This window comes from Esox lucius, chromosome 10 (assembly GCF_011004845.1).
Source record: "Esox lucius isolate fEsoLuc1 chromosome 10, fEsoLuc1.pri, whole genome shotgun sequence".
Taxonomy (NCBI): domain Eukaryota; kingdom Metazoa; phylum Chordata; class Actinopteri; order Esociformes; family Esocidae; genus Esox; species Esox lucius.
The window spans coordinates 19,668,563-19,811,786 of NC_047578.1; the positions used below are offsets into that span (position 1 = coordinate 19,668,563).

The 143,224-nt window shown below is 43.3% G+C and overlaps 5 protein-coding genes and 2 non-coding genes across 21 annotated transcripts; 1 reads left to right on the forward strand and 6 right to left on the reverse strand.

Moving 5' to 3' along the window:
- The first annotated feature begins 5,174 nt into the window (after nucleotides 1-5,174).
- Nucleotides 5,175-48,187, forward strand: col11a2 (collagen, type XI, alpha 2). Of its 5 annotated transcripts, XM_034294700.1 has the most exons (65): nucleotides 5,175-5,708; nucleotides 15,192-15,353; nucleotides 17,067-17,277; nucleotides 17,871-18,033; nucleotides 19,735-19,894; nucleotides 23,930-24,807; nucleotides 26,535-26,654; nucleotides 28,149-28,352; nucleotides 29,176-29,229; nucleotides 29,943-29,984; nucleotides 30,454-30,516; nucleotides 30,634-30,708; nucleotides 30,971-31,057; nucleotides 31,186-31,242; nucleotides 31,373-31,426; nucleotides 31,574-31,627; nucleotides 31,880-31,933; nucleotides 32,146-32,199; nucleotides 32,453-32,506; nucleotides 32,693-32,737; nucleotides 32,865-32,918; nucleotides 33,831-33,875; nucleotides 33,991-34,044; nucleotides 34,247-34,291; nucleotides 34,458-34,511; nucleotides 34,717-34,761; nucleotides 34,903-34,956; nucleotides 35,041-35,085; nucleotides 35,722-35,775; nucleotides 35,940-36,047; nucleotides 36,220-36,273; nucleotides 36,371-36,424; nucleotides 36,577-36,621; nucleotides 36,824-36,877; nucleotides 37,064-37,108; nucleotides 37,265-37,318; nucleotides 37,431-37,484; nucleotides 37,734-37,787; nucleotides 37,915-38,112; nucleotides 38,215-38,268; nucleotides 38,388-38,495; nucleotides 38,600-38,707; nucleotides 38,822-38,875; nucleotides 39,019-39,072; nucleotides 39,187-39,294; nucleotides 39,412-39,465; nucleotides 39,628-39,681; nucleotides 40,136-40,189; nucleotides 40,305-40,358; nucleotides 40,476-40,583; nucleotides 40,675-40,728; nucleotides 40,946-40,999; nucleotides 41,501-41,554; nucleotides 41,730-41,783; nucleotides 41,953-42,060; nucleotides 42,230-42,283; nucleotides 42,599-42,760; nucleotides 43,295-43,348; nucleotides 43,453-43,488; nucleotides 43,605-43,658; nucleotides 43,880-44,147; nucleotides 44,713-44,825; nucleotides 44,909-44,977; nucleotides 45,517-45,753; nucleotides 46,160-48,187. In XM_034294700.1, exons 1-65 carry the CDS (start codon nucleotides 5,591-5,593, stop codon nucleotides 46,304-46,306), a joined length of 6,207 nt encoding a protein of 2,068 aa, XP_034150591.1. In that variant the 5' UTR covers nucleotides 5,175-5,590; the 3' UTR covers nucleotides 46,307-48,187. The 5 variants fall into 5 exon arrangements, with proteins under 5 accessions (XP_034150591.1, XP_028978565.2, XP_028978566.2 ...); XM_029122732.2 differs by lacking the exon at nucleotides 23,930-24,807 and having other exon boundaries at nucleotides 19,735-19,857; XM_029122733.2 differs by lacking the exons at nucleotides 23,930-24,807; nucleotides 26,535-26,654 and having other exon boundaries at nucleotides 19,735-19,857.
- On the reverse strand, nucleotides 45,993-51,984 carry hsd17b8 (hydroxysteroid (17-beta) dehydrogenase 8). Of its 3 annotated transcripts, none has more exons than XM_029122737.2 (10): nucleotides 51,812-51,984; nucleotides 51,133-51,335; nucleotides 50,934-51,050; nucleotides 50,633-50,728; nucleotides 50,445-50,530; nucleotides 50,109-50,193; nucleotides 49,965-50,007; nucleotides 49,790-49,864; nucleotides 49,627-49,687; nucleotides 45,993-46,312 (listed from the first exon to the last, which is right to left on the reverse strand). In XM_029122737.2, the coding sequence occupies exons 1-9, from the start codon at nucleotides 51,822-51,824 to the stop codon at nucleotides 49,668-49,670; spliced, it is 738 nt and encodes a 245-aa protein (XP_028978570.1). In that variant the 5' UTR covers nucleotides 51,825-51,984; the 3' UTR covers nucleotides 45,993-46,312; nucleotides 49,627-49,667. The 3 variants fall into 3 exon arrangements, with proteins under 3 accessions (XP_028978570.1, XP_028978569.1, XP_019905702.1); XM_029122736.2 differs by having other exon boundaries at nucleotides 51,870-51,980; XM_020050143.3 differs by lacking the exon at nucleotides 45,993-46,312 and adding an exon at nucleotides 47,601-48,343 and having other exon boundaries at nucleotides 51,870-51,981.
- A 620-nt stretch (nucleotides 51,985-52,604) lies between these two features.
- LOC105005657 (bromodomain-containing protein 2-like) lies at nucleotides 52,605-59,069 on the reverse strand. Its single transcript, XM_029122738.2, has 6 exons — nucleotides 56,843-59,069; nucleotides 55,063-55,341; nucleotides 54,728-54,856; nucleotides 54,220-54,298; nucleotides 53,866-53,991; nucleotides 52,605-53,579 (listed from the first exon to the last, which is right to left on the reverse strand). Exons 2-6 carry the CDS (start codon nucleotides 55,081-55,083, stop codon nucleotides 53,545-53,547), a joined length of 390 nt encoding a protein of 129 aa, XP_028978571.2. The 5' UTR covers nucleotides 55,084-55,341; nucleotides 56,843-59,069; the 3' UTR covers nucleotides 52,605-53,544.
- Nucleotides 59,070-67,189: 8,120 nt separating this feature from the next.
- brd2a (bromodomain containing 2a) lies at nucleotides 67,190-84,484 on the reverse strand. Of its 5 annotated transcripts, none has more exons than XM_010863751.5 (12): nucleotides 82,502-84,484; nucleotides 78,944-79,244; nucleotides 78,527-78,664; nucleotides 78,109-78,256; nucleotides 75,867-76,060; nucleotides 74,633-75,064; nucleotides 74,298-74,426; nucleotides 73,621-73,827; nucleotides 73,058-73,350; nucleotides 72,594-72,919; nucleotides 72,033-72,158; nucleotides 67,190-68,933 (listed from the first exon to the last, which is right to left on the reverse strand). In XM_010863751.5, the coding sequence occupies exons 1-12, from the start codon at nucleotides 82,531-82,533 to the stop codon at nucleotides 68,815-68,817; spliced, it is 2,445 nt and encodes an 814-aa protein (XP_010862053.5). In that variant the 5' UTR covers nucleotides 82,534-84,484; the 3' UTR covers nucleotides 67,190-68,814. The 5 variants fall into 5 exon arrangements, with proteins under 5 accessions (XP_010862053.5, XP_012988137.4, XP_010862054.5 ...); XM_013132683.4 differs by having other exon boundaries at nucleotides 73,609-73,827; XM_010863752.5 differs by having other exon boundaries at nucleotides 67,190-68,936; nucleotides 73,609-73,827; nucleotides 84,156-84,483.
- A 1,393-nt stretch (nucleotides 84,485-85,877) lies between these two features.
- Nucleotides 85,878-95,013, reverse strand: LOC105005660 (bromodomain-containing protein 2). Of its 5 annotated transcripts, XR_003782309.2 has the most exons (8): nucleotides 94,490-95,013; nucleotides 90,730-90,923; nucleotides 90,093-90,530; nucleotides 89,758-89,886; nucleotides 88,556-88,765; nucleotides 88,068-88,357; nucleotides 86,916-86,977; nucleotides 85,878-86,316 (listed from the first exon to the last, which is right to left on the reverse strand). XR_003782309.2 is itself a non-coding variant. In XM_029122735.2 (7 exons), the coding sequence occupies exons 1-6, from the start codon at nucleotides 94,923-94,925 to the stop codon at nucleotides 88,103-88,105; spliced, it is 1,662 nt and encodes a 553-aa protein (XP_028978568.2). In that variant the 5' UTR covers nucleotides 94,926-95,013; the 3' UTR covers nucleotides 85,878-86,316; nucleotides 88,068-88,102. The 5 variants fall into 5 exon arrangements, 4 of the variants coding, with proteins under 4 accessions (XP_028978568.2, XP_034150593.1, XP_034150592.1 ...); XM_029122735.2 differs by lacking the exon at nucleotides 86,916-86,977; XM_034294702.1 differs by lacking the exons at nucleotides 86,916-86,977; nucleotides 94,490-95,013 and adding an exon at nucleotides 94,059-94,129.
- A 7,322-nt stretch (nucleotides 95,014-102,335) lies between these two features.
- LOC114840073 lies at nucleotides 102,336-102,392 on the reverse strand. The gene has a single exon (XR_003782402.1). It is a non-coding gene; the product is annotated as a U7 small nuclear RNA (small nuclear RNA).
- Nucleotides 102,393-122,037: 19,645 nt separating this feature from the next.
- Nucleotides 122,038-122,092, reverse strand: LOC114840074. Its single transcript, XR_003782403.1, has one exon. It is a non-coding gene; the product is annotated as a U7 small nuclear RNA (small nuclear RNA).
- Between the last annotated feature and the right edge of the window lie 21,132 nt (nucleotides 122,093-143,224).

Sequence of the window (143,224 nt, forward strand, 5' to 3'; positions counted from 1 at the left end):
AAAACTAATTAAAGGTAACATCAACAGGTCGCTATAGGCTGGATACAAATTCACAATGAATCCAGTAAAAGCTCTGTATTCATTTTCGGTGGTTGAAGAACTCCGCATCCTTCATGATATAGGCTCTGTGGGTGTTGCCAAAATTATTTTGTATTGTTGCCATTTTAGGTCATCTTACCGAATGTTCTCTAATAGTGATTGCGCTAAATGATCCAAATCAGTGGTTGCCTTTAAATTGAACACTGGCGACTGTGGAACATGCTGCTGTTATATACAGAGAGCTACATGAGAATTCTTTATTAACCAAAAGACAGGCCAGCTACAGCACACACAATATGTGCTGATTAATATGCAGAAGCCTAGCAGTACACCTCTGCTCCCCCCTCATTAGTGCATACAAACTGACATAATTCACAGAGGGCACGCAAAATTCAGACATCATAAACACCAACATATAGAGCAGAAAGCACACCTACCTGTGCATATTCTCTCTGTGTAGGACTATGTATAGCTTTTTCTGTGCAAACCTGGTGTAAAAACCTCTCAGTTTAGGACTCTGTATAAGGTCCTCTCAGTGTAGGTCCTCTCTGTGTAGGACTCTGTGTAAGGTTCTTTCTGTGTAGGACTCTTTCTCTTTGTGAGACTCCTATGTAAGACTCGCCCTCTTTGTAAGTCTCATGTGTAAGACTCCTCTGTATTAGACTATTTCTCTGTATTAGACTATTTCTCTGTATTAGACTATTCCTCTGTATTAGACTATTTCTTTGTATTAGACTATTTCTCTGTATTAGACTATTTCTCTGTATTAGACTATTTCTCCGTATTAGACTATTCCTCTGTATTAGACTATTCCTCTGTATTATACTATTTCTCTGTATTAGACTATTCCTCTGTATTAGACTATTTCTCTGTATTAGACTATTCCTCTGTATTAGACTATTTCTCTGTATTAGACTATTCCTCTGTATTAGACTATTTCTCTGTATTAGACTTTATGGGTTAGGCTTTCTCTGTCTAGGACTGTCTCTATACTCTCTCTACATTTCTCTCACTCCTCTCTCCTTCTCTGAATGCCTATTTCTAGACATGTGGTTAGTTGGGTGTGTTCACGGGCCAGTTTCGACATCAGTGACCCATTCTCTCATTCAATTCCTTCTTTTTACCTACATTACCTTAATCAGTTAGCCCTGACCACGTGTGTCACATACACACACATTCACTCCATGCTAACATAGGGCATTAACCCCCCTCCCCAAACCCCTCCCTTGCCCAATTTCCTCCCCCCTCTCTGATCTATTTCAGTGTTAGGTGGCGAGCAGGGTGTGTGCGTGCGGTCTGCAGCCCTGCCCAGTAAAATACAGACTTTTCAAGGAAGTCAGCAATATAAAATGGCCGCTTTATTGTAATTACAAGGTTCCACTTTTGGATATAGTCAGGCTACCCACAAGCACTTGCTGTCTCACTCTCTACTGCACTTATTGCAATTCCTCAGCCCCCCCCCAACTCCCCCGGCCACCTTTTGGTTTGATGTATTCTCTGAGGCTGTAGCCCATCAGTAGATAACACACGGCCGTTGACACTATCTCGGCCAATCAAATGTGAATCGTTCTTAAAGAGTGGTGAATGACTGGTACGTGGGGTGGCTAACCAAGACCACAATAAACCACAGAGCCTTGCGGTATTCGTCCAAACCCTGAAATTACTGCAGACAAATTAGTAGGCTTTATTAATTTAAAGAGGCTGACATTTAAGGTAAATTCAGTAACTGTTGAGACTGATCCCAAAAACATGCTGGCCAAATTTGGTCTGGTAAGAATATCTGGCTGTATTGTCAGTAGGTTTTAGCACTGTATTGTTGTTTTGGCTTCTAATCTCATGGTAAAATTTCTGCTTCACATCCAAAAAGGTATTCTGATTTTGTGAAGTCATTCACTTCACCTGTTTTTCGTTCATTCCAAGAGATGTCGATATTCACCTGGTTGTGCCTGTGTTACATTTTTCAATCCTTTAGATATGTGAATGCCGCGGTCCTGGGTCTTCCCTCCTTTAATACATGTTACATTCTCACTGAATTGCATTTATAAATGCAGTTGACGAGCACGACTCATTGAGACTACTAGGAGTGACTCTAAAAGAACCAGCATTTCATACAATTAATATTATCGGTACATTTTTGCTTGGCTTTCACCACAGGTTCCAAAAAAAACAGTAATGGTCGCGATTTAATATGGAAACAAGCAAAGGCCACTGTGTCCCAGCTGAGCACGGCTCTACACGATACCATGACTGTCTAGGGGTCACTCTTTATTCAGCCTGCGGCTTCTGAGCCCCAGACCGTTAAGGGCCAAAAACATCTTGGCCCATAGAGCGTCCAGTCTGCCCTACAGTCCAAAATGTCCCAAAATAATACCAGAAAATTGTCACTTAGCGATTTTGGATTATGTTTACCCCATTACATAAAAATCAGTCAAGTTCTGATTGTCCCTTTCGATCTTGCTGGTAGCTATAATTATTGTCCAGCTGCTGTTGCTATATAATCCCAGATTCATAATTGGTGGATGCAAAGTGGACGTTGACTCTTGTGCCATGCATTGCAATGACTGGTTGATTATGAAGTGTCTTGCATTCCCTGTAGTTTGTTATATTAAAGGAGCACAATGTTCCTACAGGGCCTTGCATGCAAATGCCTAGACAGTGCCAAAATGCAGAACACTAAAAAAGAGCCACAGTCCTTTCTAGTAGCAGACAATTTACTTCATGCTCTGAATTGCATACTACTATCTGTATTGCGCAGTCAAGGCGCAAGAGAGACTGAGTGGAGTGATGGTGAAAATACCACAGAACACAAACTTTTTGCCTTCAGAGAATCAAAGTCAGAAATAGGAGGGAAATGAGAGGGAGTAAAAAAAAGTGCAAGAGGCAAAGAACATCAAAGAGTGATTATACTTAATGATTGCCTGCTGGCTCGCCGGTCTTTATTCAAAGAAAGTGACTAAACACTGGTTGTTTAGCTGTACAGCAATTTACAAAGCATAGAACCGCACAGGTAGCTACTGTACATCTTTTTTCATGATGGCTTTGAAATAGATGATGAGATGGACAATACGTTTGTGAGGTACAAGGGAGATGTATTAGAAGCACAGAGAAAATCCTAAAGATCAATTAGAAGCAAGATGCAATATTTCTCCAACTTAGTAATACTCAAATCTATTTAGTATTACAATATATTTGACACATTTCTTTAGTGTTGGGAAAATTTGTAACAGTGGATTATGCCAAGTTTGCACTTCTTCACTTCACCACTAAAACAAATATGTATAATTTATCAATGTCTAATGTTGGTTTTATCTTTATTTTAATTAAAGACACCTCAATGCTTACTTTTAAGTTAAAATATTTGAGGAAATAAACGATACACATTTTCTTACCCTTAAAGTATAATTTTTGCAATTGGATACTGTGATTTTGTTCCTCATAACTTTTAAATACTATTGTGTTCTATGAATTCCTAGCTAGAGCTTCTTCTAATGGCAGTGCCACTGTTGTTGTCCGAACAGCAGCTTGTCCCATTCTCTAAAGGTATAGGTAGTTGCAAACATTGAGTATTTATGATGTTTTAATATCAGGCTGATGTCCATTTGTGTGTCTGTATGTTAATGTTTATTGAGATACATGTTCATAACACAACACAAACCTGCAGACTACAAAGAGACTTCCTGGAACCGGTTACGTTTTTTTGCCAGTAGTTCTGAAAGTAGTGCTCATGAGCCATCTTTCGTCTGTGTATCTTGGTAGATGTCATTCAAATTGCTAAGGAGTCGAAGCTTATTGGCTGAAACTTAAATTGCTAGTAGGTTGATCTTGCATCTTCCAGAAAACAATTATGTTCAAATTAGGGATTTTGTGGCTAGTTGAGGTGAGAAAATAATTCTGCTCCTACATAGATTTAGTTTAAATAGTTATAGTCACAGCTGTTCAGGAAAATCTATAAAACTAATGATATACAGTTTATTCCCTAGGATTGTATTCAGCACTGGTGACAAAGTTGGTCAACTTTGAAGGGTGTAGTAGTGCGTGTAGCCAATAGCAGTCTCCAACCATAGCTGTCTTTTGGTTGCAAATATATTTTGACATTTTGTTCATTTAACTACTGAAAACTGTACAGCTTTTAAAACTTGTTTTCTGTAATTGTACACGTTGCCATGGCTTATATCGTGTTTCTATTAGGGCTGGGTGTTGTTTGCCAAAGCGCTGTCAATATTTGCTAATTTCTTATGGTATTATATGTTTGATAATTAAATATAATGAAAGTTATACAATTCATGTGTAGTGCATGAATGAAGGTTGGGAACCAAAACATTCTTTGAATTTAATTGATGTTTCTTTTTTTGGATTGTTTTTTGGTGTGGTGGCTGGAAATATACAATATCAGTATTTCCCCTATATTTATATATAACTTCATTTATCTTTTTTAAATAAAAAAACATCTATAGGCCAGGAATGAAAACTGACATTTTAAAAATGTAAGTATCCTGAGGAATTTGCCTGATGTGCAAATTCTCGCTGTTACACCTGGTTAGTCGCCAATGCCACGTGGGATTGACCAATGAGACTGTACAGGACCATGTGAAAGCCAGTGTTTCAAATATGGGCGTGGATTAGATGCATGTGTGAGTTCGGACAGCGAGTTGATTGGCTGTGGCAATTTCTCTACAGATTTAGAGGATCTGTCGGACCAACATGTTAAGGGTGTTTTGTCGGCATGTACAGGGAAACAAAATATCTGTTTGACTGACAGACAGACCCACACCCATAATTTAAAAAGCTTGCTGGATAAAGTACAACACTATGCCACGGATACTAAGACAAGTTGGAAAGAGAAGGTGCTGTACATCATATTGGCCCTATATGACGACAGTGACACAGGTTTAGGCTACATACATACAATAGCCTACATTCGTCTCTTACGTTATTGTATTACTCCCATGCAAAATCGGTTTAGTAAAAGTGTGCTGGCTTATTATGAGCTTGAAATTTATAGCACGAGATCTTCCTCTCGCTGTCTCTACCTTTTTCTCATTTGCACACGTAACCGACGTGTGCCGCGCACGCAATTACGCATAATCACTCCCTCCCTCCGTCCCCACTGCCTCTCAGTCATTCACTCTCTCTCTTAGCACGCACACACACGCTCCATCACTTTTCGTGGGAGAAAGTAGGAAGGGGAGAGAGAAAGAGAGAGAAAGGAGAGAGAGTGATTTCAGGTCTCTCTCTGCTCTCTCCGCTGTGGGCACTCATATCCACTCCGCTGACTCAATGGGGCTTTAGCACTAGGGATAAAAAATACAATATTTATTGCCCGTACCCCTTTTACTATTTACATTTTGTACATATCGTTGGTAGATATAGGTAATTTATTAAAGAAGCCTTAAGGAGAGGTAAAAGACGTCTCCAGAGGCGTCTCCTTATTCTTTTCTTTTCTACCTCACAGAAGGTCCAGTCGAAACTCTCCTCGACTGACTTTCTGTGGGAGAGGATATCAAATTTGAACATATCCTATAGTCCACCGTCAAACAACTACAACCAAAATATGGATATTCGAGATTGCCCTTTTCGGAAGAAGCGGAGACCATGGTGCGTGGACCTTTCCTCTTTTGCCTTGGTAACCCTGATGCTCTCGCTGTTCCAACTACCCGTGGCTCGAGCAGGTAAAGTGGCTTTTCATTTTAGACTTATGGTCAGCGTTCTAGTGAGACTTTTCTGTTCATTTTTGTTTGTAATGCAAGATAGCATGGAATAGAGCAAATCTCAAAATGTTCAGCAACTAACCGTGGTAGCATTTGCTTTCTACAAGCCGTGTTGCTATTAGGATTTTCAACGATTGTAACAGGTATTCAGGCGAGGAGACAATGAGATACTGTGATACAGGCTAGCATACTTTACCCAAAACAGGATATTTTTTAGTTGGTTTATAATTTATATAATTGTCTATACTGAAACAATGTGTTGCATTCAAGGGTTTGTAATGCTTGCTCAAGTGTCCATGCTGAACTTCGCTGCGCTGACAGGTGTCAGTTAGTTTGCCATTGTTGCAGTTAGTCCAACGGCTCAACCATTTTGGATATTTAGACTTTTTGTGGTTATTTTTTATTATTTTGAAGAGAACATTTTGTAATTTACATTTGACAATCTAAAATGGCTTTGATTGATTAATTTAGTGACGTTTTTCTTTTTTACATGTTTGTGCGCCATTGCGCATGGATGAAACTGCTTTCATTCCAGACGGGGCCATAGGATAGGACGGTGCGTTATGCCCCAAAAGTTAAACTGCAGAAGTTTAGAGAGTTCACATTTGACTGACTGTTTTCTATATTGCTACTGGATGTGGACTTTTGTGTACGTGGATTTAACGTGACATGTCGATGTAATGGCTGGACATTTTATTGTGACTCGATTTTAATGTTTACCATTTCACCCCGTGCACCCCGCCCCTCCCCATTACAACCAACTCTGATCACCCTCCTGTTTTGTCTGGATGGTTTTTCCTTGGGAATGGACGTCCATTCTGTAACAATAGAGAAAGGCTTTATTGTGTTCCATCTAATTTTAGCCATATACTTAATCTTTAACTAAATGTGGTTTAACATTGATGAGACTTCCTTTGTCTGACGACCTCAATTGTTAACATCAATATTGATTCAATCATGATACAGTAATGATTTATGTTATACTATTTAAATAATTGTGTAAAAACAGGAGGAACCAACAGTAACCCGAATTTAATTGACAATATAATATAAATCATGTTATGTCTGCGTAGTAACATTCAGGCTTTTATAATCAATTATTATAAGAATTATTATTATTATTGAGTACCGGTAGTTATTCATTTTATGATTTAATAGCGTTAATGCTTTATAATTATTTTTTTTTCGAAACATTTGGTGTCAAAGAATGTCTGAAGTACAAGACGGTAATTCCTCGTGTGACCACTGGAGTACTACTTGTGGAATGGGATTGGTTCGGTTATTTATAACACAGAGGTACTATTCATTGCCCCAACTCCACAAATTACATTTTTAGTAAAATGTTTCATATATAGATTACACTTTTAACAATTTTGTACTGTTTATAAAGTTTAAAATAGATAATTGTAACTAGGCATTATGCCAATTTTGGCCAGACTCAACATACGCGTATCCATTAAAGTTGACAATTCATTGTAGCTTATTGAGCTTTAAGTCTTGAACAGTATAGGCTATAGTGCCTACAAGGAAACCTGTAGTACGATTTTGGCAATGTAATATATTAATGTCATGCATACATTTAAAATACATTGTATCGGTTCTCTTCAGGCAAACATTGGAAGGTTGGTTCTTTTTTGTGCAGTTTTGTTTAATTATGCCTTAAACTCCCAGGCTTAACTGGGTATTAACTGTTCGTCGATACCAAAGGGCGTTTAACATAATTTGAATGCTCTTCTATGTGTTCTTTGGCTCGAATTCCAATTTGAGATTGCAGAGCCGATTGCATTTTTCCGTCGTCAGGCTGTGTGTGTTTTGGAAGAGGAAGTCTGACATTTTTAAGTTTTTATGAATAGGTTATTATACGGGACCGTGTGCTTCTGCGAGAGTGAGTTGAGGGAGTGAGGGTTGCGGAGTGAATGCATTAGTGTCTACGTGTGTATGTGCGCTTTGTACAGTAGTGTTTGTGTATATCCATATGTGAACCCTATGGATTTTTTTCTCCCTTTCATGGTGTGCTAGTGACTCTTTCAAATGAATGTACCTCTGTGTCTCTGACACATTGGACTGTGTTCTTCTGACGGTATAAACGATATGGAGTGCTCTTGCAAGAATGCATCAGCTAATTTATATGTTCAGAACTGCATTCTCTTTATTACAATTTTTACTTAACGAATATTATAATCATTCATCGAATATTACCAATAGCTAGGCGCCCTGTGTGTGCGCGCGCTCGTTCGTAAATGCGCGTACATGCGTACATGCGTAATGGCGTCGTGGTGGTCTTAAGCGCTACTAGTAAGGCAGTATCTCAACGTTCATTCAAAACTCTGTTACTGCCCATGCCATTGCGTGACAGTTGCTTTACGATATCCACGGATACCATGTGGAAATGAGCTACACCAAGGACAGAACAGGATCCCCACCCAGGCAATGAAAGCTAGAATTAGTGATGGACTGTGGCTCCCTCAGAATGTCTGCCCCGTACTATTTATTTTCATCTCATTGGGACAAGGAGTGTGGATATCATGACATACTGTGTGTAAGGGGAATGCAAGCAACGTTTTTTTAGAGGAACAAAATAGGTGGGCATATTTTCTTAACATGGATGTTCCTTAACCTCATTTCAAAGCAATTATTCTCAAAGAACGGTCTGTCTCAAGTATATGCTAAGTAAAACCCTCCCTCACATACACCCTCTTTCCCCTCCACTCTCGCCCTCTCTCACGGGTGCAGTCACACAGGTTGTGAATGGAACCACTGTGTGGCTGTGCAGTAGGGTCCTGGCTGGTTGTCCTCAGCCTATGCCTCGGTCATGCTTGTGAGTGTACACAAGTGGGGATTATTTATCTGTGAGAACTCTGCGAGCATCGGGGATGCCTGAACCGATGGCCCGTCGACCTCTTATTCCCCCGTTTGTTGTCTGTCCCTTCTTGTCACTCAGCCTCTGGCTCTCCCTCTCTTCCTGGATTGTTGGTCTCACTTAGTCACTCTCTCAGATTCTCTCGTTCTCGGTCTCTCTCTCATTTTCCTCATTTTTCCTTTTTTGTAATGCTGGACACAAGGTTGACTCCGAAGACGGCTGTTCCCACAGCTGCTTGCTCTGTCTTCAACAGGTAGCAGCAGTGTCGGAGCGCTCATCCGACTGCCACGCTACCTTCCAGATGTACTGGATAAAGTTGGCATAAAACGGCATGCTGTGATCTGAGAGAAATCCCTCTCATCCGTTAATTTGTCACGAGAGTCGATAAGTTGTCTACAGGGACGAGTGAACCCACAAGACAGAGGAAATGCGAAAGCCCGTCAAAGCGTCCACGACGGGTCATAAATCCCCCTGATTTTCCCTGCCATTAGTTAAAACCAAACATAGGCTTGGGTTGGCCCAGGATGTGGCCTTACTGTATATGTTAAACATGCTCAACCCAAGGGCCTCACCATGGATCAACCGGCGTTGAACAAGTCATTGGCGTGAGCCATGTAGAACTGCAAATCTAAAACTGTGTCAAAAGGGCCTACCGGCACCCATCTCCGCCGACCAAAAATGTCATAATATCACGTCTGACTAACCACAGCAGTACCGCTATTCAGAGAGACAAAATACCAGACCCCAACCGGCTACTGGCCCTTCCAGTGCTTCTGAGGTTATGATTTGGGGTTTGCCAGAGAGATAGTTATACATCCCTGCTTTCAGGATTTTCTGAACATCGACTTGCCGAAGGTTGCCAAAGCATAATGACAACCTTCGAGTCAAGGCCTACTGTTCCTGGTTGTCACTGTCATTTTCCTGCTTGTAAAGGAATGTGCATAGGAGTGTCTGGGAGCACAAATCGGTTGTTCTCTGCATAGATATATTATATATATGAACTATTCCAGACTCAAATATTTCAAGCATTTTGAATGTGTTATCAGTTCATGAGTGGACTCAAATGATTAGGTGCATAATTGTGAACGAGTGGTAATGCGGTCTGCTGTTGCAAAGTCTAACTCAGGAATAGAAGTGTTCATGTACAGACCAAGTCATCCAGTCATGCTATGTATGGCCTATTTTGATCATTTATTTAGTGACCTTTGATTTCTACAATGTATGGTTGCCCAGCTCACAGTGCATGGAAGTGTGACAGCTTTGCTTCTAGGGACAGTTCAGTGGAATCCAGACAGTTGCTGTGTTTAAATGGAGGCTTGTCTAAATACCAGCCCTGACCCCCTTCATCTAACACAAGGGGCCATTTAGAGACTTAGATCGTAGGCTGTCGTTGTCTCCAACCTCCCATGCAAGAATTCAAGGTCATTTTCACCTTTAAAGATTTCAAAATGTAGGGGAATTTCCAGAGTCAGATGGACCGTTGCCAAGTCTCCCCATAAACATAGAGGAGGATAAACTTATTTTATCGTAGTTTCACAGCACTGTTTAACAAGCCTGATTTCATTCCTTAACTTTCTGTACTCAGTGAGAAATGGGCTGTGAGGGACTGGTTTGGTTTGACATCACTGTTTTCCAATTTGACTGTGGTGTAAATCTGTAAGGCAGCTGTATTGCACCAAACATTTTGGACAGGTTTATGCTGTACGTCTACCCAAGGCACTTCAGACTTAAGCCTATTTGTAAAACATCCCTGTCGAACGCGTGTAAAGGCTTCGGTATTAGCTAAGCTACGGCTGCGCTACCTTGATGCTCCAGGAGTTGGGAGGCCTGCGCATGTTTCGGTTGCCAGCGTTCTGCCACAAAGACGTGTGGCATCTCAGCCTTCCCACTCATCCTCAATTGGGTTTCTTTATTTCTCTGCCAGGGCTGTATGTTTTAGCAGAACACCAAGTCTGCCTATATGGAGTCCCAGTGGTCATATTGAGACAGTCTGGTCCACAGATCAACTCTGAAGGCTAATCCTATCCCAGGCCATGTGGCTGACTGGCCCAACTGAGTCACTCTGCAGGTTACCACAGGGAAACCACGTTGGCACTCTGAGCTGTCGATTCCGGACGGGTTTTACTTCGTAGCACGGGGGCGATGCTTAGGTTTTAATCTGCCCAGCCTAACTAAACCAACAGAGTAAACCAATAGTATGTTTTAACTAGGGTATCAGAATGAGTTGTGATTTTTCAACTTTATGCCCAGCATCTCTCTTCTTATTGTACTATTTACCTTGCCTGTGCTTGAGGGAACAATCCCTTGGGAGAACAAGGACTTCCCTATCCGTTATTATCATTTATCTATTTTTACCTTCTACTCAGAGGTTGTAGGGTTCAGACAAAAATTGAACAAAAGTTACTAGGTTTGGCCCAGGTTGTAGTCAGGTTGCAGTACATTATCTGATGACGGGACATTTCTTCATAACGTCTCCATCAAACTGTTGGGATCTATCATACCCAATTTTTGGGCGGTTATATTTGTATTTTTTTCTCTCTTTTTTCTCCTTCAAACTGTATGCCAGAGGACAAGTGTTTTCCTTGATGATATGTTATGGAAACGTTTCATCTGGGGTTTTGCGGCATGTTTGATGGTTAGAAGTCATTCAGAGTTTCTTAACTTGAGGTTGAGTTCCTGACTCTTCAGTAGTCTCTCTCACACGTTGGAACTACCACAGTGGCAGGCTGTGCATTCTTTCATTTTCAATCCTCATTTCATTTAAATATATATATCATGTGTCTCAATAGCTCCTATTTATAGTGTGGGTGGTTATAATGTATTTTCTCTCTGTGTACATGGGGCATTATAAATACATCATAACTATAGAGAATGATGTTATAAAATTATAGGCCTAACCTCCAGTTTGTGCTGAACACACAAGCCTACCTATTACTGTTGGCTGGAGACATTGAGAGAGAGATCGAGAGAGAGAGAGGAAGTCGAGGACAAACTGGTGTTTGGTTTGGATTGTTGCCTTATTTAAATGTTGTATAAATGTTTTCGTCAGTCATCTTTCATGTCCTCCATGTTTGAAATGTTTCCACTTCCTGTTGCAGTCTCATTCCATCTGCAACACAATTCTGTTGTCTCCTTACCTCTCCTTCATCGCTTTCCAACCATTCAGCTATTTGCGACCATAAAGGTGAAAGGTTAGGGGTCAAGGTGTCAGGTGGTGTATCTGTCTGGTATTTGACGCTGCTGCACGAGGATGCCCCTGAAAAAAAGGGCGAAAGGAGCGGGGGTCGAGCCGAACAACGCATTTACCCACATGGCAAAGTGAGGAACGCTCCTGAGTCCTGATTGTTACATTTTGTGTTTAACGTCGGACAGGGGTTACAAAAGCTCAGCAATGTTAATGGCCACCAGTGAACCAGACTACAGGGTCATCTGGAGGTTGAGCGGTCTGGTGGGCTGTGGTCCCACAGAGTTTTGTTTAGCGTGCGCGTGTCAGCTGGACAGTGTCTGTCCACAAGCTCTGTGTTAGGACAACACCTTGGCTTGTTTCACCCTGTTACTTTCAGGTCAGTTAACTGCTTTATGGTCAACTGTATGTTGGCCTAGATGTATGGACGTGATGAACGGTGATGTGATCGGTTCGGATCAGCGTTGCTTGGTTTTCTTGATGTATTCTGTCACGATGTAGTAATAGACTATTTCCATTATTGTTTTATTTTATGAAAGCATTGATTTTTTAATATCCTTTGTATGTGAACACACATTTTACCTTGAGGAATGAGACATGGGGAAAATAATTCCTAGTATTAACTATAGAAATGTAACATAGAGCTCATAAGATTCCCTAAGATCCCCTTATAGGCAGCCCTTTCTGCTCTGTAAGGTCTCATCTTCCTCAACAGGTCCCTGTTCTAACAGCTGTCAGGATTCTGTCTGACATGGCCCCATCTAGTGGTCAATTAGATTAATTGCTTTTTAACAGGAGTTGCGTTCACGTTGGTTTGGCCGCCTGTGTGCACTACATTTCTCTCTAATCTTAAAGGTAGAAATGCTTTGATTTGGTCTAGTGTTAGATGTGAGCCACTGTTGTTGATAATCAAGCCTACCTACGATGGTGGCCATGAATATGATCTAACATTTCCGGTTTATAAAGAATAAAGCATGAGAATGTATGTGGGCAATCTAAATGAAAATAAATGAACAGTCTAGTTCCATGTCTGTGTGTGTCGGTACTTACTGTATTTACCTCTCTACCTCTGTGAGTAAACTAACGCGCGACATAATAGAATGATTATCATTTCCAGTTCAGTGTTACCTTCACAAAGCCGCTACTCCCCTGTAATGACTCTGGGTGCAGGGTGGTCTCCAGTCTGGGGCCATATGTGGCTGCTAAGAGGAGAGGGAGATGGGAGGAAGAAAGTGGGTACAGAGAGACAGAGAAAGGCATGCCTGCCTCCGCCCGGCTCCGTATTTGCCACTCCCTGTCCCGTGTGTCTGTTTTTTTTGGGAGGGGGTGGGTATTACTGTCATTACATTTTCGCTCGTCCTCCTCTCCCAAGCCCCCTTGGCAAGGGAGGGCCCGTTGAGCAGCTGTGAGCGGGCCCAGACAGAGGTGCACATTGTGTGTGTGATCCTGAGGTGGAATCTGATACAGTATCCAGCATCACAGGGCCGTTCTGTCTGCTGCTTCTCTCCCGCCGACCGTCTCTCTCTCTCCCTGACTTCTTCCTCCGGTTACTCTCACTGTCCGTCGCGTCCTCCCTCTTTCTCTCCCTACCCTGTTATCTAACCCCACCCCCCCATACTCACTCTTTGCTATCCCCACTTTTCTCTCCATCCCTGTTTGAGAGTTAATGGGGCATAATTATACCCCCCTGCTCTCTCTGCTTGTAGAGAATTCCCCTTCTGCTCGAACCTTGACCCCCTCCTCTTCCCTTTCTGGGGTAATGGTCCTGACTTTCAGACAATATTAACGGACCATTTGAGCGGTCCCCATAAACTTGTCATCTGGGGATTTCAAACAGGTTGTTAGCCCCAAATAGTTAGTTATTTCTAATTGGTATTTAGACTACAATACAGAGTACAGACGGGTCTATGGGAAGTATAATATCATATAGTTACACAGTATGTGAGAGTGCTTTGGTTAAGGCCATTTTCAGTTGATTCCAGGCCACTTTGGAAGGCTTGTTAAAGTGGCTGAAAGTGACTCTAATAAATCTGGCATAATGTGTGACACAATATATAATGCATGACTAGCATCTTAACATAATTAGGAATAGTTTCAAAGCAAGGTGCACTATAAATTAAGCTTAAACTCCTACGTCCCGAAAAGTGAGTTCCTAGAAAAATGCACCAAGCGTCTATAACAATCTCTTTGCCTGTACCTTCATTATGTTGTACCTAACTCTCTCAGTCTGTACCTAACGCTGTACAGCTGTACCTAACACTCTAAAGTTGTACCTGACTCTATGAGACTGCACCTAGCTCCTTAACTGTACTTAACTCTCTCAGTCAACTGAGTCTAACTCTCTCTGTATTTATCTAACACTCAGGCTGTATCTAACTCTGTCAGGCTGTACCTAACTCCTCAGGCTGTAAAGTGCTGGGGACTTTACATTAACATATTGAATAGGAAAGCGTACATAGAAGTAGAATGAATAGAACAGTAGTGCCCATTAAGTTGATTTATATGTTCTATTCATTATCTTTATATCTTTAATTTCTTTCTTTCTTTATTACGATAGGTGAAATCCTTGTAGATAGGTTCTGAACACTCCCCCGGAACACCAAGTGGTGCACATTTAGTTTTAATAATATCAGAGCAGATTCAGATAATACAAACTAATTATTTAAACCACCTTTGGTTCTAATCTATGGCAAAATCCAAAATGCTTGCCTCTTGGGGTCCCAAGGACTAATGCATTCCACGTGCTCAGTATCCCAAGTTTTACTTGGGCAGAACAGAAAGGTTCAATGGGGCTTGATGGAGAATCTTTTTTTGAAAGACCCTTTAGTCCAGAAGTAGGCTTAATACGATGCTGGAAAACCAACTCTCGTGGGTTCAGCCCATTGGTTCCGCCCATTGTTTCAGGCAGTCAAAGTGTAACTGACAGACAGCCATACCGAGGAATGGAGGCAGGATGTGAGATTGCTGGTGATGTCTGCGGTCTGTGTATTCTGTTTGCACAAACCTCCCTGACTCAGCACTATCACATTTATGGTACTTGTTACATTTGCTTGACAGGCACTGGTAGAATAGTGGGGACTGTCTAGTCCGATGGGGCCTAGACCTGGCTTGGGGAATATCTATTACCATATAAGCCTAAGCAATACTTTTTCCTACAGAAATAATGTTGTTTATGATACTTGGACTTCAGGCCTAATATTGAATCTACAAATCTAACTGTAATCTTTGGCCACAAAGTCCTGTACAGAAACCTATCATAATGAGATTATTCTAATCAATTGGTTTTAATGTCAGAAGCATGTCATGATAGATTCCATGTGTGTAAATGTTATGAAGGATGATCAAGTCCATGGACAGTTGGTCAGCCTTTTAACCCCGTCTCCCCCCTGTCTCTCCTCAGACCCAGTGGATGTGTTGCGGGTTCTCCAGCTGCCCTCTCTCCCTGAGGGGGTTCGGAAGGTTCCAGGCTTCTGCACCTCCCGCCGCTCTGGCACTGCTGACCATGCCTACCGCATCACCAAGAAGGCCCAGATCTCTGCCCCCACAAGTCAACTCTTCTCAGGTAGTTACATATTCAGGTCTAACCAGGGCTGCGTTCAGCGATCACCAGCGGAAGAAAACCTATTGCAACAGCGAACAATCACCTGGTCCTAAATAGTAATTAGGTCATGTACAGGCTTCCTTTCAAATGTTCTTCCTCTTCTCCTGTGTCACAAAGGCTGCTACGATGAAACTAAACAGAAGAAGAAGCCATAGCTTGTTGCCATCAAGTTCACTTGACTTGGACAACCTGAACTGATGACTAATTTATTCTGTCTTCCTTTGTTTGCTGTGACATACTTGATTTAAGCCTCATCAAACCTCATTTTGATTGGTATATATGAGGTCAACAGTAAATGTAGATTGTGCGGATTGCAGAAACCGAGGACCGTACATGGGCATGCTAATTATGCTATGTGCAATCTGTGGATTTTATTTTTAAGGTGCCATGATTGCTATTTCTCTGTATTTGGTGGTGGTTGGGTTTATTGTTGTTAGGTTTATGGTTTATTTTCGTCTTACCATTACCGTAAGTAGGTTAGCTGGAACGTAACGCTGCATCGTTAGTGCTAGAGAGCTCCTGTTTTAGGCATATAATTATTTCATGCAAGAGCATGTGAAGTTGAAAATCCTTTGGAAGAGCTTAGACAATTAACAACCCACCTTACTACCGTCTGAGACCCTGAAGCATGGTGGGATTGCAAGTAGCACTTATGTGGTTGAAAGGTGTCCTGAAAAAAGAAAATCTAAAGCTTTTGCTTTATCTGGGTTTTAGATTATCTTATACCTAGCTGTTATTATGTCTGTTAACATTTCAAACCCTCAACCTTTAAATTCCAGTAAACCTAGAACTGTCTACTCTAAAGATGTAGCTACACTGACAGTTGACTGACAGTGACTCAAATACAAATTTGTTCTATAGACAATCCTATTCTACTCCGACTGTCTGAACAGGCAAAAACCACATGGAATCAGACATTTCAAACCACAATGATGGTTTAAAATCGGATGAAAATGTCTGAACAGTGAAGTAATATTTATTAGGTTTTAGGACAATATTTTGCATATTTTGTCTGCTGACAGTTTGGTAGCTATTGTTGTTTACAAGCAAATTAGTGACTGAGCTAGCAGAGCTAGTTAGCCTGTTGACTATTGTGAGCTAGCAGAACTTGTTAGCCTGTTGACTATTGTGAGCTAGCAGAGCTTGTTAGCCTGTTGACTATTGTGGCTTGTGACTTGTTTTTGAAGGTTGGATCATCGTATTTTTGGTTTCAAACATTCAGAGCAACTTGGGAAACGTTATAACAGGCATCGCTGTTGTTGTTGTTGTCTCCCTAACATGCTACTTTATTTCTGAGTAAGAGGAAGTACCACCAACAATTACACCAGCAATTACCTGCACCACTGCACAAACTCAGAGGTTGTTATAGCAAAACTAAAATTAAAGCATAGGGAAACCAAGGAAAACTTGAATAAAACAATCAAGTGAAAAGTTGACATATTTTTAGATTGTGTTTTTAGTTGATCCACTTTGCCCCCCAGAAAAAAATTAAAATAAATGTTACGTTAGTGTTTTATGACAGAGAAAGTCATAAAAAGTCATATCACTTACCAAAATGGGTGAACTTCCCTTTAAAAAAGTTATTGTATTTTACTACATAAAAAAACAGAATAGATTTATCAAAGTTTCAGTTACCTAGTACCTACTCAACTCCCCTTCCTTCCATTCCTCCAGGTCCTTTCCCAGAGAACTTCTCCATCATGGCTCTGGTCAAGGCCCAGTCGGGCCTCCAGGCCTTCCTGCTGTCTATCTACAGTGAGCAGGGAGTGCAGCAGCTGGGCATGGAGCTGGGACGCTCCCCCGTCTTCCTGTACGAGGACCAGAACGGCAAACCCGCCCCTGAGGACTACCCCATCTTCGCGGGCGTGAACCTGGCTGACGGCAAGTCAGTAACCACGCCTTCCCTGGCTCTCTCTAAATGGGTTGTGTGTGTGTGTGTGTGTGTGTGTGTGGTAGAGGGGAGGGGGGGTGTACATGTCAGTGTTTGCCTATGTACTGTTTAGGATCTACCGGGTTTCCCCTTCAAACCGTGTTTGTTTCTGTTTCAGATGTAGGCATTAAATCGTACGCAACATCTTGTTGATCGCTCAGACTTTGTTGTGTCGTTATGAGAGGTTACACGCTGTTACACAGTCGTTCTCAGAGCTCTCCTCTGGCACCCCCAGGTGATTCATAGGGTTGTTGTATCCCGAAACTGGCTCATTGATTCACCTGTTCAAGGGCTTGATGACTAGCTGACTCAGGTGATAGCACAGGAATACTTCAAATACATGGTCACAGACTGGCGGTTTGAGATCATCTGGCACCCTGTTTTCAATCATGTGGAGTCCCATAAAAATAAAATTTAATTTTATATATCCCCTAAAGCACACGTACACGCACCTACACAGACGCACATACAGTATACATTGGGATTTAATTTTATATATCCCCTAAAGCACAGTACACAGCAGTGCTTTACCTCCTCCCTGCCTGTAGGTGGCATCGCATCGCTATCTCCGTGTCGAAGCAGAGCGTCACCCTGATCCTGGACTGTAAGAAGCGCGTGACCCGCCCCCTGCCGCGCAGCCCCAGCCCCGTGATGGACACCAAGGGAATCACTGTGTTTGGAGCACGCCTGTTGGATGAGGAGGTCTTCCAGGTCAGAGGTCTTCATCTCTCCGGGAGAACTGACACGGGGCAGGGGCAATAACTAGACCAGATTGCTCCCTGTGTCTTTTAGAGTAAAAATAATCTCAGCTTCCTATTTTGTCTCAGATTTTCATCTCCCGATATGATTAGATTGTTACCTTTTTCTCATGTCCTATACTTCCTGAAGTTTGATAGAGCTAGAAAGACAGAATATTGTCTCTTTGTCACCTGTGTCCTATACACTCACCTAAAGGATTATTAGGAACACCTGTTCAATTTCTCATTAATGCAATTATCTAATCAACCAATCACATGGCAGTTGCTTCAATGCATTTAGGGGTGTGGTCCTGGTCAAGACAATCTCCTGAACTCCAAACTGAATGTCAGAATGGGAAAGAAAGGTGATTTAAGCAATTTTGAGAGTGGCATGGTTGTTGGTGCCAAACGGGCCGGTCTGAGTATTTCACAATCTGCTCAGTTACTGGGATTTTCACGCACAACCATTTCTAGGGTTTACAAAGAATGGTGTGAAAAGGGAAAAACATCCAGTATGCGGCAGTCCTGTGGGCGAAAATGCCTTGTTGATGCTAGAGGTCAGAGGAGAATGGGCCGACTGATTCAAGCTGATAGAAGAGCAACTTTGACTGAAATAACCACTCGTTACAACTGCGGTATGCAGCAAACCATTTGTGAAGCCACAACACGCACAACCTTGAGGCGGAAAGGCTACAACAGCAGAAGACCCCACCGGGTACCACTCATCTCCACTACAAATAGGAAAAAGAGGCTACAATTAGCACGAGCTCACCAAAATTGGACAGTTGAAGACTGGAAGAATGTTGCCTGGTCTGATGAGTCTCGATTTCTGTTGAGACATTCAGATGGTAGAGTCAGAATTTGGCGTAAACAGAATGAGAACATGGATCCATCATGCCTTGTTACCACTGTGCAGGCTGGTGGTGGTGGTGTAATGGTGTGGGGGATGTTTTCTTGGCACACTTTAGGCCCCTTAGTGCCAATTGGGCATTGTTTAAATGCCACGGCCTACCTGAGCATTGTTTCTGACCATGTCCATCCCTTTATGACCACCATTTACCCATCCTCTGATGGCTACTTCCAGCAGGATAATGCACCATGTCACAAAGCTCGAATCATTTCAAATTGGTTTCTTGAACATGACAATGAGTTCACTGTACTGAAATGGCCCCCACAGTCACCAGATCTTAACCCAATAGAGCATCTTTGGGATGTGGTGGAACGGGAGCTTCGTGCCCTGGATGTGCATCCAACAAATCTCCATCAACTGCAAGATGCTATCCTATCAATATGGGCCAACATTTCTAAAGAAAGCTTTCAGCACCTTGTTGAATCAATGCCACGTAGAATTAAGGCAGTTCTGAAGGCGAAAGGGGATCAAACACAGTATTAGTATGGTGTTCCTAATAATCCTTTAGGTGAGTGTATGTTTCTGGTCTTAAAGGACAGCTTTACATTAAGGCTGTTACTCTTATTGCCTGTTGTAGGAGGAGTTCTTATCTTTTTTAATCTACTTCAGTAAATAAGCTATTTAGTTTTTCATGTTTTATTCATCAGTTCACCATCTTTATGTTGGTCAGGTTTTTTACCCGACAAACCCTTTTAAAAGCAGCAAGATCTCCTTTTGCAACAGGGACCGACTCAAATCTGCTTTTCTGTTTCCTGATACCCGCAGGGAGAAATCCAACAGCTGCTGATTGCATCCAACTCTCAAGCTGCTTTTGACTTCTGTGAACACTACAGCCCTGACTGTGACTCACCCCTGCCCAAGATCCAGGCCCAGGACCCCAACACATACGTGAGTAGCACAGCACACGGAACTGTGACCTGGAAAGGCTTTCGGATTCACCACACAGACCCAACCACAACAGGCTTGACAGTACACTTACCCGCTACAGTGTATCTATATATACGGTCCAGCTAATTTAAACATGGCGACCACAGCTTCAAACCAGTGAGGACGACACATCCCGGTGAAACAGACAGGAGGATAGCAACCTGCTGTAGAACATCGCCACTAGTAGCCCAGTGTCCGCTGACACTTAAACCCTTCTGCTCACTAAAAGGCTTCCTCAGACATCTACAGCTCCAGGTCATCAAAGTGCTGCTCTGTCCACATTATCTGCTTGTATCTGTCTACTTTCCTACTCTCCTGGGTGGGTTCTAACCCAGTGACGTCTAAGGAGAGACCTTTGTGTTGTGCTTCAAACAATAAAACAGAATGAAAAGTAGTGGAGTTCCTCAGCTATGCAGGAAAGCTGCGTAGAAACCGTTCAGAAATAAATGTATGTAGTTTGTTCCCTTCTTTATATAATGGAGTTGTTTTGTACGTAAGGATATTTTTTATCGAACATAAAGATGAACAGGCGTTGAATCACAATTGGCTAAAATGGTTGAAACAAGCAGTCTGCTTCTCTCCTTCTTTTGGTTTAATAACTGTTTAGGGAGGAGTATCACATCGGAGCCACCAGTCACAGACACATATATTAAAATTCAAAGGTTTATTTTTAGTCTGCAGAGCTGCTTCTATTCTTGGGGGTCAAATATAGAATTAAGGCAATAAGATGAAATGTATATTGCCCTTAACTGCTTGTTGAAGGCATACATTCAAACACTAGACATACTTGCTGAGTTGGACCTTATAGATCCTCAAGCTTGGTTAGCTTTCCCTTTCTGTTTGACCTCTGGTCTGATCATCTGTGGTGACTTTGGACATCAAGAATGTTCCTTCACACCTAAGATGATACATACAGGATCCACTATTAAATAATATTAAAGTCTCGTTGATGTATTTTAGATTTGGGAACTTAATTCCAAACTTCCACGCTGCTGAAATTAGTGCATTTGAATGAATATATATCTGCGCGGTTTTATTTATTTGTGTAAATTTTTTCTCATTCATCAAGATCCTTATATCCAAATATCTCCATTAATAGCACATTGACGTGCGTTAATGGACACCTGGCGTTCTGATGGATAGAAAAACATTGCTTTTATCTGCCATTGCTTTTCATCCTGCCTACATTTTCTTCCTCACCCTCTCCTTTCACGCCTTCCTCTCCACCCCCTCTATGTCTCCTTGCCCCTCCCTCTCCACCCCTTCTACGTCTCCTTTCCCCTTTCTCTCCACCCCCTCTACATCTCCTTGCCCCTCCCTCTCCACCCCTTCTACATCTCCTTGCCCCTCCCTCTCCACCTTCTCTATGTCTCCTTGCCCCTCCCTCTCCACCCCTTCTATGTCTCCTTGCCACTCCCTCTCCACCCCCTCTAAGCCTCCTTGCCACTCCCTCTCCACCCCCTCTACGTCTCCTTGCCCCTCCCTCTCCACCTCCTCTATGTCTCCTTGCCCCTCCCTCTCCACCCCTTCTACGTCTCCTTGCCACTCCCTCTCCACCCCCTCTAAGCCTCCTTGCCACTCCCTCTCCACCCCCTCTACGTCTCCTTGCCCCTCCCTCTCCACCCCCTCTACGCCTCCTTGCCCCTCCCTCTCCACCCCCTCTACGCCTCCTTGCCCCTCCCTCTCCACCCGCTCTACGTCTCCTTTCCCCTCTCTCTCCACCCCCTCTACGCCTCCTTGCCCCTCCCTCTCCACCCCCTCTACGCCTCCTTGCCCCTTCCAACTTGCATTCCACTGCCTCCATACCTCCCCCAGTATGTCCCTGTTGCCCAACCCCATGTCTCTCAGTACTTTGATGAGGAGCAAGATGACCATGAATACTCCTATTATTACGAGGAAACATCCATCCAATCCCCCCTCTCCCCAACCAGGGGGCCCCAGTCCGTAGGTAAAGAGGGGATAAAATAGAGGGGAAGTCAGGAGAGATGGAGAAACAGAGGTGGAGAGAGGAAGGAAGGCCAGTCGATAATGTTCAGACTCGACACATGAAAACAGAAAGTCCGAAATCTTGTATGATTTTGCACGTTTCAATTTCTGAAATGTAATTACACGAAAGCGTAGGTCACCTCACCTCTCTCCCTGTCACTGCTTTCCTCCATATCCTCCTCTATGCTGCTGCCCATGAACACAGAGGGCTCATCCTGTCACACCATCACGTCATGTTGAATTGCCGCTATGTTATAAATGATGTATTGATGTCTTTAACATGTTGTCATTGTCATGTATATCAGTATGTGTGGGTACATTTACAATGTGGGGCACTGGGGGGTCAGGTACAGCACACAAAAACGCCACCCCCTCCCTTGTTATCCTGGCCACACTGGGCCGGACCAACGGGGAGGAAAATAAAGGACATCCTAAAAACGGACTCGATGTATTTTGCTCTCCTTTTTTGCAAGCGCTCATACGATTATTAACCTCGACTTGCAAATGACAACATGTATTAAAGAAAGGACTCTTTAATTGTGTCGTGTCGCCGAGTTGTTGAAGTTGTTAAAAATGAAACAACCGGTATGAGTGTTTGTTTTAAATGACTAGCCGAGGATGAGGAAGGATTATTCAGCTCAGACAGCGTTAGGTCTGCCTCGGGTCGGGTGTCCATGTTAACGCAGGGTTTGCATGTTGGATTCACTACTGGATTAACCACTGCCTTTCTGCTGTGTAAGTATGATACTACTGCATGCTTGCACACGTCTGACTGTGTTATTGCTCTCCCTGTCTGTTGGTTAATATTAGATGTCAATGTGCCAGTTACTGTTTTTCTTCACCATGGTTATGCATTTTCCTTGGGTCTGGCATGAAGAGGTTATACCTTTGTCCATGTGACATTTGATTGTCAATCTGTGTGATTTTGTTTGACTGCCTGTTTAAAAAAAAAAAAACGATGATTGTCTCTTTTCTCTGTTGTTAACGTGTATATCCATTCTGCATGTTTCTCATAGCATGTCCAGTTAGCCATTCAACGCATATATGCACACGCGCTGTATGTTATTTGGGATTTGCCTGAACTTGAATATATCTGTTCCCATCCGTGTTGTTCTTCACTAGTTAAGATATCAGTTCACGATCCGGTAGCTTTAAGTTTTAAGGCGCCTGACATCAATGCTTCTCTGTGGCTATGAGCTTCCAGCTCGGTGGTCGTTGGACGGCTCAGTGCATCAGAGGCTTCTCAGTGTGTTCCTGGCTACAGCTTAACCTGACCGTTACATCCCCAGTGCCTCCGCAAGCCCCAGGCTCCGGTTTTCAATACCACAAAGATGCTGCTTTTTAATATGGAGAATGGCATTACTGGAGAGATCAGTATCCTATGCACAGTATGGGCTGAGTGTTAGGTTACACATTGTATTGACAGGCAAAAGTATGTTTACACAGACTGTTGTTTCAGTCTTGTCATTGGCATGTAGTAAGTGTCATTGTTCCGATATTTCAAATGCTCAGTTCCCGTAATTCCTGTGCTACATTGAAACAAAGCATCTTTATCGGAACTGTAAAGCACTTTTGGCCACTTTCTGCTGTATCCAGTAATGCCAGAACATTCTCAGTAAATCACCCAAGCCTAAGCCATCTTTAAATCACTGTGTCTCAAAACATCCACCCTTGTCTTTCTCTCTCCATCTGTCCATCCCTTGTGCTTTCATCCCCTCCCACCCCAATGTATCTCTCTCTCTCTCTCTCTCTCTCTCTGTCTCTCTCATTCTCTCTCTCAACACCCACCCTTACAAACTACAACACAACTCAACAAATACACATGCACAACAGAAGAACAAGAATGCCAATGGCAACGCTAATAAGCCCAAACCTGTAGTAGTTAAAGCTGAAAAACCTGTAGTAATCAAAGCGGACAAACCTGTAGTAGTTAAAGCTGAAAAACCTGTAGTAATCAAAGCGGACAAACCTGTAGTAGTTAAGGTGCCCAAACACACAGTAGTTAAAGTGGCAAAACCTGGCCCATCTAAACCTGCAAAAATTACAGCTGCTGCACCTGCCACAGCTAAATCAGCTAAAGCAGTACCTGCTACCCCCAAGCCCACCAAAGCCAAGCCCACTGCAGCCAAATCCAAACCTACTGCTTATGAAGTCCTCTTGGCCAGGATCAAACCCACCGCAGTAACACGAGTGGTTAAGCCCACATCTGCCCCCAAAAATGGCGGTGAAAAAAAGCTTAACGGCAAACCTGTAGTTGAGAAGAAAGTTAATGGTGGAGCCAAAGTTAATGGCAATGGCAAACCTGCTGTTCTGAAGAAAGTCAATGGCGATGCCAAAGTTAATGGCAAACCTGTAGTTGAGAAGAAAGTAAATGGTGGAGCCAAAGTCAATGGTAATGGAAACAGTAAGATTGCTAAGGATAAAAAAATGAATGGCAAAAACGGTGGTGACAAAAAAGCTAACGGCAATGGTGTAGAACTAGCAAAACCTGAAACCACTAAAGTCCCACCAGTAAAACCAGTCACTAAAGTTAAAGTAGATAAAACTGTGGTCAGCAAAGGGAAGCCAACAAAGCCAGTGGTAGCAAAAGCTGAGGTCAAACAAGCAAAGACAGTAATTACCAAAGTACCAGTTCCAAAAGTTGAGGTATCAAAAAACAAATTCAAAGTAGTGAAAACCGAGGTCACAAAAGCCCGTCCAACACAATCAGTTGTCAATAAAGTCCCTCCCTTCCTCAAACCTGCACAGAAGAAAGAGCTGCCAAGCCCACAACCTGCACCAGAGAAAACCAAGATGGTGCTTGATGTAAATAACTTCAAATCGATGACCAAAAAAATGCCTCCCTTCGACAAGACCGCACTCAGTGGCATTCAAGTCCCTGTGACAGAAAAACCGAAGAAGAAAACGGGCAACGGTTATCAACAGGTACAAACAAAGAGCCCGTGGTGGCAGTCCAGAGCTGTATCTTCCACCTGTCCCTTCTGGGAACCAGGTTGTTCTCCATCCAGATTTTTCTGCAAATGTTCGTTCAAAAAGCAGTCTTGTAGCGTCTGCTTAAAATGGATGATAGTTTGAGTGCCAAGCTATAGGCCTTTGAGTTTAGAGACTTAAAATGAATTTGATGTACAGAGGAGATACATTTTTGAATAACAATGGTGCATACCTACAACATGGGTATATCACGTACATAGATCACAGTAATACTGTCACCCGTATTTATTTCATATTTATATAAAAGATTAACAGTTTTATATTTGTCTAAATTATACAGATAGTTGACTGATCTTGGATTAACCATATTCGAGCAAGAACTGCACAGGTTGACTGTGTTGTATGAAATTGCAAATGAGTTTTTCTTTTGACCGAACCACTAAAAACAGTAGAGGTCTGTGTAGAACTTAGGTGGTGGACTACCTGGTCCTCAGAAAGGAAGTTGGCGCATACCAACCTGGACCCTCTCTCCCGTTGATATATCATATGATCTGTGTGATCATGAGAACCTATATGATATAGCGGCATAACAGACTGTGATACTGAAGCATGGCTATCTGTACAGTCTCCTCTCCGTTTCCTTACAAACCCCCCTTCGAAGCTCCTCAAACTCCCGAATCTGTTTTCAACGTTGTTTTTTTAAGCATTCGATGGTTGTAAGCGGTGCACTAGTAAAGTGAACAAGCTGTGTGCATGTATTTCTTACACAGAAAAATAAGAGCAAGAACATACCTTTTTTTTATGTATGCACCCACACAGTCTGTAGACAATACAACACAACTTTTCACATTTCTCTCTTTCCTCCTCCTATGTGTCCTTTGGAAGATGTGTCCCTGACCTGGTCATATTTAAGCTAAATATGAACGAAGCAGTCTCACAGAAACTAAGCAAACGGAAAATGCTTAGGGATCAGTTCAACTTTCGGGAAATATCTGTTTATGCAAGTTGTATGAGCTAATGCATAAAGTGTCAAAAACATATACATTTGAATGTATTTTATCGAATACATGTGTGCTGATAAAAACAGGGTAAGTAATTTATTGTTGTGAATAACTCTGCTCTGAGGAACTAGTTGAACTTGTTCTGTGAGGCTGCTTTTTGTGGCTGTAACTTTTCCCATGTCTTTGGTTAAAGTCTGACCCACTACACAGAGCATACCAAACAAAGTATGCACCCTCTATTAATGACATTCTTTATTAATGAAGGTGATAATTAATCTCTTTGATTATCACCAGGAGTGTTCACTTTAGGCCTTCTGTTGACAACAGCAGAACAGACTTGAATTCCTTATGAACCATCATGGCATTGTGGCTTTGTTACAGTCAAAATTGTTTAGGAATTAAAGAAAGAAATGTCAGCATGGACAGTTTATCTTGATGATTTCCTAAATTTTTGCAGTGGGCAACATTTATAATCATCAAGGTTTTCCACGTCTACAATTTCTTTCCAACTTGAAATGACATTTTTAAAACTTTGAAGAAAGTTTTGCCACAGAACTCTTTGGTAAAACTTTGATGTTTGTCTTTTCACATGACAAACATAAACCTGTATTGTGTCTCATCCTTTCTCTTAACACATCTTTAAACTCACCACCCTCTCTCATTCAAATCTGCCTACCTCCACCCTGGTTTCCCCCACCTCTTCTTGACCTGACCAATCAGGATGTAGAAACTGCAAATTCTGAGGCTGGCCCCACCCCTACAGAGACGGATTATTTTTATGAGGAGGAAGTCCCACAGCCAGAGAATGAGGTGATTGGAGAAGAAGTGACCAAAGGCCAGGTAAAACTCATGTATCAGAACAGCTGGAGGAAATGCCATTGATATCACACTAGCTCAGGACTCCCCGGCAAAAGTCAGTGCACACATTCATTCCTAGTCATTTCTATGTGGAGGTGAGCCCAGCCATCTAGTAATTTAACAAAGTAGTCTAACAAGTTGTACACACCACAACTCCTAATCATTTATATCATTGTGTTGCCACTAGTGCCATGAGACATGCAACTCTTTTTCAAAGGGGAATGCAACACATTCATTTTGACACACAAAAATACTCATATGGCTTCCATTTTCCCTAACCCAGGATACATTTTTGTTCTCATATCAAGATATTATTTGATAGCACTCTTTCACTATCTTGAAATAAGAAAAAAAAATCTTGCGAAAATGGAAGACGTATAAGTATATTTGATGTACACAACAAAAGAATGGATATCATGCATTTTTGTTTGACAGCATATCTAACTGCATTTGTGAGAGGGAATTACAGTATAGTGGCTTTCCTCAGTCCTGGCAGCCACAATGTCTGGTTCTGTTCTCACAGTCTTGTTCTATGTACACTACTCAGTGGGTTTTATTAGTATCTTTAATAGCTATTTTATTGGTATCTTTAATAGAAATGGTTAATCACTGACAAAAAGTAATTTCCATTTAAGTTTCTATGACAGATTGTCTGTTGAGAAAATACATAGGTTCTTTATTTTAATAGCCAGGATTCTATTCTGAATGTTTTATGTATATTCTACCTTTTATATATGTTTTCTTATAATATGAGCGTATTATACCTGATTGAAGTTCATTGTGCAATCAGCAGTGGTAAGTTGTATAGAACAAATAACATAGTAATAGCTTTGCAAAAAACAGCAGCTTTTGTTTTCACAAAGCACACTGCTTAAACTCATGCTTGTGTGTTTCTCTAACTTTATGACCCTTATTTTATGGCATTTTAATGTATTTCCAATCATTTCATGGTTTCCAATCATCATATTTCCGTTTTGGGAAACTCAGTCATTAAACAAAAACACACAAGCTTGTTATAAACAATGTTAGCTTTGATGGAAACATCTTACTATTAAGTCTCTGAATAAACACCAATAGGCCTACATGTGTTGGAGACGATGGTCTCAGAAAGACAAGAACTCTCTTACTGACATGTATGAGCAGATTAATGGATTAGCCTTAAGCTTTCCATACTTTGGTGAGGAAATTACCGGAAGAGCTGGCCGTTCCTTTTGATGTCCACCAGGTGTCACTATGTCCCTGTGTCAAAGTGTGTTTAGCAAAAGGTAAGACTTACCGCCCTCTGCCCTCTCCTTTTCTCCCTGTATCTCTCTGCCTCTTCATCTGCCAATCACTGTCATCTCCTTACATTGACATTACTATCTACTATCTATCATCCTTTCCTCTGTTTCTCCTCCTCTCCTTTCCTTTTTTCCTTTCCCTTTCCTGCTCCTTTCTCTGTTTTGGCTCCTCCGTTCCGCCGTGGCTCTGCCCTAGGTGGAGGAGACAGTGGTGGCGGAGGAGGTAGATTTGGCCAAAGCAGGTGGGGAGGTGGAGTCCTTCACAGAGGAGTATGTGGCTGGAGACCTGGGTGGGAAGGAATATGACTATTCCTACAAGGACTACAATGAGCCACTGGTCGACGGGGAGTCCAACAACAACATGGGCCCCGCCCTGTCTGCTGTGACAGACGAGGGACACGTAAGTCACTCTGCTTCCAATCAAATCTTTATTTCAGTGCCAGCAGGAGCTGAAATAGGATCTGTGTATACCAGCTTTATACAGAACTTGGTATGCATACACAAAAAGGTGCTAAAGTCGCAGCAAATGATCTGGCTTGGATCTCATTTGCTTTTACTGCCTGTTTGTATATGGCTCCATTTGGACTTGCTGTTCTGTCCAGGAAGAGGGAATGATGCTCTGAATGCTCTAATGAGAAGAGCTGGCACCAAATGATTTTAGGTTGAGACACGGTCCTCTTTAGTCTACTCAATCCATCAAGAACATAAAACAGGTAAACTTTATTGCTACAACCTTAGAAATAGTTATATTTTTTGGCGACAGTTTTATGATTTCAGCCTACTGCGTTTATTTGCTTTTGGGTAATACTTTAGTATCATCTGTCTGCACTGAATGTATCAGTCATTTATACTATGCTGTGTCTGTGGTGTTATCAACCCAGAACACATCATTTACAGGTACGTCTTTAGTCCATTCATTTAGGAGCTACAAAATGTCCTATGAAACGTTGCCACTGAGAAATGTTTAACCCATCCCATAATTCCCTTTACAAACATTGTTTCTTCAAGGCCGTGCCATAGAACAATCTTGAGCTTCCTTCGGGTCACGTGTGAATCGACTTTTTTGCTACTTTTATTACTGTTTCCACCTAAATCCACGCCAGCCAGTTGGCGGCACGTCACGCCGACAGGTTGGGCTGAAGCTCTTTACTCAGTGTGTGTTGTGTCCTTAAGCGTATGCATTGACTGGGCTGTATTGTGGGTTACATGTGTGTTTCCCTCAGGCCTCAGTGAGTGGAGTGAAAGGAGAGAAGGGAGAACCTGCTGTCCTTGAGCCTGTGAGTTGCCATTTAGTTCTTGTGACCCATAGATATGTATAGACAACGTTGTGTCTGTCCCGGTACGATGTCTGTGAGCACACTGGCAGCGCCATTGAGGCCATCACCATCTTAAAGTACAACGTTTTCTTCTTCTACTGCTGTGTGTTGGTCAAAAAACTGAGCGAGTCCATACTGCCACCTGGAGTGTGTTGTTAGAACACGTATAACGGCAATGTCGGGGATATGCTGCTGTCTGCAGTTATGTCATGTTTTCTCATAACTGTAATTCTTCGGGAGATCCCTCCTGATAAACTGGATGGAATTATGTGATCACTAAAGGGTGAAGGTCCTCAGTGGCACTGCCCATGCTACAACAGGCTTTAGGGCACTAGAGGCCTCTATACATCTCTATGTCAAAACCAGTCCTCTGCACCATGGCCTCCTCATCTTATACGGGGCTCCACACTATCCAGTAGTCAACGTAAGCTTCAAAATCATTCAGAAGAATCTCAGAAAAATGCAGCAATTTACTATTCCTGTGGATGGAATATTTTAATACTGAACTGGGACTGCCCTCAGAACGGGGGGGGGGGGGGGGTCTCCAGACACCACGCCCACCCACAGGGCCCAGTTAGGCCACGCCCCCAGTAAAGTGAAACTGGGCCTGGGAACAAGTAACACCACCACCACCACCATGCCTCACATTGTCCTATGTTTGCTTACTCTCCCAGGGAATGTTAATCGAAGGACCCCCAGGACCAGAGGGACCAGCAGTAAGTCCACTTCAGACCTTATTCCCTGTACTCACCCCAACCACTTCAGACCTTATTCCCTATACTCACCCCAAACACTTCAGACCTTATTCCCTGTACTCACCCCAAACACTTCAGACCTTATTCCCTATACTCACCCCAACCACTTCAGACCTTATTTCCTATACTCACCCCAAACACTTCAGACCTTATTCCCTGTACTCACCCCAACCACTTCAGACCTTATTCCCTATACTCACCCCAAACACTTCAGACCTTATTCCCTATACTCACCCCAACCACTTCAGACCTTATTCCCTATACTCACCCCAAACACTTCAGACCTTATTCCCTATACTCACCCCAACCACTTCAGACCTTATTCCCTATACTCACCCCAACCACTTCAGACCTTATTCCCTATACTCACCCCAAACACTTCAGACCTTATTCCCTATACTCACCCCAACCACTTCCTCTTCTCTCTTAGGGTCTCCCTGGACCTAACGGCCCATCTGGGCCTCCTGGCTCTGTTGGCGATCCTGGCGAGAGGGTGAGTCTGTCTGCAGCCCTGATCTAGTTGGACTTTCCATTGTGCTGTGTGGATGGTTGAGATGTAGTTGTCCTCTACTGGAGGCTGACTGGGCTCTTCCGGTGTCTCCTCCTGTAGGGTCTCCCTGGAAGGGCTGGTCTCCCTGGTGCCGATGGCGTCCCCGGTCCTCCCGGAACATCCGTCATGCTGCCCGTGAGTGACAGACCGATGCTCTCCTGTCAGTCATCACTCAGGCCCACCCCCAAATCAACTCATTGGCTGTTCTTCTGACCGTCCCTCTCCTCTCTCTGTTTGTTTGACAACTCTCCGTCCCGCCTTCTCCCGTTTGTTTACTTCCCCTTTTCTCCCCCCCCCGCCGCGTCAAACCGACCAAAGGACGTCGCTACTTAAACTGGCCTGAGGAGGGGAGAAAACAGTGCCGTTCTGTAATCCTAACGTGTCCGTCTCTCCGTAGTTCCGTTTCGGAAGCAGTGGAGGAGACAAAGGTCCCGTGGTGTCCGCCCAGGAGGCCCAGGCTCAGGCCATCCTGTCTCAGGCCAGGGTGAGTGACGGGAGCTGAGCGTTTGAACACAGCACCACGACGACGGGCTGGTTGAACGGTACCACTGTCTGTCGAGTGCTCATACGTTGTAGTGACACGTTGTCCTGTGGTTGTTTCTCGTCACCCAGCTGGCTCTGAAGGGACCCCCAGGCCCGATGGGCTACACCGGCCGACCCGGACCCCTGGTGTGTACCGTCGCCTCGTCCCCATGTCCTCACGTACAGACCGCTAAGGATCTGCTGTAGGACTGTTGTCCGTTAAGGTGGAACTTGGTCGGCGCGTTGCTGGGTAATAATGGCTGCTGTTGTGTTGCAGGGAACCCCTGGAAGTCCTGGGCTGAAGGGTGAGAGCGGCGACCCTGGACCTCAGGTAAAATCCCCTCAGGAACCACGTCTGTTGACCTGTCCCCTCACATATGACCCAGAGCTGGCTTTAAACAGGTTCCTTCCACAGAGACATGTGGAAGTATTGATACCCAATTTAGACAGGCATTCATCACAAACCTTTGTACTTCAGGGCCCCAGGGGACCACAGGGTTTGAGTGGACCTCCCGGCAAATCAGGAAGAAGGGTACGTGAGCGCCCTCTGACCTTTATTATGCGTTCCAAATGGCACCTTAATCCCTACATGTCATGCACTTCTTGACCAGGCTTCATAGCAGCATAATGTCTATATGAACATCCCAGTGCCGATACCACACTACTACTTCTATGGTTGACCAATACATTGCAGCTCACTGGTTGGTATGTTATGTCCACAGCCATGTGGGTTAGAGTACATGTGAATGATTGCTGCCGTTCCCTGTATCTGTTCTTCACACAGGGCCGTGCTGGAGCTGATGGTTCCAGAGGAATGCCAGGGGAGTCTGGGCCTAAGGTACATTCGCTCCCACTGGGTTTTCTGCTGTTTAACATCACCTGTGTCTCCCCACATTCATTCTGTCCCATGTTTCCCTGTCACTGTCTGGGATGGTGAAGACTTTGTTAGTGTTGCAACATAATGCCTCTCTCACATGTTGTGTTGTTGAGGAATTCTTTAATCACCCATTTTTCTCCTCCTGCTTATTCAACGCGCCCCGTCTCCCGCAGGGCGACCGTGGTTTCGACGGCCTGCCTGGATTGCCTGGTGACAAAGGGCACAGGGTGAGTTCAAGTCAAAGGTCAACACAGAACATTATAAACAGAGACACCAGAGGATTTATCAAAGAGAGTTTGATCATCTGCCATTATGGGACCAGGAACCAAACCACTGTCTGGAACTGTTGTGACAGAGCCTGACTCGTGATTGTGATCCAGGAAGGAAGACCCAGTCTGTACCAATCAGTGGAAACCTTGTGGGAAAGAGGTGTGGTTAATCAGGCTGTTGTTAGACTGGATCTTCCTCTCTCTGTTCCAGGGTGATACCGGAGGATTGGGACCCACTGGAAGTCCCGGAGAAGACGGAGAGAGGGTATGTCGTTCCGTGAAATGTTCCACAATGACGTATCACTAAGTCTCTGTAGAGATCTGTCCAACAATGTGGTTATCCAGGAGAACCTCACTAAAACTATATCCACATACAACACTGTGATCCCATCCACCAGACACCCTCCTTTTAACATCCTGTCTCAGTCATTTGTCTCTCTGTTGTTTCCAGGGAGATGATGGAGACATCGGACCCAGAGGGCTTCCAGGTGAACCAGTGAGTGTATTTCTAATGTTTTCAGGACGAGACTCAGTTTCATGTCATTAATAGCAACTACCTGTTTACATCTGCTTGTTATTGACCGGCCCTGTATATCTGTCTGACGTTTGTTTCTTGTCTTCAGGGACCTCGTGGTTTGCTTGGGCCTAAAGGTCCAAACGGAATCCCAGGACCTCCCGTAAGTCCACGTGTTCTCGCGTCGCACAAGAATAAAGCCAGTTTAACTCGGAGGCTCGGCCGTCATGCTACCCTCTGAAACGCCACCATGACTAAGGGAGAGCAAGCATGATTTTCCCTTCACACCACCCCTGACTGTATACTACACCCAAATGTACACCACCCCTGACCGTACATTACACCCAAACGTACACCAACCCTGACCGTACATTACACCCAAACGTACACCACCCCTGACCGTACATTACACCCAAACGTACACCACCCCTGACCGTACATTACACCCAAACGTACACCACCCCTGACCGTACACTACACCCAAACGTACACCACCCCTGACCGTAAACTACACCCAAACGTACACCACCCTTGACCGTACACTACACCCAAACGTACACCACCCTTGACTGTACACTACACCCAAACGTACACCACCCCTGACTGTACATTACACCCAAACGTACACCACCCCTGACCGTACCCTATACCCAAAATGTACATCACCCCCAGACATACACCACCCCTGAAAATACACCACCCCCAAACGTACACCATCACTAGACCTACACCACCCCTAACCGTACACCACCCACAATCGTACACCACCCATGACCGTACACTACCCCTTACTGTAAACCATCCACAATCGTACACCACCCTTGACCGTACACCACCCCCGAATGTACACCACCCCATAAGCTGGCAGCCATGTTGACCAGGAACCACACTGAACCATTTTCATTAGAACACATAACCCTCCTTCCACCAGCTTAGCAGGCACCAGTATATGTATGAGCATATACGTATCACAAGTACACGTCGAGGTAGTCCTTCAGTAGCAGGCCACTCTAGTTAATGTGTTGTGTTCCCTGCATGTATCTTTATAAATGGGTTCTCTCCTTGTTCTCTGCAGGGTGTGCGTGGAAACGATGGGCCCCATGGTCCTAAAGGAAACTTGGTCAGTAGCAGTGGATTTTGTTCTGTCCATTTGTGCTCTGTATTCGACCTGTTAATGTATTACCATTGATACTCAATGCCTCACGGGTCTTTTTTGCCTCTCTTTTATCTGTCAGGGTCCCCAAGGTGAGCCTGGCCCTCCAGGACAGCAGGGTACATCAGGAACACAGGTGAGAGACCCCAAAGAGTAGGGCTCATGTTGTCAGGACAGCTTTTGGTCAATTGAAAAACTTACAAACGTATTCTCTCCTTAAAATGATGTTTGAATGAGTGGGCAGATAATATATTTAAATATATATGCTTTTCAATAAGATCTCTAATCTGTGATATTACCGAAAGTGTCGATCTGACAATGTTGTGTGTTTGTTTCAGGGAATGCCTGGGCCCCAGGGAGCCCATGGCCCCCCAGGAGAAAAGGTGAGTTGACAAATGAATGTGTGACTGTCACGTGTGGAGTAATGTAATAAACCTACTTTGTTTCTTAGGTCCTTGTGTGTTTAGCCTGAGTGGTGGTAATGTAATTGTAAGTATGGTCATCAGAAGGCCAAAGTTCTCATGATATTCTCCTCATCGCCTCTCCCAGGGCCCCACAGGAAAACCTGGTCTCCCAGGAATGCCCGGAGCCGACGGCCCCCCTGTAAGTCCCACTCTCCCTGGACTCTAAATACTCATCCTCACTGCTTGTTATAATAAAACATAATAGTCAAAACATGACTGGCGATCCGCTGAGGTTTAAACCTGAGAAGACCTGACTGCATCACACGGGACATCACAAATACAAATTGCGAGGTGGTAAGAATATGTGATTTGAATTGACCTCTGACCCTCTCTACCTCCCACAGGGTCACCCAGGGAAGGAAGGACCTGTCGGCACTAAAGGAAACCAGGTGAGTACCTCTAACCGTTTATGTCCTGCACAGCATTCATATCATAAAGACACCTCCCCACAATGTCAAATTCAAGACGCCTGTCTGTCTGTCATGCCTTGTGTGAAGTTATTAACGTTAAGCTTTCCCATCGTCACACAGGGCCCGAACGGACCTCAGGGAACCATTGGCTATCCTGGGCCTCGTGGCATTAAGGTACGAGTATTGCATTTGTGATTGACATTGATGTGTTGATGAACCTGATGGGTGACTGACCTCCTAACCCTGCTGTAATCACAGGGAGCTCAAGGAATCCGTGGACTGAAGGGTCACAAAGGAGAGAAGGTAAGTGACCCCATCATGTGCGTGATCAGTAACTGACAAATTGATTGAGATGTTTTAAGAACACCATTTCTGCATTTCATGAGTTAGATAAAGCCCATTCCGGTAATAAAGAATCCATACCGAGGTGTAAGAAGGACAATGTGTTAGTACATGGTGGTGTTTCAGAATCTGGACCACAGATGTTAAAGTCACTCCTTGAAGAGCAGAGGTGTAAAGACTAGTGACCTTTATTGATCAATGAAATAAAAAGGAAAAGCGAAAACCCACACTGTGCACTTCATGGAACGACTCGACCTCTGTGGTCTAACTTCTGGATCAGAACCAAGTACTTTCACTTTTATTTTATTTACACAGCGGAATAAATTATATGAGGGGTGTTTTTCCTTAGATATTAATTTGAGCTAGATTGATGGACTTACAATGTAGGAATATTGTAAATCTGTGCCTCACAGTCTTAAAGCATTTATCTTGAGAATGAAAAAGCAATTTCTATCAAGTGCTACAGTTGCTGTTATTTTTAGTTTAGGGTCACTAGGGGGCGCCCTTTATTGATTTTCAGTTGTCTTTTACCAACTACAATAAAATTAACTACATCTATGGCTATTACTAAAACTTACAACATTTTCTGTTTTTTAGGGAGAAGACGGCTTCCCTGGAATCAAAGGAGACTTTGGAGTCAAGGGAGAGAGGGTCAGTACCATTGTTGTTCCAATGAGTCTCAATCCACATTTTTCTTGTGTCTGATTTTCATACACGGTCCTTAATGTTAATGGTGAGATTGGCATCAGATGCATTAGAACCTCATGAGGTTCCTGGATCCATGCTGACTCTTGCCTGTGTGGTCCTGCCAACAGGGAGAGATCGGCATGCCCGGCCCAAGAGGAGAGGATGGTCCTGAGGGGCCAAAGGGCCGTGTTGGGCCCCCTGGCGAGCTGGGACCCATCGGTCTGGTCGGAGAGAAGGTGAGAGGGGGGTTCACACTGTGTATCTTCAGTAAAAAAAATTTTTTCAATCGATTTCAATGACATGCGTACTTGTTTGGCTAGTATACACTGTAACAGCAGTGCTAAAACCTTTTTGTGAAGCTGGATCTTTGTGGTTGACGTTCGGTCACTTTTTGTTTTCTGATTGCAGGGTAAACTTGGTGTTCCTGGACTTCCTGGCTATCCTGGAAGACTTGGACCTAAGGTAAGGACACTACCTTTCTGCCAGTTGTTTACATGACATTATTTTAAGGGTCCTGACTGTATGGACACTGGGTTGACAAATTATTTTGTGATTTCAGGGCTCCCTCGGTTTCCCAGGATTCCCTGGAACCAACGGCGAGAAGGGAACAAGGGTAAGATTTCCAGGCAAAGGACCATGGGAAATAAATCTCTGTTCTACTGTGTCTCACATCGCTACACTGTGTCCTCTAAATGATGTAATTCATGTAAGTCAACCACACTGAAGTCGATGCTTAAGTGTCTCACTGAGTCTGTGTATCTGCAGGGTCTGATTGGAAAGTCTGGGCCCAGAGGACAAAGAGGACCAACGGTACAGAACAATTCTACTCTTCTCAGTTCTACTCATTCATAACACTGTTGATTATTGAAGTTTCTATTTATAGCTGAACCACTACTGCTCGTGTTGTATGAGGAGTAAACAACAGCTTGTTTTCTGAGATAAACCATCTTAAAGTGGATTAGAAACACTCAACCAATTTCATGTTAATTGATTCTCCATCTCTCTCCAACAGGGCCCCAGAGGTCAAAGAGGGCCAAGAGGTTCAACTGGTAAACCAGGAGCCAAGGTAAGACGATATCTATCACCTCCACAGAATATTGAAAACAGAGAACCATAGACCACAACGCTCAATAGCACCATCCCGTCCCCTACAGGCCACACTGGGAAGTTGCATGCCATGATGAGGTTGTGATGTGGGTTAGCTGTGTATGACGGTAACCATTCCGGGCTTCTGGTTATTTCTTTTTTCTAGGGTACATCCGGAAGTGACGGGCCTTCTGGTCCAGCCGGAGAGAGGGTAAGTTGTTTGAGTTTTCCTTCATTTGTTTACTGATATACTCTTTTGTTGTGTTACTGGAGCACACATTTTGTTGTGTTACTGGAGCATACATTTTGTTGTGTTACTGGAGCATACATTTTGTGAGTCTTACCTGTCCTCTTATTGTATATTTAGGGACTTCCTGGACCTCAAGGAGCAAACGGTTTCCCTGGGCCAAAGGGACCACCCGTAAGCCTGTCATATACTATCTATACCTCAGTATTCATTTTTGAAGAATTCATATTGTCAGTGTCGTTTGAAACGGCTTTCTTTCCATTAACTCTTTCTTTTTCCTTCCCAGGGACCACCAGGAAAGGATGGACTGCCCGGTCACCCTGGACAGAGAGGAGAAGTTGTACGTTGTTTTTTCCCATCTTCCTGTCATGGTCATGTGGCAGACTAGCTATCAGAACAATTTTACTAACACTGTCCCGGCTTCTGTTGGCTTTGTTTTAATACATTCTCACAGTTAATATACAGTTATACTCCCTGGTCGTTACTGTCAGCTCCTCACACTAAAATCTGAATTAGCTAAGCAGCTTTACATTTGGGGCTCCACAAGGCTCTGTTCAAGACACACTAAATTACATTTTCGCTTTTACAGGGATTCCAAGGAAAGACTGGCCCACCCGGACCTCCTGGTGTTGTTGGACCTCAGGTAAGAATGCAACTATTTATGCCGTCGAGTGTCGAAGTCATTGTCTTGTATCCATTACGTGGATAACCGTTCACTTTCCTTCTTCCTGACTCATTCCTCTCTCCCTTCCTGCTCTGCCGTGTCCCAGGGTCCCTCAGGAGAGACAGGCCCCCTGGGCGAGCGCGGTCACCCTGGGCCTCCGGGCCCACCAGGAGAGCAGGGACTTCCCGGACCCTCTGGCAAGGAGGGAACTAAAGGAGACCCCGGTCCCCCAGGAGGACCCGGCAAAGACGGCCCTCCAGGACTGAGAGGCTTCCCCGGAGAGAGAGGGATGCCAGGCACCCCGGTGAGCTGGCTGACCAGCACGGTCTGGATCTGAGTGGCCCCCTATGGGCCGTAACCCAGGGTGAGATGGCAGTATTATAACCTGTTCCTGTCTGCTCTTCAGGGAGGCGGCGGACTGAAAGGAAGCGAAGGCCCACCAGGACCTCCTGGACCAGCTGTACGTATGAGCAGAATGGCGTCTGAAATGACCTTGGGAAAATTGTAATGTGTTGAAAATATAATGTGTTGATGTTGATGATCTTGTCTGTAACGATTTCTGTCATCGTGCCTGTTCAGGGGTCCCCAGGTGAGAGAGGACAGGCAGGTGGCGCAGGCCCCATCGGACCACCGGGAAGACCCGGCCCCCAGGGGCCCCCAGGACCTGCAGGAGAGAAGGGAGTTCCTGTGAGTACTTTGTCAAAACTAAATCTGGACCATTCATCCATGATCATTTTCAGTGTCATTATGGACTGAGCCATTGTGTTACTGAAATATCCCCACTTTTTCAGGGCGAGAAAGGTCCGATTGGCCCGGCTGGTCGTGACGGTGTCCAGGGTCCGGTCGGTCTCCCAGGCCCTGCCGGATCCATCGGGGTCCCGGGAGAGGACGGAGACAAGGCCAGTAATGATCGGTCCCAAATGCTAACTGCTGTATGGCCACTAAAGGCAACATCATCACGCTACATTCAAACCTTCCTTAACCAAAGCTTTGTGGTGGATTCCATGTTACAGGGCGAGGTTGGAGAGCACGGCCAGAAGGGAGCGAAGGGCAGCAAGGGAGAGCATGTGAGCACCGTTCCTACACTCACATCTCCGTCCATGTGAAATCCACACATCCCATTCTGTTCACTCCATCTCCTGTCTGAACATGATACTGTACATGTGATGGTCTGTTAACGTAGACTGATCTAAACATTGTGTGCTGACAGGGTCCTCCCGGGCCACCAGGGCCAATGGGTCCAGTGGGTCAACCCGGCGCTGCTGTAAGTAGAAGCTCCGTCAACTTAAAAGCATATTATCAATCACAGGAAAAGTCATAGAATGGTGCCCCTTGGAGGGGTCCCCTTCACCAATCCCCCTCTGTCTCCATAACTCAGGGAGCTGATGGAGAACTGGGAGCCAGAGGTCAGCAGGGGCCATTTGGGGCCAAGGGAGATGAAGGATCAAGAGGATTCCCAGGGGCCCCGGGTCCCATTGGACTGCAGGTATAGACTTACAGTAATACAAGTCCCGACTATAGGATTTTAGCCTCAATACAATACCGTCCTGTGATTGGGCCTCAATGGGTCTAAAACATATCTAACTGTGAATGTGCCTTGTAGGGATTGCCAGGCCCATCAGGAGAGAAGGGAGAGACAGGAGATGTCGGACCAATGGTGAGTGTTTAATGGATTTATTGGAGCAACCCAACAGGTGATTGGATCTCATCGCTACAAGCACAACCGATAGTAATGTGATTGTAATGTGTCTCATGCTTCATAAACAGGTTTGATTAGCATGAAACATGACATTGCTAACCTGATCTTATGTGTCTTTAGGGTCCACCGGGGCCCCCAGGTCCACGTGGCCCAGCTGGTCCCAGCGGCGCTGACGTGAGTACCAAGTCTTTTAAAGCTATAGAACAATTATATACCGCATATGATTCTGTCATTGTAATTTAGTTTTATTTTAAAGCCATCCCAGTAAAATATATATTTATTTTTTATTTATTATGGGCATGATTGTAAATTACTTATATGACCCTTGTTGTCTTGATTACAGGCATGATTCTATGACCTATATGACTGTTATGGTTTTGATTACGGGCATGATTTCAAAATTACTAATATGATTCTTGTTGTCTTGATAACGGGCATGATTCTATGACCTATATGACTGTTATAATTTTGATTACGGGCATGATTCTTAATTACTTATATAAATCTTGTTGTTTCGATTACAGCCATGACTCTATATGATTAATATGACTGTTGTTGTTGTTATGGGCATGACTCTTATTTTTTGGATATTGTAGAGGCTAAGATGTTGGTTTGTATGTTTATTCAGGGTCCTCAAGGTCCTCCTGGTGGTCTGGGTAACCCTGGAAACCAGGGAGAGAAGGTATGCATGTTCTGTTCCCATTAAATGTTTATAGGTTTATGATGTACCAGTCATAAGAGTTGTTAGTGTTTACAATGTAATGTTGAGAGAAGAGCTGAACAAACGGTGTTGACAGGGAGAGCCTGGAGAAGCTGGACCACCTGGAATCGGAGGGGAGCCGGGAAAGAAGGTGAGCGATTGGTCTCTGTGTCTTTGGTTCTTATGGACCCATCAGTTTCGTCCAATGCACTTGGTCCTACATGCATGTGTTTGTACTGTGACTGACCGCATCGTTGTCCAATGGCAGGGCCCTCGTGGGGAACGTGGCGATAAGGGCGAGTCGGGACAACCCGGGGCTTCTGGCCCTGCTGGTGGAAGAGGAGGACCTGGAGACGACGGACCCAAAGGAAACCCTGTACGTAGTCCGCAGAAACAACCAGATACGCACCATCATTACCATCTGGGTATGTTTTGTGTCTGGGTTTCTCACTGTGTATCCCTCCTAGGGCCCTGTTGGTTTCCCTGGTGACCCCGGCCCCCCTGGAGAAGTCGGACCCAGAGTGAGTATCCTGAACGCTCTCCTCTGTCATGGTTTCATTTCAACTGTTTGGTTAGGAGAAAACAGATCCCTTTTCCAATGCATATGTTCATAGAATTTGACACCGACTTGGTGTCTGATGGTGGATGTGTCTGTGAATACGGGTATTTTTCCATGATCAAAATAGATCCATGTTCGTCCTAGCGATGACTATAATTCTGTCCTTTTGACTTCTTTAGGGTCAGGACGGAGCAAAGGGAGAGAGGGGAGAGGACGGTGAACAAGGACAAGCTGTAAGTGACCCCGAAACCTCTGCCAAGATCCCTACCACAAAGACCACCAATCATTTCCACGTAGACTTGATCAAGTTCTTTGAACTGGATGTTATTGGGTCATATATTGTCTATATACAATTGTTGTCCCTACAGCATTCAAAATCAGTGTTTATAATGTGAAGCACATCTTCCTAAATGCTCCAAAAGCATTCAGACTAATGCAATGTAATGAGGTCAGAGTAATAAAGCTCCCTTGTGGCCATAGTTATGCAAATCCCAACTTTCAACCATTCCTTGAAAAGCGGTGTCTTCCGTGTTGAAGCGCCTATTAAAACTCACTGAAAGATGGCACTGAGAGATTCAAGTTAGATGCCTTAGCATATCACCCAAGGGGCTATAATTCAGATTGTGGACAAACAAAAAGGCAGCTATGATATATGTAGATTCAGTTCTGTCTAGTTACTATCAGTTCATGTCAGTGCAGTGATAAAATCATGACCGTAATATTCACTTCTGCAGGGCTCTCCAGGACCCACTGGTGAGAATGGACCTCCTGGTGGACCTGGAAAGAGGGTAAGTTGATGATTTCATCAGGCCAAGCCACAACCACCATCTACAGGCAGATCTGTTGGTTGTCAAGGTGTTATGTTTATTAGTGGCACATCTACAGAATGAATACTAGGAGCTCTGGTATAACCTGTCATGAAAATGGTATTGTGTTTTTAATATCACTCATCTGTTTCCCCAGGGGCTTCCTGGAACAAGAGGACCAGAAGGACGACAGGGAGAGAAGGGAACCAAGGTAAGAGTTCAGAGGTCATTTCCATTAATTGAGTGGCAGGAGATCTATGTATAGCACCATCCACTTCTGCTATCAGTGGTTCTCCAAAGATCTCCATCTGTTAACCTCACAACACACATTTGGGATTTCGGAATTCATCAATGTCTGATTTAAATAAATCTGCCTTCAGGGAGATCCAGGTGCCAACGGACCAGCAGGAAAGACAGGCCCCGTCGGACCTCAGGGTCAACCAGGAAAACCAGGAACGGAGGGACTGAGGGGTCTCCCCGGATCAGTGGTGAGGAGAGATGAACCCACTCTTCCATGGAAGGGCTGTCTGTATGTCTCTCTGTCTCAGTCTGCAGTGGAGGCCTATTTAGGACCGCTGACAACTAGGACTGGTCTAGTAACTAGTAACTGGGTTGCTAGGTGTGTTAGGCTAACATCGTTCTGATGCTCTCTTCCAGGGCGAGCAAGGTTCTCCAGGCCCTGCCGGACAGAAGGGACCACCCGGACCACTGGTGAGATCACACAGACATCATTAATAGATCTAGTAGATTGTACCAACCACACGGGTTGATCTATTGCAGGGGCGTTTAATTCTGGTTCAGGTGTGCACAAAGACTTCGGACACCTGTTCTCTTCCTGGTTGTTTAGTGCACTCACCTGGTGTCCCAGGTCTGAATTAGTCCATGACTAGGAGAGTATGAACCCCAGAAGGGTTTCTTCCATTCAGAACTGACATTGAACAGCCCTGATCTTCAAGCCTTCAAGAAAATCTACCCACGCCTGTGAAGTTACACCGACGTATGACCCTCTCTTTCTCTGTCCTCCAGGGACCCCCAGGTTTGCCAGGACTGCGCGGGGAGAGTGGCGACAAGGGAGAGAAGGGTCACTCAGGTCTCATTGGTCTGATCGGGCCCCCCGGAGAGCAGGGGGAGAAGGGAGACAGGGGACTGCCAGGGCCTCAGGGAACCCCTGGGTCCAAGGGAGATACTGTGAGTGACACCTGGCCCTGTTCAACGGAAAACATAGAACTTTTAAATATACTCCATCTACCCCCTCACACACACACACACACACACGCTCTCACTCACACTCTCACTGACGCACACACGGAGGAAATAATCAGTTATGTCTGTGTGACACCTTAGCATATTCCATGTCCTCCTTAATTAGACAGTTACCTGTGTATTTCAGGGTTGTGTGTTCATTCTGTTGCCTGTGTGTTTCAGGTTTGAGTGTGTTAATTCTGTTGCCTGTGTGTTTCAGGTTTGAGTGTGTTAATTCTGTTGCCTGTGTGTTTCAGGTTTGAGTGTGTTAATTCTGTTGCCTGTGTGTTTCAGGTTTGAGTGTGTTAATTTTGTTACCTGTGGTTTTCAGGGTTGAGTGTGTTAATTTTGTTACCCTTGGTTTCCAGGGTTGAGTGTGTTAATTTTGTTAGCTGTGGTTTTTCAGGGTTGAGTGTGTTAATTTTGTTACCCGTGGTTTTCAGGGTTGAGTGTGTTAATTCTGTTACCTGTGGTTTTCAGGGGGTCCCTGGAGGCACTGGGCCGATCGGTCCTGCTGGCCCTGCTGGTTTGCCTGTGAGTAAAGTCACCATGTCCCCACTTCTACATCACCTCTCTCCATCTCTCCCGGCGGTAGGACCAGGATAACCAGTACTGATGCCCTTTTCTGTCTTCCACAGGGTCCTCAAGGTGTCAAGGGAGCCAAGGGAGCTAGTGTGCGTATAACTCCTTCCTCAACACTCTTTGTGCAGAAACGTCTGCTTCTGTGTTTTAATGGGTATGGATTCTCTGGTATATGGCTCCATCTGACGTCTCATCTGTCTGTTTTCAGGGAGGAGCTGGTCCCAAGGGAGAGAAGGGTGTCTCAGGACCTCCCGGACCTCCTGTGAGTAGCCCTGCTTGGTGTAGTCAGTTCAATACTCATATTTGACCCACATTTTTAGTCTACATTCTGTGTCCCCTTACCTAATTCTACAGCCCTTTATATTCTGTGTCTATTTCCACAACTACCGTTTGAGTAAAAAAAGGGAGAATCCCAAACCTGTGAATATCATTACATATGTCCACTAATAGTAATATATATATCTGTGACCTTCCTCCAATCAGGGCCCCCCAGGCGAAGTCATCCAGCCCCTGCCCATCCAGATCCCCAAGAAGTCCAAGCGCTCCATCGACGCCAGCCGGATGCTGTACGACACGGAGATGGCCGACGCCAGCGACTTCCTGAGAGACAGCGAGGGCATGCAGGAGATCTTCGGCTCGCTGGACTCTCTGCGAAAAGAGATCGATACCATGCGATCCCCTCTGGGCACCCAGGACAGCCCTGCACGCACCTGCCATGACCTCAAACTCCTCCATTCTAATTACACAGATGGTACGGTGCTGGACGATCACAGTCCCGGATACTCCTACTCAAATCCGCAGAATATCTGGTGGAAAACCAAACTTGGCCTTCATTGTAATACAGAGTGCTGTGAGAATCCCAGCGCTTCACTAAACCAGTCACCCTCCCACAACACCTGCTGCCATGGTCTAGTTACGTAAAGCGCCTGAGCCCGTTGGCTCACGGACAGAACAGCCAGTTGCTGCTTTATTTAAATTAGTTTTTGTTTATTTATCTTAAATTAATGTTACTACTGTTGCTAGTCAGCGTCTTTGCATTGTGCAGTAGTTGAGGTGTACATCTATTTTTAAGGAACATTGCATTGTGCAGTTGTTGAGGTGTACGTATTTTTGTACATTGCCAAATGGCAGATATGGCGGTACTGCTTTTGCATAGGTGATATTTAATTTCTCTTTTCAAAGACATGGAATAACTCCTACAAAGTATGAAGGTTCATGTAAACAACAATCCATTTGGACATTGTCACTTGGCTCACATTTAGATCATTTGAACGATCTGTGATTAAACTGGTCTCGTCTCTCTGCTCCCTCTGTAGGAGATTACTGGATCGACCCCAACCAGGGCTGCTCTCGTGACTCTCTCAAGGTGTTCTGTAACTTCACCGCTGGCGTCGAGACCTGCCTGTATCCCAGCAAGAGCGTGGACACGGTTAGAAGGGGGATAATACGCTTCTCACAAATGAACGTACGCACACACCATCCTGTTTAACCATCTGTACTCTTGTTCTCCAGGTAAAGATCAACTCTTGGACCTCTGAGAAACCCGGCTCCTGGTTCAGTGAGTTTGCCACTGGCAGCAAGGTTAGTAATAAGGTTTAATATTTGCCCACCCTTTACAGTACTGCTTTAAGTGTCATGTTCGTGGAGTTTCTGCACAGACACATAGGATTGCGATCTGGGCTTCAACCCAGTCATTTCATAACAAATCATTTCCTTATTTTAGCCATTTTATGTAAGGGGAAAGGTGTACTAACTTTTCCCGCATAAGGAAATTTGATTTCGGTTTAATTGCAGAAATAGTTAATAAGTTAAAAAAACATGGTGTGACTGCTTAAATTGGGTTACTTTTACCATATAATACAAACATTCCAGGTGTACTTTTTCACAAGACTGTATATGGGTATGACCTGCTCATCACCCTCTACTGTCCCAGAGTAATGTTGATGCTTTTTACCCTTGTTTTTTTATGAGTGATTGCCATTCAAGGAAGTATGACAGCATTTTCAAAGTTTCTTTAATATCAGGTTGACCTATAACCCCTCTGGATCTGTGCTTACGGTTGAGTTCACCAGTGACTGTGTCCTAGGTTTTTATATATTTGGGATGTTCTCTCTCCTCAGCTCTCGTACGTGGACTCTGATGGCAAGCCAGTCGGCGTGGTCCAGTTGGGCTTCCTAAGGCTGCTGAGCATCCAGGCCCGTCAGAACATCACCTACCACTGCCATCGTTCCGTGGCCTGGGCCGACCGCACAGACAACAACGGACACAAGAGGGCGCTGCACTTCCAGGGCGCCAACGATGAGGAGCTCAGCTTCGAGAACAGCCCCTACATCAAGGCCCTGATCGACGGCTGCTCTGTGAGTTTCATCGGTTTATTTAAACAGTATAGTCCACATTTCCTGAGTTCTGGAAAACAAACTATATTCTTTTTCCAATCCTTGGCAATTCATGTTATGGATGTTTGTTTCCATAAGTGTTAGGGGATTAAAGGAGTGTTTGGGGATACATTCCCCCAATAGCTTTTTTTTTTTTAAAGAAATGTTTGTAAGAATTCCCTGGATTTTACTATGTTTTAAGAGGATATAGGCCAATGACCTCGGTTTCTTCTCAACATTTATTAATAACAAAAGAACAGCACATTGTAAAAGTATCACTAACAAAAAAAATATTATGCCATAAAATGAGAAGTCTGATATAAAATCCAATGCAGACAACCTTCACCAGATGTAGTGATCTCACTCGTCTCTGTGCTCCTGTCTGCAGTATCGCAAGGGCTTCGACAGGACAGTGTTGGAGGTGAACACACCCCAGGTGGAGCAGCTTCCTCTGCGGGACCTCAAGATCACAGACTTTGGGGAAACCAACCAGCAATTTGGCTTTGAAGTGGGACCTGTCTGTTTCCTGGGCTAAAACACCCTGTAGAGAAATGAGAAACACGGACACATCTAGAATACACACTTACACTGATGCACAAGCAAACACAAACATTTGAATTGACATATATACAGAACATGCCCAGTAATTTGTACATTTATTTCATGATATCAAGCACACTCACATACACAAACACACACACACACACACAAATACTGTTGTGAAACCGACATGCACTCACTCAAGTACATGCCCAGGGGAAAACACCTCCCGACAAAGTTATGGATGACAGGAGAAAAGTACAACACAAACACTCTCAAAAAGAGAAGACCAAAGATCGACTGAGAGAACGAGAGCGATAGCGTTCTGACCGTTAACCGCATAAAACGGCGTTCTTTTCCAACGAACAGCTGGCCCAACGTGCCGTCTCCTCCTTCCCTACACGCCAGAGCCCCCCCCCCCGGTCGCAGATCCCCCTCCTCCTCCTCCTCTCTCCTCCCCGCTGTCTCTCTTTAAGTTGTCTGACCCACACTACCTCTCTGCTTCGCCCTCTTCACACACATTGTCCATCTACTACACTCAAGCCCTGCCCCTTCCACGCCTTACTTCCTGCCTCACCAAATGAAGAGGAAACCAATGGAAGAACCAGAGTTCCACCGCCAGCGTGGAGGACCAGAACACAGCGGAGCCAGAGGCCAACCAGAGCTGATGGAACAGAGACGACCTGGAAAGTTTACGGTTCGTCCGTGGTGTTTAGCTGAACACATTTTCTATTCATCATCACACCTAAATTAATACATTAAATATGAGAGCTATATCAGTGAAACATGACCCTAATCTGGGTCCAATGCAATACAGCTGGATGAATAGAAAATGTCCATTGCTATGTGGAGCTCGTGTGGAGAGAAAGTAAAGCTGTGAGATCTCTAGTTGTAACGAGGCTTTAGTACGGTGTGAATATGAACAGTTCATTACTCAGTGCTGTAATAATAAAGTCCTAACAGCAATGTACCGTCTCCGAACTGGATGGCTGTTTATTATTGGGCAAATGTTGCATGCGATGGGACAAAAGGGGGACCTGGCCTTCTCCGAGTATCGATGAATCGAAAGCCATTAACCTTGTAAATTGTACTGAACTTGATGTATTGTACATGTCTTTTTATTTTTTATAAGTGTTACATCTGTCAAACAGACCGGACAGTGGTACCTAGACCATCCAACACGCCACAATATCATCAAAACGGTCCATTATTTAAAGGGTTGATGCCTGGATTTGACTGTTTTACGTAGAACACAGGTTCGATTCCAGGATTTTGTGGCATTCCATCTCTTTTTTTTTTTTTCTCAAGCATGGAACGTTTCAGGGTTAAATATGTATATGAGCTTCATAGATGACAACCAACAGGTCTCTCTTACAACAGCGAATAAATGCATGCTTTTGAAAATCTGTGTGGCAAGGTGCTAATTATACCAACGTGTTAATGTATTCAGCATGAATAATTCAAGTTTGTCTCTATTACAGCCACGTGATGCTGTCACCATTTTTCCTACTGGAAATGTACATTATGTGCACACTCCATTTGTACAGACATAGTCATATTCTATTGTATTTATTGAAAACAAACATGGTGCTTTAAACCACGACAAACCAAATATGCCAGTCGAATGTGGTATTTCATTTTGTATTTATTTCCTGTAGTTCTCACTTGACGGTCATAAAACAATTAAATACATATTAAACAAACACCAGCCCGAGTTATCTGTGCACACACCCACGGTCAATGCATTTCAACGGTTTTGGTTGAAAGGAAAATACCAAAAGAATGTGGCCATATCTCAGTGTAACCCTTTAGCGTTTATCGACTGTACTGTGTTTTTACGATTGCTTCTGTTGTAATTATTAAAATGGTGACTTTTCAACGCTCTCACATTTCATTGTGGTTTGCCACGGATGGGCTGGGCTGTGTTGCAGGAGTATGGAGAGGGCAACAGACAGACACAGAGATCCTTCGGGGGAAACCACAGCAGGTAGTGGACAGCTAGAGGGGAGGGAGGGGATATTCTAGCAATAACCTGGGGGAAAAACGACCAAAATATTGTTTATTAGAAATTAGGCTATGGGGCTGTATATCATTATGGGTATTTGGGTTTGTCTGTTTTGGTTTGTTTTTCTTTTGATATAGCATAGAAGGGAAAGATTGACCTAAACTAAAACCTTGAGGTGAAAAAAATAGATGTCCTTGTGATTCTCAAGAGTTACATTGGCAATCGTTTTGTTTTTTGTTAAAGACAAATGTTTCTACAAAATATGGTGCTGAAAAGAGAAAAAATATTTTATAACGTGTAAGTAATTCTTTTTTAAATTTGTTTCTGTAATATATAATCTTTTTAAAAAGAGATGCTTGACTCTCGTTTTATTGTAGTCCCTCTACTGGTTCATCCCTGCTCTCTCAATCTACTGGCTGGTATTCTTTGGTTGATTCCCCTCACTCTACTTTCTGCGTACAGTGGCTCAGACAGCTGAATAAAACCACATAGCTCACCAACCTCCATGCAGACAGACACCATCACAGCCCAACTCTATGTCCACTATTAATCCCCAAACCACCCAAAATAGCTATGTTTTCACCCCAGTTTGAACATGCTCTGCAGTGCCAACCCTGCTGCTAGGGAGCTACTGTCCTGGTTGTTTTCACTCCAACCTCATATATATGCAGGCTCATTCTGTAATTAACTGTCTAATTATTAGAATCAGGTGTGATTCTAAATTGGGCTAAATTGGGGTTGGAGTGAAAACCACCAGGACAGTAGACCTCCAGAGGCAGGGTTGGAGACCACAATAGGCTGTTGCAGTCTTGTTTCCTTTCCTCAGTTTTCTGTTGGTTTTTGTTTTGCTTCAGTTCCGCTGTCTTGCTTGTTCTTGGCTTATTGTTTTCTTTAAAGTCTCTAATTAAACCACATGCCTATGCATTTTCTCTGCGTTCAAAATGTATCAGTGAGTCTTTGTATGTGCCTTTTCTATCTCTAAATCCAAACATGTTTGAAATGGCTAGTTTAAGTTTCACTAGTGCAATTATAGGAATTCAATCTATGTCAAGGAGCTTGGAGGCGTCAGTTGGTTTGATCGTCCTGAGAAAACCACTAAACACAGATCCTTTCTCTGCCTTCAGCTCACAGCACACAACACCTCAGAAGATACAAATATAGGTTTGAACTTATTGTACATTTATACTACATACAAACTATATTTACAAATCGACCCTGATCCCCAATCAGTTCTGTTTTTACAAGTGAAAGCAGTGTGTGAAGCTTGAATCAATAAACAATAACGTGACCTAGATGGGGACTTGACTTACTTGGACTTCATTGGTCTTCACGTGGATGACTGAAGCTTGTCTCAGCCAATGTAAAGGCCTCCTGATGAAAAGGTATACGTCTCATTAGCAGGACAGCGAGGGTCAAGTGAAAAGCCTTTCCTGTTACTCAATAATCGAAATGCTTTTCGGTCAGGCCCATTACCTGTCACTTCAATACTGGTTCCAGTGATGTAGCGGGAGTCATCTGAAGCCAGAAAGGCACACACATCAGCCACCTCTACAGACAGAGACAGGAGGGTTAGCCAGGACTTAGCAGATTGCCATGAATGGTACAGACTTCTGCACATGTAATGTGCTCAACGGAACACTCGTCTCACCAGCAGGTTCTCCCATCCGGCCTAGTGGCACCAAGGACGTTATCTGGGCAAACAAAGCATGTTTCACATCTTTCTGAGAACTGTGGGTTTATTGGGGAGGGGGTCATTTTAGTTATACCAACCTGATGAGTTACTCAGACCTACCTTAGTGATGACTTTCTCTGGCACTTTATCGGTCATGGGTGTGGTTATGAACCCTGGTAAGACACAGTTAACCCGGATCCCGTATCTGGAGAAAGAGAGCAGTCGTAAGTGAGGTTGTAGGCAATATTCCTACTTCAAAACCTATAGCCTAATTGTGTCCTCTCGGTTGGTTGAAGGAACTCAATTTGGAGGGAAATCTAACACAGGGTTGTGTTCATTTTGCATGAAACAGAAGAAATAAGACCCAGATATGTAGGTGTCCCCTTAACTTAAATACCATGAAACACTTGTTTTGTTTAAATAAAAACAAAGTCTCCAGTGCCATAATGAACTCACCGGCTCAGCTCCTTGGCTGCAGTTCGGGTCAGGCCCTCCACACCTGCTTTGGAGGCAGAGTAGTTCACCTGTCCAATATTGCCCACCTGGTAACAGCCAGAGACAAAACGTTTAAATGGCCGAAATAAAAGCAAGTCTGTCAAAGGCTAATGACCTACGAATGCCATTAGTAAAGATTTCCTACTTGCCTTGCCCACAATGCTGCCCACAGTAATGATGGAGCCTTTAGGAGCTCCGCAGGCAACCAGAGCCTTCCCAACAGCCTGGGTGAGGAGGAATGTACCCTGAGAGAAAAAGGATAGAAATACTGAGGGATTGTGGACCCCGGGGGGGGGGGGGGCAGCACTTTGGGACATATTAAACACAGACGATTTTGGTGTATCGACACAGTGACACACTTACTGAACCTAAAGAGAGAAACCCTTGAAGCTCTTGTCCAACTAATTCAAAGGCTCTGATTAGGACAATGACACTAAAGGGGAGGAATACCTTGAGGTTGACTTGGATAACCCTGTCGAAGTCCTTGTCGTCCATTTTCAGAAGGAACTCATCCTGAGTGATCCCGGCAGCGTTCACACACACTGAGGGAGACTGGTAGTATCGACACTGCAGGAGAGACCACAAGGACATGAATCACAGGACATGGTCTGAGTGAATTCATAGAATCAAAATCACATCAGTCAATCACCTGTATATTCGTTAACAGCTTCTCTACACTCTCCCTTGATGAAACATCCACTGCAGCCGCCATGTGATTCTGCCCCTTGTGGTCAATGGTCAGGCTGCTCAGTGTCTGATTGGCTGACTCCTCGCTGATGTCAGCGACCACCACTGTGGCACCCTCTGAGGCAAATCGCTGACATACAGCTCGGCCAATCCCACTGCCTCCTCCTGGCAGGAATGAGTAAGAAAAAGTATGTAGATGGCTATCCACTGAAGCTTAAAGTTGGCAAAGGGTTACCACTAAGTCCTGTAAATTAAGTCAGGTAAAAAGGACTGATTGATTTGTCATCTGGTGGTCGCTTATAAGCCCGGCAGGGCATTAATTCTAGCTTGCTTTATTTCACTGAGGATTCTTGGAAACGTTTCCTTCAACTTTGACTCACAGAGCAAAGGTGAAGACCAACATTTTTTTTTTTTCAAAAACAATGGACTACGCGAAAGAATACTCTGAACGCATGTGTATGTACATTTAAACCGCTGCAAATATGGATCGCTATATATTGCACTTCAGAGAACTACAGTATTAATTTTGGAAGCGGAAAGATAGCTTAAGTATTAGCAACACCCAAAAAAATTGATTCCAAGTACATATTTAAATGCCTAATACCGAATAGACAAATGGATCGTGAATCACATTTACCCACCTAATGTACGCATAAAGTTGCATTTAATGACCGACGAAGCATGAAAGAAGACACTAACCAGTAACAACTGTCAACCTTGATATGAGCCGTGTGGTGGCCGCCATGACTGTTGATGAAAACATTAGTTGTCGCTTGATCCAGGAGATGGCGCTGCAGCACAGGTTTTGATTTTATTTCATTGCAGCTACCTCATCTCCAGTGTATTGCGCACAGCTGGGTACACTGGGCAGAAAATGTAATGGAACTAAATTACATAGCAGCAGGTACATAAATAAATAAATATTTGATCTGATACCCTAAATGGTTTGTCTAGAAACAATTTAATAACTATGGTTGAGCTGTATAACCATTGTAATGGAGTATTTATCATGTAATGGAGTACTTGTAAGTATCACTCAAATGAATACTCAGAATATATTCGTGTTTTTCTTGGGGTTGAGAATCGCTGGAAGCACAGTTTTGCCTTTGGACAGAAGCACTTATTTAATATAACCTATGTTCTTGTTTCTATACTCAACTGAACCGCAAGCTGGTCCAGCATCCCAGGGAGCACAATTCTGGTCTTATCAGGAATTATTTTTGACCAATCAATTTGGATATTTTCATATCGTATAGACATGACCTGTTTGGTCCAGAAACATAACATTGATATGTTATAAATTGAACCACACTGACCTCCAAAATACAAACTAAATAACACCTACATTTATTTAGACAGCTGGTTGGTCTAGCGGTTACAACAACTGACCAGTAAAATATAGGTTTCTATTTTAATCCAGAGATAATAAGTTAAAAAATTGTCACTGTTCATGTTCTCAGTCATACTTGGTAAAATAAATAAAGCTCTTTCATGCTCACTTAGCAATCAGTTTTTCAGAGTGGAATATCACAAGGCTAGAGTTGACAGACAACATATACTAAAATCCTAACAAAATGGTCCTTTATTAAAATCTAGTGATCCCAATGTCCTCATAGCAAGAACTACTGAGAAATATTGTCTCTAACAGTAATCTAAGTAACCCTGTCATAGACAGTCTGTTAATCTAAACAGACACAGTCAGTATTAAAGACCCATCTCTGTTTATTATTGTACAGGTTCTCAAATGAGCAAGAGTATGAGGTATTTCTGTTACTCTGAAGACTCAGTTTATCTGAGAAAATGAACTAAAGAAACAACCACTCACAAATGAAACAGCAGTAGAAACATGCTCCAAAGTGTGCGACTGTAAACATGTACACTGTTCAGTCTTACTTTACACATTATACAAAACAATGTTTTTGTTCATGATTATTACCAATATCAAAACTTCTCCATTACCTGCAACTTAACAAAAAAGGATTCCACTCACATCCCAGGAACTAAACACACACACAGTTAAGGGATTAACTAAATCACAAAATCAGTTTAATAACTAAATCTCAATGTGCCCTCACCACCTCTGGTAAACACACTATAAGGAAAAGGTCAGTCTATGATTTTCTTCTAAAAACCAGATTACGCACAGGGTTTTTCCTGCATATAAAAATCAAAGGCGACAGCCTTCCCAAATTCATAAATTAAATGAATGACATGTATTTAGAATAAAACAGCATTGTTAGTTGTCTTGGGATTAACGTGTGATTCCTGCACCGTGGACACTCCTCTCTGGATGCAGCAGTAGTCTTCAGTCAAGTGTACATGTAATACATCCATACTGAGCCAAGGTGCTTTTCATTTCAGAACTATTTAAACTTCAACATGGTAAGAAACCAAGCGAGGCTGTGTTTACTGCACACACACACACACACACACACACCTATCGAAAAAACCAAACAAGTAAACAAAAACACATTTGGGGACTCATTTAAGTAAATAAAACAAGAACACAATACTAATAAAGATACTAATGTGATTACAGAGAGGTGTACAGCATCGTAGGATTTTCACATCCGGTATCAGGTAGTGAAAAAAAGACATTTAAACAGTAACAGTCTGACCATTAAATCTGACAATGTTCTGAACGGAGTTGTCTGTGTGTCTCTAAAGGTACTAATCCAGATATATTGAGGCTCACCTTTGGTTTTCTGAGGTTTCTTTCCAGAGTTGAGCTGACCACTGACATCCAGTAGCCTCTGCTCTAGTTCCAGCTGCTTCTCCAGAGCCAGTTCTTCCCGTGACTTCCCCCCTACACCCTTCTTGCCTACAGGAACAGAGGAAACCATGGGGTCAGAGGATGTCTGCATTTACTGTGACCCAATCAACCCACAGCGTCACATTAATGCTAGTTACTGAACAGGGTTCATGTATCTGAACTGTGACAGATCTCAGCCTTGTCAATCCAGGAGACTTAACAGGAACCAGAGGACATTTGGAAATAGGACAATTAGACGAGTGTGTTTGCGGTGGGCACAGGGCTGGGTCAGTCTACCTGAGTACACACCTGTTCCTGTAACTCGGCCATGCGGTGTGCAAGCTCCTCCTCGCTGTCTGAGCTGGGGCTGCTCTCGCTGCTCGAGAAAATAACCAAAATCCCAACAAAACAATGAGGTCAGTTGAATTCTGTTTGTCCATCGCAATGGCCCCATCATTATTCACTACTTCACTATTCTGGAACAACCTCAAAAAGCACTGGTAACACATTCTGAGCGACCCAGAAGTGTACCTGTTGATGCTCTACAGATTGTCTACTGACCATCTGTAACATTTGACTAACTATACTAACCCTTACCTACATCCTAACTTTAATCCTATCCCTTACCTTAGCCCTTAACCTAAAGGTTACTCTAAACCTAACCCTAACTTTAGCAAGAGGTTGTTTATCAACTGATAGTAATACTGTCAACAGACTTTAAACAAAGTGTAACCAAAGCACTTACTGGTCAACACTAGACACTTCAAGGGCATTAAAACTGCAGAGGAAGTGTGTTAACCGGTACCTGTAGTTTGCGTGCCATTGCCACCATGTCATGGTCAGGGGGGTTGTACTTGTAGCAGTTGGAGTACATGAGCCGGACATCAGCGGCAAACTGCAGGGCGTCCCTGTACTCTCGACCGTCCATTTTCCTCTGTTGTTAACATGTGGAGGAAGTTAGCATCAGATCCACTCCTATGGTCGACTTTTACAATATATGCTATCTACAGATGCTACTATCCATAACCACTTCCAGTCACGCGTGGCTACATAATCTACAGTTCCTGATGAGGCTGTGTTTTTAAGCCCCATCTAGGGTGCACTGATGATTACAAACAGGTAGAACAGACAGTGTTGTACCCTGATGGTGCTGAGGTCCATGGGCTGCTTGATGATGTCGTGGTAGTCGTGGAGGCCCAGCGTGGAGGCGTCCACTGGCTTGTAGAAGGGCCAGGCGTAGGCCGCGTGTTTCTTGGACAGCAGCTCTTTGAGGACCCCTTTGGAGTAACGCAGCTGCTGGCTCAGTTTGCTGCGCCGCACTGGCTGGAGCTTTCTTCGGGGGCTTGATTGGGCGCCCGCTCACTCCCCGGGCATGGCGGTCAGGGTGGTGGTGTCCGCGTTCCGCGTCACTCGTTTTTTCTGTGTGAGACAGACGCCGGGTACGTCAGACAATAGGATGCTTTCAAAAAGCGTTCAGGTGCATTCGCCCACTCGGAGGTCGGAACTTTCTCACCTCGTAGTTGTTTTGATAGACTCGTAGTTGCTCGCACCTTCCAAAACAGAGAGGTTTGATTCAGGTAATCACTAAATTACTCAGCTATCTATCCATAACTAGTTAGCTTGTTCACCTGCATGTAGTCTGTTCTTGATGTTGTTCTCAATGGCGAACTACAAACAAACGTTCAATCGAACTGCTGACAGCGATTTTTTCACAGTGGCGGGGCATAGCCATGGTGGCCCTAGGGCATACAATGATTTTTGGGGCATCATGGCCAGAGCAAAGGGCAACCACGGTCATGGCCGCCGTGATATTCCTACACTGGTGACAAGCCCAAAATAGAGCATTATGGTCAAAACCATAAGCGTTATGTTTGGAGATGGGTCAACAAGACCTAACAGAATACCATCCCCACTGTGAAGCATGGTGGTGGCTCACTGATGTTTTTTGGGGGGGGGGGGGGTGTGAACTCTAAAGATATGGGGAATCTTGTGAAAATGTATCGCAAGATGGATGCAGCATTTTATCAGAAAATACTGGCAGAAATCTAACAGTTTTATTAATTATTTGCAAATAAGAGAGACGTGTCAAACACTTACAAACATAATCGTCCGAGGAGTCTCAAACTTAATACATGAACAGTTTGTATTTATAGTTAGAAAAAGGGGTGTGATAAGTTGCTGTCCTAACTCAACAGAACACGTTCCCTTAGTTCTATTCCTACCTAGGCTTCACACAAGGGGCATGCTATCCTCCCCCAGATGGGTAACCTCTTCAACTCTAGAAGACTCACAGCATCTGGACAGATAGACTCTGATGGGTTATACAGACACATAATACGGTTATACAAGTAACCCAACAATCTGCTGATACCAGTCAATAATGACCCTAAACACCTGATCCCCCTCTCCTACATTCCTTTTCTTATCCAAACATGGGTACTCAGTACTTGAACTAGTAACCCATTCATACATGTATAGGACCAAGTATACATCAGTTCAAGAATTTCCACAACACATGCAAGACGACCAAAGACTTTGCATGACCTGGAGACATTTTGCCAAGACGAATGGGCAGCAATACCACCTGCAAGAAACTATTACAAAAGACTGCACGCTGTCATTGATGCTAAAGGGGGCAATACACAGTATTAAGAACTAAGGGTATGCAGACTTTTGAACAGGAGTCAGTAAAACACATATTTGTTGCCATGTTTTGTTTTATGATTGTGCCATTCTGTTTTGACCTACAGTTGAATGTGAATCCCATAAGAAATAAAAGACATGTTTTGTATGCTCACTCATGTTTTCTTTACAAATGGTACATATATTACCAATTTTCCAAGAGTATGCAAACTTCTGAGCACAACTGTATAGGGTGAACACTGCTCAGAGACTGTTTGACAGCATCATGGGTATCTACCTTGGCAGTGGGCTGTGTTGCGGGTAAGACTAGCATAGCAGGAGTACTGTGCGTGGTGGGTGGGGGTAGGCTCTTGGCCAGGAGCATCTGTGGGGGGTGGAGGGCACTGATTCTGGGGTGTCCGGCGTGGGGGGAGAGTATGCGGACTGGGACACTGCTGGGACCTGGTGAGCAGTCGTCACTCCTCGTGGCACTGAGACAAATGGACAAAGGTGTTACACCTGGAAGATGAATGCGTTTCCCAGTTGTTATAACAACATGGTTGACATAACAAGGACGTTGGGCGTTATATTATACATTATATACACTGGACCCGCTGAGACAAAATGAGGATGGGCTGAAAGCTGTGGTATGTAACCAATAAGGCACAAGGGTTGTGGGTTATGGCCAATGTACCACTGCAAAGAGCTGTTTTTCATGACACATCACAGAATGACTGGACACATAGCGATGGTATATTGGCAACAGAGGTGGTCACTACTAGGCAAGGTAGGCAGCCGCATTTGGCCCCATGAAAATTCAAACTGAAATCATATATGGCCAGTCATTAACTAAAAAATACATTGTTATTTATATTTATTTTTAGTCCTTTACATATTTAGCCTATTCTAGCTGTATTCCCCATTTACAGTATAGCAGTTTTCAGATTTATAAAAAAGCACTTTTTAATTTACATTTTTAATTGACTAAAAATCATATTGCGACCCCCAAAATCATCTGGCGACCCCCACTTTAAGAACCACTGGTCTATGTGACAGTCCGCGTCTCTAGCCACTACGCAATTTAAGTGGTTAGCCAGTCAGTCCCTCATTAAGAGACATTCACTCTTCTTAGACAGCTCCACTTACCAGGTCTGCCAAAAATGTGGCCCTCCCAGCTGACAGTGGCAGCATGGTGAGAAAAGAAAGTGTTATGAATGCATTTGATTAAGAAACTCCATGATTCCCAGGGATAATAATTAACTAAATGCTTTGTGTTTCACTGTAGTCATAGCTTATAAGGCAGTATGTACCCTTCATATATATATATTTTTTTAACTAACTGATTTACTCTATTGAAGGGGGCAACAAGTGTCTTTGGAAGTGCCAGTTCCATTCAATAATAAAGAAAGAAGGTATGTTCAAAATGTTGCCATGTGGCTTTGATAAGAACAATAAGGTAAAAATAAATTGATGTTGGGGCCTCAGTCTCTGCCTAGGGCCCTCAAATCACTAAATCCACCACTGATTGGAAATATATCACAAACCAGAGGTACCTTATTGCTCTTATAAACTGGTTACCCAAGCAATAAGAGAAATAAAAGTGATGTAATTCTGTTGGTATATGTCCATCAGCCAGTCAGCCTTCAGGATTCAAACCACCAGGTTTACAAGTCAGTATATCATTGATTATGAAAGAAAAACATGTTGTTACGGTTTCTGAATGTGTTGGTAACCGGGTATAATAGGTAACAACTCGCCTAAAGGTTTTGTGGGATATGGCCAATGTAACATGGCTACGGACCACACAACGAACAGTCCGTAGCCGTGATATATTGGCCATAAACCACACACCTGGTTTTCCGCGTGGGGAGAAGAGGGCAACTCCAAACAACGTTCTGTTCCTGTCAAGCTTCTCATTCAAACTATTCGCAAATTGTTTAGCAAACAAAATGTGCACTATTACCGGATAGACGTCCTAACAATCTAAATTACATTTTTTATCGGTTGTTTTACGTAGTTACATTATCCAACATTTCAACAGCCGCATTTTCGCTCATCAAATTACATTACGTAAAGGTGGGCAAAGCAAGGATCATGGTTGATCACTGAATGTCTAGCGTGGGCTTTCAGACTAAACATAATTGGTTAGAGATCTGGGGCCGTATTCACAAAACATTATAATGGTAAATGTAGCTCTATAACTTGCTGTTTTGTGCCTGTCAGTCCTAAATTTAGGACTCCAACATTTTTGTTGTAAGTGTATTTCACAAAGCACTTTGGCGTTAAAGCCAGCTCCCAAATCTAGGAAAAGTTAGGAGTTGTCAAGAGGACTCAAGTCAATTAGATCAAGTCACAAACAATCCTAAAAGGGCTGCAGCCGGCAATCCGCCTCGTAATCAAGTCGACAGTTTAGAAACATTTGATACTGAGCTTTTAACAAGATATTGCCTTAATCGCGAGGGTATTGTGATCATGGATGTAGCACAAAATTCTGGGCCCTGTATATAGGCGGTCTCTGAGGGCCCCTCCCCATTTTATTCAAGATTCAAACATTTTTGAGGGCCCCTCTACACATTAGGGCCCTATATATTTAGTACCCCTTTTCCCCCCAGTCCAACGCCCCTGATTGTGATCATAGAGCTAGTCAGGGATGCTGTCACTTCAAAAAACAGGGGGAAAAAACCAATACCATCGGACATCAATGTTGTGACAACTCTACGTTACTTGGCCACAGGGAAAATGCAGTGCAGACGAACTAAGTATATCAGTCATCTGTCAGTAGAATATTACATCAAACAATAAATGCCCTCCCCAGACCCATATCGTGCAACAAATCAGTCGGTTTCCTCATGAAGTTCGCCAACTAGTCGCCAAGTCGAATTCACGGCCATAGCTCGGCCACCAGGTGTAGTTGGTGCTGGAACACATAATTGCATGAATTATTGCACCATCAAAAGATTAACGAGCTGCCATGTAAGAGGCTAACAATTAGCTGAACATATCTTGACTAGTCAGTATATCATTCTTGGTTTCATGATTAATCAGTGACACTTACCCTCTGTTTTAATTGTAATATCTTTATTTCAATATGGCAACATGACACATTCTTCTACAGTATTACTATGATTAATCCACTGACAGAAACCCCTCCCCTATCAGCCAATCATTGTGGGCACAGTAAGCTTGTACAGTAAGTGGAACACAACATCATCCATAGCAACTGGGTCAACCCCTCCAATTTCTCTTAAGACTTCTCCCTATTCCTTAGTAAAAGTTGGTCTGATAGCAGCTTTGTGAATAGGTTTTAAGAGGAAACTCTTCGCTAGTAACTTTTAGTGCTGTTAAGGAGGAGTCCTCCCGGTGGTAAAATTAAATGTTTGGTGAATTCCTCCCATGCAGTACAATTACATTCGGCCTAATATTGCAGAAATAAAAAAATACCTGACAGACTAATAATAAACCTGCCCCTGAATGACCGCAGTTCTTTATTCTTACTGAAAGAAATGTGTCGGATTACCATTACTTTAAAAAAATTAAATAGACCCTTCAGGCACAGTTATCAGTTGAAAATATATTTGAGATCGCAAGCTTCGTTGCTCAACTTGAATACGTTCCACGATGGAACACAACTCATACAAAAACATAAACAAGGCCTTACCATCTTCAACCACTAACGGACCACCAAGAAAATCTATATTAATCACCAAAGACTTCCTATCATACCAAGTCAAAATATACGAATGCACCAGTCTACATGAAAAACAATCTGACGAACGTCGTCAAAAACTCTCTACACGCATAGGTTAAGCTAATGCAACAATACCCATCACCCATACCAAGGTAACACATTCTGAAATGCCACGACAAAATACTGACGATTTTCCAAAGGTATACATATAAAAACCTTCAATAAAAATAACCTATTGCATATGACGAGCCAAAACATCATGACCACCTGCCGAATACGCGGTAGGTCCTCCGTGTGCTGCCATAACAGCGGCAATCCGCAGAGGCATGGACTCCACAAGACCCCTGAAGGTGTCCTGTGGTATCTGGCACCAAGACATTAGCAGCAAATCCTTCAATTCCTGTAAGTTGCGAGGTGGAGCCGGTGTGGACCGTACTTGTTGGTCCAGCACATCCCACAGATGCTCAATCGGATTGAGATCTGGGGAATTTGGAGGCCAGGGCAACACCTTGAACTCTTCATCATGTTCCTCAAACCATTCCCGAACAATGTGTGCAGTGTGGCAGGGAGAATTATCCTGCTGAAAGAGGCCACTGCCATCAGGGAATACCATTGCCATGAAAGGGTGTAGCTGGTCTGCAACGATGTTTAGGTAGGCAGCATCTGTCAAATTGACGTCCACGTGAATGCCCGGACCCAGGGTTTCCCAACAGAACGTTGCCCAGAGCATTACACTCCCTCCACCGGCTTGTTCTCTTTCCTCAGTGCATTCTGGTGCCATCACTTCTCCAGGCAAACGGCGCACACGTACACGGCCGTCCACGTGGTGTAAAAGAAAATGGGACTCATCGGACCAGGCGACCTTTTTCCACTGCTCCAAGGTCCAGTTCCGACGCTCGTGTGCCCATTGTAGGCGCTTTCGACAGTGGTCAGGGGTCATCATGGGCACTCCGTCCGGGCTGCGTCTACGCAATCCCATACGCAGCAAGGTGCGATGCACTGTGTGTTGTGACACATTCCTCCCATAACCGTCATTAAAATGTTCTGAGACTTGTGCCACAGTAGACCTTCGGTCGGTTCTGACCAGACGGGATAGCATTCGCTGCCCTGGGGCATCGATGAGCCTTGGGCGCCCAACACCCTGTCGCCGGTTTGTGGTTTGTCCCTCCTCAGACCACTGTCGGTAGGTACTCACCACTGTTGACCGGGAGCACCCCACGAGTCCTGCCGTTTCAGAGATGCTCTGACCCAATCGTCGGGCCATAACAATTTGGCCCTTATCAAAGTCGCTCAGGTCTTTACTCCTGCCCATTTCTCCTACATCCAACACATTGACTACGAGAACTGATTGTTTGGCACGTCAGTGTAGTTCAAATACATTTAAGAAAGTTGTCTTAATCCTTCGTAAGTATTAAAAAAAGTTGCTTTTGATTCCCAGGGATACATAAAAAAATTATAAAATAAAATGTCCATGCGTAAATTCATTATGCAGAGTAAAATTATCCTGGTCTTCCACCACGATATTTTTCTCAGCCAACACATTTCCATCAAACATGTCCGCCTTCTTCCTTATTCTATGTGGTGAGGAAGGGGAAGTCATGTGATAACTAAAACATCATGGCGCAATGTTTGCCAAACTTCAGAACAGATCTTCAGTAAAAAAAATATGAACGCATCCAGAAATTGTCATCTAGCAGATAAATATATATATTTTGTCCATATGTGCAAATATACAGTTATTTGAGCGAATTGTCGATAACTGCTAAAACAAAGGACATACCTTCAGCTTTTCTCCGATTGGACAAAATAAAACCACGTGATGCGGCTTGGCATTAAATAAATATCCATTCAAATCTGCTCTAATCATTCGGCTGTCATCCTGGTAAGCACACAAAATCTAGTTCCATCCTCGATTGCATGTTGAAACCTCAAACCTTCTTTTGACAAAGTTAATACCGGTTGAAATATTTGGTTAGAAGCGTTTTTGCATCCGCTGCAACAACCTAGAGGTCACTCTCACTTCCACCCAGATGTGTTGCTGAATGAATATTATTATCAGAAGATTGGAATTAAAGTAACCCTAGGCTAAACCTTGTATGTGGGAAAATGAATTTGAAAATGAACTCACTGGTTAGTGGCTGCTTATGAGGAAATTATTTAACTCCAATCCTCCAAGAAATGTCCCTTATTATGTCTTTAACTTTACAATTGAACATGTACTGGGCTCTGGGGAATATTCAGACTAGTGTAAGTTGGACATTGATGTCTAGTTACAATTGCAAAACACTTAAACATGACTCTTTCATTACACCTCACCAGTTCAAAAGAAAACTTACCAAGCTCTTATTTGATCTGTGTCTTTTTTTATATGTCATGCTATGATTGTGTTTATTTCTCTTATATATCATGTTCATTTCAATATTTCAAAATGATTTATGTGATACTATGTGTTAACCTGGTCAAAGGCATTATACCACAAGACAGGACATCAATCAAAATAAAAAACACCTGCATATATTAAATTATTCACACACACTAAAGATCATTACAATAACATGCTCAATGTACACACTGCATCATCACCCTCTGGAGTTCCTCACAATGACATGCTACATGAATAAAGTGCTACAGCGTCATCTAGTGGTCATAGTGACATAGCATTTATGCAATGGTACAGTGCCATGTAGCGGTTATTTCATTTTAAGTATTAAATAAGAATGGGAGGCTAATTCTGTCCCAGGAAAGTGGTTTGATCAATCATCTAAGTTTGAGGCTTTGTGGAATTCATTATGCCATCCATTTTAACAAAATCTCCTGGATCAATAGCAGCAAAACATGCTTCTACTTGTATTCTGTCCCCTTTTGTCACCAAAAATGCAGATTGGTGAGCATGGCCAAAAAGTAGATTCAATAATGCTTGAAAAAGTTCAGGCGCTGCAATTGGTGGGTTGGGCTCAGTAAAAGTGTCTGACCCTTACAAAGAACTTGTTGACATGGAGGTGGCATCAATTGTCTCTTAATAACCCAAAAAGTCCCTTAGTGTGCCGTTTTGAAACTGCGATCCTTGGATTTGTATCACCACCTCAACACCTTCCTCACATTGCTTGGGGGAAATATGCACATGCGTCCTCTTGGCAAATTTGCAAATGTTCCAGACTTCTGAAATTTTTTGATTATTGACCTGGCAGTGTTCAGCAGTATCTTTGACAGTGTGTATTTTTCATATCCTTTACCTGATCTGTGTAGGTGAACTACCAATACAGTTCCTAGAGACTGAAACTTACTAAAAATCCTAGTTTCATAACCGATGCCACTTTGTTTACAATTATTGTAAATCTACTTAAGGGGTGCCTATCATTTTTAGACATATTTTGCTACTCAATAACTTTTGTTTTATTTGAGTAATAATTGTGTTGAAATGATAGTAAACAGCTTATGTTCAAGCCCAAAATATGAGTCATTGTTTGTGTTGTTTATTTTTGCATTCATTTTGCACAATTTCATGAATTGACAATAATTCTTGAGTTGACTGTATATTTGGCTTCAACAAACAGCATGTGTACAGTGGATGATTGCTCATGTGCAGAACAAATCGGAACCTATCATCCACATCTACTGTTTCATTCCACATTTGTAAAGTGCAGTGCAGCATGTTAAAGAACAGAAGATCACAGCCAGGTACAGTACATCACATTGTATAGAAAGTACATAAATAAATAAAGCAGAGCTCAGTAGACTGCAATAGATTGTAGTACTAAACTTTACTGTAATAAACTGTGCTGAATTAAAGTTTTTTTTTTACCAGCTACTGAACTCAAAGGCATTACATTCTGTTGTACTAATCTACAGTATTGAATCAAACCTACCTATGCTGTATTATACTGTAATCTACTATTATAAAAAAAAATCAATAAAGAGGTGGCCAATATTGTACTGTACTTTACAGTGTATTAATAAGATCCACGGTATTGTATTGAACTGTGCCGTAATATGAAACGTCCTGGACATCTATAATTTCTTCAGATTTAATGTGGTCTGGACCAACCAGGGAAAGTGCACATATAAAAAGATACCTGACATGGTTTAGAAGTGTTTATTGTTCATTTTGGTCATTCCACTGATGTTGTTCTCATGAGCCGCTTAAGGTACCCCAGACCAGTCCTTTTTTTCTCATGCTATCTGGACCACATCAAACTGATATACACTCATCGGCCACTTCATTAGGTACACCACGCTAGTACCGGGTTGGACCCCCGTATGCCTTCAGAATCTTCGTGGCACAGATTCAACAAGATGCTGGAAACATTCCTCAGAGATTCTGGTCCATATTGACATTATAGCATCACCAGTTGCTGCAGATTTATCAGCAGCAAATCCATGATGTGTATCTCCCGTTCCACCACATCCATGATGCATCCATGGATGAACATGGTCAGCAACAATACTCAGGTAGGCTCTGGCGTTTAGGTGTTGCTCAGCTGGTACTAAGGGGTCCTAAGTGTGCCAAGAAAATATCCCCCACACCACCACCACCAGACAGAACTGTTGATAAAAGGCAGGACTGATCCATGTTGTTTACGCCAAATTCTGACCCTAATTCTGAATGTTTCAGCAGAAATCAAGACTCATCAGACCAGACGTTTTTCCAATCTTCTGTTGTCCAATTACGGTGGGTCAGTGGAAATTGTTTCCTGTTCCTAGCTGACAGTAGTGGCACCCAGGGTGGTTTTCTGCTGCTGTGGCCCATCTGCTTCAAGGTTCCACGTGTTGTGTGTTCAGAGATGCTCTTCTGCATACCTTGGTTGTAACAAGTGTTTTTTTGAGTTACTGTTGCCTTTCCATCTGCTCACTGGATATTTAAAACAATTCTGACCATTCTCTGTAAACCCTAGAGATGGTTGTGCGGGAAAATCCCAGTAGATCAGCACTTTCTGAAATACTCGAACCAGCCCGCCTGGCACCAAGAACCGTGCCATGTTCAAAGTCACTTAAATCACCTTCCCCATTCTGATGCTTGGTTTGAACTTCAGCAGATCGCCTTGACCGTATTTACATGCCTAAATGCATTGAGTTGCTGCCACGTCCATCCATCTTCTCCCGCTTATCCGGGGCCGGGTCGCGGGGGCAGCAGTCTAAGCAGGGATGCCCAGACTTCCCTCTCCCCAGACACTTCCTCTAGCTCTTCCGGGGGGACACCGAGGCGTTCCCAGGCCAGCCGGGAGACATAGTCCCTCCAGCGTGTCCTAGGTCTTCCCCGGGGTCTCTTCCCGGTGGGACGGGACCGGAACACCTTCCCAGGAAGGCGTTCCGGAGGCATCCGAAAAAGATGCCCAAGCCACCTCAGCTGACCCCTCTCGATGTGGAGGAGCAGCGGCTCTACTCTGAGCTCCTCCCGGGTGACCGAGCTTCTCACCCTATCTCTAAGGGATCGCCCGGCCACCCTGCGGAGAAAGCTCATTTCGGCCGCCTGTATCCGGGATCTTGTCCTTTCGGTCATGACCCAAAGCTGCTGCCACGTGATTGGCTAATTAGATATTTGCATTAACGAGCAGTTGAAAAAGTGCACCTAATGAAGTGGCCAGTCTGTGTAAATGTCTAGGGGTGGGGGCTTAGCCATGAGTTGGCTCCAGGGATATTGGTGGTAACTGAATCTAATGGTTGTGTAGGTATATCCTCTATATATAATGTATATACTAAGGCTGTCTCAGTATCAGATTTTCACTACACGATTTTCATTGCCAAAATAATTCACGGTAACGATATTATCACGGTATCTATAGAAAATCGTAAGAAAATGATTTATGCTATCAATCAAATTAATCTTCAATAAAAAGAAAATCAAAATTTTTGACAAATTAATTACACTCAAAATAGGAGTGTATGGAGGTGGAGAGAGTGTGTAACCATAACTGTAAATTACACTTAATTGATAGTGAAAAGGCCACCAGATGACCTGATAAACAAAAGATCCACAAGGCCTAACACAGAGAGTAGTTTTTGGAAAAATAGAAAACATTTTCACCTAGTGAATAGGCTACGAAAAGGTGTTAATTCAAATGCTTGTGTATAGGTCCAGACTTGTAGTTTAAGCACATGCATCGTTTGTCCATGAATAAGCTACGGAAACACCCAAGAAGACGCACCGATACAAAAACCCCCCCAAGGTTCTAAATTGGATTCAGGTCTGGGAAACATGAGGGCCAGTCAATGGCATCGATGCTTTCGTCATCCAGGAACTGCCTACACACTCTGGCCACATGAGCCCAGGCACTGTCCTGCACCAGGAGGAATCCAGGGCCCACCGCACCAGTATAAGGTCTGACAATGGGTCTGAGGATTTCATCCCGGTACCTAACAGCAGTCAGGGTAACGTTGGCTAGCACATGGAGGTCTGTGTGACCCTCCAAGGATAAGCCTCCCCAGACCATCACTGACCCCTGACCAAACCGGTCATGCTGGATGATGTTGCAGGCAGCATAACGTTCACCACGGCGTCTCCAGACTCTTTCACGTGTGTCACACATGCTCAGTGTGAACCTGTTCTCATCTGTGAAAAGAACGGGGCTCCAATGACAGACCTGCCAATTCTGGTGTTCTTTGGTGAACGACAATCAAGCTGCATGATGCTGGGCTGTGAGAACAGACTCCACTACAGGATGTCAGGCCCTCGTGGAGTTTGTTTCAGATTGTTTGGTCAGAAACATGCACACCAGTAACCCGGTGGAGGTCATTTTGTAGGGCTCTGGCAGTGCTCCTCTTGTTCCTCCACACACTAAGGAGCAGATAACAGTCCTGCTGCTGGGTTGATGCCCTGCGAAAGCTCTCCTTGTGTTACAGCCCGTCTCCTGGTATCTCCTCCATGAGCTGTGTATATTGTCTCTAACAGTATGTTACTGTCCCATTTCGTAAGTATTTCTGTCATAGACAGTTTGTTAATCAAAACAGACACAGTCAGTATTAAAGACCCATCTCTCTTTATTCTTGTACAGGTTCTCAAATGAGCAAGAGTATGAGGCATTTGTTACTCTGAAGACTCAGTTTTTCTTAGAAAATGAACTGAAGAAACAACCACTCACAATTGTAGGTGGAAAAGGTTGACTGTAAGATGAAAACAAGCAAGATTAAAAGAAAGCTCAGCAGTAGAAACATGCTCCAAAGTTATGCGACTGGAAAAATTTACAGATTTTAGTATTTTGTAGTTTATGACTATTACCGATACCCAACCTTCTCATTTGCCTGCAAGTAAATTGAAAAAAAGATTTGGTGTCAGTGTCCACTCAAAACCCAGGAACTAAAGAACTGATTGCACACACAATTATTAAAAGTGATTAACTAAATCACAAAATCAGTTTAACAACTAAATCTCAATGTGCACTCACCACCTCTGGTAAACACAGTATGAGCAAGGAAAAGGTCAGTCTATGATTTTCTTCCAAAACCAAGCAGTACATTTTAAAACATTCAGCTGCCAAAATGTTAAAAGGCCATGTTGTTAAAATAAATAGTGCGATTTTATGCCATGAAGCATTGATATGGAAACAGTATAGGAATCAGATGTGGGGGACACAAAGACACCCCAACTGAACCATACAAAGACCACATTTATAAAAAATAAAAATAAACTAATCCTGTCAATGCAATAAAAAAGAGAAGTCTCAATCTAGTCATTCTGCATTCCCATGCAAGTTAAAATGTCTTCCAATAGACATGACCTTCTCAGTAGTCTGCAGACTTCATTTGACAAAACATGGGAATAATCTGTTTCTGTGTGGGTAAAGGTGAGTGGAGAGGATGACCTCGATTTATTTGCAGATTGGTCACAAGATAGAAATACATGTCATTTACAGAGTGAAATATAGGAAAAAGACCAGAATAAAACAGCATTGTTAGTTGTCTTGGGATTAACGTGTGATTCCTGCACCGTGGACACTCCTCTCTGGATGCAGCAGTAGTCTTCAGTCAAGTGTACATGTAATACATCCATACTGAGCCAAGGTGCTTTTCATTTCAGAACTATTTAAACTTCAACATGGTAAGAAACCAAGCGAGGCTGTGTTTACTGCACACATACACACTCGCGCACGCACACACACACACACGCACATCATAAAAAAACAAACAAGAAAACAAAAACAAGACCGTCTGTCCACCCTTTCTATCCCCACATTTGGGGACTCCTTAAAATTCTTCTTTATAAAAGAAAAATAGATATATTTATATATTTTGTACACAGTATATACAAAGTGGAGAAAAGATCAAAGGTCAAGATGTTCCCGGAGTTCTGGAACGCTATACTCCTTGCCTCATGAAGCCTGTCCACATTCTGCCGTCAGCTCTTAGAGAATGACTCATCATCGTCCTCATACATCAGTCAACCTTCCTGGATTCTACAGCAATGACACGCCCCAGTCCCCCATCATCCAGTCTATGTTTGGCGGGGATTATCTGAACACCAGGGAAGAGCCCCATCATTTTCTTAACTCCGGGTCAGTTCTGGCTATAGTGTGATCCGCCTGCGGTTCTGTAGGCAATCCTGTCCTGTCTGGGTTTTTTGCGGGCTCAACACCCAGCCCACTGGGGTTTCAGTCTGAGTCACTTGTATCAGACGAGGAAGAGGAAGAGGACGAGGAAGAATCCGAGCTGGAGCTGCTGGCGCTGAGGCGGGACGCTACGGCGTGGGGCTCCACTGCACTGGGCTTCTCTACTGAAATAAGACACACAACGTCAAATACCTGAAACACTGACCTACAAAGGTTGCAATAGTTCATCTCATTCATATCATCTTCATGTTGTAATATGTAAGCAGAGAAGACCTCTGTCAGCTATCTTTCTACATTCAATTTAGACTTGTAGGTCAACATCAAGATCCAAGTATTATTTGTCATATGATTGGTATGGACCAAAATGGACAGTTTCAATAGAATACAAGAGTTATTAAAGTTAACAAGAACACAATACTAATAAAGGTACTAATGTGATTACAGAGAGGTGTACAGCATCGTAGGATTTTCACATCCGGTATCAGGTAGTGAAAAAAAGACATTTAAACAGTAACAGTCTGACCATTAAATCTGACAATGGGCCTCATTCACTAATATCTTCCTAAGCCTTTTTTTCAATTTGTTCTTGAAAGGTCCTAATAAGTCCACGTCAGATTCAATCCAAAATATAATCTCAAATCCGAATTTTTAACAAAGAAAAGATTTGTTTTGATCTTTCCCAGGGGAATACCTAAGTGTGTAGAATTATTAGGCAACAATTAGTGTGCAGAAGTATTAGGCAACTAAATTACTAAAGTAATTTCTCCAACTCATTTGTTTACTCACAATTTTTAGAGTCAGTTCAATAAATAAGTAACACAAAATGAAAATTAAATAACATTTCTGGCCACTGAATATAAATATTCAGTGACCGATATAGCCACCCTTCTTTTCAATAACTGCCATGAGCCTTCCATCCATGCAGTCTTGTCAGTTTCTTGATCTGTTCACGATCAACATTCGCTGAAGCAGCAACCACAGCCTCCCAAATGCTTAGTTCAAACTCCTAATGTTTGAGAAGGGTCCACAAGTTCTCAATAGGATTTCTGTCAGGTAAGGAAGGGGGCTAGGTAAATATTCGGGCATCTTTGAAGCCCTTGCTTGCTAGCCAAGCAGTGGAGTACTTGAATGCATGTGATGGATAATTTTTCTGCATAAAAACATGGCCTCCTGGAATGCTGAGGACTTCTTCCTGTACCACTGCTTGAAGAAAGTATCTTCCAGAAACTGGCAGTAGGTATGGGAGTTGAGTTTCAGTCCATCTTCAACCCAAAAAGGTCCAACTACCTCATCCTTAATGATAGCAGCCCATACCAGTACCCCTCCTCCACCTTGCTGGCGCCTGACTCGAAGTGGTGCCGTGTCCATTAGTGATCCAGCCATGGGCCCATCCATCTGGTCCATCAAGAGTCACTATTTTTCATCTGTCCATAAAACGTTTGAAAAATCTGTCTTCAGGCATTTCTTAGCCCAATCTATACGCAGTGAATCTTATTTACTGGTGGTCTTCTTTTAGCCTTCTTGACCATGGCTGTGTCTCTGAGCACTTGGACACCTTGTACTTCTGGACACATCAGATAGGTTGCAGTTCTGGAATATGGTGGCACTAGAGGATCATGGGTTCCTGGTAGCTTGAGGTTGAATTATTCTCAAGTCTTTTGCAGTTAATTTGGGTCTTTTCTTCTCCATGCATATTTTGCACCCCAGTTGACTATTCGCAACAAGACTTGAGTGTCCGGTGGTCACGCCTCAATAGTTTAGCCATTTCAAGAGTGTTGCATCCGTCTGAAAGGCATTTTACAATTTATGACTTTTCAGTGTCAGTTAAATCTCTTTTTTGGTCCATTTTACCTGAGGTCATGAAGCTGCCTAATAATTATGCACACCTCGATATAAGGGCTTATTCACTGTTGCCCCACCCCCACCCCAAAACATCAGTGAGCCACCACCATGCTTCACAGTGGGGATGGTATTCTGTTCACTACTGGCCTTGTTGACCCCTCTCCAAAAATAGTGCTTATGGTTGTGACAATCAAGCTCTATTTTGGTCTCGTCACTCCATATTACAGTGTGCCAGAAGCTGTAAGGCGTGTCAAGGTGTTGTCAGGCATATTGTAACCTGGCTTTATGGTGGCATTGACGCAGTAAAGGCTTCTTTCTGGCAACTCGACCATGCAGCTCATTTTTGTTCGAGTATCATCGTATTGTGCTCCTTGAAACAACCACACCATCTTTTTCCAGAGCTGCCTGTATTTCTCCTGAGGTTACCTGTGGGTTTTTCTTTGTATCCCAAAATATTATTCTGGCTGAAATCTTTCTTAGTCTACCTGACCGTGGCTTGTTATCAAGAGATCCTAGAATTTTCCACTTAAGTGATTGAACAGTACGAACTGCCATTTGCAAGGCTTTGGATATCTTTTTATATCCTTTTCCATCTTTATAAACTTCCAATACCTTGTTATACAGGTCTTTTGACAGTTATTTTCTGCTCCCCATGGCTCAGTATCTAGCCTACTCCATGTGAGAGGTAACAAACTCACTGACTATTTATACATTAGTATGCAAGAAGATTAGTATGTACCCAACCATAGTACACTGAAAATAGTACTCCAAACATTTTCAGGATGGTCTTATATTCCTGGTGGATTTTCAAAGTACCCATTGGTTCAATGGGATAATATAGACCACAGAGGGTGCAGTAAAAGAAGGGTTTCTACGATTCTCTTGTCTTGTCTTTTCACTTGACGAAAAAGACAGTTATCACCTATATTGATAATTATTGCATCAATGAGCATGGCCTCAATTATTAGGACTATTCCAAGTAGTATTACTGGCTTGTAAGCTAAAACGGCCAGTGGCAAAAGCCAAATAGTTCAAAGATGCTATTTGTGGAGGAAGTAAACTTCATAAGAAACATTAGTCAGTTTAACCTAATGCGTGATGTTAATGCATGAAAAAACGATCGAACACTGAGAAGAAATATTATGACAACGTTATACAAAACTGAAATTTAAGAAAACTATATAATTTGGCACAAACTTCAGCACTCAAGTGTGCTCTTGAGTGTGCGTAGGTTCTGTTTCTTACCTAAGAACAAATCCCAAATAAGAAAATGGTCAATGTCAGAATCTTCATAGAAACTGCGTAAGTGGGTTTTAAGAAGGAACTTCATAAGAATGGTTGGTGAATGAGGCCCAAAGTTCTGCACGGAGTTGTCTGTGTGTCTCTAAAGGCACTAATCCAGATATATTGAGGCTCACCTTTGGTTTTCTGAGGTTTCTTTCCAGAGTTGAGCTGACCACTGACATCCAGTAGCCTCTGCTCTAGTTCCAGCTGCTTCTCCAGAGCCAGTTCTTCCCGTGACTTCCCCCCTACACCCTTCTTGCCTACAGGAACAGAGGAAACCATGGGGTCAGAGGATGTCTGCATTTACTGTGACCCAATAAACCCACAGCATCACATTAATGCTAGTTACTGAACAGGGTTCATGTATCTGAACTGTGACAGATCTCAGCCTTGTCAATCCAGGAGACTTAACAGGAACCAGAGGACATTTGGAAATAGGACAATTACATAGAACATATTTCATTTTGGTTAACTGGTCAATAGGTTCTGTTGATCTGGTGCAAATAAATTTTTCTCCCATGGTGAACAAGAGACCGATCTGCACCTGTTCAGGACTAATCCGTTGAGTGTTTTAAAGTTAATATGAGCACATTTCTCCATGGAGTAGAAAAATACATTAGAAAATGTCTACCAATGATGGAACAGATTACAATAGGAACCAGTGGATGGTCCGGTTACAATAGGAACCCACTCACCATATGGTTTACGGGGCTTCTTACGGAGGCAGGTCATGACATAGCGCTCCAGTTCCCGCAACGTGGATGGCTTCAGCGTCTCGAAGTCGATCTCGATCTCCTCTGGGTTGGTGTCGCGCAGCGAGGGCTCGCGGGCCTGGATGATGTGGACAACACGGCCCAGCTTCTCCCCCGGTAGCTTGTTGATGTCCAGGCTGAGCTGGCGTTTCTCGTCGTAGCTCATGGGCGACACCTCGTCCTCCTCCTCCGAGTCGTAGTGGGGGAGCATGGAGGCGGAGCTCATTTGGTGCATGTTCAGGGTCACCGCCTGAGACTTCTTGGAGGACCTGAAGGGGGAGTCCTGATTAAATCCTGAAGGAACTTTTTTGCCAGGAATACATTTTGAACATCACAGTACTAAGACAAGAAGTAATATCATGCAAGAGAGATGTTGGTATTCCTCCTCGCCAGTAGAGGGAACTCACTTGCTCTTGTTGCTCTTCTTGCTGGCACCCTTCTTGCCCTGCGTTGAGCCCCCTTTGTTGTTTTTGGTCTTGGGCGTCTTCAGAGGCTTGACAGGTTTGGGGATCTTGGGGGCCTTGGTGACCTTGGGTATTTTGGGTGGTCGGATGGGTACATCTTCTACCATTGGGATCCGGGTTCCACGGTGCTTGTCTGGCTTCCTCTTCTTCTTCTTATCCTTTTTGTCCTTCTTCCTCTTGGGCTTAACGATGGGGGCCTGGGAGAGGGCTGCCAGCTGCTCGTGAACTGCTTTCAGCTAATGGGACAGTGGGGAGGACTGGGTCAATGACCATGGCGGAAACCAGCTTCCAGATCTGGTATATAGAAAGACTTCATATTGCATTGAGGATGCCGTGACAAACCATGACAAAAATAAAGTCCGTTTAAGGTAAGTCACAGGATTAGGGTTTTTGGGGTTACAGTTAAGATTAGTAAATACATTGGACATCTAAAGTGAATTGTTAGACATGAGTGTGTAAGTGTTTGCGGTGGACGCAGGGCTGGGTCAGTCTACCTGAGTACACACCTGTTCCTGTAACTCGGCCAGGCGGTGTGCTCGCTCCTCCTCGCTGTCTGAGCTGGGGCTGCTCTCGCTGTCACTCTCGCTGCTTGGGTCGCTCTCTGAGGATGACGAAGAGGAGGAAGACGAAGAAGACGAGGAGTGTCCACCCATAGAAGCAGTAGGGGCCGGAGGCTCGTCAGGCATCTTGGCAAAGCAGAACTCAAAGACATCCTGGAAAGAGAGGAAGTAATCAGACCAGAGCTCTCATGTCCATTCAGTTTCATGATGCTCAGAGACTGACCCAATAATGAATTGATATTGGTTAAATTAGTTGGATTCCATTTAATTTGTCTAAGCACTTCACGCTGTTGTTGTGCCTTCAAGAGAAACATTTATAAATTCCACAGGAAAACTTTGGAACAAATTAGCTGGGCCCCTGAGCTTTGTAGTATTATTGGTAGTTGTAGTTTAATAAGGCAAATCATTTAGTTGTGGTAAAATGACCAAAATCCACTGGGGAAAAGTTAACCGTGACAACCAGACAATGAGGTCAGTTGAATTCCATCGCAGTTTTTCCATCGCAATGGCCCCATCATGAGATTTTATTGAAACTATTCTTGAAAAAACTTGAAAGCACTTACTGGTCAACACTAGACACTTCAAGGGCATTAAAACTGCAGAGGAAGTGTGTTAGCCGGTACCTGTAGTTTGCGTGCCATTGCCACCACGTCATGGTCAGGGGGGTTGTACTTGTAGCAGTTGGAGTACATGAGCCGGACATCAGCGGCAAACTGCAGGGCGTCCCTGTACTCTCGACCATCCATTTTCCTCTGTTGGTAACAAGTGGAGGAAGTTAGCATCAGATCCACTCCTATGGTCGACTTTTACAATATATGCTATCTACAGATGCTGCTATCCAAAACCACATCCGGTCACACGTGGCTACATAATCTACAGTTCCTGATGAGGCTGTGTTTTTAAGCCCCATCTAGGGTGCACTGATGATTACAAACAGGTAGAACAGACAGTGTTGTACCCTGATGGTGCTGAGGTCCATGGGCTGCTTGATGATGTCGTGGTAGTCGTGGAGGCCCAGCATGGAGGCGTCCACTGGCTTGTAGAAGGGCCAGGCATACGCCGCGTGTTTCTTGGACAGCAGCTCTTTGAGGACCCCGTTGCAGTAACGCAGCTGCTGGCTCAGTTTGCCGCGCCGGACTGGCTGGAGCTGGACGGAGTCCGGCAGGTCTTTCTTTGGAGGCTTGATTGGGCGCCCGCTTACTCCCCGTCTCCCCGCCGGTGCTTTGGCGCCCACGATGCCCCTCCCGCGGCCCAGTCCCTGGTCTACCCCCAGAGAGGTGAGGGTCAACGGGGAGTCGTGCCCTCCCACCATGCCGATCCCACCCACGCCCATGGTGACGGGCATGGCGGTCGGGGTGGTGGTGTCTGCTTTCCGCTTCACTCCTTTTTTCTGAGGGAGACAAATGCAGGGGCACGTCAGACAACAGGACAATTAATAGAATTGTGCCGCGTTTCCACTGGTGCTTTACCCCGGCACCAGGGACACACGGGTGATTTATGCTAATATTGGCTCCAGACTTTCCCATTTCCACTATAGATTTGGTACCAAGGACTTAAGGAGGGGCTCATGTGGGGATGGAGGAGTAAACAATCAACGCAATTCAGTTTTTCGGTTATGAAAAATTTAGGCAATGTTTTTCTGGTAGTAAAATAAAACTAATTTCTTCCTCAAACTCCTGCAACCGGCTCCTTTCCCACTTACACTCGTAACAGTAAGCCAGTGTATTCTTTATATAGTTTGATAAGCATTTTGTAAAAAATATGTACCTTTAATTGAAGGATTTGGGAGAATTCTGAGGTAATGTTACGTTGCAATAGGATCTGCAGGCAACGTCTCTGTCACAGTGACGACAGAGACGTTGATCGTACCACAGTCGGTCACCCCAACGCTTTGCTTCCCTGTACTGTTGCTTTCTTTATTATATCAGGGATCTGTTTGTTGGGTCAGATGAAAACCATTCCGAGAAGCCTGAAGCAAACGATACACCTCGTAGTTTGGCACCGGTGGAAACGTGGCATTGGTGCCCCTTACATCCTTCAATCCTGAGGTAGTCTAACATTTTTTGATCAGCAGCTACTTTAGTAGCACTATTATTTGCTGGGCCAACAGGTACAAGTACATTATTTTCAGTTTAGTTATAGGGTTAGTGAACCCTGCTCAGAGACGGTTTGACAGCATCATGGGTATTTACCTTGGCAGTGGGCTGTGTTGGGGGTAAGACTAGCATAGCAGGAGTACTGTGCGTGGTGGGTGGGGGTAGGCTCTTGGCCAGGAGCGTCTGTGGGGGGGTGGACAGCAGCGATTCTGGGGTGTCCGGCGTGGGGGGAGAGTATGCGGACTGGGACACTGCTGGGACCTGGTGAGCAGTTGTCACTCCTCCTGGCACTGAGACAAATGGACAAAAATTGTGTTAAAATATCTGATAACCCTAACATACCATCAGTTAATGTTAAAAACTGTCTCTGGCACAGTGTCAGGACTGACACCATCCCCGGTGCCATTGTTGCAAGTAAAACATAGATGGCAGGGACATTTGTATATGTGTACTTCCTTGAAGGTATGTGAGGTGAAGGCCAATGACAAGCTTTGTTTGGGTTCATTTTGCCTTCACTGAATGCTCCAAAAACGAAAATAAAAGGAAGCAAACCCAGAGTAAGACAAAGTATGTTAAAACGAGGGTAAATTATGCATTTGATGGCAACAGCTGAAGACTGTGTGAACAGTGATGCAGAGTTGGCTACCTTTCTACTTGACAAGTAGGTTACATCACCACATTTAGATAGTTGGCTAGATAGTCAAACAAAGTTGTATGTAAGTTACTAGATTGATGATGACAGAAACAATTATACTACATAGAAAACCATTTAACATTCTTGTTCATTTTATTTGTTAGAGTGCAGTTAAGTTTTAGGAAGGTATCTCAAAAAAACATATTACAAGAAGGAAAATGTGCCTAACTTATTCTTTGGAAATGTAGGTTATAATCAGTCAACTGTCAATGGTGACAGGATTCAGGAAGGTTAATTTTCCCCTTCATTTATAAAATATATATATTCTCTTGTAAGGAATGATCCACAAAAACAATTAATACAAACCAAAACTATTTAAATAATAGAAAAATATATATTATAATTATTTGCACACAGCATTCCTTTACCTTCAATATGAAAGGAGAATGTCAGCTCATCGGTTTTAGAGAACAGACAGAACAGAGCCAAGGTATACATGACGTTGTCTAGCTTAGTTAATGTTACTGTGATAAGCGGCTTTTTAGTTTTTAAGAAAGAAATTACAAGCATGCTGGGTAGATGGCATTAATTTACCCACAGACCAGTTGGTAGGCTATACATAATATAATAATAATTATGATATATATTAATAGTAGCTAGCTTGGTGTCCATGTACGTTAGTATATGGCATGCTCATGTTAGCTAGCTAGCTATGTTAGCTTGCCACCGGTCAGTACCCTCCACATTGTCTAGCTCGTTGTGGTTGCTATTGATGTTTAAGTGACAAATAGATGTACTATATTTGGAATAAGGAATGAAATTCAAAATGTATCATAGAGCAAGACTGCCAGCCCTACTAGAGCATGAGATGTTGCTTCTGCATACATCGAACACGGTGCATTCATTCAAATTCATGACGTGTTGAAGTAAACGCTTCATCATGTTGGACCTGCTTCCTCGCTTTTGCAGGGTCATTACATTTTTGTGTGAAGCTAAGCCAAACTTTCAAGCGTTTGTTGTGGTTGTTAACAAGTGTCGATTGTTTTATTAGATTAGGTCCGCTGTTCGCGTAGCAGGTGCTGGAACAGTAAAAATGCGCGACTTAAATGCAAACGCTAGGAACCGAAGCAGAATCGAAATGCAGATATCTTTTCGAATCCATGGTTCTTGGAAATTTGGAACCAGTTCCAACTTGGAACCGGTTAGATACTCAACCATAATTATATCGCCTTTCAGCTAGATTTAGCCTTGTGCATATTATTGTTCGAACTAGCGCTGGCTAGCACCATTATGGTTTCATGTTCACTTGATAGCCATCAACGAGTCTCTGAAATATGGCAATGCATCTAACACAATAGATTGACCAGATGGCATTTTGATTGGTTTAGCCGTTTACTTAAGTTTATTCTGTGTTCCGTAGTTATGGAAAGGGCCCATCAACTTGAACCCCATTTGAAACACGACTGCTGGAGGTGACATTGCTTCAAACCGGTCAGTATGCTCGTAGTTAGTAATGATAGTTTCAGATCCTAACGGAGTTGTACAACCAATATTCAACTCTGCCGATAGGTGGCGTTGAAGTTACATAGTGCACCTTTCGTGTTTGTGGGGTATGGCCAACATAACATGGCTATGGGTCACACAACCAACAGTCTGTAGCTGTGATGTATTGGCCAGAAACATCACACCTCTATGAATGCTCACCTGTGGCCCTGCGGCCTTTGCCTGGCTTGCCCGGTTTGCCCCGTGGAAGAGGAGGGGGCAGCTCTATTTCTTCCTGGGGCATCTGTGCGACCTTCTGAAGGAAGGCCTTCTCCAGGGACTGGGCCATCAGGACAATATCATCGGTTGGCTGGAAGACAGTCACAGTGGATTTGTTACATGGCTGGATGCAGCAAAGTGTCATGTCAAATACTGTGAGATCAGATTTGTTTCTATTATATCAGACTGATCCAAATACCAGATTGTGTTCATTAGTTATAAGAATGTTAACAGCTTCCACAGAGGTAAATAATTGATGGATAATAGCATGATGTTCCCTTTTGACCTTGAACAGAGTTTTGACTGCCTCGTGTCCAGCCAAGGCCAGCTGATTTAGTGAAAACATTGATTAGTCACACACCTTGTTGTAGATGTAGCAGTTGGTGAACATGGTGTTGAAGTCCTGCATGCACTCACTGGCGCTGCGGTAGTAGTTGTTCTCTAACCGCCTCTTGATGGTTCCCATGTCCATGGGCTGTTTGATGATCTTGTGATAATCCTGAGGTAGAGAAAAGATAACCTTTACTAAATGGTGTTCTATTGACAACACACTGAGGTCTACAGTTCTAGTCAAAATATTGTTTGAAAGAAATCCTTCGATTCAACACAAGACAAAGTTGATAACAGAATATATAAAAAAAATTGTCCTAAAAAAAATGTACTTCCTAATATGCAAATATGGGGACAACACAATTTGAAAGTCTGTTGCTTCTCTTGTGTTTAACTATGGTACATTGTGTCAGGCCTTTCTGGAGCAGTGGCTTGCAGGAACACTCACCGGCAGGCTGAGTTTGAATGGGTCCACTGGCTCATGGAAGGGCCACGCAAAGTGATGCCTCCACAGGGATTTCATCAAGGCTTTCTGGAGAAACTGCAGCTGATTGGTTGCGCGGCCTTGCCGGTTATGGTCGTATACCAGAGGCTGGGGGGGCCCGGAGGGGGGGGCCTGGCCATGGGCGAGCAACGGCGGGCCCTCAAAGCCCTCAAACAGCAGCGACGGTTTACGGATGCGCTTGCCAGGGGGGCCCTGCTCCATGGCCATAACGCCTTGCAGGCCAACGTCGACCCCGCCCAGGGAGCTGTTGATGGAAAAGGAGGGGATGAGCAAAGAGAAGTGGGGCATAGAGGAGAATGGGGTGGCTGAGAAAGGATAGGTTTACAGGATACTTGGAACAGCAGCCCTCAAGGAGCAAACTGTCTACTATGCTAGCCCAAGCTAATCATCCAAGGTTAGCAAAGAAATTACTCAAGTGGGCAAACACCTCTTACCTTAGCTGTCTCAACTGACATATGAGTTGCTAGTCACTTCTGCATTGCTACAAACAAGATGAGCTAGTCAGCCAGATAACAGTCCCTGGCTGTAGAAAATATAATCTACAGCAAGTTTACACAAGCCCAAACACTGGAAGTGGAATCAGGGGGTTGGGTTCAGCCCTTTCTTGGACAGCTGGCCTCATGGCAGGCGTTTCAGTTTCACTTTAGGAGTGGCTGGTAAGCTTACAATACACTGCGGCTGTAGGACCTAGGGACACATTTAGAGCAGAGCTTGCATTGTTGCGCCATAAACCAAACGACTGATGAAACCTTTGTGCTGGCTGTGGTTTACAGCCTCTGGCTGGTAATATCTGTGGGCTTTAAGAGGTCTCAATGGAAACACGCTTTTGAAAAAGTCTGATGGTTGGACCAGAACAGCAACAGGGATAGTCATACTGAAAAGTAATGTGACATAACATTCAATCTTCATGTTTGCTTCCAACAGTCAATTCATAATATTGTAGAGCTAACAATATACACCCAGATACCTCTAGGCAAGTAATAATACATTAAAGACCATCTGGAATTTTCTTTACTTTCCATTTGCCTTATGTCTCCATGCCAACGAAGCTAACAACACGCTTCCATTGACTGGTATAACCATGGTAACAGGGCCCTGCCCTGATCAACACTACCTAGTTGACACACAGAGGCTCTGGAACAGAACAGCCAAACAAATCAACTGGTAGTCATTTAGCATTGACATACAATGTGTGTATTATTATAAATCTTGGAGGGGCTCACGAGTGATCTCTTTTCTATTAGAAAAGGTTCACTAACCCCATTCAAATGCCTTCTGGCAATTAGCCATTTTACTTGAATAGTGTAATTCACAGCCACCAAAATTCAATTAAAGGCAATATCTCTTCATATATATTATTCAAGAAATGTGCCAAAAATAAGACGTAATTAAGTACTAATTAGCATCCCATAATTTTTTTTGAATTAAGCATGCTTTGTCAAGGTAATTATTAAAGGTTTAATTTAGACGCCAATGTTATGTCTTTGCACAACATAACCTAGTGCTGAACAACTACTGCAGCAAGTTTGTCTAGTCGATTAACTCAAACCTCAGAAACATGATTCTACTACTGTTTGATCTTACAGAAGCTTGGTGATAGAGCCAAAAGCACACAATATTGAGTGGGGAAGACATTTGACAGCAAATAATTAGTGTGCATGGTCCAAGGGTTGATTGCTTAAAAAAATAAATAATTGCAGCTAACTTAAATTTACAGATGGTATTGTAAAAAGTGACTCTACATACTGCTATTCAAATCACCCAGCCATGTCAACATTCTGCTCAAGGTAATAAAAAACATGACCCAACTGCACCATAAGTCTAGTGTGCTTTTAATTACCAGACAGATGGGACGATTAGTTCTGTACTCGTCACAAGTAAATATGTAAACAATTATTTCACTAGAACTTTTACATTCACCTGTAGCTTACCTTGACAGGAACCTAAACTTTTTTTTCCCTAAAGACAGTTCCCACAGTTCAAACAATGTGGAAGTAGCATTCACTAATCATTCCTTTACCACCTCGAAAGTACAAAAGATCTGTTGTAGAAGGTCTTGCATAGGACAGTTTGACATTGGGTTTTGTAGCCTATAAACACCCATGGTCTCTGAACAATCTACTTACAGTTTAATGAGTGGTTACTCAATGATGCAACTTGAAAAACACATTTGACAATTTATGTACTTTATTATAAAGATTTGAAACGTTCAAATACACACGTCACTGGTATTGTTTTAGCAACAAAAACAAATATTAAAGTTAACGGTACATATGCTACATTTTCCTTTAAAAAAAAAAAATACAAATGTGAAGAATACATTCTACTTTAACTGAGTTTATTAATGTGAGCAGTTATTATTAGATTACAAACTATCCAGTCCTATAGTAACATGTTCTTTCTAGCACAAATTTGACCTTATTAGTTATTCATATTTAGGCAGGGAAATAAGTTAGTGAACTGAGCAGCCACTGGAACTCGCATGTGGCAGCTTGCTGTGGTGAATTAACGGGATATTAGGCTAACTGATCAACATCTAGATGTAGCTATGAAATGTAATAAGCTTTTAACCCAACTGTTCCATAAGTGGTCTACATTGTCCTTGGCATTACGAGACAGGTGGCCAGTTCAATACAATAAACAAAACTCTTGTGCAGCAGTAGTTGGCAACATGGTTCGTGAAGCCGGTTACGCTGGTCAAACGTACTGTAAGTGATTAACAAAACACTGGACCTCGAGCAAGTTCACTATAACCCAACAAAGGGTGGCTAACAAAAATAATTATGTTAATTATATAGGTTCATTTCTACATACGCGTCCGCCAGCTCCAGCAAAAGGAAACTGACGTTACCTAAAACAAGGAAACTGGTCAAGCGATGACCGTACAGTGCAGTATTAGTAGCTAATGGTGTTAAAGAGTGACAGTTAACTTTTACAGTAGTTGGGCTCACACTAAAACAAGCAGTAATTCCAAGGCAGACTAGCCGGATACCCACCAACAAAAATATGAGATTGTTATGCAACATTCACTGAGCCAAGCGACGAAAAGACGACTAACAGTGACAATGAACAGCACAACCTGCAATTTAGTTTGTAAATCCAGTTGAGCGATTTCACCTAACTAGTTCGACTGTTACCATGCCAGTCCGTTTGGTAAAAAATAAAATATGTTAAGTACAGCAAGGACTACAGTACGTTAGACACCCCCGAGACGCTGGGAAGATGGCGTCGGTGCTGTACATTTTAAACAAGAGCGGGCACACATGATTCCACACTAATTGTGTCCTATTTTGTAGTTTGACGAAAGCAATCATATCCTGACAACTGTCCAGTGCTTTCATAGCCAAAAACACTAACGCTTTAGTCTTACGTAGACTATGCAGACTTGGCTGTACCCCCGGTGTACGTCAGAAAACACCGATAAAAGTGAACAATACCCTATCTTTATGCAACAATATCCTCTCAGATGGCAAACTTAAAGTCAATTGTTCCGATCGGTACCTGTCATGGGGCGGGTTTATTGCCGTCTCCATCAGGATGGATCCGGATTCGGTTAAAAGACCAATATTCAAGTTCCTGCACTTCCCGTCCTTTCCTCCAGCCCCCACCGAAACCGACTGCTCACTGCCTCAGCGAAATGGCGTCTCATGTCTACGCCTGACATTTTATAGACCAACCATTCATTCGATTGGATACGGCAACTTAAGATGACTACGCCCCATATTTTCTATTTGAAGCTAAACACGTCCACCAAAGAAACCACACCCCCAACCAATGTTATGTTCATTTCAAGCTTCTCATCCGAACTATTCACATTATTTTGCAAGCAAACTAAATTCGCGCTATTACCGGATAGACGTCCGAACAATCAAAAGTATATATTTGTTATCGGTTTCACGTAGTTAATAATATTAAACAATCCAAAAGCCGCCTTTTCGCTCATCAAATAACATTACGTCAACGTGGGCAAAGCAAGAGTCATGATTGGTCACTGAATGTCTAGCGCGGGCTTCTAGAGTAAACAGACTGCAAGCCATTGGTTTAAAGACTACGGTCACGCGCAACTACGAGATGCCGAACATAAGCCAAGCCCTCCACACGCATCTGTCCTTTCCAAGTGTCGGAGCGCCATCTTGAAGTGCAATGATTTCGCACGAGCTTGCCTTTATACAGTCTATTATATTGAATAGTCACAAAATATCATACCGTAACAAAGTTACCATTAGCTATAAAGCCTCGTTTCGAACCACTGATTTGGCAACAGTTTTAATCTACGAGATTGGGTCTGCAGCACAATTAGATTCGGCCTTATTTCAGAAATCAAACAACCGGCCAGACTTAATAAACCTTAGGTCGATCAAAAGCTTAAATTTGGCTTGAAGATCAAGTTTGAAATGTTATTTGAATTAGATAAACTTCTTAACAAGTAAAAAAATAAATAATCTTAGAGCAAAGAAAACTACCCTTAGATGACACAGCATTTTCTCAACTCTTGCTGAAAGTTAAATCAAAGGATGTCGAATTACCGTTACTTAACAAAAATATGTAAATAGATCCTCCAGGCACACTGGTTATAATAGTTGTTTTTTCCAAAAGTTATCTAGCGTCGTCGCTCAACTAGAATCACACATTTAATAAGGCCTCATCCACGATGCAACACAACTCCTACCAAAACGTAGGCTAAACTAGGCCTTAACATCTTCAACCACTAGCTGACCACAGAAAATCTCAAACTACATTCAGATAAATCACCAAAGACTTGCTATCATACCAAGTCAAAATATACTAATACTACTGTACCTACAAGAAAAACCCATTTAAATAATCTGACAAACGTCAACAAAACACGCATAAGTAGTTAGGTTTTAACTGTTATAAAATGGTTACCTAATGCTACAATACCCATCCCCCACACCAAGGTTACACGTTATCTGCAATGTCACAACAAAATACTAACGATTTTCAAAAGATCTACGAAGGTATTCATTTAAAATCCTTCAATAAAATTAACCTATTGGTTCAACAAATAATTAAAAGTTGTTTTAATCCTCGGCAAATATTTTTTTTAAAGTGCTGCTTTTGTTTCCCATGGATACATTAAAAAACAATATTTAAAAAATCCACGCGTAAATCCATTAAGCAGAGTTAAACTTTCCTTCAAAATTCTCCTGGTCCTCCACCACGATACTTTTTTTTTTTTTCAACACATTTCCCTCAAACATGTCCGACTTCTTCCTTATTCATTGTGGTGGGGGAGGGGGAGTCATGTGATGAATAAAGCTCATCATGGCGCAATGTTTGCCAGACGTTAAACCCGGTTAGACCAGATCTCTGGTTTTACCAAAGATACTTCTCCAGTAATATTGACGCATCCAGAAATCTTGCGAATAAAAAAAAAAAATGTTTTCCATATGTTCCTGTATACAAGTTATTCGACCGAATTGCCGATAACAGCTCAAACCAAGAACAAAGGGTATACTTTCTGGTATGAAAAGCTTTTCTCCGATTGGACAAAACAAAACCACGTGGTGCGACTTGGCATTAAAGAAATATCGATTCATACAATTTCGGAACCGCAGTAATCGGCTGTTATCTTGCAAATATAAAGTATCCAGTTCCACCATCGACTATATGTCGGAACCTCAAGTCTCCTTTTTACAAAGTTAATACCGGTTGAAATATTTGGTTAGAAGCGTATTTGCATCCGCTGCAGCATCAAAAATAAATGGCGCATGCGTTAGATTTGGGCGAGTAGGTTTAGTAGTGGGATTTGGAGTAGACGTGGATCTAAAATGAATGTTAAATTTGGTCTAGCTATTTGGCAAGGAGCTAAAGTTGATCATTTGACCCAAGATCTTTGGTCACTCACACTTCCACCCAGATGTGTTGCTGAATATTATTATTAGAAGATTAGAAATAAAATAACCCTAGGCTAAACATTGTATGTGGGAAAATGATTTTGAAATGCACACACTAAATAGTGACTGCTTGTGGGGAAATTATTTAATTACAAACCTCTAAGACATGTACCTTATTACATACCCTGTATGTCTTTACTTGGTGAACATTCTACACACTGAGGTCTCTGGGGAATACTCTGACTAGTGTAAGGTGGACATTGATGTATAGTTTATGATCTAATCAAGCTTCCAAAAGAGGACAAGGTTTTCTTTTTCCTTTCTCGTGACTAGACAAATGGATATTCCACAAATGGTCATGCTGCTGAAGTTGCAAGCTCACAACACACCCTCAGATGACAGAGTCAAACATTTCTGAGTCACCAAAGCAATTGGTGCATGAGCTGTGTCACTCTAGTCTGGCCTGCAGGGGAAGTGGTTGCATGGAAGCTTTCTCCACTGTGACGCCTCATTTCATTCGTTGGCAACAGCCCACCTTGACAACCGGCAATGCAAGGAGTGCCTGTGTGGAAATGAGGAGTGTGAGCATTTATGGACACTTGATTTTGCATCTCTTTGCATTTGTCGAGCAGCGAGACACTTTTCTCCTCATTTCAAGTCCTATGTATACTATGAACAATTGCCATTATAGCCTAAATGTTATGTTCGTTTCAGATACCTTTCTTCATATGAATGCTAGGGTGCTGTGTCCACATTAGTAAGTGGAATGTAAATACTTTTATGCTGGGGGGGTGGTGCGTTCACTTCTAGCATGTGTACACCTGTAAAAATGTCCTGGCTGAGCAAGCAATTTGACAAAAAAACAAAACGGCTTGACAAGAGGGACGTGCCTCAAACTTCTACTCCTGCATCTGCTCTGAAAAACATTTTGAGGATAGCAACTGACTTAACCCGGCTGATCCAGCGACTCACAACGTAATCTTATATATTTAATTAATAAATTCCAAAGGAGAATTAAACACGTGGACTTAAATTGCTTTTTATTTATGAATTAGTTAAAAAGCATCAATATATGCTCTAGTAAACACACTTCAATAATACTCTCAAAAAGAAAGGGAACATTTCCAAAAACATTATCATCTGTATACAAGTTGGTGCTTCCTTCAGATGGTTACATCAAGGTAGAGAACAACACACAGGTTTTATGTTCTTCCAACACACAGTTCACTTTTTATTTTATTTGTGCATATAATTTAGACTAGATTTTAATCTTACTAAACATCTAAAGGAGCGTGGCCCAGCTTCTCCCCCGGTAGCTTGTTGATGTCCAGGCTGAGCTGGTGCTTCTCGTCGTAGCTCATGGGCGACACCTCGTCCTCCGAGTCGTAGTGGGGGAGCATGGAGGCGGAGCTCATCTGGTGCATGTTCAGGGTCACCACCTGAGACTTCTAGATGGACCTGAAGGGGGATTTGTGATTAAATCCTGAAGGAACTTTTTTGCCTGGAATACCTTTTGAAACTTAATAATGAGGGACATAATCTCACATATGAAGTCTACTTTTTCTCCCACAAAGTTCCCTCACGTCTTTTGAAAGAGGTGTTAGGTACTGTAGGTCCAAGCCTTTTGTCTGTAATAAACAGCTCTCATATAACTGCCACTCTTCCATCCAGTTTTAAACATGCTGTGGTTCAGTCACTTATTAAAAAACCCAATCTAGACCCTACAGATAAAAAAAAATGTAGGCCCGTTGAAAAATGATACATTATGTCCACAATACTGGAAAATGTCTTTCTTTCTCAGCTCTAATTTTTTTAAATGAAAATAATGTGGTCTTCTTAAGGTACTGAATAATTTGTGCTATTTTACTCTTGTTTGACCTGAGCACTTTTTTTTTTATATACTCTTGATCATGTCATCCTTCTGGATCGCCTCCAGCAAGAGGTTGGTATCCAGGATGTTGCTCTACAGTGGTTCAATTCTAATTTGAAAGATACAATCTTTTCTGTTAATATTGAAAATATTTCCTCCTCTTCGGCAGCGATCACATGCGGAGTACCTCAAGGTTCGATCCTGGGTCCAATTCAATTCTCTTTGGATATGCTCCCTTTAGGCTCCATTCTACCAAAACATAGATATACCATATCACTGTTGATACACAGCAGTACTTACCGCTAAAACCAGTTGATACCAACTCCTTGAAGTCCATTTTGTCTGCCTTGAAGATAGTTTTTAGCCATCCAGCACTTACTTTCTCCAACTTAATAAGAGTAAGACACCCCAAATCAACTGAGGAACTATCTCAAATGTGGGGCCCTTGTCCACAAATGTGCACCCCTTGGAAGAAATGTAGGTGTTATCTTTGATTCAGCATTAAAAAATAAATAATCGGAGAACTATTGCAAAACTAAAATCCTTCCTCTCTCTTAAGGACTTTGAGATAGTTATACATGCAGTTATATCGTCTCTAATAGATTATTGCAATTCTTTGTACTCTGGAATTTGTCATTCATCTTGTCCAGAATGTGGCTGCTAGATTGTTGACTGGTACAAGGAACAAGAACCTTATCTCCCCGACAATGACCTCTCTTCACAGGTTACCAGTCAAATATAGAATGGATTTTAAGGTACAGTTACATATTTTTATAGCCTTATATGGATTGGCTCCAATGAATATTTCACATCTCCTTACGTTGTATCACTCTTCCAGACCCCATTGTCAAATCAGTTCTTTTTAGCCATTCCACAGTCTTTAAATGGAAACAAAAGATAATTGTGCCTTTTTGGTTGTTGCCCCTAGACTGTTCAATTAACTGCCCATCATTATCAGGTCATCCCACCAAGGAGACACTTAAGTCTCATCATAAAACATTTCAAACGTTCAAGTTCGTTTAGTGACATGTGTGCTTAACTGTCTTGTTTGTTTCTTGTTTCTAATTATTGTTGTATGTTTTGATAGACAGCATTGTGTTGTACAGCACTTGGTTCAGTATTGGTTTTGAAGCTGAACTCTTCTCCCCACGCGGAAAACCTGGCAAACCAGGCAAAGGCCGCGGGGCCACAGCAGTAGTAGAGGTGTGTGGTTTATGGCCAAGAGACTGTCCCTTACTGAGTGACTTTATAAATAAATTGACTTGGCAGTATGAAGACAAGAAGTAAGATCATGCAAAAGAGATGTTGGTATCCCTCCTCGCCAGCAGGGGGAACTCACTTGCTCTTGTTGCTCTTCTTGCTGAACCCTTCTTGTCATGCGTTAAGCCCCCTTTGTTGTTTTTGGTCTTCTGCGTCTTCAGAGGCTTGACAGGTTTGGGGATCTTGGGGGACCTTGGTGACCTCTGATATTTTGGGCGGTCGGATGGGTACGTCCTCTACCATGGGGATCCGGGTTCCCTGGTCCTTGTCTGGCTTCCACTTCTTCTTTTCCTTTTTGTTTTTCTTCCGCTTGGGCTTGACGATGGGGGCCTGGGAGAGGGCTGCCAGCTGCTCGTGAACTGCTTTCAGCTGATGGGACAGTGGGGAGGACTGTGTCATTGACCCTGGTGGAAACCAGCTTCCAGGTCAGGTATACAGAAAAACGTCATATTGCATTTAGGATGCAGTGACAAACCACAGCATTTGAAAAAAAAATATGATTTAGCTTTAGTGCTAGTTTTAGGGTTAAGTTTCATAGTCACAAGATTAAAGCTAAAATAATTTTACCTGAGTACACACCTGTTCCTGTAACTCAGCCAGGCGGTGTGCTCGCTCCTCCTCGCTGTTCGAGCTGGGGCTGCTCTCGCTGTCGCTCTCCCTGCTTGGGTCGCTCTCTGAGGACAATGAAGAGGAGGAAGACGAGGAGTGTCCACCCATAGAAGCAGTAGGGGCCGGAGGCTCGTCAGGCATCTTGGCAAAGCAGAACTCAAAGACATCCTGGAAAGAGAGGAAGTAATCAGACCAGAGCTCTCATGTCCATTCAGTTTCATGATGCTCAGAGACTAACCCACTGGCGTAGCGTGGTAATGCCGGGCTGGGGTGGAAGCTGTCCTTACGGGAAGCCCCCCCGGATGAGAATTTTTGAGGTGGCACATGAAAAAAGTTATTGCGATCCTGCAGTACATTACCCTCACAGCTGAAGTCTAACTGAGATAGTTGCATTGAAATAAAAATAAAAGTACAAACAATAATTTATGACAGAGGCAGAGCACGGGCCCCCCAATCACCATCCACAGCCCCCCAATCACGTGCCCTCCCCCCACCGCAGGCTCAGGTGCGACCGCACCGCTTGCACCCCCGATAGCTGCGCCAGTGGACTGACCCAATAATGAAGTGAAGTGTCATTGGTTCAATTAGTCCGACTCCATTTCAATTTTCTAAGCTCTTCACGCTATTGCTCCTGAAGAGAGAAATTCATTAATTCCAGAGAGAAACTTTGGATCAAATTAGCTGGGTCCCAGAGCTTTGTAGTTTAATTGCGAGTTGTAGTTTAATTAGGCAAATCACTTAGTTCTGCACAGATAATCTGGTAAAAATAACCTAAATCCACCAGTGAAAAAGGGGAACAGGGTCAACAAGACAATTCTGTTTGTCCATCGCAATGGCCCCATCAAAAGTTTTTATTGAAACTATTCTGGAACAACCTCAAAAAGCACTGGTAACACATTCTGAGCGACCCAGAAGTGTGCCTGTAGAAGCTGTACAGATTGTCCACTGATTATCTGTAACATTTAACTAACTATACACTATCCCATACCTATATCCTAACCCTAACTTTAATTCTCTTCCTAACCTTAACCCTTAACATAAACCTTATTCTAAGCCTAACCCTAACCTTAACTTTAGCAAGAGGTAACCAAAGCACTTACTGGTCAACACTAAACACTTCAAGGGCATTAAAACTGCAGAGGAAGTGTGTTAACCGGTACCTGTAGTTTGCGTGCCATTGCCACCATGTCATGGTCAGGGGGGTTGTACTTGTAGCAGTTGGAGTACATGAGCTGGACGTCAGCAGCAAACTGCAGGGCATCCCTGTACTCTCGACCGTCCATTTTCCTCTGTTGTTAACAAATGGAGGAAGTTAGCATCAGATCCACTCCTATGGTCGACTTTTACAATATATGCTATCTACAGATGCTACTATCCATAACCACTTCCAGTCACGCGTGGCTACATAATCTACAGTTCCTGATGAGGCTGTGTTTTTAAGCCCCATCTAGGGTGCACTGATGATTACAAACAGGTAGAACAGACAGTGTTGTACCCTGATGGTGCTGAGGTCCATGGGCTGCTTGATGATGTCGTGGTAGTCGTGGAGGCCCAGCATGGAGACGTCCACTGGCTTGTAGAAGGGCCAGGCATACGCCGCGTGTTTCTTGGACAGCAGCTCTTTGAGGACCCCTTTGCAGTAACGCAGCTGCTGGCTCAGTTTGCCACGCCGGACTGGCTGGAGCTGGACGGAGTCCGGCAGGTCTTTCTTTGGAGGCTTGATTGGGCACCCGCTCACTCCCTGTCTCCCCGCCGGTGCTTTGGCGCCCACGATGCCCCTCCCGCGGCCCATTCCCAGTCCCTGGTCTACCCCCAGAGAGGTGAGGGTCAATGGGGAGTCGTGCCCTCCCACCATGCCGATCCCACCCACGCCCATGGTGACGGGCATGGCGGTCGGGGTGGTGGTGTCTGCTTTCCGCTTCACTCCTTTTTTCTGAGGAAGACAAATGCAGGGGCACGTCAGACAACAGGACAATTAATAGAATTGGTGCCCCTTACATCCTTCAATCAGTAACTACTTTAGTAGCACTATTATTTGCTGGGCCGACAGGTACAAGTACATTATTTTCAGTGTAGTTATAGGGTTAGTGAACCCTGCTCAGAGACTGTTTGACAGCATCATGGGTATTTACCTTGGCAGTGGGCTGTGTTGGGGGTAAGACTAGCATAGCAGGAGTACTGTGCGTGGTGGGTGGGGGTAGGCTCTGGGCCAGGAGCATCTGTGGGGGGGTGGAGGGCCCCAATTCTGGGGTGACCGGCATAGGGGGTGAGTACGCGGATTGGGAAACTGTCGGGACCTGGTGAGCAGTCGTCACTCCTCCTGGCACTGAAACAAACAGACAGAAAGGTGTTACACCTGGAAGATTCAAGTGTTATCCAGTTGTTATAACAACATGGTTGACATGTCAAGGACGTTGGGCGTTTATATTATACATTATATAGACTGGACCCGCTGAGACAAAATGAGGATGGGCTGAAAGCTGGGGTATGTAACCAATAAGGCACAAGGGTTGTGGGTTGTGGCCAACATACCACTGCAAAGAGCTGTTTTTCATGACGCATCACAGAATGACTGGACACAACACATAGCGATGGTATATTGGTAACAGAGGTGGTCACTACTAGGCAAGGTAGGCAGAGGCCTATGGCCCCCGAAGGCATAGGGCCCCATGAATATTCAAACTGAAATCAAATGTGTCCTGTCATTAAGCCAAAAATACATTGTTATTTATATACATTTTTTGTCTTAAGATGTCAGATTAAATCACGCCTTCTAATACATTATTTATGTTTTAGACCAAACCCACCCGATCCCATATTGTTTATCACCGCAGCCGCCCGAAAGACATTAGGTGGTTTAATCAGTCACCCTGAGCCTGCTGCACTCCACAAGAGATGGACAGCAAAAAAAATGTCAAATCCAGGTATACAGTTGAAGTCGGAAGTTTACATACGCCTTAGCCAAATACAATTACATTCAGTTTTCTGACAATTCCTGACATTTAATGCTAGTCAAAATTCCATTTTAGATCAGTTAGGATCAACACTTTATTTTAAGAATGTGAAATGTCATTAACTTTTATGTCCTTTTATTTGTTCTAGAAATGATATTGCGACCCCCTGGGTCACACACTTCAAGAACCACTGGCATACGAGACGGTCCGCGTCTCTAACCACTAAGCAATTTAACAGCGGGCAGTCAGTCAGTCACTCAGTAAGGGACAGTCTCTAGGCCATAAACCACACACCTCTACTACTGCTGTGGCCCCGCGGCCTTTGCCTGGTTTGCCAGGTTTTCCGCGTGGGGAGAAGAGTTCAGCTTCAAACAAAATTCTGTTCCTGTCAAGCTTCTCATTCGAACTATTCGCAAATTGCTTGGCAAGCAAACAAAATGTGCGTCATTACCGGATAGACGTCCTAACAATCTAAATTATATATATTTTTTATCGGTTATTTTACGTCGTTACATTATTCAACAGCCGCCTTTTCGCTCATCAAATTACATTACGTCAACGTGGGCAACGCAAGGATCACGTTTGGCCACTTATGTCTATCGTGGGCTTTCAGAGTAAACAGAATAGTGCTGTTGAGGAGTCCTCCCAGTGTTACTGTAAGATCTAAGGTTTTTCTGGAACGTTCCATCATCATTCTGGAGAGTATCTCCAACCTCCACATCTACATGGTGATCTTGTCAGTTTTTCTTCCAGATCACCATGACTCCATTTGGGTAGAAACCTGTAGCGTGGCAGGTCACTGGAGAGGAGGGGGTCTTCTGGAGCAGAGACACTGATAGAGGAACTGGAGAAAAGGTGGGAAAGAGAGAAGTACTGAAAAAGATAGGGGAACGAGTAGAAAATGATATCAAATTTTCATTCCATCTTAATAGAATGCATAAATAATTATATGATAATACTGTAATATGACATCATCATTGCTTTGTCAGTGGAGCTACATCATATCCAGTTTCGCTGTAAAAAAAGGAGATCCATTCCACTTTAATTTTGTGATGACTGCCTGTTGTTTTGGAGTGATCCATGCCCTTGTCTTTAGGTCCAATGCTATGAAGTCTTCTCCATCATATCCAAACTGCATAAACCCCTCTGTGACTCCAGACCCAAGGATCACGTTTGGCCACTTATGTCTATCGTGGGCTTTCAGAGTAAACAGAATAGTGCTGTTGAGGAGTCCTCCCAGTGTTACTGTAAGATCTAAGGTTTTGTGAATACGGCCCGTGCAATACAATTACATTCTGCCTTATGTTTCAGAAATCAAACAAAATCCATCCATCCATCCATCCATCTTCTCCCGCTTATCCGGGGCCGGGTCGCGGGGGCAGCAGTCTAAGCAGGGATGCCCAGACTTCCCTCTCCCCAGACACTTCCTCTAGCTCTTCCGGGGGGACACCGAGGCGTTCCCAGGCCAGCCGGGAGACATAGTCCCTCCAGCGTGTCCTAGGTCTTCCCCGGGGTCTCTTCCCGGTGGGACGGGACCGGAACACCTTCCCAGGAAGGCGTTCCGGAGGCATCCGAAAAAGATGCCCAAGCCACCTCAGCTGACCCCTCTCGATGTGGAGGAGCAGCGGCTCTACTCTGAGCTCCTCCCGGGTGACCGAGCTTCTCACCCTATCTCTAAGGGATCGCCCGGCCACCCTGCGGAGAAAGCTCATTTCGGCCGCCTGTATCCGGGATCTTGTCCTTTCGGTCATGACCCAAAGCTCATGACCATAGGTGAGAGTAGGAACGTAGATTGACTGGTAAATCGAGAGCTTCGCCTTGCGGCTCAGCTCTTTCTTCACCACGACAGACCGATACATCGACTGCATTACTGCAGAAGCTGCACCGATCCGTCTGTCAATCTCCCGTTCCATCCTTCCCTCACTCGTGAACAAGACCCCTAGATACTTAAACTCCTCCACTTGAGGCAGGCACTCTCCACCAATACGGCCCGTGCAATACAATTACATTCGGCCTTATATTTCAGAAATCAAACAAAATCTGCCGGACTAATAATAAACCTGCCCCTGAATGACAGCTGCTCACAAATCTTACTGAAAGCTGTCAGATGTCGGATTACCATTACTTAAAAAATGTAAATAGATCTTTCAGGCACAGTTATCAGTTGAAAACAAGCTTCGTTGCTCAACTTGAATACGTTCCACGAAGCAACATAACTCCTACCAAAACATAAACAAGGCCTTACCATCTTCAACCACTAACTGGCCACAAAAAACCCTAACTACATTAACCACCAAAGATTTCCTATCATACAAAGTCAAAATATACTATTGGACATATGTCTACATGTAAAACAATCTGACGAACGTCGTCAAAAACACTACACGCATAAGCTAATGCTACAATACCCATCACACATACAAAAGTTACACGTTATCAGCAATACCACGACAAATGACTAACGATTTTCAAAAAGTATACCTACAAAAGCCTTCTATAAAATTAACCTATTGCATATGACGAGCCAAAACATCATGACCACCTGCCGAATACGCGGTAGGTCCTCCACGTGCCGCCACAACAGCTGCAACCCGCAGAGGCATGGACTCCACAAGACCCCTGAAGGTGTCCTGTGGTATCTGGCACCAAGACATTAGCAGCAGATCCTTCAATTCCTGTAAGTTGCGAGGTGGAGCCGCTGTGGATCGGACTTGTTGGTCCAGCACATCCCACAGATACTCAATCGGATTGAGATCTGGGGAATTTGGAGGCCAGGGCAACACCTTGAACTCTTCATCATGTTCCTCAAACCATTCCCGAACAATGTGTGCAGTGTGGCAGGGAGAATTATCCTGCTGAAAGAGGCCACTGCCATCAGGGAATACCATTGCCATGAAAGGGTGTAGCTGTTCTGCAACGATCTTTAGGTAGGCTGCACCTGTCAAATTGACGTCCACGTGAATGCCCGGACCCAAGGTTTCCCAGCAGAACGTTGCCCAGAGCATTACACTCCCTCCACCGACTTGTTCTCTTTCCACAGTACATTCGGGTGCTATCACTTCCCCAGGCAAACGGCGCACACGTACACGGCCGTCCACGTGATGTAAAAGAAAATGGGACTCATCGGACCAGGCGACCTTTTTCCACTGCTCCAAGGTCCAGTTCCGACGCTCACGCGCCCATTGTAGGCGCTTTCGACAGTGGTCAGGCGTCATCAGGGGGACTCCGTCCGGGCTGCGTCTACGCAGTCCCATACGCAGCAAGGTGCGATGCACTGTGTGTAATGACACATTCCTCCCGTAACCGTCATTAAAATGTTCTGAGACTTGTGCCACAGTAGACCTTCTGTCGGTTCTGACCAGACGGGATAGCATTCGCTGCCCTGGCGCATCGATGAGCCTTGGGCGCCCTACACCTTGTCGCCGGTTTGTGGTTTGTCCCTTCTCCGACCATTGTCGGTAGGTACTCACCACTGTTGACCGGGAGCACCCCACGAGCCCTGCCGTTTCAGAGATGCTCTGACCCAATCGTCTGGCCATAACAATTCGGCCCTTGTCAAAGTCGCTCAGGTCTTTACTCCTGCCCATTTCTTCTACATTAGTTGACTACGAGAACTAATATTTTGGCTCATCACTATAGTAAAAAATTATTTACGAAAGTTGTTTTAATCTTTCTTAAGTGTAAAAAAGTTGCTTTTGATTCCCAGGGATATATTAAAAATTATAATATTAAACAAAATGTCCATGCGTAGATCCATTCTGTAGAGTAACATTTTCCTTCAAAATTCTCCTGGTCTTCCACCACGATATTTTTTCCCCAACAAATTTCCTTCAAACATGTCCGACTTCTTCCTTATTCAATGTGTCGGGGGAGGGGTCATGTGATAAATAAAACACATCATTGCGCAATGTTAGCCAAACCTTAGACCAGATCTCCAGTGAAGAAATATGAACGCATCCAAAAATTGTCATCTAGCTGCAATAAATATATATTTTGTCCATATGTGCAAGTATACAATTTATTCCAGCGAATTGTCGATAACAGCTGAAACCCAGAACAAAGGATATACCTTCTGGAATGAAACCTTTTCTCCGATTGGACAAAACAAAACCACGTGATGCGGCTTGGCGTTAAATAAATATCGATTCAAATCTGCACTAATCGATTAGCTGTAATCTTGGTAAGCACACAAAATCCAGATCCATCCTCGAATGTATGTTGAAACCTCAACCCTTCTTTTGACAATGTTAATACCGGTTGAAATATTTGATTAGAAGTGTATTTGCATCCGCTGCGAAGACCTAGAGATGATAATTTGACTGCTGGATCTTTGGTCACTCACACTTCCACCCAGATGTGTTGCTGAATGAATATTATTATCAGAAGATTGGAATTAAAGTAACCCTAGGCTAAACCTTGTATGTGGGAAAATGAATTTGAAAATGAATTCACTGGGTCGTGGCTGCTTATGGGGAAATTATTTAACTCCAATCCTCCACGCAATTTCCATTATTATTCAATCAATCAATCAAATTTATTTATAAAGCCCTTTTTACATTGGCAGTTGTCACAAAGTGCATTTACAAAATACCCGGCCTAAAACCCCAAGGAGCAAACAACAGTAGTGTTGAATTTCATTGGCTGGGAAAAACTCCTTAAGAAGGCCGAAATTATGAAGAAACCTAGAGAGGACCCAAGCTCAGAGGGGTGGCCAGTCCTCTTCTGGCTGTGCTGGGTGAACATATTAAGATTACAAATTGTAATAATTAATAAATGCATGTGGGCTGAGTCCAAAGTCTATTTAAACTCAGTCTAGGTCAGAAGCATGACCAGATGGACAAGGACAGGGACAACATGGGGGAGGGGGGAGGTGTCAGCACAGTGGCAGCTGAAATCGTCAGGTATCGTCTTATTATGTCTTAAACTTGACAGGTGAACATGTACTGGGCTCTGGGGAACATTGAGACTACTGTAAGGTGGACATTGATATCCCAAAGAAGTGCTTCCCAAAGAAGACAAGTTTTTCTTTGTGCTTTCTCATGACTAGACAAATAGATATTCCACAAATGGTCATGCTGCTGAAGTTGCAAGCTCACACCGCAACATCAGATGACAGAGTCAAACATTTCTGAGTCACCAAAGCAATTGGTGCATGAGCTGTGTCACTCTAGTCTGGCCTGCAGGGGAAGTGGTTGCATGGAAGCTTTCTCCACTGTGACGCCTCATTTCATTTGTTGGCAACAGCCCACCTTGACAACCGGCAATGTAAGGAGTGCCTGTGTGAAATTAAGGAGTGTGAGCATTTATGGACACTTGATTTTGCATCTCTTTGCATTTGTTGAGCAGCGAGACCCTGTTCTCCTCATTTCAAGTCCTATGTATACTATGAACAATTGCTTTAATGGACTAAATGTTATGGCTAGATTGGGATACCTATTCAAACTTGGCTGTAGGTCTACTTTTCTTCATATGCTAGGGCACTGTGTTCACAATAGTAAGTGAAATGTAAGTCATTGTCTTATTTTTATGCTCCATAACTCTTCAATGTAATCTACACTATAACTGATACTGCTCTATGTATGTTAGTCATTTTTGCAAAACTATATGAAAAACAGAGCTCTGCCCTGGTTGATTTTATGCCCCTGCAAAATTGCACAAAGATTTGAAATTGAAATGCTTAAAGCAATGTTTCCCAAACTAGGGTTTGCAACACCACATGTAGTCACCTGATGTAAAAATAGGGTTCTGGGAGAAACCAGAAAAACCTTTCAGCTCTACTTTACACTGTATGAACTCCTTTTTCATTTACTTTTGGTTCTGTAGCACAACCCAGACAGTATTGTATTGTCAAAGTTATATTGCTTAGCTTTTCCTACTGGCTTTGACACTTGCATTGTCCATAGTAGTGGTAATGGCAAGATATCAGACCAGGAGAGAACAGGCAGCCTTGTCATATCAAGCTCTAGTGACACCTTGTGGTAGGTTGGGCGCCTGCAAGCTCAATCGTTTCACATGCATGTTTATACCTAAAAACACTTCCAGCATGTTTATGCCTGAAAAAACGGCCTGGCTTAGCAAGCTGTTTGAAAATAAGAAAACTGGCTTGGGAAAAAGGACGTGCCTCAATCTTCTAATCTCCTGATCTGCTCTGTTGTTTCCACAAGGCAAGGCATATTACATTTTTGGGAGAAAAACATTTGGAAGAAATAGTGCCTTTATGTATATAAACTGACTTAAACCAGCTTAACCACTGACACATCCTAATCTTATATATTTCCTTAATAAATTATAAAGCAGATACAAGTTTTTTTTTTTTTAATGTGAACTTCTTAAACATCTTTGTATTTATGCATTCATGAAAAGGCATCAGTGTATGCTTTAGTAAGTGCCATTCATTGTACTCTCAAAAAGAAACATTGATTAGCATCTGCATACAAGTTGGTGCTTCCCTCAGATGCTTGACTCAAGTTGGAGAAAACCACTCAGGTTTTATGTTCTTGTGACACACAGTTCACTGAACTTTTTTATTTCATTTGTACATATAATTTTGACAACATTTCAATCTTACTAAATGTCTGAAGGAGTCTAGTTAACACTATAGATAAGATCAAGATTAGTTTATAGTTTAACGACTATTTTCCTTAGTGACAGTTCAAGTTTGCGGTTTGTGTGTATTTAATCAGGGGGGTTTGGTTAATGATTACTTTACAGGGTGGGGCTCGACTAGTGATTCTCAGGGTAGTTTGCATTCTTTCCCCCCATCTGCTAGCTGAAACCGGGGCCGATAAATGCTTCAGCCTGATGGCTGTGAAATAGGCTGTGAGGTGTGAATGGCTGGTATGCCATCCCATTGTGCCACCTTCCCTGTTTTTCCACTCCATAGAATCAAATGAAAAACAGCAAGGGAGCAGCCTAAATTGACTGGTAAATAACCCTTCATCACTCTCATATCATTCCATATTCAAACTCTTCTCCTGGACTACTAGAATTTGATTATTGTGGTAATGTTCGAAGTGAAGATCAAGCCTAATTTAAAATTATACATATAAAACTGTTGATATATCCGCTAAGGTATTGTTAAGGTTTGCAATCTGTCAATCCAACTGCAACCTTCAGGGGAAGAAGGGAGGAAAGAGTTGTGTCCTGAAATCTCTTCAGCAGACTGGGAGGACGGCACGGAATACGTGCATACCTGATTAATCAACTCCTGAAAATGAAGACTATAAAAAGGTCACACCATTATAAAACTGGAGGGTGTGCCTAAGGGGGCTTTTCTCGGTCTGTTTTAAATATATTTTAATAATTATTTTTCTATTTAAACAAGTTAAACAAAGAAAAATACAGAATACTTTTATTTACATTTGATTGTACTGCCCACTGCCTATCTGTGTGTTGAATAAAAAATATTGGAAATAGAAAGCTCTCTGCATGGTTAATGTTTGATGGTCCTGTTTGATGGATTGTTGTGAATCAACTAAACATCTATTCTGACATACAAGTTCATAAGGCAGAAAACAAAGAGATAATGTTGTACTGAAGATCATTCATTATGGGTTTGGCAAGTACTTGTCAAGCGGTAATGGATGTATTTGGGTTAGTGAAAGCATAAAGAAGACACATCCCAAATGGACACAGCAAGTAATCCAGATATAAGCCCCTGCTAGTGGGATTACAGCACACATAATGCGCTACAGCATTAATATTGACACTGCATATTTCACTAGTTATATACAGTAATCATAGGTGTTAAGTAATAAAGTAAAACTACTTTGAAGTACTACATATAATATTACCCAATCAAAGTTTACTTCCCATGAGTATTTTCCTTATATATCCTGTCAGAGCCAAGTTTCATTCATTTAAATTATGATTTCCACTTATTTATAAATCATGCTCCACACTTAAGGAATTATTTTTCACTGAGAAATAAAATTACATCTGAAAAACACATAACTGAAGTATTATAATTGCTTGATATTACACTTAAATTATTAGAGAAATCTAAAAATATGAGAGACATTTTCCAAATGATACATATTGTTTTAAAGTTCAACTGAATCATTAGAAGCTCTTCTGGTCATCCAAGACTGAAAATCTCTGCTACAAGTGGCAGTAACTTCAGTCGCAACAAACTTGCCTGGAAAGGGACCTCTGAATATTTTGCCCCCAGATATACATTTTTGCCCCCAAGGATCCATTGAAAACCTCTGGGTTTAGTTTTGAGTCCGCAAGTGATGACCAAGAACTCTGAAGAATGGTCTTAGATACCTTGTTGTCCTCATCAAATGTTTGCATACTCTCTCCTGCTCTGGATAAGGTGGTCATTACAGTAATCCATAGAAATAGAAGAGATTGTCTTGTCCTTTGGACTCTGCTTGATCCAGATACGGTGTTCATTTCCCACTTTAGAGCAGAAAAATGAACATGTCTGATCAGACTCCTACTTTCTTGGTCATCCATTTTAGAGGGACAGCCTGATCTGGTTAGGGTTTTGGTGCTGCCATTCACCTCTCACTTCCTAATATTGACCCTGCTCCAATAGATATTCACTGCCTTTATACACCCGTCCCCTGATCCTTCTCAAAACTTTGTCCTCATTTGAAAGCTCTGTGTTGCTCATGGGTGACCATTTATTATCCAAAAAAAAGGAAACCTGTTGAACCTGCTGAATTGATCCTGAATTGACAGGAATTGAACACAGGCTCTGTGTTATGAGCTGTGGATGTCAGACCCAAAAGCAGACTCAGACGTATTCGGTAGAAGGTGCTTTTGTGAGGTTTATTGTAAAGGGGAGCAGCGGATGGAGTAGGTGGAGGTGGAAAGGACACAGGCGGAGATGGAGGGAGAGAGCGACTAGGGCAGACCGGATGAGGGAGGCAGACTGGTTAGGTTGGCTGGTGTTTCCTTGGCGGGGAGTGAGCAGCTGGGTAGATCGGCGTGGTCCTGGGGCACAAGGATAAGCAGAATAAGTCACTCCAAGACAACCACAGACATAAATGAACCAAAACTACAAGGACATGAGGAACAGCCTGAGACGACCTCCATGTGAGCGTGACGGAACGATCTGGCGATGAGTTGATGAAGAAACAGGGGAAGAAATACTGCAAGGCAATCTGACGAGAGGCAGGTGTGAGTAGATGCAGGTAACAGAAGCCCGGACAAAAGGAAATCATGGTGAGGACTGAAGTCACGGCCGAGACCGTGACGCTGCCACTTAACTTAGTGTGTGGTGTTGAAGGTGATTGTGAGCAAAGTCAGTATTTCTAGTACAAGGGGGTGGAGACATATTCAATTATATTTCAGTGTTGTATTTTTTATATATAATTTAATTTCACAATGATGAAACAAAAACCCATTAATAGTCTGGAGTATGTTCTCTAGATAAATGGAGAACATACTCATTTAAATGCATAAAACTAAGGCAATTGCAATTTTGTTAAGAAGTTTAAGTGAATGTAGACATTCTACGTTTTCAGTGTTATTCTTTGACTCTTAAAAGTTATTTTCACATTTCAATTATTGCCAGGAAAGGACAAGGCTCAGATTTACACACTTATCAAGAGATTTATCCCTACAGCCTCTGGTGGTAGAACCTCACCCAAATGCATAAATTATGTCTGAGTGTTGCTCCTCTCTATTAACAAAATAGAAAATAAATCAAATTGTGCTGTCTGAGATGTTTAATGCAATCCATTTGAAATGATATATACTTTTGATTCTATGGAATATTATACAACCACACAGGTTTAGACAAAGTAGTAAGGCCCAAGGCCCCTCCAGGAAGCTCAGGCACCTCATTTTAAGTTGCTTTTAATATGTACGATTTACATTATTATAATACAAAGGCCTAGTGTCCTGCTCAATGAATTTTGTCATCAACTATTGAATGTTTTGCACAATTGTTATTGCATATTACATTTTATAAGGATTCAGATTAAATGAGATAAACAGATCTTTAATAATAATGTCTTTTTTCTTTACTCTGATTGTTGTCAACTTAAAGTTGTTGAAGGGGAGGAAGAGGAACAGTGTCTTAGCAACAAGCAATTTGTCAAACAAAAATTTAGCTTTGAATGGTCAAAGTGAGTAGGGAAAACGGAAGACTAGCTTTTATTGGCAGACTTTAGGAAGTATTGTACTGGTGCAATGAGTGGTACAACAGCTAAGTGTTTGGAGACGGCCTCCCGGTAATCTACCAAAACAATCACCTGAGGTGGCTTATTGCTGTTATAAACCAATTATTAATTTAATTACAACAGTTAAATATCTAATTTATGGGGAGAATAGTCTCTTATAAATATTGTGGTTTGAATCTTAAATGCTGATTAGCTGATAGTCATGGTATATGTAATCAATAAGGCACAAGGAAGTATGGCATATGACCAATAAACCTTGGCTAATAGTTCTTTTTAGGCATAATGCTTTACTGAGTGCCTGGATATAGCTTTTAGCCATGGTATATTGCACTTATAAATCGGTTACCAACTCAATAAACGCAGTAAGAAGTGATGAAATACCAGTAGTATACAGTCTCATATATCACGGCTATTAGCCTATCAGCATTCAGGATTCAAACCACTTCAGCATGCATTGTTCCTTAGAATAGCGGCCAGATAGCACACCCACGCCTGCCTTATATACACAATAGAAACCCATATCTTAGGCCACAAGGCACATCTATATAGATAAAAAGCTGGTTGCAACAGCCATTAAGAATCTACTAACTCCTAGTTGCACTTCACAGGTATGGAAGCATGTTTCTCAACTATTGTTGACATACAAAGGGGGGCTTTCTCATTGAGAAAACCTGCTGGACAAATACTAAAAGAGCATTAATTTCCATTATTATTGCAGATTTTTTTGTGAGGTTTACTTTGAACTTCAGGTGTGTCAGTCATGGGTGGAAAACATAACATGGGGGAGGGGAATGGGTGGGGCCTCCTGTGAAGGCGGGTTGGGTTGAATGACATTTTACAAATGTTTAACCACTAATGGTAATGCTTTTCCATCACCTACGCTGCCAAGTATATTCTTCAAAATGATCATTCTGCCAATTCTTTGGTGATAACGATGCTATTTAAAGGCTTACCACAAAAAGGTTCCTCAATAAATTAGATGTACAACACTGCAACCCGCTTTATTGCCAGGACCCCTCTTCAACCTTCTTTGCTGTGACAGTTACACTCTGGTCAACAGGTCTTTGCAACACAACACAACACCTGACCAAATAATTTAGAGGTCCCCCTCTACCTCAACTCACTTCTCAACACCTTCTATTCCAATAGTAACCTGCGCTCTGGTAGGCATACTGTATCAAACTAGTTACTCCCAAAGCCCAGACTTGCTTTGGCTGTCTTCCATTGCAATTCTCTGCTGCCAATCACTGGAGCAAATTGCAAAACACTTTAACTTGACACTTTCATCATACTGGTGAGGACCAGTTCAAAAGCAAAATTACCAAGCTCTTTTTAGATCCATAAAATCTATCTGTATATTTGTCTTTCTGTACATTTTGTTCTATGATTGTGTTTAATTTCCTTGTACAGTTAGGTCCAGAAATATTTGGACACTGACACAATTTTCGTAATTTTGTCTCCATGCCACCACAATGGATTTAAAATGAAACAACTGAGATGCAAATGAAGTGCAGACTGTCAGCTTTAATTAAAAGGGTTGAACAAAAATATTGAATGAAACATTTAGGAATTGCAACCATTTTCATACAGTCCACTTACTTCAGGGCCTCAAATGTAATTAGACAAATTAACACGATCATAAATAAAATACTTAATACTTTGTCGAGAATCCTTTGCAAGCAATGATTGCTTGAAGGCTGGAACGCATGGACATCACCAAACGCTGGATTTCCTCCTTAGTGATGCTTTGCCAGGCCTTTACTGCAGCTGTCTTCAGTTGTGGTTTGTTCGTGGGTCTTTCTGCCTTAGGTTTTGTCTTTAGCAAGTGAAATGCCTGCTTGATTGGGTTGAGATCAGGTGATTGACTCGGCCATTGCAAAACATTCCACTTCTTTGCCTTAAAAAACTCCTGGGTTGCTTTCACAGTATGTTTTGGGTCATTCTTAATCTGTAAAGTGAAGTGTCATTCAATCAACTTGGCTGAATTTGGCTCAATCTGAGCAGACAATATATCCCTATACACTTCAGAATTAATCTGGCTGCTTCTGTCACATCATCAATAAATACTAGTGACCCAGTGCCACTCGAAGCCATACATGGCCATGCCATCACACTGCCTCCACCGTGTTTTACAGATGATGTGGTAGGCTACGGATCATGAGCCGTTCCAATCCTTCTATTTTTTTGTTCTTCCCATCATTCTGGTACAGGTTGATCTAAGTTTCATCTGTCCAAAGAATGCTGTTCCAGAACTGGGCTGGCTTTTTTTTAGATGTTTATGGACAAAGTATAATCTGGCCTTTCTATTCTTGAGGCTTATGAACGGTTTGCACCTTGTGGTGAACACTATTTGCTTTTGTCTTCTCTTTATGGTAGACTTGGATAATGCCATGCCTACCTCCTAGAGAGTGTTCTTCACTTGGCTGGATGTTGTGAAGGGGTTTTTCTTTACCATGGAAAGGGTCCTACCATCATACATCACTGTTGTCTTCCGTGGACGTCTAAAAAAAGCCAGCCCAGTTCTGGAACAGCATTCTTTGGACAGATGAAACTTAGATCAACCTGTACCAGAATGAACAAAGAACAAAAAAATAGAAGGATTGGAACGGCTCATGATCCGTAGCCTACTACATCATCTGTAAAACACGGTGGAGGCAGTGTGATGGCATGGCCATGTATGGCTTCGAGTGGCACTAGAGCTCTGGAATGTACCAAACTGTTGATTTGACCACTCCTAATGTTCCTGCTATCTGATAGAAATTTTTTTGCAGCCTGTTTCAAGTATGGCCTGTTTCACTTGCATTGAGGGCTCCTTTGATCGAATGTTGATCAAATGTTGACAGCAATAGCTTCCGAAAACAAATGCCACGTCTGGAATAAACTCCAGACCGTTTAGCTGCTTAATTAATGAAGGAATAATGAAGGAATAGCCCACACTTGTCCAAGAAACCGCTTTGGAGTCAATTGTCCAATTATTTTTGGTCCTTTGAAAAAGAGGGGGCACCATATTAAAGAGGTGTGATTCTTAAACCCTTCTTCCAATTTGGATGTAGATACCCTTAAATTAAAGCTGAGATACTGCACTTTAAGCGCATATTCATTATATCACTTTAACTTGAATATATTTTGGTGAACAGCCAATAACAATAACAAAGCTTGTGTCAGTGTCCAGTGATTTCCGGACCTAATTGTATATCGTCTTCATTTCAATATATCAAAATGGTTTATGTGATACAGTGTTGTCCTGTCTTTTCAATGCCTTTGACCAGGTTGTCAATCCAAATAAAAAACACATGCATATCTGAAATTATTCACACCATACTACAGGTCATTACAATAAGATGCTGTTGGTCATTACAGTGACCTGCCTCATGTACATATTGCTACATCACCATCTAGTGTTCATTACAATGACATGCTGGATGAACAAAGTGCTACAGCGTCACCTAGTGGTCAATACAGAGATGTGTGGCATTTATACAGTGCTAGAGAGCCATGTAGCGGTTGTTGTTTAATTTTAAGTATCAAATAAGAATGGCAGGCTGATTCTGTCCCAGGAAAGTGATTTAATCAGTCATCAAGTTTGAGGCATTTTCGGCATGTGTTTAGAAATTCATAGCAAATAATGTGAATACTATATTATGTGTCATATGATGGCATTAAAACTAGTTTTAAAAAAGTTGGAGATTCAGCCCATTTCTTGTTAGAACCATCTGATACGTCATTTGGACGTCTATTTTTAGTGTGGTGTACAGCAGCTTTGATTTCAACGTCCACAGACGTCCGGTCCCAACCAGCCTGCTAACAAGGAGTATTGCCACCTTTCAGGACATAGACAAGGTGCAGAAAATAAACTACACAGTGACTCATATTTTGGGCTAACATAAAAGGAAGCTGTATACTTTGATTATAATACAATCATTTCTCAAACCATTTTTTATTTGTGTTATTCCTGCAAAACACAGGTTTCAAAATTCTTGGCACCCCTACAATCAATATTTTGCAAAGCCTCCCCTGGAGTGGATAACAGCACTGGGCATCTGGTGCACAATGTTGCGGGACAATGGGCCACTCCTTCATGCAGCACATTTCTAGATCCTTCATAGTCTTAGGTTTTTATGACCCCCTTTATTTCAGACCATAGGTTATGAATTTGGGTTTTTGTCTAGTTGAAAAGACCATCCACGGCCAAGTCTCAATCTCCTGGCAGATGCAAGCAGGTTTTGGGCTAAACAACACATCCTTGTACTTTATGGAATTTATTATGCCATTGATCTTAACAAAAGCCTGGATCATTAGCAAAACAAGCCCAAAATATCAGTGCTCACCATATTTTAAAGTGGGTATTTGTTGCTTTCACCAAAAGCACATGATACCTGATACTGAAGACATGATGCGGTGCGCATCTCACCTGACAAGGCACTATCGCTATCAACTGTAGATCCAAGAACGCTTGGCAGAGTTCAGGCAGTTTGTGGGTGGGGCTCAGTAAGAGCGTCTTTGCACCCCTTCCAATGAGCTTGTTGACGTGGAGGTGGCATCAACTGATTCTCCACAACCAAAGGATTCCCTTAGACTGTGCCATTCTGAAACTGTGATCCTTGGACTTTACCTTCTCACTTTGCTTGGGAGAAATATGCACGGGTCCTCTAGGCAAATTTGTGTGTACAGGTCCTTGGTTTTACAGGTCCTTGGTTTACAAATGTTGAAATTGAGACATTTTATTGTTTCTTGATAAATATATGCCCACTTTGAGTTTGATGCCAGCGACATGTTCCAAAAAAGCTGGGACAGGGGCAACAAAAGACTGGAAAAGTTGGTGGAATATCACACAACTAAGTTAATTGGCATGTCAGTAACGTGATTGGGTATTAAAAGAGCATCCCAGAGAGGATGAGTCTTTCAGAAGTAAAGATGAGGGGTTCATCACTCTGTGAAAGAGTGAGCAGGCAAGTAGAGCAACAATTTAAGAATTATGTTTCTCAACGTAAAATTTAAAATAGTTTGGGGCGCTCATCATCTACAGTACATAATATCATTAAAATACTCTCTGTATCTCTGTATAGAAGGGACAAGGCCGAAAACCAATATTTGATGGCTGTAATCTTCAGGCCCTCACACGGCACTGCATTAAAAACCAACATGATTCTGTAGTGAACATCACTGCATGGGCTCTGGAACACTTCCTAAAACCGTTGTCTGTGAACAAAGCAAGTCGCTGCATCACTAGCGTAGCTGGGTGACAGCGGGCCGGGGTGTAAGCTGTCGTAATGGGCCCCCCCACCCGTCGCACAGGGATGAGATTTTTTTGCGGTGGTATATACGCCATGCATAATGTTCTAGCATCCTCACATTGAAGCACATTATATATACCCATCACACAACGCGCCGTCCATTAACATCGCAGCTGACATTGTCGCATTGTGATCGTCGCATTGTAATCGTCGCACTGAAACACATTATAAAAGTGGAAATATATACAATTATTTATGACTGAGGCAGTGCATGGGCCCTCCACCCACCGCGGGCCCTCCACCCACCACTTACACCCCAGATAGCTTGGCCAGTGCGCTGCATCCACAAATGCAAGTTAAAACTCAACCATGCAAAGAACAAACCACATATAAACAAGATCCTGAAACGCTGCAGCTATCTCTGGGCCCAAGCTCATTTAAGATGGACTGAGACGACGTGGAAAACTGTCCTTTGGTCTGACAAATCAAAATGTGAAATTGTTTTTGGGAATCATGGACGCTGCACTGATAACAAGAGGACCATCCAGCTATTTATCAGTGCACAGTTCAAAAGCCAGCATCTGTGATGGTATGGGGGTGCATTAGTGCACATGGCATGGGTGACTTGCAATTCTGTGAAGGTACCATTAATGCTGAACAATATATATAGGTTTTGGAGCAACATGGGTTGCAGGGAAAGCCTTGCTTATCTCAACAAGAAAATGGCAAACACATTCTGCACGCATTACAACAGAATGGCACTGTTGTAAAAGTGTCCAGGTGCTAAACTGGCCTGCCTGCAGTCCAGACCTGTCACCAATTGAATGTATTTGGTTCTTTATGAAACGGAACATTCGATAAAGGAGACCCTGGCCTCCAGCTGAAATCCTATAACAAACAAGAGTGGAAAAACCTTTCACTTTCAAAACTGTTTAAATGAAAGTAAACAGCTCCTCTTATGTTTGAGGCCAAACTCCGAGTCATTGTAAATGTTGTTTAGCATTAATTTTTGCATTCGTTTTTTGCATTCATGAAGGGTTCCAATACTTCTTGAATTGACTGTATAATTGTCTTCAACATACGGCATGACTACAGAAGATGATTGTTCAGGTGTGGACCAAATTGGAACCTATCATCCACATTTAACCTTTCTGTTCTTCACTCAAAACCTTCCTTTTTGACATTTTTGGAATGGAAAGAAAAAGTTTTTTCCAGAGCTGTATACTGTTTTATTCCACGTTTGCTTTTCTCATGCTATCCAGACCACATCACACTGACATAGATGGCTAGTTGGAGTGAAGGCTTAGCAATGAGTTGGTACTAGGGATATTGGAACTGAATCTGATGGTTATATACTGTACAGTAGGGAGAACTAGTATTTGATACACTGGCGATTTTACAGATTTTCCTACTTACAAAGCGTGTAGAGGTCTGTAATTTTTTTCATGGGTACAATTCAACTGTGAGAGACGGAATCTAAAACAAAAATCTGGAAAATCACATTGTATGATTTTTTTATAATTAATTAGCATTTTATTGCATGACATAAGTATTTGATCACCTACCAACCAGTAAGAATTCCGGCTCTCACAGACCTGTTAGTTTTTCTTTAAGAAGCCCTCCTGTTTTCCACTCATTACCTGTATTAACTGCACCTGTTTGAACTCGTTACCTGTGTAAAAGACAACTGTCCACACACTCATTTATACAGACTCCAACCTCTCCACAATGGCCACGACCAGAGAGCTGTGTAAGGACATCAGGGATAAAGTTGTAGACCTGCACAAGGCTGGGATGTGCTACAGGACAATAGGCAAGCAGCTTGGTGAGAAGGCAACAACTGTTGGCACAATTATTAGAAAATGGAAGAAGTTCAAGATGACAGTCAATCTCCCTCGGTCTGGTGATCCATGCAAGTCTGGGGCTCCATGCTAGATTAAAGGGGACAGGACGACTGCACCGTATTGAGGGGAGGATAGATGGGGCCATGCATCGCGAGATCTTGGCCAAAAACCTCCTTCCCTCAGTAAAAGCATTGAAGATGGGTCTTGGCTGGGTCTTCCAGCATGACAACAACCTGAAACACACACCTGGAGCAACAAAGGAGTGGCTCCGTAAGAAGCATCTCAATGCCCTGGAGTGGCCTAGCCAGTCTCCAGACCTGAACCCAATAGAAAATCTTTGGAGGGAGCTGAAAGTCCGCCTTGCCCAACAACAGCCCCGAAACCTGAAGGATCTGGAGAAAGTCTGTATGGAGGAGTGGGCCAAAATCCCTGCTGCAGTGTGTGCAAACCTGGTCAAGAACTACAGGAAACGCATGATCTCTGCAATTGCAAACAAAGGTTTCTGTACCAAATATTAAGTTCTGATGTATCAAATATTTATGTCATGCAATAAAATTCAAAGTAATTACTTAAAAATCATACAATGTGATTTAATGGATTTTTGTTTTAGATTCCGTTAATCACAGTTGAAGAGTACCTATGATAAAAATAACAGAATTCTACATGCTTTGTAAGTGGGAAAAAATGCAAATTCGACAGTGTATCAAATACTTGCTCTCCCCACTGTATATGTGTGAAGGGGTTATGAATTTGTCCAGTTGAGGGTTGTGTGTGTATGTGGGGAGGGGTTATACATTTGTCCAGTTGAGGGTTGTGTGTGTATGTGGGGAGGGGTTATGAATTTGTCCAGTTGAGGGTTGTGTGTGTATGTGGGGAGGGGTTATGAATTTGTCCAGTTGAGGGTTGTGTGTGTATGTGGGGAGGGGTTATGGATTTTTCCAGTTGAGGGTTGTGTGTATGTGGGGAGGTGTTATGGATTTGTCAAGTTGAGGGTTGTGTGTATATGGGGAGGGGTTATGGATTTGTCCAGTTGAGGGTTGTGTGTGTATTTGGGGAGGGGTTATGGATATATCCAGTTGAGAGTTGTGTGTGTATATGGGTAGGGGTTATGGATTTGTCCAGTTGAGAGTTGTGTGTGTATATGGGGAGGGGTTATGGATTTGTCCCCTGAAGTCTACTTTCATCTCCACAGTCTTTAAGAAAGTTGAGCTCCAAGTTGTTCTGACTGCCCCAGGACACCAGATGGTCAATCTCCCACCTGTAAGCGGACTCACCTACACTTCAGGAGCGTGACAGAGTGGTAACTGGAGGGGAAATTGTTGGTGACGCACCCTTGAGGGCAGCCAGTGCTGATGGTCTGGGGTTCAGACAAGTGCTTCCCCAGCCTCACGTGCTGCTTTCTGTTGGACAGGAAGACTGTAATCCACCTGCATGTGGACTTAGGCACTCCCAGTTGGGAGAGCTTGTCTTGGAGTAAAGTGGGAATGATGGTGTTGAATGCGGAACTGAAGTCCACAAATAGGATTCTGGCGTAGGAAGTGAAGAGCCATGTTGACGTCGTCCACAGACCTGTTGGCTCTATAGGCAAACTGCTGTAGATCTAGTAGAGGATAGGTGATGGTGTTGAGGTGGGACAGCAGAAGGCACTCAAATGACTTCATGACCACAGAGGTCAGGACAACGGGTCTTGAGTCATATTATCCTTGACCTTTTGGGGACTGGGATGATGATGGAGGATTTGAAACAGGCCGGAATGCAGCATGTCTCCAGTGAGGTGTTGGAGATGTCAGTAAACACAGCAGAAAGCTGATCTGCGCAGTATTTTAGGGTGGATGGGGAGACACCGTCAGGTCCTGCTGCTTTGCAGGGGTTCTGTCTCTTGAATAGACTGTTAATGTCCCCCTCCAGGATTGGAAGTTCCATTGTAGTGGCAGAGGTGGGATTGATTGGGGTGGGTGATTGTGTATGGGCTCCGATGGTGTATGGTTGGTGTTGATGGCTGGACACAAAGGGAGAAGGTATGTTGTCAGGACTGCCCTTTTGTCTTTCAGATCTGCAGTAGAACTCATTCGGGTCATTGGCAAGATGAAGGTCATTAATGGAGTGGGGGGATTTACGCTTGGTTATCTGGTATTCTGTAAATTGGTAATCTTTTGTAATCTGTAGGAGGCCCAAAACAAGAGCAGAGTTGTCTGAGAACGGTGGTTTTAATTTCTCTCCATACAGGAACTGTGCTTCCTTCACTGCCTTACCAATGCTGTGTTTAGCCTCTCTGAATTTGTCTCTGTCCCCGCTCCTGAACGCCTCCTCCTTTTCCAATCGCAACCATCTGTGTTCAGCTGTGAGAGAGGGTTTGTCATAGTTGTAGCTCACCCTGGTCTATGTTGGTACACAGTTGTCCTCACAGAAGCTGGTGTATAATGTCACAGCATCAGTGAACTCATCCAGACTATTAGTTGCAGACCTAAAATGTCCCAACCAACACGCACAGAGAGCCTCTGTTGCTTCACTGCTCCACATCTTTGACCTTCACACAACAGACTTAGACATTTTTTTTTTTTGCCTGTATGTGGGTATTAGATGGACCATGACATGGTCTGAGAGTCCCAGAGCAGCGTGGGGCACAGCGTGATATGCATTGTTGATTGTAGTGTAGCAGTGGTCCAACATGTTTGACTCTCTGGTCCAACATGTTTGACTCTCTGGTCCAACATGTTTGACTCTCTGGTAGGGATTTTAATAAACTGTTTATATTTTCAGGAGTTAGGTTACCTTTGTTGAAGTGGCCAAGAACAATAACTAAGGAGTAGTATTGGGTATGACTGCTCGGTCCCGAGTATCTGTTCATCTAGCTGCCGTTGTGCCACGTGCATGTTGACTAGCGTTGGAATGTAACACCAACCAGGATATATGGTGACCACTCCCTGTATGGTGACCACTCCCTGTATGGTGACCACTCCCTTAGGCTGTAGAAAGGATTGCAGTTGATGAAAAAATGTTTCCAAGTGAGGAGAACAGTACAGTAGCATGACTGTCACATCGTTGATATAACTGATTCCAAATCAGGCAATCAGTAGTATAACTGTCACATCATTAATATTAATGTTTCCAGATCAGGAGAACAGTCCTGTAGCATGACTGTCACATTGTTGATAACTGATTCCAGGTGAGGAGAACAGTCCTGTAGCATGACTGTCACATCATTGATATAACTGATTCCAGGTCAGGAGAACAGTACTGTAGTATGACTTTCACATCGTGGATATAAATGATTCCAGGTCAGGAGAACAGTACTGTAGTATGACTGTCACATTGTTGATATAACTGATTCCAGGTCAGGAGAACAGTACTGTAGTATGACTGTCACATTGTTGCCCCAGCCATTGTTAATGTAGAAACATAATTCCTCTTACCTTCATTTTGCTGATTAACTGTTGTGCTGATTAAAGAAGCAATAAAACTGGCCTTCTTTAGACTAGTTGAGTATCTAGAGCATCAGCAATTGTGGGTTTGATTACATGCTCAGAAGGGCCAGAAACAAATAACTTTCTTCTGAAACTAGTCAGTCTATTCTTGTTCTGAGAAATGAAGGTTATTCCATGCGCAAAATTGCCAAGATACTGAAGATCTCGTACAACGCTGTGTACTACTCCCTCCACAGAACAGCGGAAACTGGCTCTAACCGGAGTAGAAAGAGGAATGAGAGGCCCTGGTGCACAAATAAGCAAGAGGAAAAATACATCAGTATCTAGTTTGAGAAACCGACACCTCACAGGGCCTCAACTGGCAGCTTCATTAACTAGTGCACACAAAACACCAGTGCCAAAGTGAACAGTGAAGAGGCGACTCCGGGATTCCGGCCTTCTAGGCAGAGTGGCAAAGATAAAGCCATATCTCAGACTGGTCAATAAAAAGAAAAGATTAAGATGGGTAAAAGAACACAGACACTGGACAGAGGAGGATTGGAAACATTTGTTATGGATGGACAAATCTAAGTTTGATGTGTTCAGATCACAAAGAAGAACATTTGTCAGATGCAGACCAACTGATAAGATACAGGAGTGCTTGATGACTTCTGTCAAGAATGGTGGAGGCAATGTGATGGTCTGAGGTGCTTTGGTGATGATGAAGTGGGATCTTAAAGAAAGAAGGCTATCACTCCATTTTGCAATGCCATGCCATACCCTGTGGATGGCGCTTGTTTGGTGCCAATTTCCTCCTACAACAGGACAATGACCCAAAGCACAGCTCCAAACTTCAAAAGCTGAAAACCTCCCAGTTCTTGCATGGCCAGCATACTCACCGGACATGTCACCCATTGAGAATGTTTGGGATGCTCTGTCTAATCAGCATCTTGATATGCCACACCTGTGAGGTTGATGGATTATCTGGACAAAGGACAAGTGCTCACTAACACAGATTTAGACAGATTTGTGAACAATATCTGAGAGAAATAGACCTTTTGTGTACATAGTGTAAGTCTAAGATCTTTGAGTTCAGCTCATGATAAATGTGGGCAAAAACAAAAGTGTTGCATTTATAATTTTGTTCAGTGCATTTAGAGAAGAAGCAGTCAGCTGGTATTCTGTCTATAATGGAGTGGCCAGCACAGCCACTGAATCTCAACCCTATTGAGCTGTTCTGGGAGCAGCTTGTCCGTATGGTACGTAAGAAGTGCCCATCAAGCCAATACAACTTGTGGGAGGTGCTTCAGGAAGCATGGGGTGAAATCTCTTCAGATTACCTCAACAAAATGACAACTAGAATGCCAAAGGCCTGCAAGGCTGTAATTGCTGCAAATGGAGGATTATTTGATGAAAGCAACGTTTGAAGGACACAAATACTATTTCAATAATAAGGATAAGGATATATCCTTCACTTCACAGCATTGAGGAGACCATTAATTCTCCATTTGCAGAAATGCAGCCCCATATTTGCAAGTAACCTCCACCATGCTTAACTGTTGCCTGCAGACACTAATTTGTGTACTTCTCTCCAGCCCTTCAGTGAACAAACTTTCTTCTACATCCAAATATTTAAGATTTTGACCCATCAGTCCAGAGCACTAGCGGACATTTTTCTGCTTCCCAGTTCCTGTGTTTTCATGCATAGTTGAGTTGCTTGGCCTGTTTTCCAAGTCAGAGGTATGGCTTTTTAGTTGCAAATCTTCCATGGAGGCCACTTCTGACCAGACATCTCAGGACGGTAGATGGATGTACCAGAGTCCCATTGTTTCTGCCAATTCTGAGCTGATGGCTTGCTATACATCTTTCATGTACATCTTTCATGACACTGCTGTACTAAGGCAAGTAAGAATGACGTGTCTTTCATCTGCTGCAGTAAGTTTCCTTGGCCGCCCACTGAGTCTACAGTCCTCAATGTTGCCCGTTTCTTTGTCCTTCTTCAAAAGATCTTGGACAGTACATCTGGAACCCCCTCTCTGCCTTGAAATGTCTGCCTGGGAGAGACCCTGCTGATGCAGTACAACTGCCTTGTGTCTGGTTGCACTGCTCAGTCTAGCCATTATGTATGACTTCAACAACCTCACCTTGTTAGCTGAGTTTCATTTGTTTTGAAAGCATTCTTACTTTTTTTCAAACCTGCCTAAAACCTATGGAAAATACTGTAAATTCAGTCCCAGTCAAATGTTTGGACACACCTACTCATTCAAGGGTATTCCTTTATTTTTACTTTTATTTTCCACATTGTAGAATAATAGGGAAGACAAACTATGAAATAGTACTTATGGAATCATTTAGTAACCAAAGAAAGTGATAAAGAAATCAAAATATACCCACAGCTTTGTACACATTTAGCATTCTTTCAACCAGCTTCATGAGGTAATCACATGGAATGCTTTTCCAACGGTCTTGAAGAAGTTCCCACTTGGACACATAGGTGTGTCAACATTTTGACTGGTCCATGTATTAACCTTTACAGTTAAGTGTATTCTAGAATGGTAGATAACCACATATTACAGTCTTGGGTAAGAAAAGAGTAGAGTACCTCTGTAACATTACTGGGTGTGGTATTGTGGTTGGAAAGTTCTGTTGGACCTCTGTAATCCTGTGTGGACTACTTTGATCATAGTTGCCAGTGTAAAATAATAAAGAAATAATGATTGTGATATAATACTGTTCAAGAATCAACATGCGACTACAATCACTAGAACCAATGACCAAAGAAGAAGTACTGTATGTTCAATGTATTTAAATATTTCTATAGAAACATAAAGAAATGACAGAAAACACATCTTTAACCTCTTATTCACAATTCAAATCGGTCTGGAGGGATGTGTGTAACTGCCTCTCTCTTTTCTGACCATCGATGGCTTCTTCTAGGATTCCAATACACCACAAAACCCTTATCTTTCTCATAACATATTGCAGCCCTTTCTAAATATATTTTTTGACAAATGGCCATTATATGATTGTTTTGACATTTCTACCCAAAAAAGTAGCTGAATTATATACGTATTGTTGTTTGCCAAAATCCAATTTCATCCAGTAGATGGCAGAAGATACCATCTATATTTGCCTGCTGTCTCTTTTTAAGTTACCAATTATGACTGGACTTCTATTATTACATAATCAGTTACTAAGGAAGCCAGGAAGAATCAGGTTCATGTGTTTGTGTCTATGGGTCTAAGTTCAGCATGACACTTGCAACAACAGGGATTGATAGATATGTGGAATCTTCTGATGCAAATCATGTCTAGCAGGAGGCACTCATTTAATTAAATCTAATAACTTATTATCATCTGTTTTTAAACCAGTAGCCAGACGTCCTGGGGTGCAAACAAAACATGAAACACCACATGATGCTGAACATAGTCTTTAAATTCCTAAAGCGGTTGCTGACAATGCTTTGGCAATGTTCAAAATGTTGTTGCCCTGCCAGTTCCCTCCCCTTCTTGTATTGCACATTCCTGATCCGACTTAGATTTCTTTGAAATCACGTGCTAGAGCAGTAAGAGGATGAACTGTGCCTCTGTGGGGCGCACCTCCCTCATCCTTGATTCAACACACAGTCAAGAGACTTTGCAGCATGGCAACACACACAAATGCTCTGTAAGAACACAGGAAACACAATATAATGTGGTTAGATGAATCATTAAGGACCAACATTTTTTTTACATCCTCAGGGAAATCTAGGGGCTTCACAACAACACAGGGAATTCACCTAACTCACCCCCCAAATAATTTACACAAAATTCTGTCAGAGACTGGTATCAAATGCATTATGAAAGCTAAATTGGCCTAACACTGTGTCTCAGTCAGGACAATCAATACTATCATGGTGATATGGTAAACTGAAAAGTTGTATCAGCACAGTTCCTGAAATGGATGGCAGCAAATCTGTGAAATGGTTTGGTCTATGTGGTTTACTGTGGCTTTAACATGGCAGCCATCCTGTGTGATCCTACATGAACTCTGACAGGGGAGTAGACCTACTGCTCTGCAACACTGCAACCTTCAGTGACCAGCGCTGAGGGAACACTTCTGTTCAATCATATCCGGATGTAACACTCCAGCTCCGCTAGACACGTCACACTGCCTGGCCGTCAGCACCGTGCGTAACCTAGGGATGTAGGGGTACAAGTCACGCTGATTCCAATGGAAGAATTCCCTCCCTGGTTGGTTTTAGAAGGCGATGGCCTACGCTAATGGCTGTAGTATATCTGTGGGGGAAATGACCCCCAGCCATGCTTGCATTAATCCAGTGCTTTTAGAGGTGTAAGGGGGAGTGTGCACACTTTAGTCTAGTACACCATTTAGGTGCACCTAGTGCTTTTAGAGCTATCAGAATCAGAAAGAGTAAGTTTCACAACAAACAAGGAATTTGGGAAATAAAAACAAATAAGAACTGTAGAATGGGCATAAAAATAGTAGAAAAATAAATAGTAGAAAAATAAATTACAAAAAAATTACTAAAAGGTATATATGTAAGTTGCAAGATTTTGTCCAGTTGAGGGTTGTGTGTGTATATCAGGAGTGGACTATAGTCAGTTTGGTTCCAGGGGAATGTTCATCTCCACTGTCTTTAGGACGTAGAGCTCCAAGTTGTTCTGACTGCACCAGGACACCTGAAGGTCAATCTCACACCTTTAGGTGGACTCGTCTCCATCAGAAATAAGTCCAATGAGGGTGGTGTCATCCGCAAACTTGAGGAGCTTGACAGAGTTGTGACTGGAGGTGCATCTGCAGGTATACAGGGAGAAGAGTAGGGGGGACAGGACGTAGCCTTGAGGGGAGCCGGTGCTGATGGTCAGGGGGTCAGACAGGTGCTCCCCCAGCCTCATGTGTTGCCTCCTGTTAGACACAAAGGCTGTGATCCACCTGCATGTGGAGTCGGGTTGGGAGAGCTTGTCTTGGAGCAAAACAGGAATTATGGTGTTGAATGTGGAACTGAAGTTCACAAACAGGATTCTGGCATAGGGGGAAATATAAGGGGAAGTGTGCACACTTTAGTCTAATGCACCTCTTCAGTGCTATTATGGGGTCTGTCACTGTCATACTTGTGTTGCCCTATGTCATCCCAAAGAGGATGTTTCATGTCATGTCATGCTTTTCCAGATAACAATGGAATCCCCGCAGCTCTGGCATGCTCCTATGGAGAATTTATTTGAACACAGAAAAACAGACAACATTTTGTTCAGAGTACGATATCATCGGGTCATTTTTTGACATACTCAGTGTGTGTGGGTCACTGATGAGTCTTTTCTGGCTTTGCACTCTCTGGGGCTCGTGTCATGGAGGAAAACTCTGTGGGGTATACTCTGCCTTGTCCCAGGGCGGTTTGTGGTCTGTCCACTGGGTTGGGTTGCTGATATAAATTCATCCTGACAACTTCTTCTGTAATTGCCCACAGCCCACCTGTTCTCCCTTGTATTTATTGAAGCTTGTAATCTAAATGTAAATATATTGATGAACAACATGGCCTTAAACAAACTTTACTTGTTTAATCTCCAATCAGCTCAGCCGGAAGAAGACTGGCCACCCCACTAAATCTGTCTCATCTCTAGGTTTCTTTTTAGGTTACAAACCTACTAGGGTTTCTTCCTAGCCTCTGTGCTTCAATATTTCCTGTTTGGTGGATTAACTGCAAACCAGTTAATCTAGTTTCAACATTCATAACAGTTTACGTCTGTGGTTTGTTTACCACAACCAGCAAACGTTGTCCTTTTGATATCCCCTTCATTGTTTAGGTTGCCTCAGTTAAAGATCATCATCATCATCATCATCTTCTGCTTATCTGGGACAGGGTCGCGGGGGCAGCAGTCTAAGCAGAGATGCCCAGACATCCCTCTCCCTAGATACTTCCTCCAGCTCTTCTGGGGGGACACCGAGGCGTTCCCAGGCCAGCCGGGAGACATAGTCCCTCCAGCGTGTCCTAGGACTTCCTCAGGGTCTCCTCCCGGTGGGACGGGACCGGAACACCTTCCCAAGCCACCTCAGCTGACCCCTCTCGATGTGGAGGAGCAGCAGCTCTACTCTGAGCTCCTCCTGGGTGACCGAGTTTCTCACCCTATCCCTAAGGGATCGCCCAGCCACCCTGCGGAGAAAGCTCATTTCGGCCGCCTGTATCCAGGATCTTGTCCTTTCGGTCATGACCCAAATCTCATAACCATAGGTGAGAGTAGGAACGTAGATTGACCGGTAAATCGACTGGGCAAATTTCTTCACCACAACACCACAACAGACCGATACGTCGACCGCATTACTGCAGAAGCTGCACCGATCCGTCTGTCAATCTCCCGTTCCATCCTTCCCTCACTCGTGAAAAAGACCCCTAGATACTTAAACTCCTCCACTTGAGGCAGGCACTCTCCACCAACCTGAAGTGGGCAAGCCACCCTTTTCCGATTGAGGACCATGGCCTCGGATTTGGAGGTACTGATTCACACTCGGCTGCAAACCGTCCCAGTGCATGCTGAAGGTCCTGGTTTGAAGGGGCCAACATGACAACATCATCCGCAAAGAGTAGAGATGAAATTGTGTGGTCCCCAAACCTGACACTCTCCGTTCCCTGGCTGCGCCTAGAAATTCTTTCCATAAAAATTACGAACAGAACCGGTGACAAAGGGCAGCCCTGCCAGAGTCCAACATGCACTGGGAACAAGTCTGACTTACTGCCGGCAATGCGGACCAAGCTCCTGCTTCAGTCGTACAGGGACCTGACTGCCCTTAGCAAAGGACCCAGGACCCCATATTCCCGAAGCACCCTCCACAGGATGCTGCAAGGGACACAGTCGAATGCCTTCTCCAAATCCACAAAACACATGTGTACTGGTTGGGCAAACTCCCATGAACCCTCCAGCACCCCGTAGAGGGTATAGAGCTGGTCCAGTGTTCCACGGCCCGGACGAAAACCACACTGTTCCTCCTGAATCCGAGGTTCTACTATCGGCCGTATTCTCCTCTCCAGAACCCTGGCATAGACTTTCTAAGGGAAGCTGAGAAGTGGGATCCCCCTATAGTTGGAACACACCCTCCAGTCCCCCTTCTTAAAAAGAGGGACCACCACCCCGGTCTGCCATTACAGAGGCACTGTCCCCGACCGCCACGCGATGTTGCAAAGGCGTGTCAACCAAGACAGCCCCACAACATCCAGAGACTTGAGGTACTCAAGGCGAATCTCATCCACCCCTGGTACCTTGCCACTGAGGAGTTTCTTGACTACCTCTGTGACTTCAGCCCAGGTTATGGACGAGTCCACCTCTGAGCCCTCATCCTCTGCTTCCTCATTGGAAGACGTGACGGCGGGATTGAGGAGATCCTTGAAGTACTCCTTCCACCGCCCAACGACATCCCCAGTTGAGGTCAACAGCTGCCCACCTCTACTGTAAACAGCGTTGGTAGGGCACTGTTTCCCTCTCCTGAGGCACCGGACAGTTTGTCAGAATCTCTTCGAGGCCAGCCGATAGTCCTTCTCCATGGCCTCACCGAACTCCTCCCAGGCCCATGTTTTTGCCTCCACAACCACCCAGGCTGCAGTCCGCTTGGCCTGCCGGTACCCGTCAGGTGCCTCAGGAGTCCCACAAGCCAACCAGGCCTGATAGGACTCCTTCTTCAGCTTGACGGCATCCCTTACTTCCGTTGTCCACCACCGGGTTCAGGGATTGCCGCCTTGACAGGCACCGGAGACCTTACGGCCACAGCTCCGAGCGGCCGCTTCGACAATGGCGGTGGAGAACATGGTCCACTCGGACTCAATATCTCCAGCCTCCCTCAGGATCCAGTCGAAGCTCTGCCGGAGGTGGGAGTTAAAGATCTCTCTGACAGGAGACTCGGCCAGACGTTCCCAGCAGACCCTTACAGTACGCTTGGGCCTGCAGTCTGTCCAGCTTCCTCCCCCGCCATCGGATCCAACTCACCACCAGGTGGTGATCAGTTGACAGCTCCGCCCCTCCCTTCACCCGAGTGTCCAAGACATACGGCCGCAGGTCAGATGAAACGACAACAACGTTGATCATCGACCTGCGGCCTAGGGTGTCCTGGTGCCATGTGCACTGATGGACACCCTTATGCTTGAACATGATGTTCGTTATGGACAAACTGTGAAGCCCAGAAGTCCAATAACTGAACACCACTCAGGTTCAGATCAGGGGGGCCGTTCCTCCCAATCACGCCCCTCCAGGTGTCACTGTCGTTTCCCACGTGGGCGTTGAAGTCCCCCAGTAGAACGATAGAGTCCCCAGTCGGAAGCACTTTCCAGCACCCCTCCCAGAGACTCCAAGAAAGTCGGGTACTCTGCACTGCCGTTCGGCCCGTAGGCACAAACAACAGTGAGAGACCTATCCCCGACCCGTAGGCGCAGGGAACCGACCCTCTCGTTCACCGGGGTAAACTCCAACACATGGCGGCAGAGCTGGGGAGCTATAAGCAAACCCACACCAGTCCGCCGCCTCTCACCATGGGCAACTCCAGAGTGGTGAAGAGTCCATCCTCTCTCAAGGAGTGTGGTTCCAGAGCCCAAGCCGTGCGTAGAGGTGATCCTGACTACCTCTAATCGCAACCTCTCAACCTCACGCACGATCTCAGGCTCCTTCCCCGCCAGCGAGGTGACGTTCCACGTCCCTAGAGCTAGTTTCCGTGTCCAGGGATCGGGCTGTCTGAGGGATCGGACAATAAATCAAATTGTGCTGTCTGAGATGTTTAATGCAATCCATTTGAAATGATATATACTTTTGATTCTATGGAATATTATACAACCACACATGTTTAGACAAAGTAAAAAGGCCCAAGGCCCCTCCAGGAAGCTCAGGCACCTTATTTTAAGTTGCTTTTAATAAGTACGATTTACATTATCACAATACAAAGGCCTAGTGTCCTGCTCAATGAATTTTGTCATCAACTATTGAATGTTTTGCACAATTGTTATTGCATATTACATTTTATAAGGATTCAGATTAAATGAGATAAACAGATCTTTAATAATAATGTCTTTTTTCTTTACTCTGATTGTTGTCAACTTAAAGTTGTTGAAGGGGAGGAAGAGGAACAGTGTCTTAGCAACAAGCAATTTGTCAAACAATAATTTAGCTTTGAATGGTCAAAGTGAGTAGGGAAAACGGAAGACCAGCTTTTATTGGCAGACTTTAGAAAGTATTGTACTGGTGCAATGAGTGGTACAACAGCGTAGTATTTGGAGACGGCCTCCCGGTAATCTACCAAAACAATCACCTGAGGTGGCTTATTGCTGTTATAAACCAATTATTAATGTAATTACAACAGTTAAATATCTCATTTATGGGGAGAATAGTCTCTTTTAAACATTGTGGTTTGAATCTTAAATGCTGATTGGCTGATAGTCATGGTATATGTAATCAATAAGGCACAAGGAAGTATGGCATATGACCAATAAACCTTGGCTAATAGTTCTTTTTAGGCATAATGCTTTACTGAGTGCCTGGATACAGCTTTTAGCCATGGTATATTGCACTTATAAATCGGTTACCAACTCAATAAGCGCAGTTTATTTAAGTGATGACATACCAGTAGTATACAGTCTCATATATCACGGCTATTAGCCAATCAGCATTCAGGATTCAAACCACTTCAGCATGCATTGTTCCTTAGAACAACTTTTAGCGGCCAGATACCACAACCACGCCTGCCTTATATATATAATAGAAACCCATATCTTATGCCACAAAGCCCATCTACATAGATAAAAAGCTGGTTGAAACAGCAATTAAGAAACTACTAAATCCTAGTTGTACTTCACAGGTATGGAGACATGTTTCTCAATTATGATTGACATATAAAGGGGGGCTTTCTCATTGAGGAAACCTGCTGGACAAATACTAAAAGAGCATATATTTCCATTAACATTGCAGATTTGTTTGTGAGGATTACTTTGAACTTCAGGTGTGTCAGTCATGGGTGGAAAACATAACATGGGGGAGGGGAATGGGTGGGGCCTCCTGTGAAGGTGGGTTGGGTTGAATGAAATTTGACAAAATGTTTAACCACTAATGGTAATGGTACTTTGCCATCACCTACGCTGCCAAGTACATTCTTCAAAATGATCATCCTGCCAATTCTTTGGTGATAACGATGCTATTTAAAGGCTTACCACAAAAAGGTTCCTCAACAAATTAGATGTACAACACTGCAACCCACTTTATTGCCAGGACCCCTCTTCAACCTTCTTTGCTGTGACAGTTACACTCTGGTCAACAGGTCTTTGCAACACAACACAACACCTGACCAAATAATTTAGAGGTCCCCCTCTACCTCAGCTCACTTCTCAACACCTTCTATTCCAATAGTAACCTGCGCTCTGGTAGGCATACTGTATCAAATTAGTTACTCCCAAAGCCCAGACTTGCTTTGGCGGTCTTCCATTGCAATTCTCTGCTGCCAATCACTGGAACAAATTGCAAAACACTTTAACTTGACACTTTCATTATACTGGTGAGGACCAATTCGAAAGCAAAATTACCAAGCTCTTATTAGATCCATAAAATCTATCTGTATATTTGTCTTTCTGTACATTTTGTTCTATGATTGTGTTTAATTTCCTTGTACAGTTAGGTCCAGAAATATTTGGACACTGACACAATTTTCGTAATTTTGTCTCCATGCCGCCACAATGGATTTAAAATGAAACAACTGAGATGCAAGTGAAGTGCAGACTGTCAGCTTTAATTCAAAGGGTTGAACAAAAATATTGAATGAAACATTTAGGAATTGCAACCATTTTCATACACAGTCCACTTACTTCAGGGCCTCAAATGTAATTAGACAAATTAACACGATCATAAATAAAATGTAAATTTTTAATACTTTGTCGAGAATCCTTTGCAATCAATGACTGCTTGAAGGCTGGAACGCATTGACATCACCAAACGCTGGATTTCCTCCTTAGTGATGCTTTGCCAGGCCTTTACTGCAGCTGTCTTCAGTTGTGGTTTGTTCGTGGGTCTTTCTGCCTTAGGTTTTGTCTTTAGCAAGTGAAATGCCTGCTTGATTGGGTTGAGATCAGGTGATTGACTCGGCCATTGCAAAACATTCCACTTCTTTGCCTTAAAAAATTCCTTGGTTGCTTTCGCAGTATGTTTTGGGTAATTCTTAATCTATAAAGTGAAGTGTCATTCAATCAACTTGGCTGAATTTGGCTCAATCTGAGCAGACAATATATCCCTATACACTTCAGAATTAATCTGGCTGCTTCTGTCACATCATCAATAAATACTAGTGACCCAGTGCCACTCGAAGCCATACATGGCCATGCCATCACTCTGCCTCCATTCTGTTTTACAGATGATGTGGTAGGCTGTGGATGAGCCGTTCCAAGCCTTCTCTTTTTTGTTCTTCCCATCATTCTGTAACAGGTTGATCTAAGTTTCATCTGTCCAAAGAATGCTGTTCCTGAACTGGGCTGGCTTTTTTAGATGTTTATGGACAAAGTCTAATCTGGCCTTTCTATTCTTGAGGCTTATGAACGGTTTGCACCTTGTGGTGAACACTGTATTTGCTTTTGTCTTCTCTTTATGGTAGACTTGGATAATGCCATGCCTACCTCCTGGAGAGTATTCTTCACTTGGCTGGATGTTGTGAAGGGGTTTTTCTTTACCATGGAAAGGATCCTACTATCATCCACCACTGTTGTCTTCCGTGGACGTCCAGATGTTTTTGTGTGGTAGAGCTCTGGTTTTTTCTCAGAATGTACCAAACTGTTGATTTGACCACTCCTAATGTTCCTGCTATCTGATAGAATGTTTTTTTGCAGCCTGATTCAAGTATGGCCTGTTTCACTTGCATTGAGGACTCCTTTGATTGAATGTTGATCGAAAGTTGACAGCAATAGCTTCCGAAAACAAATGCCACGTCTGGAATAAACTCCAGACCCTTTACCTGATTAATTAATGAAGAAATAATGAAGGAATAGCCCACACCTGTTCAAGAAATGGCTGTTTTGGTGAACAGCCAATAACAATAACAAAGCTTGTGTCAGTGTCCAGTGATGAACAAAGTGCTACAGTGCTTTAAGTATCAAATAAGAATGGCAGGCTGATTCTGTCCCAGGAAAGTGATTTAATCAGTCATCAAGTTTGAGGCATTTTCGGCATGTGTTTAGAAATTCATAGCAAATACTGTAAATACTTTATTATGTGTCATATGATGGAATTGAAACTTGTTTTAAAAAAGTTAGAGATTCAGCCCATTTCTTGTTAGAACCATCTGATACGTCATTTGGACATCTATTTTAAGTGTGGTGTACAGCAGCTTTGATTTCAACGTCCACAGACGTCTGGTCCCAACCAGCCTGCTAACAAGGAGTATTGCCACCTTTCAGGACATAGACAAGGTGCAAAAAATAAACTACACAGTGACTCACATTTTGGGCTCTAACATAAAAGGAAGCTGTATACTTTGATTATAATGCAATCATTTCTCAAACCATTTTTTATTTGTGTTATTCCTGCAAAACACAGGTTTCAAAATTCTTGGCACCTCTACAATCAATATTTTGCAAAGCCTCCCCTGGAGTGGATAACAGCACTGGGCATCTGGTGCACAATGTTGCGGGACAATGGACCACTCCTTCATGCAGCACATTTCTAGATCCTTCATAGTCTTAGGTTTTTATGACCCTAGGTTATGAATTGGGGTTTTTGTCTAGTTGAAAAGACCATCCACAACCAAGTCTCAATCTCCTGGCAGATGCAAGCAGGTTTTGGGCTAAACAACACATCCTTGTACTTTGTGGAATTTATTATGCCATTGATCTTAACAAAAGCCTGGATCATTAGCAGCAAAACAAGGCCAAAATATCAGTGCTCACCATATTTTAAAGTGGGTATTTGTTGTTTTCACCAGAAGCACATGATACCTGATACTGAAGACATGATGCGGTGCGCATCTCACCTGACACGGCACTATCGCTATCAACTGTAGATCCAAGAACGCTTGACAGAGTTCAGGCAGTTTGTGGGTGGGGCTCAGTAAGAGCGTCTTTGCACCCCTTCCAATGAGCTTGTTGACGTGGAGGTGGCATCAACTGATTCTCCATAACCAAAGGATTCCCTTAGACTGTGCCATTCTGAAACTGTGATCCTTGGACTTTACTTTCTCACTTTGCTTGGCAGAAATATGCACGTGTCCTCTGGGCAAATTTGTGTTTACAGGTCCTTGGTTTTACCAAGTACCAGGACAACATATCAAATGTTGAAACTGAGACATTTTATTGTTTCTTGATAAATATATGCCCACTTTGAGTTGTTCCAAAAAAGCTGGGACAGGGGCAACAAAAGACTGGAAAAGTTGGTGGAATATCACGCAACTAAGTTAATCGACATGTCAGTAACGTGATTGGGTATTAAAAGAGCATCCCAGAGAGGATGAGTCTTTCAGAAGTAAAGATGAGGGGTTCATCACTCTGTGAAAGAGTGAGCAGGCAAGTAGAGCAACAATTTAAGAATAATGTTTCTCAACGTAAAATTTAAAAGAGTTTGGGGAGCTCATCATCTACAGTACATAATATCATTAAAATACTCTCTGTATCTCTGTATAGAAGGGACAAGGCCGAAAACCAATATTTGATGGCTTTAATCTTCAGGCCCTCACACGGCACTGCATTAAAAACCAACATGATTCTGTAGTCAACATCACTGCATGGGCTCTGGAACACTTCCTAAAACCGTTGCCTGTGAACAGAGCAAGTCGCTGCATCACTAGCGTAGCTGGGTGACAGCGGGCCGGGGTGTAAGCTGTCGTAATGGGCCCCCCCACCCGTCGCACAGGGATGAGATTTTTTTGCGGTGGTATATACGCCATGCATAATGTTCTAGCATCCTCACATTGAAGCACATTATATATACGCATCACACAACGCGCCGTCCATTAACATCGCAGCTGACATTGTCGCATTGTGATCGTCGCACTGAAACACATTATAAAAGTGGAAATATATACAATTATTTATGACTGAGGCAGTGCATGGGCCCTCCACCCACCACTTACACCCCAGATAGCTTGGCCAGTGCGCTGCATCCACAAATGCAAGTTAAAACTCAACCATGCAAAGAACAAACCACATATAAACAAGATCCTGAAACGCTGCAGCTATCTCTGGGCCCAAGCTCATTTAAGATGGACTGAGACGACGTGGAAAACTGTCCTTTGGTCTGACAAATCAAAATGTGAAATTGTTTTTGGGAATCATGGACGCTGCACTGATAACAAGAGGACCATCCAGCTATTTATCAGTGCACAGTTCAAAAGCCAGCATCTGTGATGGTATGGGGGTGCATTAGTGCACATGGCATGGGTGACTTGCAATTCTGTGAAGGTACCATTAATGCTGAACAATATATATAGGTTTTGGAGCAACATGGGTTGCAGGGAAAGCCTTGCTTATCTCAACAAGAAAATGGCAAACACATTCTGCACGCATTACAACAGAATGGCACTGTTGTAAAAGTGTCCAGGTGCTAAACTGGCCTGCCTGCAGTCCAGACCTGTCACCAATTGAATGTATTTGGTTCTTTATGAAACGGAACATTCGATAAAGGAGACCCTGGCCTCCAGCTGAAATCCCATAACAAACAAGAGTGGAAAAACCTTTCACTTTCAAAACTGTTTAAATGAAAGTAAACAGCTCCTCTTATGTTTGAGGCCAAACTCCGAGTCATTGTAAATGTTGTTTAGCATTCATTTTTGCATTAGTTTTTTGCATTCATGAAGGGTTCCAATACTTCTTGAATTGACTGTATAATTGTCTTCAACATACGGCATGACTACAGAAGATGATTGTTCAGGTGTGGACCAAATTGGAACCTATCATCCACATTTAACCTTTCTGTTCCTCACTTAAAACCTTCCTTTTTAACATTTTTGGAATGGAAAGAAAAAGGTGCAGTGGTTTCCTAAGTTCTTTCCAGAGCTGTATACTGTTTTATTCCACGTTTGCTTTTCTCATGCTATCCAGACCACATCACACTGACATAGATGGCTAGTTGGAGTGAAGGCTTAGCAATGAGTTGGTACTAGGGATATTGGAACTGAATCTGATGGTTATATACTGTACAGTAGGGAGAACTAGTATTTGATACACTGGCGATTTTACAGATTTTCCTACTTACAAAGCGTGTAGAGGTCTGTAATTTTTATCATGGGTACAATTCAACTGTGAGAGACGGAATCTAAAACAAAAATCTGGAAAATCACATTGTATGATTTTTTTATAATTAATTAGCATTTTATTGCATGAAATAAGTATTTGATCACCTACCAACCAGTAAGAATTCCGGCTCTCACAGACCTGTTAGTTTTTCTTTACTAACCTGTTAGTTTTTCTTTACTGTATTAACTGCACCTGTTTGAACTCGTTACCTGTATAAAAGACAACTGTCCACACACTCAATCATACAGACTCCAACCTCTCCACAATGGCCACGACCAGAGAGCTGTGTAAGGACATCAGGGATAAAGTTGTAGAACTGCACAAGGCTGGGATGTGCTACAGGAGAAGGCAACAACTGTTTTCACAATTATTAGAAAATGGAAGAAGTTCAAGATGACAGTCAATCTCCCTCGGTCTGGGGCTCCATGCAAGTCTGGGGCTCCATGCTAGATTAAAGGGGACAGGACGACTGCACCATATTGAGGGGAGGATGGATGGGGCCATGTATCGCGAGATCTTGGCCAAAAACCTCCTTCCCTCAGTAAAAGCATTGAAGATGGGTCTTGGCTGGGTCTTCCAGCATGACAACGACCTGAAACACACAGCCGGAGCAACTAAGGAGTGGCTCCAGAAGAAGCATCTCAATGCCCTGGAGTGGCCTAGCCAGTCTCCAGACCTGAACCCAATAGAAAATCTTTGGAGGGAGCTGAAAGTCCGTCTTGCCCAACAACAGCCCCGAAACCTGAAGGATCTGGAGAAGGTCTGTATGGAAGAGTGGGCCAAAATCCCTGCTGCAGTGTGTGCAAACCTGGTCAAGAACTACAGGAAACGTATGATCTCTGCAATTGCAAACAAAGGTTTCTGTACCAAATATTAAGTTCTGCATTTCTGATGTATCAAATATTTATGTCATGCAATAAAATTCAAAGTAATTACTTAAAAATCATACAATGTGATTTAATGGATTTTTGTTTTAGATTCCGTTAATCACAGTTGAAGAGTACCTATGATAAAAATAACAGAATTCTACATGCTTTGTAAGTGGGAAAAGATGCAAAATCGGCAGTGAATCAAATACTTGCTCTCCCCACTATATATGTGTGGAGGGGTTATGAATTTGTCCAGTTGAGGGTTGTGTGTGTATGTGGAGAGGGGTTATGGAATTTTCCAGTTGAGGGTTGTGTGTGTATATGGGGAGGGGTTATGGATTTGTCCCCTGAAGTCTACTGTCATCTCCACAGTCTTTAAGAAAGTTGAGCTCCAAGTTGTTCTGACTGCACCAGGACACCAGATGGTCAATCTCCCACCTGTAAGCGGACTCACCTACACTTCAGGAGCATGACAGAGTGGTAACTGGAGTGGTAGTTGTTGGTGACGCACCCTTGAGGGCAGCCAGTTCTGATGGTCTGGGGTTCAGACAAGTGCTTCCCCAGCCTCACGTGCTGCTTTCTGTTGGACAGGAAGACTGTAATCCACCTGCATGTGGACTAAGGCACTCCCAGTTGGGAGAGCTTGTCTTGGAGTAAAGTGGGAATGATGGTGTTGAATGCGGAACTGAAGTCCACAAATAGGATTCTGGCGTAGGAAGTGAAGAGCCATGTTGACGTCGTCCACAGACCTGTTGGCTCTGTAGGCAAACTGTAGTGGGTCTAGTAGTGGATAGGTGATGGTGTTGAGGTGGGACAGCAGAAGGCACTCAAATGACTTCATAACCACAGAGGTCAGGACAACGGGTCTTGAGTCATATGATCCTTGACTATTTGGGGACTGGGATGATGATGGAGGATTTGAAACAGGCCGGAATGCAGCATGTCTCCAGTGAGGTGTTGGAGATGTCAGTAAACACAGCAGAAAGCTGATCTGAGCAGTTTTTTAGGGTGGATGGGGAGACACCGTCAGGTCCTGCTGCTTTGCAGGGGTTATGTCTTTGTAGTGGCAGAGGTGGGATTGATTGGGGTGGGTGATTGTGTATGGGTTCCGATGGTGTATGGTTGGTGTTGATGGCTGGACACAAAGGGAGAAGGTATGTTGTCAGGACTGCCCTTTTGTCTTTCAGATCTGCAGTAGAACTCATTCGGGTCATTGGCAAGATGAAGGTCATTAATGGAGTGGGGGGATTTACGCTTGGTTATCTGGTATTCTGTAAATTGGTCATCTTTTGTAATCTGTAGGAGGCCCAAATCAAGAGCAGAGTGGTCTGAGAACGGTGGTTTTAATTTCTCTCCATACAGGAACTCTGCTTCCTGCACTGCCTTACCAATGCTGTGTTTAGCCTCTCTGAATTTGTCTCTGTCCCCGCTCCTGAACGCCTCCTCCTTTTCCAATCGCAGCCGTCTGTGTTCAGCTGTGAGAGTGGGTTTGTCATTGTTGTAGCTCACCCTGGTCCATGTTGGGACTCAGTTGTCCTTACAGAAGCTGCTGTATAATGTCACCAGACTATTAGTTGCAGACCTAAAATGTCCCAACCAGCCCATTCCTGACACGCACACAGAGCCTCTGTTGCTTCACTGCTCCACATCTTTGACCTTCACAAAACGGGCGCAGACATTTTTAGTTTTTGCCTGTATGTGGGTATTAGATGGACCATGACATGGTCTGAGAGTCCCAGAGCAGCGCGGGGCACAGCGTGATAGGCATTGTTGATTGTAGTGTAGCAGTGGTCCAACATGTTTGACTCTCTGGTCCAACATGTTTGACTCTCTGGTCCAACATGTTTGACTCTCTGGTAGGGATTTTAATAAACTGTTTATATTTTCAGGAGTTAGGTTGCCTTTGTTGAAGTCGCCAAGAACAATAACTAAGGAGTAGTATTGGGTATGACAGCTCGTCCCGAGTTTCTATTCATCTAGCTGCCATTGTGTCTCGTGCATGTTGACTAGCGTTGGAATGTAACACCAACCAGGATATATGGTGACCACTCCCTTGGGCTGTAGAAAGGATTGCAGTTGATAAAAAAAATGATTCCAGGTGAGGAGAACAGTACTGTAGTATGACTTTCACATCGTGGATATAACTGATTCCAGGTGAGGAGAACAGTACTGTAGCATGACTGTCACATCGTGGATATAACTGATTCCAGGTCAGGAGAACAGTACTGTAGAATGACTGTCACATCGTTGATAACTGATTCCAGGTCAGGAGAACAGTACTGTAGCATGACTGTCACATTGTTGATATAACTGATTCCAGGTCAGGAGAACAGTACTGTAGTATGACTGTCACATCGTTGCCCCAGCCATTGTTAATGTAGAAACATAATTCCTCTTACCTTCATTTTGCCTTTGTTTTTCAGCACAGCTGAATAAAGAAACAATAAAACTGGCCTTCTTTAGACCAGTTGAGTATCTAGAGCATCAGCAATTGTGGGTTTCATTACATGCTCAGAAGGGCCAGAAACAAATAACTTTCTTCTGAAACTAGTCTGTCTATTCTTGTTCTGAGAAATTAAGGTTATTCCATGCGCAAAATTGCCAAGAAACTGAAGATCTCGTACAACGCTGTGTACTACTCCCTCCACAGAACAGCGGAAACTGTCTCTAACCGGAGTAGAAAGAGGAATGGGAGGCCCTGGTGCACAGATGAGCAAGAGGACAAATTCAATAGAGTGTCTAGTTTGAGAAACAGACGCCTCACAGGACCTCAACTGGCAGCTTCATTAACTAGTGCACACAAAACACCAGTCCCAAAGTGAACAGTGAAGAGGCGACTCCGGGATTCCGGCCTTCTAGGCAGAGTGGCAAAGATAAAGCCATATCTCAGACTGGTCCTTAAAAAGAAAAGATTAAGATGGGTAAAAGAACACAGACACTGGACAGAGGAAGATTGGAAACATTTGTTATGGACGGACAAATCTAAGTTTGATGTGTTCAGATCACAAAGAAGAACATTTGTCAGATGCAGACCAACTGATAAGATACAGGAGTGCTTGATGACTTCTGTCAAGAATGGTGGAGGCAATGTGATGGTCTGAGGTGCTTTGGTGGTGATGAAGTGGGATCTTAAAGAAAGAAGGCTATCACTCCATTTTGCAATGCCATGCCATACCCTGTGGACGGCGCTTGATTGGTGCCAATTTCTTCCTACAACAGGACAACGACCCAAAGCACAGCTCCAAACTTCAAAAGCTGAAAACCTCCCAGTTCTTGCATGGCCAGCATACTCACCGGACATGTCACCCATTGAGCGTGTTTGGGATGCTCTGTCTAATCAGCATCTTGATATGCCACACCTGTGAGGTTGATGGATTACCTGGACAAAGGACAAGTGCTCACTAACACAGATTTAGACAGATTTGTGAACAATATCTGAGAGAAATAGACCTTTTGTGTACATAGAGTAAGTCTTAGATCTTTGAGTTCAGCTCATGATAAATGTTGCATTTATATTTTTGTTCTGTGCATTTAGAGAAGAAGCAGTCAGCTGGTATTCTATCTATAATGGAGTGGCCAGCACAGGCACTGGATCTCAACCCTATTGAGCTGTTCTGGGAGCAGCTTGTCCGTATGGTACGTAAGAAGTGCCCATCAAACCAATACAACTTGTGGGAGGTGCTTCAGGAAGCATGGGGTGAAATCTCTTTGATTACCGCAACAAATTGACAACTAGAAAGCCAAAGGCCTGCAAGGCTGTAATTGCTGCAAATGGAGGATTATTTGATGAAAGCAACGTTTCGAGGACACAATTACTATTTCAATTAAAGATCATTATGTCTAACTCTGTCAATAACTATATCCTATTCATTTTGCTACATTTCCTATTCAAACTCATTTTTAAGTGAGCCCTTACTTTGGAGTTTAGACAGGTGTGAAAAAATACTACGAAGTAAGAATGCTTTAAAAATAGACATGTTAATAGTTTATATTTATCAATTAACAAAATGCAAAGTGAACAGAAGAAAAATCTAATTCAAGTTAACATTTGACCCCCCATTCCCTTTAAAACAGTATCAATTCTTCTAGGTACACTTGCACAGTTTTCAAAGGAACATCATTGAGCCTCCCTTCCATGAACTGCCACCTTAACGTGGTGGAGGGGTTTGAGTACCCGAGTGACCCTAGGAGCTATGTTGTTTGGGGCTATATGCCCCTGGTTGGGTCTCCCAAGGCAAACAGGTCCTAGGCCACAGGTGTCAAACCGGTTCCACAAAGGGCCGAGTGTCTGCAGGTTTTTGGTTTTTCCTATAAATTGGTTCCTAGTTCATACCTACACAACCAGGTGAGGGTAGAAACTAACCAATCAGTGACCTAATTAACCAATCAAGTACAAGGAGAGAGCAAAAACCTGCAGACACTCGGCCCTCCGTGGAACCGGTTTGACACCTCTGTCCTAGGCGATGGGTCAGACTAAGAGCGGTTCAAAACCCTTTAATGATGAGTTACATTTGGAGCACCGTGACGTCGCCCGGTATGGCGCAGCCGGGGCCCCACCCTGGAGCCAGGCCCGGGGTTGGGGCTCGTATGCAAGCGCCGGGCTCAGCCCGAACAAGCGACTTGGGGTCGCCTTCCCGTGGGCTCACCACCTACATGAGGGACCATAATGGGCCGGTGCGGAGAGGATCGGGCAGCAGTTGAAGGCGGGGGCCTCGACAACCCGATCCCTGGATACAGAAACTAGCTCTAGGGATGTGGAATGTCACCTCGCTGGCGGGGAAGGAGCCTGAGATTGTGTGTGAGGTTGAGAGGTTCCGACTAGAGATAGTCGGGATCACCTCTACGCACGGCTTGGGCTCTGGAACCACACTCCTTGAGAGAGGATGGACTCTTCACCACTCTGGAGTTGCCCATGGTGAGAGGCGGCGGGCTGGTGTGGGTTTGCTTATAGCTCCCCAGCTCTGCCGCCATGTGTTGGAGTTTACCCCGGTGAACGAGAGGGTCGTTTCCCTGCGCCTACGGGTCGGGGATAGGTCTCTCACTGTTGTTTGTGCCTACGGGCCGAACGGCAGTGCAGAGTACCCGTCTTTCTTGGAGTCTCTGGGAGGGGTGCTGGAAAGTGCTTCCGACTGGGGACTCTATCGTTCTACTGGGGGACTTCAACGCAACGACAGTGACACCTGGAGCGGCGTGATTGGGAGGAACGGCCCCCCTGATCTGAACCCAAGTGGTGTTCAGTTATTGGACTTCTGTGCTAGTCACAGTTTGTCCATAACGAACACCATGTTCAAGGTGAAGGGAGGGGCGGAGCTGTCAACTGATCACCACCTGGTGGTGAGTTGGATTCGATGGCGGGGGAGGAAGCAGGACAGACTCTGCAGGCCCAAGCGTACTGTAAGGGTCTGCTGGGAACGTCTGGCCGAGTCTCCTGTCAGAGAGATCTTTAACTCCCACCTCCGGCAGAGCTTCGACTGGATCCCGAGGGAGGCTGGAGATATTGAGTCCGAGTGGACCATGTTCTCCACCGCCATTGTCAAAGCGGCCGCTCGGAGCTGTGGCCGTAAGGTCTCCAGTGCCTGTCGAGGCGGCAATCCCCGAACCCGGTGGTGGACACCGGAAGTAAGGGATGCTGTCAAGCTGAAGAAGGAGTCCTATCAGGCCTGGTTGGCTTGTGGGACTCCTGAGGCAGCTGACGGGTACCGACAGGCCAAGCAGACTGCAGCCCGGGTGGTTGTGGAGGCAAAAACTCGGGCCTGGGATGTGTTCGGTGAGGTCATGGAGAAGGACTGGCCTCGAAGAGATTCTGGCAAACCGTCCGGCGCCTCAGGAGAGGGAAACAGTGCTCTACCAACGCTGTTTACAGTAGAGGTGGGCAGCTGTTGACCTCAACTGGGGATGTTGTCGGGCGGTGGAAGGAGTACTTCAAGGATCTCCTCAATCCCGCCGTCACGTCTTCCATTGAGGAAGCAGAGGATGAGGGCTCAGAGGTGGACTTGTCCATCACCCGGGCTGAAGTCACAGTTGTAGTCAAGAAACTCCTCGGTGGCAAGGCACCTGGGGTGGATGAGATCCGCCTTGAATACCTCAAGTCTCTGGATGTTGTGGGGCTGTTATGGTTGACACGCCTGTGCAACATCGCGTGGCGGTCGGGGACAGTGCCTCTGGGATGGCAGACCGGGGTGTTGGTCCCTCTTTTTAAGAAGGGGGACCGGAGGGTGTGTTCCAACTACAGGGGGATCACACTTCTCAGCCTCCCCGGGAATGTCTATGCCAGGGTTCTGGAGAGGAGAATATGGCCGATAGTAGAACCTCGGATTCAGGAGGAACAGTGTGGTTTTCGTCCGGGCCGTGGAACACTGGACCAGCTCTATACCCTCTACACCCCGTTGGAGGGTTCATGGGAGTTTGCCCAACCAATCCACATGTGTTTTGTGGATTTGGAGAAGGCATTCGACTGTGTCCCTCGCGGCATCCTGTGGAGGGTGCTTCGGGAATATGTGGTCCTGGGTCTTTTGCTAAGGTCTGTCAGGTCCCTGTACGACCGAAGCAGGAGCTTGGTCCGCATTGCCGGCAGTAAGTCTGTCGTGGTGAAGAAAGAGCTGAGCCGCAAGGCGAAGCTCTCGATTTACCGGTCAATCTACGTTCCTACTCTCACCTATGGTCATGATTTTTGGGTCATGACCGAAAGGAGAAGATCCCGGATACAGACGGCCGAAATGAGCTTTCTCCGCAGGGTGGCTGGGCGATCCCTTAGAGATGCTCGGTCACCCTGGAGGAGCTCAGAGTAGAGCCGCTGCTCCTCCACATCGAGAGGGGTCAGCTGAGGTGGCTTGGGCATCTGTTTCGGATGCCTCCGGAACGCCTTCCTGGGAAGGTGTTCCGGTCCCGTCCCACCGGGAGGAGACCCCGGGGAAGATCTAGGACACACTGGAGGGACTATGTCTCCGGGCTGGCCTGGGAACGCCTCGGTGTCCCCCCGGAAGAGCTGGAGGAAGTGTCTGGGGAGAGGGAAGTCTGGGCATCTCTGCTTAGACTCCTGCCCCCGCGACCCGGCCCCAGATGAAGCGGAAGAAGATGTTTGTATGTATGTATCATTGAGCCTGTATAGGATTACATGAAGACAGAGAAGCAACTGAAGCTGCCTAAACGCACAGAATACCCATGGTTAACCCTCCAAGAGGTTTTGGCCCACTAAACACAGGTCATCTGTGTATTTAGGCAGCCTCAGTTGTTTCTCTGTCTTACAGGACTCCTTGTTCTTCTTCACGTTGAAGACTTTCTCTATATGTCTGGAGTAGTTGTCATGCAACAGAATAAATGTGGGGCCAATAAGATCCCTCCCAGATGGTATTACATGATGGATAAGGATATATCCTTCACTTCACAGCATTGAGGAGACCATTAATTCTGACCAAATCCCCAACTCCATTTGCAGAAATGCAGCCCCATATTTGCAAGTAACCTCCACCATGCTTAACTGTTGCCTGCAGACACTAATTTGTGTACCGCTCTCCAGCCCTTCAGTGAACAAACTTTCTTCTACATCCAAATATTTAAGATTTTGACCCATCAGTCCAGAGCACCAGCGGCCATTTTACTGCTTCCCAGTTCCTGTGTTTTCATAGTTGAGTCGCTTGGCCTGTTTTCCAAGTCAGAGGTATGGCTTTTTAGTTGCAAATCTTCCATGGAGGCCACTTCTGACCAGACATCTCAGGACGGTAGATGGATGTACCAGAGTCCCATTGTTTCTGCCAATTCTGAGCTGATGGCTTGCTATACATCTTTCATGTACATCTTTCATGACACTGCTGTACTAAGGCAAGTAAGAATGACGTGTCTTTCATCTGCTGCAGTAAGTTTCCTTGGCCGCCCACTGAGTCTACAGTCCTCAATGTTGCCCGTTTCTTTGTCCTTCTTCAAAAGATCTTGGACAGTACATCTGGAACCCCCTCTCTGCCTTGAAATGTCTGCCTGGGAGAGACCCTGCTGATGCAGTACAACTGCCTTGTGTCTGGTTGCACTGCTCAGTCTAGCCATTATGTATGACTTCAACAACCTCACCTTGTTAGCTGAGTTTCATTTGTTTTGAAAGCATTTTTACTTTTTTCAAACCTGCCTAAAACCTATGGAAAATACTGTAAATTCAGTCCCAGTCAAATGTTTGGACACACCTACTCATTCAAGGGTATTCCTTTATTTTTACTTTTACTTTTATTTTCCACATTGTAGAATAATAGGGAAGACAAACTATGAAATAGTACTTATGGAATCATGTAGTAACCAAAGAAAGTGATAAAGAAATCAAAATATTTGTATATTTTAGAATTTTTAAAGTACCCACGCTTTGCCTTGATAACAGCTTGTACACATTTAGCATTCTTTCAACCAGCTTCATGAGGTAATCACATGGAATGCTTTTCCAACGATCTTGAAGAAGTTCCCACTTGGACACATAGGTGTGTCAACATTTTGACTGGTACATGTATTAACCTTTACAGTTAAGTGTATTCTAGTATGGTAGATTAACAAACACATATTACAATCTTGGGTAAGAAAAGAGTAGAGTACCTCTGTAACATTACTGGGAGTGGTATTGTGTTTGGACAGTTCTATTGGACCTCTGTAATCCTGTGTGGACTACTTTGAACATAGTTGCCAGTGTAAAATAATTAATAAATAATGATTGTGATATAATACTGTTCAAGAATCAACATGCGACTACAATCACTAGAACCAATGACCAAGTACTGTATGTTCAATGTATTTAAATATTTCTATAGAAATGTAAAGTAATGACAGAAAACACATCTTTAACCTCTTATTCACAATTCAAATCGGTCAGGAGGGATGTGTGTAACTGCCTCTCTCTTTTCTGACCATCGATGGCTTCTTCTAGGATTCCAATACACCACAAAACCCTTATCTTTCTCATAACATATTGTAGCCCTTTCTAAAAATATTATTATGACAAATGGCCATTATATGATTGTTTTGACATTTTTACCCAAAAAAGTAGCTGAATTATATCCGTATTGTTGTTTGCCAAAATCCAATTTCATCCAGTAGATGGCAGAAGATACCATCTATATTTGCCTGCTGTCTCTTTTTAAGTTACCAATTATGACTGGACTTCTATTATTACATAATCAGTTACTAAGGAAGCCAGGAAGGATCAGGTTCATGTGTTTATGTCTATGGGTGTAAGGTCAGCATGACACTTGCAACAACAGGGATTGATAGGTATGTGGAATCTTTTGATGCAAATCACATCTAGCAGGAGGCACTCTTAATTAAATCTAATAACTTATTATCATCTGTTTTTAAACCAGTAGCCAGACGTCCTGGGGTGCAAACAAAACATGAAACACCACATGATGCTGAACATAGTCTTTAAATTCCTAAAGCGGTTGCTGACAATGCTTTGGAAATGTTCAAAATGTTGTTGCCCTGCCAGTTCCCTCCCCTTCTTGTATTGCACAACATTCCTGATCCGACTTAGATTTCTTTGAAATCACGTGCTAGAGCAGTAAGAGGATGAACTGTGCCTCTGTGGGGCGCACCTCCCTCATCCTTGATTCCACACACAGTCAAGAGACTTTGCAGCATGGCAACACACACAAATGCTCTGTAAGAACCCAGGAAACACAATATAATGTGGTTAGATGAATCATTAAGGACCAAAAAATTTTTTTACATCCTCAGGGAAATCTAGGGGCTTCACAACAACACAGGGAATTCACCTAACTCACCCCCCAAATAATTTACACAAAATTCTGTCAGAGACTGGTATCAAATGCATTATAAAAGCTAAACTGGCCTAACACTGTGTCTCAGTCAGGACAATCAAAATACTCTTGGTCTAGGTCCACTATATTATATACTATCACGGTGATATGGTAAACTGAAAAGTTGTATCAGCACAGTTCCTGAAATGGATGGCAGCAAATCTGTGAAATGGTTTGATCTATGTGGTTTACTGTGGCTTTAACATGGCAGCCATCCTGTGTGATCCTACATGAACTCTGACAGGGGAGTAGACCTACTGCTCTGCAACACTGCAACCTTCAGTGACCAGCGCTGAGGGAACACTTCTGTTCAATCATACCCGGATGTAACACTCCAGCTCCGCTAGACACGTCACACTGCCTGGCCGTCAGCACCGTGCGTAACCGAGGGATGTAGGGGTACAAGTCACGCTGATTCCAATGGAAGAATTCCCTCCATGGTTGATTTTAGAAGGCGATGGCCTACGCTAATGGCTGTAGTATATCTGTGGGGGAAATGACCCCCAGCCAGGCTTGCATTAATCCAGTGCTTTTAGAGGTGTAAGGGGGAGTGTGCACACTTTAATCTAGTACACCATTTAGGTGCACCTAGTGCTTTTAGAGCTATCAGAATCAGAAAGAGTAAGTTTCACAACAAACAAGGAATTTGGGAAATAAAAATAAATAAAAACTGTAGACTGGGCATAAAAATAGTAGAAAAATAAATAGTAGAAAAATTAATTACAAAAAAATAACTAAAAGGTATATGTAAGTTGCAAGATTTTGTCCAGTTGAGGGTTGTGTGTGTATATCAGGAGTGGACTATAGTCAGTTTGGTTCCAGGGGCATGTTCATCTCCACTGTCTTTAGGACGTAGAGCTCCAGGTTGTTCTGACTGCACCAGGACACCTGATGGTCAATTTCCCACCTTTAGGCGGACTCGTCTTCATCAGAAATAAGTCCAATGAGGGTGGTGTCATCCGCAAACCTGAGGAGCTTGACAGAGTGTTGACTGGAGGTGCAGCTGTTGGTGTACAGGGAGAAGAGTAGGGGGGACAGTACGCTGCCTTGAGGGGAGCCAGTGCTGATGGTCAGGGGGTCAGACAGGTGCTTCCCCAGCCTCATGTGTTGCCTCCTGTTGGACACAAAGGCTGTGATCCACCTGCATGTGGAGTCGGGTTGGGAGAGCTTGTCTTAGGGGGAAATGTCTTAGGGGGAAATATAGGGGGAGTCGGGTTGGGGGAGCTTGTCTTAGGGGGAAATATAAGGGGAAGTGTGCACACTTTAGTCTAATGCACCTCTTCAGTGCTATTATGGGGTCTGTCACTGTTATACTTGTGTTGCCCCATGTCATCCCAAAGAGGATGTTTCATGTCATGTCAGGCTTTTCCAGATAACAATGGAATCCCCGCAGCTCTGGCATGCTCCTATGGAGAATTTATTTGAACACAGAAGAACAGACAACATTTTGTTCAGAGTACGATATCATCGGGTCATTTTTTGACATACTCAGTGTGTGTGGGTCACTGATGAGTCTTTTCTGGCTTTGCACTCTCTGGGGCTCGTGTCATGGAGGAAAACTCTGTGGGGTAAACTCTGCCTTGTCCCAGGGGTAAACTCTGCCTTGTTCAGGTAAACTCTGCCCTGTCCACTTGGTTGGGTTGCTGATATAAATTCGTCCTGACAACTTCTTCTGTAATTGCCCACAGCCCACCTGTTCTCCCTTGTATTTATTGAAGCTTGTAATCTAAATGTAAATATATTGATGAACAACATGGCCTTAAACAAACTTTACTTGTTTAATCTCCATTCAGCACAGCCGGAAGAAGACTGGCCACCCCACTAAATCTGTCTCATCTCTAGGTTTCTTTTTAGGTTACAAACCTACTAGGGTTTCTTCCTAGCCTCTGTGCTTCAATATTTCCTGTTTGGTGTGTGCCACATCCTCTGCAAACCAGTTAATCTAGTTTCAACATTCATAACAGTTTACGTCTGTGGTTTGTTTACCACAACCAGCAAACTTGGTCCTTTTGATATCCCCTTCATTGTTTAGGTTGCCTCAGTTAAAGAAAAAATTAACAATGGTTAGGTTTTGGGCAGGGATTAAGTTTAGGGTAGGAACAAGAACTAACCCTTGTCCAGTGCCTATCTGAGCATTTCATTTGTTTTTCTGAGCAGATTTGAATCCAAAACATGTTTAAGCAAATTAAACTCATGTCCTCAGCATGGTGACTCATCAACATTAAGTTATTTTAGGCGACATTGATGATGACAAGGCTGAGAATATTTTGTACTTCCTTTTTTGATAGGTGATTCTCAGATAACTAATCAATACAACATAAAATGGCCGTAAAATTATTCACCCCCTTGGACTCATTTTATTGTGTTAAGATATTCATTCAAAATACATTACATTTGGAGTTTTACACAGTGAAGTCCATTATTTCAAAGTGAAAAAATTATATTAAATAATATTAATTAAAATTATGAAGCATTCACCCCTTATACTATGACTTACCAGACTAAGCTGTGGTGCAACAAACTGTCTTTAGAGTCCTCTTGTGTCTGATCAAGGTCTTTCACATGATTTCAAGTTAAACGTGTAACATTTTCAATAATAGAAATTTGCAATAATAAAAATTTGCAATAATAAATTTTTTCAATAATAGACATTTTCAATAATAAAAAATGTATCATTGCCGATAACCGATCATGCAGTTTAAGTACCCCTTGACTGGCCCCAAGCATGTTTGATAAAAGAAACCTATATAAATTATATATATACAGTGTGTATATATATATATATAATGTGTATAACATTTTAGCTCAAAAAAACTTAGACAAAATATTTACAAAATTAGATTTTTGATAAATAATCATCTGTAATGTACATATAATGACTAAATGGGTAAAGGCAAATAATAGAACAGTTACAACAGTCAGGTAAGTTCAGAAAATGAAATCACTTTACTGTAAGGCAGCCTTTAAAACCAGGAAAAGACAACACTGTATCGCATATTACGATATCCAAAATCGAAGTCGATATCTAGTCTTATATCACGATATCGATATAATATTGATTTATTGGCCAGTTCTAGTTGCACTTATAATTCAGTGTGAAACATGTGCTTGTGCTTCACTGTGGATCTTGGGCATCCTCGTGGCAGGGAGGACACAGCAGTGATCAGACTTTTTTCCAGGCCCAGTCTGTTTCTCTGCTTTGTTTTGATCACAATCATTGCAGAGAATGAGGTTGGCCAAGTGTTCTTCTATGATGGACTTCACTGGTGCATTAAAAAGGTCCTCTCCTGTTGTTTTCCCCTCTAAGCTCTTGCAGAAAAGTACATTTTCATAAATGTCGTTGATATCCACATACCTCACAAAAGCAATGAGCTGTGCCTTGCCACTGACATCAGTCGACTCATCAAGCTGGAGTGAAAAAGTTTTCCCACAACTTGATCAATAATATCCGCTTCCATTCTATCTATTCTGCGGGAAACGGTGTCATTAGACAAATGCACCGTTTTTAATTTATCCGCGGCATTTTTGTCCAGCATTGTCTCAGCTAATACAACAGCGGCTGGGAGTAACAGGTTCAGCGATCGTGAACAGCTTTTTTGCTTTAGCCACGAGCAGTGACACCACGTATGACGCCTGTAGCGCTTTGGCTGATGTTGTGGAGACTTTTCGCATTGTTTCCTGCGATGATCTAAACTCAGCAAGTTTTCTCTTGAAAAAGTCTGGTGGTTTTCCAATATGACACTGATGTTTGGTGCTGAGATGTCTCAGGAGGTGCGCCGGTTTCATCGAGCTGTTAGCTAGTTTCTCCCCACAGAAAAAACTCAATGCCTGGGAAAAGGTTGCCGTTTGTTGCCGTGAATCCCATCAAAACATACCCCTCCTGATATTGACGGTATTTTGTTGGCTCCACTTTGACTTTCTTTTTTTCTTCATCCTCCCTGTTCTCCGCTGTAGTATTACTACGTTTTAACCAGGATTTCATTTAAATGTCTGTTTGTTTCCAGTAGAGTAACTGGCTTCCCGCTAGGTGTGATTCAAATTCTTCAGCTCTGATTTAGGTAGTTTACAATCAAAAATTTTATATAAAAATGTGGTTTACATAAACATTTTATTAAACCTATTTTCGGATGATATTTTTAGTAATCATGGATGATTTTGTATATCTTTTAAATTAAATTAATTAATAATTTAAATGAATTAATCTTTTTTTTAATTATAAATCTCATGTACCCCCTACAGTACCGCAACGTATCCCTAGGGGTACGCGTACCCCCATTTGAGAATCACTGCCCCAGAGCAATGGAGAGAATGGATCAACTGGCTGTCCTTAAAAACTGAGTATCTGGATGAAAAGGGCGTTAGTCAGGCCTATGGTTACTCTGAAGGCTTTACAGTTTTCCACAGCTGCATGTGTCCTTTATGTGAGTGTGGCAAAAAGAAAACAATTCACATAAAATCTTGGTAAGAGTTTACAACAATGCATGCGGGAGACTCTGAAACCAAGTGAAACATTATTGTATGGTCTGACAAGACCAAAATAAATCTTTTTGGCTAATGCTAAGGGCTATGTTTGGCAAAAGCCTAATAATGCACACTATCCCTAACGTGAAGCATGGCGTGGGCAATATCTTGCTGGGACGCTTCTCTTTTGTAAAGATAGAGGGCAAAATGGATTCAGCAAAATATACAGTTATCCTGCAAGAAGTCTGCAAGAGACCTGGGACTTTGGAAAAGATTTTGTCTTCCAGCAGGACAATGACCCCAAATACTGGATTAAAAACAAAAAGATATATGTCCTGGAGTGGCCTAATTAAAGCCCAGACTTTAATCTAATTGAGAATATGTGAAGAGAGTTGAAGACTGCTACTCATCAGAAATCCCCATACAACTTGACAAAGCTTGAGAATTTTTGCCATGAACAACGGGTACAAAATTATTGTGTCCAGGTTGCAAAGCTGGTAGAGACTTATCCAAATAGATTCATGCCTAACTGAATCTGCCAAATTTGTCTCTACCAAATAGAGTAAGGGGGGTGAATACTTAAGCAACTAAGCAAATTGTCGATATTACTTTTCACTTCGACATTATGATCTTTTTTTGAATAAGTCAGATAAGTCTTAATTGAATGAATTTTGAGTATATAATAATATAATATTGTAACACAATAAC

Coding starts and splice junctions, on each gene's coding strand:
- col11a2 (XM_034294700.1), top strand. CDS start 5,591: ATGGATATTCGAGATTGCCCTTTTCGGAAGAAGCGGAGACCATGGTGC. Junction 18,034..19,734: donor TGGATGAGGAGGTCTTCCAG/GTCAGAGGTCTT, acceptor TGATACCCGCAG/GGAGAAATCCAACAGCTGCT. Junction 39,682..40,135: donor CTGGTCCCAGCGGCGCTGAC/GTGAGTACCAAG, acceptor ATGTTTATTCAG/GGTCCTCAAGGTCCTCCTGG.
- hsd17b8 (XM_029122736.2), bottom strand. CDS start 51,933: ATGTTTTCATCAACAGTCATGGCGGCCACCACACGGCTCATATCAAGG. Junction 51,051..51,132: donor AGCTGTTAACGAATATACAG/GTGATTGACTGA, acceptor TCTCTCCTGCAG/TGTCGATACTACCAGTCTCC. Junction 50,531..50,632: donor TGGGCAGCATTGTGGGCAAG/GCAAGTAGGAAA, acceptor GGCTGTTACCAG/GTGGGCAATATTGGACAGGT.
- LOC105005657 (XM_029122738.2), bottom strand. CDS start 55,083: ATGGACCTCAGCACCATCAGG. Junction 54,857..55,062: donor TGGACCTCAGCACCATCAGG/GTACAACACTGT, acceptor TGTTAACAACAG/AGGAAAATGGACGGTCGAGA. Junction 53,580..53,865: donor GAAACCTCAGAAAACCAAAG/GTGAGCCTCAAT, acceptor GTGTGTGTGCAG/TAAACACAGCCTCGCTTGGT.
- brd2a (XM_010863750.5), bottom strand. CDS start 82,533: ATGGAGACGGCAATAAACCCGCCCCATGACAG. Junction 75,065..75,866: donor CAACACAGCCCACTGCCAAG/GTAAATACCCAT, acceptor TGTCTCCCTCAG/AAAAAAGGAGTGAAGCGGAA. Junction 73,828..74,297: donor CAATGGCACGCAAACTACAG/GTACCGGCTAAC, acceptor CTCTCTTTCCAG/GATGTCTTTGAGTTCTGCTT.
- LOC105005660 (XM_029122735.2), bottom strand. CDS start 94,925: ATGCTATCCCGTCTGGTCAGAACCGACAGAAGGTCTACTGTGGCACAA. Junction 90,924..94,489: donor CGTGGACGTCAATTTGACAG/GTGCAGCCTACC, acceptor TGTTTGTTTCAG/TGCCAGGAGGAGTGACGACT. Junction 90,531..90,729: donor CAACACAGCCCACTGCCAAG/GTAAATACCCAT, acceptor TGTCTTCCTCAG/AAAAAAGGAGTGAAGCGGAA.